Raw genomic sequence first — 144,179 nt, 5'->3', positions numbered from 1 at the left:
TGGAGCAGTCAGGACTCCCACACAACATCAGGTGGGAACTGGCAGCCTTGACTACCAACAGCAACAGACGACAACGGCAGACAACACGTTCCAGGCAATGGAACAGAGACGAAAGAGAGGAAAATAACTGCAAAAGTGGAGACTTTGTACTGTATGCGTTCCTCTTTTTATTTTTCCAGTGGTTTATGGGGCAGACAGAGGCATTTTTAATTTACTGCCACTGTGCCTTCTCTCTCTCTCTCTGACACAAACACACACATACGGACACGCACGCACACACACACACACACACACACACACACACACACACACACACACACACACACACACACACACACACACACACACACACACACACACACACACACACACACACACACACACACACACACACACACACACACACACACACACACACACACACACACACACACACACACACACACCTCGGACAGTGGACTGGCCATCTCCTGATTGCCGTTTATTGTGATGTACATTGTGGCTCAGAGGAGGCGAGTCATCTGGAAGAGGTTCTGTGTGCGTCTGTTTAAGAACTTTTCATACTGGAAGACAATTAAGGACAGACTGGGCTGAGACTTTGCCCAAATGTTTTGTTTTTGAGGATTGAACATTTTCACACACAGATATAGGTAGACCAGACCTATTCCATTCCTTGGATCCTACTATAAATTGAGGAAACCTCTGTCAGTCAAATCCTAATTTTTGGGTTGAGCAATTGATCTGAAGTTGCACACGGCCATTTCCCATTACCACATAAAGACAGTGAGGAAGCCCATTTTTCACTTTCCCAAAATGTAAGCTGTTTATTAGCGTTTTGTGTAAACACCGGAGATTCGGTGTTTGAGCTATGGGATCTGTTGTCACGGATACGGTCGGCTCATGGGCACTGTTGTCATGGTTACGGTCTCCGCAGCCTATTGGATCTCTAGCCACTTAGCTTACACACACACACACACACACACACACACACCGACCACACAGAAAGCGGCAGAACAGACCCACGCTATAAACTTAGAAAGGACTTTCATTTAGGGCCTGTGTTTTGCCAATTGCCAAAAAAGGCAATATGACTTCAAATCAATATCACAATTATTTATTTTGCTTCATTACGATTAATGAAATTAATCTTGATTAATTAATCAATTTTTGTACGCCACCTTTTTACAACGAAGTATAATAAGGGGTTAAGTGGTTAATCAGACTAATTCGTTGACATAAAAGAAAAAAATAGATATACCGTATTTTTCAAACTTCTTCTCTATTAATTGATTAACCTACTTGCGCAAGATTACGTTGGTTATAGCTTCTAAATGTTTCCATACATTTTTGGTTAATTGAGCTACCCTAATTTAAGGCGTCTGCCTCTTCAGAGACAGCATAGTGGGCAGAGAGAGGGCATGACATCACACATCATAGAGTAGGTCACATGCCACGCCCGAACCCCCACAGCATCAAGCGCAGATCTGTGCCTGCCTATGTGAATTATATACAACACACACACACACAACCAGCAGTGCACCCATTAGACGGATTCTAAATGACACCTCTCAGCTTGCTGGTGAGAGGATGCAGCATGGGAGCTCATTTTTGCCTGTCACAATATTCCACATTAGGAAGAATTAACGAAAGCAGGAAGCATTACTGTTTTCTTTCAAACACTGACAGACTGTGATGAGGGGCAGATGGTTGCAGAATCACACAGATTTGTGTGTGTGTGTGTGTGTGTGTGTGTGTGTGTGTGTGTGTGTGTGTGTGTGTGTGTGTGTGTGTGTGTGTGTGTGTGTGTGTGTGCAGGTATGTGTACTGTAGGTGTGTGTTTCTATTCAGCTACCTCCACAGCCATACCTCTGTTATAATAATAACAACAGTGTTTACCAGAAGCTTCCACATGAAAGAGAAAAACCGAGAGAAAGAAAGACAGAGATAAAATGAGCAGGGCTGCAAGAAAGCAAAGAGACTGTAAGAGAGACAAAGTAAGACAGAAAGATAATGAGAGGATGAGGGAGAGAGAGAGAGAGAGAGAGAGAGAGAGAGAGAGAGAGAGAGAGAGAGAGAGAGAGAGAGAGAGAGAGAGAGAGAGAGAGAGAGAGAGAGAGAGAGAGAGAGAGAGAGAGAGAGAGAGAGAGAGAGAGAGAGAGAGAGAGAGAGAGAGAGAGAGAGAGAGAGAGAGAGAGAGAGAGAGAGAGAGAGAGAGAGAGAGAGAGAGAGAGAGAGAGAGAGAGAGAGAGAGAGAGAGAGAGTGTGTGTGTGTGTGTGTGTGTGTGTGTGTGTGTGTGTGTGTGTGTGTGTGTGTGTGTGTGTGTGTGTGTGTGTGTGTGTGTGTGTGTGTGTGTGTGTGTGTGTGTGTGTGTGTGTGTGTGTGTGTGTGTGTGTGTGGGTGTGTGGGGGTGTGTGTGTGGTAGGCACTCTGCTTCAGGCGTATGTGTGTGTGTGTGGTAGGCACTCTGCTTCAGGCGTATGTTGCCACAACATACAGAGGGTGTGTGCCTCTGTGTGTGGCGTTTGTGTGTGTGGTTGCCGAGATTTCCTCTAATATGCACTTGACCACAGCACACTGTCAAGGCAGGTGTGCGTGTGCGTGCGTGTGTGCGTGTGTGTGTGTTTACATGTCCAACACATGTGCGTGTGTGTCTGATTAGGGTGTTTGTTTTGTGTGCGTTTGTGTGTGTGTCAAGCATTTTAAAATTCCTTCGAGGCAGTCACAGGAAAAATGCATGGCTTAAGGGATGGGTGGGATCATCTATCTGTCAGTGGGCTGACATCTATCTCGGGGGCACAACTTGTCAATGAAAATCACCAAGTTATAGTGGCCTGGCGGGCGAATGTTTTATGCAAATATTTATGCACATGCCATGATCCTCCCCCATGGTATATCACCGAGATTCACTATGACTTTGGACCAGCGATGGAGAGATAGATGGAGGGGAAGAAGGAGGGCAAAATGTGTGTACAAATGGTGAGATGGGGTAAAGAGAGTGAGAGTGAGATAAACAGAAAGAGAGAGAGAAATAGAGAAAGAGAGCTTTTTTATTTTTTACCATAAACCAATCCTTTGTTTACTATTCATCTATTCATGAAAACACAGAGCACACCAGGGTATTACAAGAAATAAAACTAAAGACAACAGCAAACACATCTAAACCATCAGTTTTGAAAAGGACAAAAACAATAACTCTTGATCAATTCTATATAAAATATCTCCCTGCCCTCAAATATAAGCAAATTAATCTTGATATCAGATAATTCTATAATAAGCAAAGCTCTGTTCTAGCTGAGCTAACAGCACTGTATATGAGTTGAGCTTCAATCAGTTGACCCTGCTCTCTGGATTATGTTCATTGTTGAAGACCACATTCTGTACTCATTTTAATTTAACCTGACAAGAAATTAAGTAGGCTAACACATCTCTATTGTGATGCTTTATACTTTAGGCCATACATGGGCAACTGGCGGCCCGGGGGCCACATGCGGCCCCCACCTGCACTTATATATCGGATATATTCAGCTGTTACAATAGCAAACATGACCCGCTTTAATTACTTCAGTCTATATTAGTAGCTTAATGACTAGAATAAAAATTCTATTGTCTTTTTTATGTCCAACGTATTTGTATTTAAGCTCATAAAGTTAACTTAAGTATAACTAAATGCATTTGAAATTAAATTAAAATGCAACTTTTCAGGATTACAAAATAGCAAAAAAAACAGATCTACAAGCTCGTAGATCGGCTATTTTTGCTACTTTTGTGTGACATAGAATGGCGAAGTACGGCATTCATTTACCAAAAAATACAGAGATAAGAGGTGTCTGCCCAACAGTATATGCAATGTGGCCCTCTGGAGTGAGTGTGGAAATACAGTGGCCCTCTCCGTCATCAAAGTTGCCCACCACTGCTTTAGGCCAATTATTGAAATTGCTTTGTTTAGCAACAGTGCAAACAGATTACAATTGTAAGTCTTGGGCACTTAACCACATATTCTAACATCTGCTATGATGAACTCTAGTGTCACATGTCTGTTCATTGTCATGAACAAAAGAATGAAAGAAAGAAAGAACGAAAGAAAGAACAAGCGAGAAAACAAACGAAAGTACGAACTAAAGAAAGAACAAAGTTTAAGCAGAGGCACGTGTCCTTACCTTCAGTGGGGTTGACAGCTGCAGGCAGGTCATTCCATGCAAGGGTCCAGTCAGGGTTGGGGTGAGGGGAGAACATTGCCTCTATGCCATGATCCTGATGGATGAACACACACAAATACACCTATTAATACCTGCACAAAAGAGCACAGAGATACACAGTGTGCGCCAACACGCACGCGCGCACACACACACACACACATGCATATCCACATACGCATGTAACCCCCACACACACGCACACAGACACATGCAGGTTACCATAGAAACTCCTCCGCGGTGCTCTTAGATGCTGGGGGGACTCCAGAGAGTGCTAATGAAGCGATTTAGAGGAAAAAAACCAATGGGGCCTGTTCTTACTTCACTCCACCATGATCTGAAACTACACCCGAGGACAAACCACTTCTACTGCATTCCTTATTACTCTAACTCTCTAGAGAGCAAATGTTTCCTCTCCATGTCCTGCATCACCGGAGGAGAGGTGAAAATTAAGTAGAGAGAGTAATGCCCGTAATTTCATGCAGGGCTGTGCCAGACGACTGTGGCTAACGTGAGACTGCGGATGTAAATTAGCATCATCGCTAAATCCGGTGTATTTACATTACATTGATATATATTGTTCATTAATATGCAGTGTCCAGTCTAAATAAACAAAATAAATTAAAGTAAAGTGATAATAATTATTGTTGTTGCAATCCAGATTATTAATCACAATATATTATGCCTGATGGTGATATGGGGAACAAAACTTTGCAGTCCAGAAAGTCATCCAAATTAAATACAGTATTTCTATATTGAAGAGTTGTGCAAAGATTGTGCGATATGGCCATCGTCTTTTTCTCATTCTCAGAGGATGATGAAATGGGCTACTGAGCACACCACTGCCCGTGTGAAAGGCTCAAAGTGCAATCATCATTGCGTTATTGATTGATAACATAAATAATGCTACCATGGCATTAACACATCATTTTTGATGTATGGCCTCACAAAATCAACTTGCAGACTGGTTCTATAGTAATTATGAATAAAGAATAGTCACTAATCCCTCTTGCCTGAACTTGTGCTTACAACAGTGTAAGTACTTAAGAGAAAATAAACGCTTGTCTATTTGACTTGGCATAGTGCAAACAGCAATGTATTTTGGGCAGAGTGTTTTACTTTCATGCATCGTTGAGAAAGTAAATGAGTGAGAAAAAGAGAGACAAAGAGAAACAGAGGAAGAAAGACAGAGAAAAACAGACAGAGATGTGTGGTGGATTGGCTCATCGTCATACTGTTACACCAGGACAGACCCAGCAGCAACAACTGTCGGTCAAGCATTTTGACTGGCAGGCTTCAGTGTGTGTGTGTGTGTGTGTGTGTGTGTGTGTGTGTGTGTGTGTGTGTGTGTGTGTGTGTGTGTGTGTGTGTGTGTGTGTGTGTGTGTGTGTGTGTGTGTGTGTGTGTGTGTGTGTGTGTGTGTGTGTGTGTGTGTGTGTGTGTGTGTCATGAAGCAAGGAGGGGAAGGAGAGAGAGAGTGAGAGAGACACAGACAGACAGACTGACAAAAATAAGGGGAAAGTGAGTGAGAAGAATAAAAGCATATTTATACTTTGTTGTACAGTCATATGGTATGACAAAATATAAATTATTAGCGCTTGACGGGGCATCAGAACAGGAGAGCGGGACTGCGAGTGAGAGGTGAGACTGGGACTTCCAGTTAGCACTAGTGAATGATGGCATGTCACTACTGCTGGAGTCCAGCCTTCTGTCTGTCTATTAGTCCTGGCGTTGTCCTCACATACTCAGACAGACACACATGTAGGCCGACAGACTGAGTGGCGCACATGGGACACGCATGTGCATGTGTGGAGAATCCAGAGATATGCGTAAGCTGCACGACATGCATATGTGAAGATGTGCGTGTGCGATTGCACTCGCTCACACACACACACACACACACCCACCCACACACACACACACACACAGACAGACAGACAGGAACATGACATTTGAGAATGCATGACAGACAGGCACACAGAAACATGCTAGTAGAGGGACAGAGATATGCACATTATGCATAAATAAATTCTTGCTTGCACACACACACACAGTCTCACAGATAGGACACAGATACATGCAGAGAAGCAGACAACACTCGTGCACAATTGCACATGTGATGGCACCATTATTCACATGGACACACTTCAAACACAAATACACGGCCGGGAAACCGCACATACGTAGACACACCAATGCGTGTGCAAACGGAAATATGCATGTCCGCACGCACGCACACACGCACGCACGCACAGCAACAGCTGCACTGCAGACATGATGGTGGCGACAAACAGCCAGCCCTATAATCCCTCTGGCTAGTAAGAACGGCAGCCTTTGTGTGTGTGCCTGAGCTACATTTGTATATGGAACACGTATCGATTAGTGTTCATGTCTGAAAGCGCCTGGCACGCAAACTTTCATTTGTGCGTGCCTCTCTGCCCCGACCACATTTCACCCTGTGAACGTGCCACACTTACGATCGCCCTTGTCCTGCTCTAGCCACCCCCCCCCACCCCCCTTTCTTTCCTGACATTAGATATGAGATCAGGATGGACGGCTGGCCAAAAGGAAATCTCACATTTATCTTCGCTGAGCGTTGTTGAGAACTGAGAGCGCCAGCTGACAGGACACTCTGTGAACAGCTGGGCCTGTTTATCGCCTATTGGAGGACCAAGTCCCTAAACAGTTCCAGGGGACAACATTTGGTGTCCAACACTCTCTGTGTTTATGACTGTGTGTGAGTATTATGTGTTGGTGTGTGCCACACTGTGCTCGTGTGTATAGGACTTGCACCGTATACTGTAGGTATAGTACAATTGGCTCAGTAGGTGTTCATATGTTCAGTGAGTCTGTATGTGGCGTGTGTGTGTGTGTGTGTGTGTGTGTGTGTGTGTGTGTGTGTGTGTGTGTGTGTGTGTGTGTGTGTGTGTGTGTGTGTGTGTGTGTGTGTGTGTGTGTGTGTGTGTGTCTGCTTGGCCAGCCAATGCCTCCTACAGGAGCTGTATAGTGTTGCGCATGAGGAGTTATGCTAGCACTGGGCCCTGTCTCCACTCTTCACTAGGGTTTTCAGCAATTACTATGAGCTGCTTAGGCTGACTATAAAATGTTATTATGTTTAGCACTGGGTTACTGCACCTGAGGTGAGCTGAATACTGCACCGTCTGCACTAATGTGTTAAGTGATAATAAGAGAGACTGAATGGATAAAAGAAAAATGGTGCAATTTTGTAATGAACAGGAGGGGGAGTGGAACAGCAATGCATAATAGAGCAGAGGGAAGGGAACAAAGGCACTGTGGTATATCCATCTTCTCTGGGGAAGAACTAGAAGAGCAAAATATAGAGGCTTGGGTGTTCAAAATCTTGTTCAAAGCTGTCCAAATCCTAGCAAAACAAGAAAAAATAACTACTGTATAATGTATGTCATTACACACCCTTATCATGGCATACGCATTTTAAAATATACTGTAGGACAATTTTGCTTCGATAGTACACAGTAGTAAGAGAATGTGAGTGCAAGACATAGAGCCACATCCCTGTTCTTAAACCTTTCTCCCCTGTGCTCCTGATTAGTAATTTCTCACATTAATCTCCTGATTTAAAGCACAACAATGCATGAGCAAACAACCATGCCTGACGTGCGTTGCTAGTCACTGTACTCGCTCAAATTCACTATGTTAACGCATACACACTCCCCCACAATGTAGGCACTTTATATTTTTTGTGATGTAAATTTAGATGTTGACCTATTTTATTGTGATCTATATATTTAAGAGTAAATAAAAGTGATTTTAATTTAACATCCTCCTGTAGTGTAGGGTTAAATGGCAGGTATGGTCACATGTAGGTCTGTGTCTAGCACTACACACTGACTGACTGAGTCACCTTGCTGCAAGCACTAGAAAGACAGAAAGACACCATTCTACAATGTAATGAGTATGTTGGAGGCCGAAACAATAACGTGTGTCAAAGTAAGTAAGTACGTTAAAATAACAAACAGCAGACACTGATGGCTCTAAATTAAAGGAAGCCTAGCCAACAAACAACCATCTGGGAATCCCTTGACTCTCTTTCATTATTGCAAAGGGACATGAGGAGGGAGCTCATAAAATGACAATGTGTGCATGTGTACTGTACTGTATATATTTACTGTGTGTGTGTGTGTGTGTGTGTGTGTGTGTGTGTGTGTCTATATACTGTATATGCAAGAGACTAACTTAAAAAATATAGAATAAAAGAGGGAAACTATTCCCTTACTTTAAGCTTCGTCATGGTGGGCCTGGGGCCTCCGATAAAATGCGCCTGTGGGACTGCAGTGGTGGTGAAACCCCCCTCCATGCCGTCTTGCTCCACCAAATCTGTCAGCATGACCCCTGTCACGGCTTCGGGAGCCGGCGGGCTGGAAGGGCTCGGGGGCCCGGGGGTCTGAGGAGCATGGGGGTCCATGGGCAGAAGCATCCCACAGGCTGCGGCTGCTGTCAGAACCCCAGGGACCTCCTGGACACGGCTGTACCAGCGCAGCAGGAGGGGCAGCCCGGACAGAGTGCCAGGGGAGAGCATCTGAAGGGAGCACTGTGTGGAGGAGAGAGGAGAGGAGTTATGCGTTAAGTGACTCATAAGATGTGTCAGTGTGTTCAGTGAACCAGAATCAACGGGCCATCCAACCTTCATTCTGCCTGGACAAACACACAGGGTGTGTGTGTGTGTGTGTGACTGTGTGTGTGTTGTGTATGCATATGTGGGGGTCTTTGGGTCGTGAAAAGCAAAGGCATAGCTCTGTGTGTGTGTTGCTAATGGGATTCGTGCAAACAGAGACAGGGAAAGAATTAGTCTGTGAGGGATATTTTGTGTGTGTGTGAGATATACACACACACACACACACACACACACACACACACACACACACACACACACACACACACACACACACACACACACACACACAACACACACACACACACACACACACACACACACACACACACGACGAAGCTCGCGGCAAAACGTGTTGGGTTAATAAATCACTTTATGCAGTAGCACGTTGTCCATCTCTAATTGTCCAGAAGGACAATCGTAGTCTAACCATCCACAGCCGCTGACTGAGAGAGTGGGCAGTGGGAAGGCTCTCCTCCGGCTCTTCTCACCATGGACAGTAATGGCCGCTGAGAGGAGACACGCTAGGCTGAGTGTGAAACTGGAAACCACTGGAGCACAGCTGAGCACTAAAAGCCTCATTGTGAAAAATTTACAATTTACTTCATTCCCACAGTCAAGGGAACAGTTTGGCGAGGAGCTGAAATGAGGAGAGGTATGGTTGTCTGCCCCCCTCCCCCCATCACCAATCAATAACGCCATGTGTTGACCCAAACCATGACTAAAACTACAAAATGCCAGAAGCCTAACTGAACATCTGCCCTGTGCACTCATCTCTGCACTCATTACCGTGCGGTAAAAGGTTACCAGTTTTCCCCCGGTTGTGCACTGGCACCTACATTTTATGTTGTCCACAAAGTCAGGAGCCAATAAATTAAGGAAACCCAATGTTGCAATATTAAAGTATTTTGCCCACAACAAACACTCTTAGAACACTTACTTTAGGCTACAACTATTTATAAAAGTAGTGTATGTGGGCTTTTGGAAACCAATATCAACATAATAGTTGAGAGTTTACAGATCTACATGACAGCAGGTCATTGCATGATTAATTGTGCATAAATGTATTTTTTGTCAGATTTTTTGACATTTTTGTCAGATATTTGGCTAGATTGGAAACAATCCAGGAATACTTTTCCAAAGTTGATTCACTGAAATGAAACGATCAATAGCATGGCTCATCAGCAACACAAACATTATATTTACTTTAATTTATCTTGTAAATCAGGAGAGGAGATAGCAACCCAATCTTACTTTTCTCCACAAACCAAGAATTACATCTGTGTGAACTGTGAAGTGGATTGATTTCAACCTCAGTGCAGTTGAACACACCCAGCCCTTCCCTTCTATTTGAAGTGTTATCACCTTATGCCAGGTGACTCCAGACCACCTAGGAAACAGCAGGAGAGTCTGTGCCAAGTCTGAGGTAGTCAGACACTCCTCTCCAACTTTCTGCCTGGCTGGATATGAATGCGTTGGCTCTTCCTTCCTGCTCAACCTGAGCAAAATGTCAATATCATACGTCATGCGTAATTTGACAAGTCATCATAATGCGGACCAGTCTCCATGGGAGACGAGAGTAAATATGGTAAATGACCGTGTCTCTGAGGCATGAGGAAGCTTGCGTCTCTAAATGAGACACAAATGAGACGAGGCAATATTGGGGGTGCAGGCATTATGTGTGCTGCTGTTTACTTTGTGAAACGATGCGTCTAATGGCCATCCCTAATTGCTGACAGTCAGAAAAAGTAATTTCCATAATAAAATTCAAAAGGCTTAGAGAGAGTATGTGTTTATACTTAAGATATTATGCCTATATGCGAATTTAGAACTTTATGTATATAATGTATATTTTGTGTACATTATAAAGTAATGCATAATATATTTGACTTGTGTTTGGTGACTTTAACATGAGACATGCTGCATTGACTCTTCTGACCCAAACTAATTAGGCCAAAAGCCAATGCACATTATTCTCCTTGAGGCAGGGAGTGTTAGTTCCTGGGAGAGGTCCTCAGATTTAGTGTTAACCCATTCAATCCGGGAACACATCTGTCTCATTTTAGATTCTAGCTATAACCATTATTTTATACTTTGGCTATTCAAAAATAGCAGCTATACGCTCATAGTGCTATGAGCTTGCAGATCTGCAAGTTTTTGAAGAAACTTGAAAATGTGGGCAAATCTTTGAGTATATATAATTTTAAAGCGAACATTGGTAACTCAAATCTTTGCTTCTGGGGGTCCCTGGAGTTAAATATTTAGATATGGGGGCCGTGGCCGAATACATATCATTTTGAGGGTCCTTTACATGAAATCGTTTGAGAACCACTGATATTACAGCAACAACTACGGTTTTCAGAAAACTGTTAGGATTTAGAAGACATTTGAGGATGCATTCTCGGATTGAACAGGTTAAACAGAATGTCCCCAGGCACTCACCAGGTACTGATAGATGCAGGGCAGCAGGACCACATCGGTTAGAGTGAAATACAGCCCCTCTGCAAACACATGCTCTAGAGGGGGCAGCTCTGTCGTCCTCACTCTCCTGATCTCTGAGCTCTCCCTGGTGGCCGGAGGGGGAACTGCATCCACAGATAACTTGGCCAGGGCTGTCCTGAGCTCCAGCCCTCCTTCTGAACGCTGTGCCGACTGGGAGTCAGAGTCTGGGTTCTCCTGGGCTTCTGAAGACTGGCTCGCTTTCTTCTTCTGTTGTTGTTGTTTCTGTTGCTGAAGTTTCTGCCTGCGTATTTTGTCATCATTGTGGACCTTAACGGGCTCTCCTAGTCTCTTCTCCAGGTCAAGGATGGAGGAGGGGAGGTGCAGGGATGGATCAGCGGGGTTCTGGAGGTGTTCCTCAACAGCAGAAGGAATCCCCAGCTCACACAGTCTGGTCCAGTGGCTCACCTGAATGTGAATGAATGAAAACATAAAAGTTTTACATTTTAGAAGGCTAGCCTCTAACTCTGAATAAATAACTAATTGAGTGTGTAACGGTGAAAGTTGTTTGAATCGTGCCTAAATCACATTGATTATAAGAAATAGAGTAGGAAACGCATAGATCAGACCTACCCTGGGAGGGTCAAAGAAAGAAGGACAAGTATGTGTCAAATATACTGTAGCGACACTTTTATTGTTTGTCTGTTTAAATTGCTAATGTGGAGACTGAAACCTTGTCAGTAGACACTTTATCAGAGTACCACTCAAACCACTAAGGATTTGACAGTCCATCAACCAGGGAATTAGCCCAAAACAGGAGATAATAGAACATAATCACGAATCAAGGACTGAAACAAATATCAAGAAACACTATTCTACAGAGTAAGCAATTAGTTTACTGACTGGTCAACAGACACTGCACACTAGTTTATGGCAATAATTACAAAGTTGTCATTGATTTTTTTGTTTTACATCTGAGAAACGCTGTTATAGTGGGTGTGTTATCAGATAAATCCTTGACCAGTTGGGTGGGGAAAGTGTACATGACACCAACTGCTATGTAATTGTTTAAACACTGTCCATTTAATTGTCTCAATATGTTGATTTAACATGTCTTACATGTTGTCTGTATATTTAGCATCTTTTACTATGTTTTATGCATTGCTGCAAACTAAATTTAGCATTTGAACTCACCTAACCCCTGCTCATTATGCTAGGGTGGGATGGCTCAGGGTACAGGACAATAACTTGCAATGGGCCTGGTTTTCAAGATACTCAAGGAACCGGTACCCATGTGTACCTGCCAAACTACTTCAAAAGAGTGAGATCAATCAAAACCAAAAAGTATTGAACTTTATATGCATTAAGGTAACTTCACAGCCGTGCACACAGCTAACCTCGGCGCAGGCCTTTAGACAGGTCTTCTTGAACCCCAGCAATGCCAACACATCCTTCCTGCTAGGGTCGATCTCTATGGTCCTGTTGATGATGTGACGCAGCACCACAGCCAGTCCGGCCCTGCAGTACATCCCGGTCTCATCTAAAACAGCAGGGAGATGGCAGCCCCTCACCAACGCTGGTACGTTGCCTGGCTGAATGTCACATATGTCGAGGGACGATGGTATACGTCCTATCAGTGACAGAGAGCTGGCAGCAGGCTTGGCACTGACCAGATGCACTTTGAAACACTTGCATTCACAGTAGGACAGGAGGAAGAGGGAAATGGAAGTGTGCAGCGGAAGTTCTGGATAAGCTGTATCTTCATCTGAGGAATTAACTTCTAGATATAAAGATTGGTGTTGTTGTTGCTCCCTTGTGTTTGTGTGCGCCATTGTATTATGCTGAGAAGAGAAGAGAAGAGAAGAGAACTCGTTATTGAAAACGTCATGTAATTTGATTTGCCTTGGGCTTCACTCAGTGGTGCAAAGTAATTAAGTATATTTACTCAAGTACTGTACCTTACTGTACCAATTTTGAGGTATTTTTACTTTACTGGAGTATTGTATTTCCAATTTTCAGTACTTTTACTTCTACTCCACTCTCAAAGAAAAATATTTTACTTATAATCCACTACAAGCTCCCAACGCGTTGCGTTGGGAGCTTGTAGATCTGCTATTTTCAAACATTTTACAAACATTAACAGTACTTTAAGTATCTTTTGATGCCAATACTTTTGTACTTTTTCTCAAGTAACATTTTGAACACAGGGGTTTTACTAGTTGTAACAGAGTATTTTTATATTGTGGTATTCGGTATTCCTACTTTTACTTAAGTAAATATCTTCTTCTTCCACCACTGGCTTCACTGTGGCAAATAATAAATATACAGATATCTTAACAACACACACAAAACAGCACAACAGTACATTAAACGGAATAAATGTTGACATGACATGTGCCACTAACAAATGACACTGAAAATGTGTAGCTGTAGCATGCAGCATGCAGATACGCCATTTCTTATGAAGCAGGACATACAATGGCATTTAAAGTTACTTACAGCAATTTCAGTCAATGGCTGACACCCACGTTGTTAAGGTAAACACTTCCTCGTTCCATTTCTTCGTTACCATTGGTAAGAATCAAGCCCCCAGAACCGCGGAGAATGAAGCCTCAGAAGCCTGGCGGCTAAATCTAATATTGCAGGACTTCTGCATGTAGGACGCTACTGCGCATGCTTCTATCATCTGAAACGCTAGTGCGCCTGCTCTATTAGCTCCAAAATTGGAGCCAATCCAGTAAGCAGAGGTACTGCTGGGTGCTTCATGCGCTTGTGAGAAACCTTCATTGAAATGAATAGGTGGGGGCGGGGCAGTCCTCCCTCTAGATATATTATACTCTATGGTAAGAATATGATGAGTTCGACAGACAGCGCCGCCTACTGTCAAAATGTCAATTGTGAAACAACAATACATTGCCGTAGAAAAAACATGAACACATTTAGAATTAAAATATATTCATGAATAATGTGCATAATACGTAAAATATGAAGTACGTGCATCTGTTATACATGATGCATTCATAACCGAGAACAATTTCCATCCAGTGCGGGACGTGTTTCGGTTTCCGCGGCAGTGTTGCCATGTCTGCTTATTATAAGCGACTTTGGGCTTGTTTTTCTGTAAAGTTTCTTGTAAATATTGGTAGTTGCAGGTTGCGTTTTTTTGGACTTGTTCCTAATGTGTAGTTGCTTATTTGGGCTTATTCCAAATTGGAACAATTAGGAATTGGAATTTCCAATTCATATTTAAACCAGTGGTTCTCAAATATGTTCATGTCATGATGGACCCCCAAATGTAATATGTATTTGTCCCCTAACCCCCCATCTGAAATGTTTTGTGCCAGATTTGTGTTGTTATTCCACATTTCCAAGATTTTTGAAAATAGCAGATCTACAAGCTCACAACACGTTGCATCGTGACGCGTTGTGAGCTTGTAGATCGGCTATTTTCAAATAGCTGATGTACAGGGCTAAAGTGTTCATGCTTTGGGCTTGTTTTTATAGACCTGGTTGCTTGTTTATCTCACAGAATCTGGCAACACTGTTTCGCGGACGTATTTGATGGTTGCACACAGAGGACATAAGGAGGAGCTGGGCGGTTGAGGGACGAGAGTCGGTTGGTTTGTTTCCGGGGAGGTAGCTGTTGCTGGACGGACAGGAGCCAGATGTGGAGGAAGTGACGTCGGACGCCGGTTTGACAGGACTGTCAGAGAGCGAACGCTAAGTCGGAAACTTTCATGGACTGTGGCTTGGCCGTGTATTGAAAACAGACTATTATATTCTAATTTGGTAGACAGGACTTGTACTATAGAGGAGGAGGGCAGTGTGAAAGCTGTTTATGGCTACGGCCAGGGGGGGATTGGAGGGGGGGGCAAAAGCTGGAAGTAAACGAGCTGCTCCAGAAGAAGGAGAGTTAAGTGGAGGGAAAATGAGGAAAACTGAGAGCGCCGAGTTTAAAGTTATGTACAAACTGAAGGAGCAACAAGGAAAGGGGGGGTTCAGAGCAGTCAATCCGCTAAAAATTGCGGAATCACTAAAAGGAGTTGGTGAAGTGGAGGCAAAAATCCTAGCTAATGGAATGCTTATGGTGATATGTAAGACTGCAGAAACAAAAAAGAAAGCCGATGCGGTTAAAAAGATAGCTGGGCAAAGCGTGGAAGTGTATATCTCAAACAGAGTGGAGGGAGCTAAAGGAGTTATTTATGGTGTTTGTGCTGACATAACTGAGGAAGAAATGAAGGAGCAAATAAGGGGAGGAGAAGTGAAAGAAGTGAAGAGATTCAAAGCACGGAATGGTGGTAATCCAGACGCTCCAGTACTGATAACTTTTGAAGGTGATAGTCTGCCGCCCAGAGTGTTTTTTGGATGCTTGTCATTTCAAGTGAAAAAATATGAGAGGCCACCGCTTAGATGCTTTCAATGTCAAAGATTTGGGCATGTTGCTGCGGCATGCCGCGGCAGTAAAAGATGTACAAAATGTGGGGGGGATCATGATCTGTTGGAATGCGACGTGACTGAGTCAAAGTGTTGCAATTGTGGGGGCTCTCATATGGCATCTTTCCGGGGATGCCGTCACGCTGAAAAGGCAAAGCAGGTCCAGGAGGTTAAAGAGCAGCATAAGATTACGTATGCAGAGGCTCTAAAGAAAATAGACGGAAGAAGAGACAGTGGTTCCGTGTATGTTAGTTCTCACTCTCAGATGGCCGCAGTAGCCCCACGTTCCCCACGCCCTCCTCCTGTGCCAGCTGATTCAATTGTGGTGAAAAAAGAAAGTTTATTGGCATTCATGGTTGATGTGATGTACGTTGCTACTATTAACAGGGATAAGATCCAAATGAAAAACAAGTCTGACATAATGAAGGTGGTGGCTGAGGCAGCAGAAAGGTTCTTGGGAATGGGAGCCTGTGACCCAGTAGAGTTGCATGCGTATATGGCACGCAACAAAGGAAAAAACCCTAAGCAGCAGGAGAAAGGGGTAGAGGAAATTGAGGTTGATCAATCGGAGAACGATGATGATTAAGTTAATTATCATGTTTTGTTTGTTGCAATGGAATGCAAGGAGCTTAATTGCAAATGGACAAGAACTCAAGAAATTTGTTGATATTGGTGAGGACAAGCCTGCCCTGATATGTGTGCAAGAGACATGGTTAAAGCCATGCCTAGACTTTGTAATACCAGAGTATGACTGTATAAGAGAAGATCGTAAAGAAGGGACAGGAGGGGGATGTGCAATATTTGTTCGGGCAGGGGTGCAATACCAACGGGTGGCACTTACAACCACTATGGAGTGTATGGCAGTAAGGGTGTGGGGGGAGCAAGGTAGGATGAATGTTGTTAATTTATATAACCCGTGTGTCCAGCTTAATGTGGATGAGTTGGAAAAAGTTGTAAATGAGGTGGGGACGCCAGTGTTATGGGTGGGGGATTTTAATGCGCATAACCCACTGTGGGGGAGCAAAGACAGAGATAAGAATGGGGAAGTGGTAGAGGAACTAATGGATAGGTGTGGGTTGGTGTGTATGAATGATGGGAGGCCAACTAGGTTTGATATTAGAACAGGGAGGGTATCATGCATTGATTTAACCATAGCATCTCCAGAGTTAGCAGGGAAAGGGGAGTGGGAAACCATTGAAGAGAATACAATAGGGAGTGATCACTTCCCGATAGTGGTGGGATTTGGCCAGGCCTTATTAGTGGAGGAAGACAAGAGGCCAAGGCCACTAAATTATAACAAAGCTAAATGGGAGGAATTTGCTGAGGGGTGTAGAGAGGGACTGGACAGTGTTAAAGGGGAAGGCACAATAGAAGAGTGGAATAATAGTCTGTGTGAGATGATAAGGGATAATGTGAACCAATGCATTCCTAGGAAAAAAGCGGTAAAACGTAAGAGTGTACCATGGTGGAATAAAGGGTGTGATGAGGCAGTGAGGGAAAGAAATAGAGCATTTAAGGTGCTAAGAAAGTATCCAGGGCAGGAAAATGCTATAGAGTACAAGCGGTTGAGAGCAGTGGCCAGGAGAGTCATAAAAAACTCTAAGAGAGAGTGTTGGAGGGGATTCTGTGGAAGGCTGGGGGAGGACACATCAGTAGCGGAGGTGTGGGCAGTGATCCGGCGAATGGCGGGGGTGGTTAAGGGAAGAAGCGTCCCTGTGCTAGAAGAAGGAGGAGTGATTGCTACAAGTGATATGCAAAAAGCCAGTATGTGTGTGAAAAAGTTTCAGGAAGTACATAGTGGGGTGAATATTGGGGAGGAGGGTATAAGGATGAGGAACGAGGTAATAAGAGAGCAAATGTACAAACTTGAGGTGAGCCAGGATAACACTGACCCTAGTAATATTTACTTTACATTGGATGAGTTACGCAGAGCAATACAAAGAGGGGGTAAAACAGCCCCAGGGAAAGATGGCCTAGGATATGAGGTGTATAAAAAATTGGATGATGTAGTATTGGAAGAGATACTAGCACTCATAAATTCAGTGTGGGAGGAAGGCGTTATCCCGGTGGCATGGAGACATGCTGTTGTCATCCCCATCCTAAAACCAGGAAAGGAAGCCACAAAGCCAGGGTCATATAGGCCAATAGCACTCACGGTTGTTCTATGTAAAATAATGGAGAGGATGGTGACAGACCGCCTGACATATAAATTAGAGAAGCAGGGTTGGTTCACGCCAATTCAGAGTGGGTTTAGAATAGGGAGGGGTACTATGGATTCTGTGCTGGCACTAGACCTGGACATAAAAAAAGCTAAGGCCAACAAGGAAGGAGTGGTAGCCGTTTTTCTGGACATTGAGAAAGCTTATGACATGCTGTGGAAAGAGGGGTTGGGGGTTAAGCTGTATAATGCTGGAGTGCGAGGGCGGATGCTAAATTGGATCAGGGCGTTCCTGCAAAACAGGACCATACAGGTCAGAGTTGGGGGAGCGTTTTCGGAAATAGTGGGGATAGATAATGGTACCCCGCAGGGGAGTGTTATTAGCCCAGTGCTATTTAACGTAATGATCAATGATATGTTCCAAGAGGTGGGGGCAGGGTTTGGGCTGTCATTATTCGCTGACGATGGGGCAATTTGGAAGAGAGGGGGGAATATTAAGTTTTTAACAGGGAAAATACAAGGGGCACTGGACAAAGTGGTAGGCTGGGCTGAGAAGTGGGGGTTTAAAATATCAGTGGAAAAGTCCAAGTTTGTGATATTCACTAATAAAAGAAAGACAGGAAACCTGGGGCTTTCTATGTATGGCAAGCCACTAGAGAGAGTAAAGGAGTTCAAATTCTTAGGAGTAATTTTTGAAGAGAGAGTAACGTGGAGAAAGCACATAGAGAAAACTGTGAGGAAATGTGAAAAGATTATAAATGTGTTGCGATGCCTTGCTGGGAGAGAGTGGGGAGCAGATAGAGAGACACAGTTAATGATTTACAGAGCCATGATCCGTTCAGCCATAGACTATGGGTGCCTGGCATATGGGGCTGCAGCTAAAACTAACCTGGCGAAACTGGATAGAGTGCAGGCAAAGGCACTGAGAGTGTGCAGCGGGGCTTTTTGCTCAACGCCAATCCCAGCCTTGCTGGTGGAGATGGGAGAGACGCCACTTAGATTAAGAAGAAAGAAGCTAGCCTTGCATTATATAGCCAAACTAAATGGGCATGAAAAAGTCCACCCAGGCAGGCAGTTGCTGAAGGAGTGCTGGGAATGGGGAGGTGGGGAAAGCGGGAGCTTTGTGTACAAAATAAGAGTGGAGGAGGAGGAGCTGGGATTGAGTGGGGTGCGGGGGGGCACGGCGGTGGTGTGGCCTGCAGTTCCTCCATGGCTGCTACCAAATGTGGAGGTGGACTTCATGATATCTGAGAGAATGAAGGAGAAGGGGAGAGGAGAACCAGAGGATTTGGTGCAGGAGAGGATGCGGGAGAAATGGGAAGGCCACGTACAGGTGTACACAGATGGGTCCATGGACCCAATTAGTAAAAAGGTGGGGTTCGCAGTACACATTCCCTCCCTGCGGATCACCCAAAGCAGAAGGCTGTCAAATGGGGGCTCAGTTTTTACAGCGGAAGTAGTGGCCCTAGTATGGGCGGTAAATTGGGTTGAAGAGGTGAGGCCGCAGCAGGTAATTATATGCTCGGACTCGGCGGCGGCGCTGATGGCTCTGCAGGGGGGGAGGTCACGGGTTAGGCCGGATCTTATCTGTGAACTGCTAACTGCACTCTATAGAGCAGAACGGGCTGGAAGCAGAGTGGGGTTCATGTGGGTGCCAGCACATGTGGGGGTGGAGGGAAACGAGGCTGCGGATTTGGCTGCCAAAGAGGCCCTGAGGAGGGAGGAGGTGGATGTGGGCATAGCCTTGGGGATCTCAGAGTACCGCAGTAGGATAAAGGAGGAGATAACCAGGAGGTGGCAGAAGGAATGGGAGGGGGAAGAAAGGGGAAGGTTCTATTATAACATACAAAATAGTGTTAGGGGAGGGAACGGCACTCTGGGGAACAATAGAAGGGAACAGGTCATAATGACAAGGTTGAGGCTTGGACACTGTGGGCTAGCAGGCGGACTGGCTCGAATTGGGAAACATGAAGATGGACTGTGTGAATGTGGAAATGAGGAAACTGTACAGCATGTGCTTATGGAATGTGCCAAATATGAACTGGAGAGGAGTGTGCTGTTCACTGCAGTACTTGATACAGGGATGGCGTGCATATCACTGAGGAATATACTAAAACCAGAGGAAAAACAAAGTGCAGTGGTGAAAGCGGTTATGGAGTTCCTTGTGGACACAGGCATGCACCATAAGGTGTAGGGCCACAGCTTAAAAAATGAGCAGTACCTAACACGAACAGTGTGAGGCAGCAATACGCCGACGGGCGTCTAGACTGCCGGAAACCCAAAAGAAGAAGAAGAAGAAGACATAAGGAGGAAAAGCGTCCCTTCATAACCGGGGAGGATGACAGTCCTTTCTTTTGTAAATACTTACTAGTTTAGCGTTCAATATCTGTTTGTCACAACAGCCATATCACTGTAAGGAACACACCGCTGCAGGTGTTATAGTACCAGGTGAGATAATGGAAAAGCTAAAGAGATGTACAGCTAATAAGCTAGGCAGCAAGCGACGTTTTTAGTAGCCATGTTCCACCTCTATTAGTCACAGTGCACTGTGTACAGTCTGGATGGATGCTGACCATCTAAATGCTATGCAGTGGTAGAAAGTCATTATTAAAGTACATTTACTCAAGTACTGTACTTAAGTACAATTTTGAGGTATTTTTTACTTGAGTATTTCCAAATTTCTGTACTTTTATTTCTACTCCACTCCACTACAATTATTTGAAAACATAAATGACTAGTTACTTGTAGATTTTGATTATTATTATAAAACATAACCATTTTAGCCCTATATGCATTTCGGCCATTTGAAAATAGCAGATCTACAAGCTCACAATGCATCGCGAGCTTGTATCTTCAAAAGATTTTATACTTGGAAATGGGACATTCTGCAAAATAAGTACTATGTACTTTTACTCAAGTACATTTTGAATCCCAAACCTTTACTTGTAACTGAGTATTTCCTACATTGCAGTATTGATACTTGAGTACTTCTTCCATCACTGCATATCAATGCTATGTATGTGGCTCTGGACAGCGCTGTATGACACAATATACCTTTAAATTGAAGCCTTCTTAAATTAACTAATGTTCATTACTTACCCTTATAGTTTCAACCATGGCTGCGAGCGTGAGTCTTGACTTAGATCCCATCTTCCTGAAGGGACTCAGTTATCTGCACTCAAAGAGCAAAGACTCTGCTGAGAAACTCAAAGCGCTGCTGGATGATTCCATGGCCAGAGGCAGCGATTCATCTTATCGCTCCTCACTGAAGGTAAGGCGTTCATCTAACAAAAAGGTCAGATAGAGATTAGACTCCATATACCAACCATACCATCAACTCTGTGATGATATGCTTCGCTCAAGTGTCATTGGGCAATGTCTGGAAAAGAGGGATGCAAGTGGGCACCTCAGTGTTAAATTGGCTATTTTTCCCCCAAAAAATTAAGAATAAATGTATGCTTTGGAAAATGGTCAGAAATATTGTAAAGTATACATGATGAACATGCATGGTACTGTACAGTGGTATGTCATTATCAGACGTAAATTTACCCTTCAAATTGTTTATGTCCAAAATGACTGGCTATTCACAGGTATCGTAGTAATTGTAGAAATATTAGGCCTTAAATATCATTACAAAAATGTGTATTTGGCCCCCCATTTAGAAAAAAAGGAAATAAATGTAAATATAAAAAATAAAAGGTGCCCAGAGTTCTCAATCTCAGGTGCCCACTCCTCTCCTTACCAAAAAGTCAGTCTAAAATGTAAACAGAGTCTCCAGATTGTTGTAACTCATATGTGTGTCTTTAGGATATCGAAGTGTCCAAGAGTTCTGTGTCAAAGCTCAGCCTAAGTAAACAGGACTCCAAGTCTTCGTCCAGCTCCTCCTCTTCCTCTGGCAGCAGCAGTAGCAGCAAGTCCAGCAACTCAGAGAAAGTAAAGAAGGAGGCAGAGAAAAGACCTGCTGAAAAGGTACCAGGTGTATGTTATCCTCACACTCTCTGATAGTAATTATTGTGTTTTCAGGTCTGGATACACATTTTATCCAATCAGGTGAGAGAACTGACACAGGTTCAAGGTTCAAGGCTGTAACTTGTTACATCTTGTTGTGTACATTAAGAGTAAAAGAGTAACATTTTTGTTCGGCTTCATTCAGACAATGCAGCAGCATAGGTAATGATAATAATAACAACAGTAAAGTAAGATTTTAAAACAAAGAATAAAGAGAGAGAGTGAAAAACAAAATCAAAAGAATTTAGGGGAAAAAAGGATAGTGAAATTGGAAGTGATGACACAGAGAAATGAGCTGCCAAAGTGGCGTTGGAATGCCTTAAAATTGAAGCTGATACTCTCTCCTGATTGGATGAAGTTGGCGACACACCTGAAAATGTATTTGCTGTTTATTAAAGAGCTGGAGAGACACAAACACATCAGAATATAGAGCTTCAACTTTTTCACTCACACAAAAACACACACCAAAAAAAATCACTTTCATTGAGTTTAACTACTGTTGTAAATAAATTGTATTAATGCTCCCCATGTGCCAATATTGTTTGATCAGTAATTTTAGGGAATACATTCATGATGTTATTAAACATGATTAATGAAATAAGCCTAATGTATGTCTTGCACAGCGGTGTGCACACCAAAATTAACTGATTCAATTGAAAACTGTGACACAAATGTAATTTATTTTCTTCAAAGGTCAGGGTAGATCTGGCCGAGGTCGACCCTCCAAAGAAGCCTCGTCTGGAGAAACAGGAGAGCCGCTCTTCACCGATCACCGTTCAAACAAGCAAAGACCTCATCCTGCCAAACATACACGATTATGATGAGACCAATGCTGATGACTTTGCCATGGAAATGGGCCTAGCTTGTGTGGTTTGCAGGTAAGTGTCAATAATTGAATTAATGTAGCTAAAGATGCACTTTATAAGGTACTTGTAAGACATTAAATTTGTATTAGTTGAAAAACTGTGTGTAATATTGGCTTTGCTCTGTGAACTTGCACAATCTAGTAGTGTCATTCCACAGTAGAATACAAAAGGATAGGTATTGATCATTCATACTTTTCCATTCACATGCAACATAAAAACTCATATTTAACCTGTCACTGTAGTTGTTGTTTTTGTTTTGTAGTTCCATAGAAAAACTAGCTAGGATCATAGGAATATTGTCTGTGCACTAATGTTCTTACCGTGACTTACTAATAGTGTCTTGTGTGTGTAGTGGTGGTGTCTTAAGAAAATAAGTTTATTTTACATACTTGTTTTTAATTCAGACAGATGACAGTATCTATGGGGAACCAGCTTGTTGAATGCCAGGAGTGCCATAACTTGTACCATCAGGAATGTCACAAACCTCCAGTGTCGGACAAAGATGTCAACGACCCACGGCTGGTTTGGTACTGTGCCCGCTGCACGAGGCAAATGAAACGCATGGTAAGGAAAGGATTATTCCCTTCCTCCCATAAGCCAAATAACTATACTCAAATTTCTGCCTCCTCTGTCCTTGAGCATTGCGGTGTTACAGTGAAATTGATGACCTGCTGAAATATATGACCATCTTGTGGACTCAATGTCCGAAAGTAAATCACTGCTGTGATTTACAGCAGTGACAGTATACTAGGTTATACTCTGTTAATAAACAAACGGCAGTCATTTACTAAGGACATTGATGGTATGTGAAGTCCACAAGAATCACAAGTTGGTCACATATTTTGGCAGGTCATCAATTTCTCAATAACACCGCCATGCTGGAGGAGGTGAGGAGACAGAAAGTATTGGAATTTGGCTATAAGTATTGTACTCATTCATACATGCATTTGCTGTTCTTTATGTCATTGGAGACATTGTTTACTTATGTACGTATCTGGTATTGTTAACTCTCTCAGTGCCAGGCCCCGAGTTATCCCGAGTTTTAGGGTTATACCCTCAGTGCCAGAACGAGAAATCCCGAGTTTAAAAAAACCTTTCTTTTTTTTTTTTTTTGAAAAAAATATTCAGAACCCAAGATATCATTATCTGAAGATTTGCAGCTCCATCCACTCTTTGTTTAACCTATAACTGAAAAAGGCTGTATCTCGCTTCCTAAGCACTTTTTTTTTTCTTTGAAAAAAAGAAAGAAAAAAGTTGGCAAAGTTCGCAATATTTTTTTTATTTCATTGGCACTGAAAGAGTTAATAGCTTATTTTACTTTCTTATTTTCTTATACTTTACTCGATAGTGTTACTATGCTCCACCGGTTAAAATTCAATTGATACTGTATCTTGATTCTGTATCTTGATTTTGACTTGTGCACCAGGCACAGAAGGCCCAGAAACCTCCTCAGAAGCCAGCCCCAGCAGCTGTATCGGTGGCCCCTGTTGTTAAAGACACACTGGTGAAGAAACCAGAGCTGAAACTCAAGCCAGACACAACCAGTACCTTCCAGGCTTTCAAAAGAACTGAGGTGAAGGTATGTAGAACAATGAGACAATTCTTGGAATTATATTTCTTCCTTTACATTATAGCAGCCTTTGGTATCCGTTTGTGTCTTTCATTTTGCCTTGTTTAAACATTAAATTATTAAATGATGATGATGATGCCAACTGACAGTGGCCAAATTTATTTACACCTCCCATTAAAAGTAGAATGGGATTTTTGCATCTTGACAACTTGTTTCTCATGTCTTAAAACGTCTACATTGGGGTTGTGTGCACATTAACTGTTCTACTCTGTCCAGGCATCCACCACAACATCAGCCAGTGCCATCAGCAGCAGTAGTTCCACCTCCTCTGGCAGTGGTCTCACTGGCTGGGCCGCCTTTGGAGCCAAGACCAACCCCTCCGTCTCCTCCAGCTCCAAACTGGGCTCCTCAGGTGCTGGCAGTGGCCAGAAACCTGTAGGACTGTCTGGGCTAGCGGGCACCAAGTCAGGTCTAGGATCAAACCAGGTGCCACTGAAGCCCCCTCCGCCATTGACACTGGGTAAGCAAGCTCTAAACCGCTCATCCAGTGGGGACGGCCCGGGGAAGTCGTCTGCCACGGGATCATCTGGGGCTGGATCCCCCAGCAGCAGCAGCATGGGAGGGAATGGGGGATCCGGTGGGGGGAGCAACAACGGGGGAGGAAATGGGAACAATGGAAATGGGTCAAAGGGCGTCACAGGTGACAAGGCTCCCACGTCCCAGGAGTCACAGCTCAACGCCATGAAGCGGCTGCAGATGGTGAAGAAGAAAGCAGCGCAGAAAAAACTGAAGAAATGAGAACAGAAACTGATTTAATGAGAGGGGGATGAAGATGGGGAGAGTAGACATAAGTCAGTGGACAGAAAGAATGGGCCAAGTTGTTGGAAGAAATGTGAGGGAACGGAAAATGAATATGCATATAGGCAGTGAATGGATGTTAATGTCAGAGCATTGTGTTTTATATTAAGAGATCATTGTCATGTGGAGCAACACCATCCTAACAGCTCATTTATGCTTCAGTGAAAAAATGCCGCTTGGCAAAAAAATCTGATTCTGATAGAATGTGCTTCAAGTAGGGCACGGTCATTTTTCAGTTTGACATATTATGGAAGTACAGATTATAATATTTCCAATTATGTGGCATATATTGAAATCTGGAAATATTTGAAGAAAATGTATTTATTTGTATGTTGTTAATCCTCGAATCAAGAAACTAAGTCAAAGCCTGACAAAATGTGATGTTATCTCATATCTCTCATAGCAGTAACTAACCTTTCTGATCCTAAAACTGCTGCTTTGATCATATTTGCCTACATGTGGAACATTCTATCAGACCCTGTCTCATATAGAAGAAATTGTCATAATTTCAATTTAAAATGTAATTTGTCACACATCGCCTTTTTACCAAAGCATAATTTAGGCTTAATTAAATACTTGAACATTGCTATGTTTAATAATGCTGCTGAAGTCTGTGTGCCTCGTTCTGTCCCAAGCAAATCTAATGTGTAATCCTGACTGTAATACTTTTTATTGACCAACTCCATAAAAATATTTTGTTCTTATAAAGTAGTGATGATAACTGACTGCTTGGAACGGCATCTTGTTTAATTTTTTTTAAAGATAGTTTGTTGGCATTGTCTGCTTTATTCAGATAGGAGAGTGTAGAGAGACAGGAAACAAAATATTTTGATATGGGGGCCGACAGCCAAATACATATACATTTTGGGGATCCTTGACATGAAAAGGTTTGAGAACCACTGATATAGCAACAGCCTAACAGTTTTTCAGAAAACTGTTAGGATTTAGGAGACATTTCTCGGCCTCAAGACCTCTACGCACTGTACGATATTTGACCCGATTTGGCTCTCGGGATATTTTTGGGTGATCGCCGAGAAAACCACCGATCTCAGTCCAGATCGGGCGTTCCTCGGCGAGGTGTTGATCGCGCAGTGTGTAAGGTACTCCGAGAAGAAACACCCCGATAAATTGCGGTCGGCGAGCGGTTCCCGATTTTTACTTTTCTAGCATGTTGGATATTTGGGTTTGTCGAATCCGATGAGAGCCGTGCTACAGCCAATGAGAGCACATTACAGCCATTCACCGGTCCGTGGCTAGTCCTCCCGCATAGAACCGCAATATTACCGTACAGACAGTCCAGTCCTGTATTTGATAAACAGATTGATAGAGTGAGCAAGCCTGCTCGACAATGGGGCTGTTTATTATTAGAGAGGAATAGGGCTTGCAGACAGAGAGAGCTGTGTGTGTGTGTGTGTGTGTGTGTGTGTGTGTGTGTGTGTGTGTGTGTGTGTGTGTGTGTGTGTGTGTGTGTGTGTGTGTGTGTGTGTGTGTGTGTGTGTGTGTGTGTGTGTGTGTGTGTGTGTGTGTGTGTGTGTGTGTGTGTGTGTGTGTGTGTGTGTGTGTGTGTGTGTGTGTGTGTGTGACACGCAGGTATGTGTCTCTGAACAGTATTGCCAGGTTTTGCGTGAGAAATAAGCAACCAGGTCTATGAAAACAAGCCCAACAAAAGCGACTATAGGCTGCATGAGCACTTTAAACCTATATACAAATAAAATAGCCGATCTACAAGCTCACAACGCGTCGCAGCTATTTTCAAAGAAAAAAAGCAACATTAAGAAATAAAGCCAAATAAGCAACTACACTTTGGAAATAAGCTAAAAAGAAACGCAACCAACAATATTTTTTACAAGCAACTCGCTTATAATAAGCGGACACGGCAACACTGGTTGACTTTTGAAACGTTTGTTTCAGAGAGGGAGAGAGAGAGAAATACAGAGAAATTGAGAATTATTTAATGTCAATCATTAGCGTCTTGTCTCGGTCTCGCGCATATATCACGGGAGCCTTTCACGTTTTCGTGAGACGTTTGGAATAAAAACAAATGTATGTATTGGGTCGGGATCACATCGTGGTGAAATATCTTGTAATCAGTGAATCCCTGTCGCCGAGCAATCAATCGTGCGAGAATCGCACAAATTTAGCCCGATTTCAAGAGAAACTCGTGCAATGTGAAATGCTTAATGATCTGTTCACTCGCCGACCATTTCAAATATCGTACAGTGTGTAGAGGTCTTCAGGTCTTAATGAGTTAACTGGTTGAGCTACCAGGCTCCACAGCAGTGCATCTTTAGGGGTGATCCATCCAGTGAATGTCAATCAGTATTAGAGCAGCTCATTTAATGATTAACTACAGTTGCCAAATAGCAAGACGCTTTCTAAAGATATACTGTAGTCAGTACAAGGGACAGATTATGTAGAAACAAATGCTTCTGTGTGTTGCAGTTCATATTGCTCAAAAAAGAATGCAGCTGTATTCCGTATAAAGAACAAAGTTGATGAGAGGTGGGACCTGGTCATAATTTAATAGAGTACGTGTTTATTCATCACATATAATGGACAAAACAATCTTACACACATATACTGTACATTCTATATATATATATATTTCTTTCATAATTTTAAACATAAAACATTTATCTGTGAATAAATCATTTGAGAAGGATAACACCCTGCTAACAATTTAAACTCAGCAACACTGTTGGTGACAATACAATAAAGTGCTCAGCACCATTGACCGTAGTCTACATTATTAGGATAATGATCATGTAAGTCAAAGCAGACACAATATTAGTCGTCCTACACTTTGTTTTGGTTATTTAGCTGATGCGATATCCAGGGCAGATTACATTCTGTAGAATAAGCAATAATTGCATTGCATATAAGCAATCAATAATATAAGCATAAGCATAGAGGCAACCCATAGTAAAGTGAAACCTTTTAATTCTTAATGATTGGGCGTATTGAGTCTCTTAACTGATCATATGAAAGAAGTGCCAGGAGTCGGAACAGAATGTTGATTATAGAAATAAATAGAATAAAGATAAAGGCATATTGTAGAAAATAGCTGATCAATATTTGGGGAGGATTTCAAGTGGGGAGGGTGATGTAATTTCCTGAGATGATTTAGCAGCATGCAGGGAACTATTTGAATGCCCCATAGCCTAAAGGTCACAGGTTTGATCTCTATAACCAGTGCTTTCCATAAACAGCCATATGTTCTGTCAAACAACTTACCTGCTCAGTCTTTGACTAAATGCTCAGAATGTCAAAGACATAAAAAGGTAAATAATTACTAGTGCAAGATTAACTTCAATGCAGGATGTGCAACCAGTGTGAAATGTTTCAACCTTCTTACAGTCGTGATCCTGTTTCCAACAATATATTAATTAATTAATGACTGATAATGACACTTCAAGTAATTTGGTGTTTTTCCTTGAAAAAGGCTGACAGTTGCTTTTACAATCATCTTATTCCATTGGAGAAGTGTTGTAATTACAAATAATGTAAGGAAATACATGAAGAAATACTTTCATAATTCATTCATAATGCACTTAGAGTGAATGTAACAGCACACTACAGAAAAGGGCAATTCAGTTGTCAACACAGTACTTTTACATTAAGGACTGATGTACAGGTTGGTATAGCTGCAATAAGGGCATTATAAAGTGTTCCACAGTGAACACGCAACTTCATCAAGTAATCAGGTACATTCCAGTCTCCTCTAGAAATGACAAAGGGAAATCTTCAAAATGTGCTTGAACAAGGGATCTTAACCCCCATCAACTGCAACAATCAAGCTGCACAGTGGCCAACAGTGTTCAGTCAACATTGTCTGGATATGGTTTTGGGCACAGTTATTCCACTCGCTCTTCATGCGTAGGACATCTTGCCAAGGTAGTTGGCAGGGACGTAGCCTTTCTGTCCATTAGCCTCAGCTAGCCACCACTCTTTGTTTCCTCCCAGGTCATTGAACTGCAGGATACGGACATGTTGGCACTCCTGTAGTGTCAACTCCTGCTCACAGCGGGCTTGAAAGGCATACACGGCATAAAACTAAAAAGGAAGAAATGGAGACAAAATACACATTGATTAGGCGTTCCTTTTTAAAGCAAAAACATATATATTTTAGTGTGTCAAAATCTGAATCTGTGTATTGGTCAAGTATGTTCACTGACATGCTAACCACCAACTCAATGGCCTTGTGGTTAGAGTGCTCTTCCTAAGGCTGGGAGGTTGGGGTTCAATTCCTGGTCGAGTCCTACCAAATACTATAAAGATGGTACCCAATGCCTCCCTGCTTGGCGCTCAGCATCAAGGGTTAGATTGGGGGTAAGTCCCTGTCCAGGAGGACCGGAGGTGTATTTCAATCAAGCCACCTCACACTACAGAAACAGGAGATAGGTTCCTAACCTATGGGCCACATGGAAGCTACTTACCTTACTTATGTTCATATACAAGGAATTTTACTTAGTGTATTGCTCTCGGACAAAGTAAAACAAGTGTGTAGAATATAGTGTATAGTAGGTTTAGGGTAGATGTAACAAGAGGACATGCAAGGTTATAAAAACGAATAGTGTAAAACTATAAAGAGATTTGAACCAAATCGTTAAAACAACAAAAGGGTTATAAACCCATCTCTATCCAAATAAAATAAAATACACAAGAGGAATGAGAGAATATGCTTTGAATTGGTTTATATATTCTAAATGGCATCAGAACATACCACGGTGGAAAACGTTCATGAAAACCTAAATTTGAACATAAAATGTTCACATTAAAACATTCCATTCCCCTTATGCAGGGGTGTAGTGGAGGGGGGCGTGGGGGAGCGGCGCTCCCTCACTTCTCTAACTGCTGAAAGATATATTTTTACATTTTTATGAATTTAATAAAATTCATAAAAAGGTGCGCTCTCCCTGCACTTCCAAAATTAGCTTCCCTTATGCACACTGGAGGATCTACTCATCCACACTATCTATTATTTGAACAAGTAGTGCGATATGATAGTAATGCGTTCTCAATTTTATCCACAAGATGACACTGTTTATCAGTTTTCCACTGGGAGCTCAACAGCCAGGACCCTATCAATTCCCCGCTTCATAGTGCAACAAGTTACTGAACCTCATCGACATGACACAAATAACAACGTGACATTATAGCAAACGCGCCCCCCTCCCCCCCCCCCCCCTGCCCATACAGCCAACCGACACAAACACATAGTCCACCCTCGGTGCTGAGGAGTCCAGCCTGAGTGACAGTCCTGCCATCGTATAAATGTTATTCACTCCATATAATCTCTATGCAAGGTGGGGGGAGATACTATAAACCTATCAGCGGTGCCACCCCAGCATTCCGATGCGAGCTAACGGAGCTTCTAATCATCCGCTCCATAAAACAGCACACTTCAGTTTTTATGGCTCCTGTGCAATAACAGTCCTCATACTTTATAGCTAGACACCCCCAACCCAGCTCTGCCCTTCAATGAGGAGGCATTTATTGGCATCTGAAAAGCCTGTGAAAAGTTACATTGCTTAGTCGACGCTTTATTGTGATTACTGGATTTGTGCATGCGTGTCTGTGTGTGTGTGTGTGTGTGTGTGTGTGTGTGTGTGTGGGTGTGGTTGTGGGTGTGGGTGTGGGTGGGGTGGGGGTGGGGGGTTTGTGGTCACTGTAATTGAAATCCGCACTGTCTCTACAGTATATTTCTCAGTCTTGACCATGCATGGTCTTGACCTAGCTTGAGTTTAAAAGTTTACTTTATTGTGATTACACTCATGCATGCGTGCGTGCGTGCGTGCGTGCGTGCGTGCGTGCGTGCGAGTGAGTGAACTGATGTGCAGCCTTTCTGCACCTGCATATTTTGCTGATATTGGAGAGGTTGCTGAGTGACAAAATGTGTCTTCTATTTGACCTAGACTCTTCTCAAGCTGTACACCAAACAGATGGACAGCATTTTGTTTGACCCATCTCAACCCCTCCACAGTCATTTCAATCACACACAGACAGACAGACAGACAGACAGACAGACAGACAGACAGACAGACAGACAGACAGACAGACAGACAGACAGACAGACAGACAGACAGACAGACAGACAGACAGACAGACAGACAGACAGACAGACAGACAGACAGACAGACAGACAGACAGACAGACAGACAGACAGACAGACAGACAGACAGACAGACAGACAGACACACACACACACACACACACACACACACACACACACACACACACACACACACACACACACACACACAATTATCAACATACACACCTGCTGATCATCTGAGTCCAGAATGTCCTCCAGTGTGTCTGGTGGGCTCTCCAGTTCCCCTTGTAGTCCATAAAGGGTTGAGCAGCTGTCAGTGGTGTGAAGATTGAAACTACGCAAGCTGCTGCTGCCACTGCCCGACACGAACAGGCTGAGGTTGTCAAAGTCCTCGTCCAACATGGCAGTCTGCTGCTGCTGCTGCTCCTGCTGTTGTAGCTCAGAGGCTGCCTGCCCGACCCGACTCAAGTCCCTCAGCGGGTTGTACTGCTTCAGGAACGTGGAGTAAACATAGCCCTGTTCACCTACAAAAACCATGAGGTTAGAGAAGGGTTTTTCTGAAGGTCTGAAGATTCTAGTCTGGATTTTCAGGGCATGGCTGGTTAAATCTGCCAGGTAAACTGAGTGAGAAATGCTATGTTTTTGCATTTCGAACTTGGACCTTAAGGCCAGACCGCACCAATGCAACTCCTTGTAACTGCCATTGGGGATAATGGTTGCAAGTAGTTGCATGTTGCAAGGAGTTGCAAGGAGTTGCATTGGTGTGGACTGGCCTTTAGATTGAAGAGGGCTTTCAACAAAACTTTTTACTGTTTTAGCTAATAATAAAAAATCAGGTATATTCTATAACATTTATTGAATATGGTTAAAACTAAAACAAACATGTCTAAAAAATAAAACAATTTTAGGAAAAATTGTTGAGGTTTTTATGTACAGTGGCTGAGGTTGTCAATGGAAAGTGATATGTAGTGACAGTGACACTGGTATGGTTCTTTAAACATTGTGTCAGATCTGGCTTGGAAGAATGAATGGCCATTGTCTGCTAATGATAAACGTGGATTCTATCAGCAGCAATCATATTGAAAGTTCAAAGACACGAGCATTTGATTCACGGAGTGACAACCTCATTAATAATGTTGATACTGGCTGAACGATAAACAACTTCTTCTCAGGAATGCTTGTAATCCCAGTATATGAAACAAGTGAGACCGCACTTCATATATACACACACACACGCACACGCGCACACACGCACACACGCACGCACACACGTACACACGTACACACGTACACACGTACACACGCACACACGCACACACACACACGCACACGCGCACACACGCACGCACGCACGCACACACGTACACACGTACACACGCACACACAAACACACACACACACACACACACACACACACACTTGTGCGAAAACAGAAAGTTGTTATTGCTGCATCTCTCCCGTCCTTATTTCTGACTGCCCCAGGGGAGATACTTTGTACTCTAAGTAATATTGCGTGCAGAGGTTTGTTCCAAATAAGGCATCACGATCTCCAGCGCTGCTGCGAGACACACAGGGACCTAGAGAGCAACATGGAAACTAGCAATGGAGTCAGTGCCTGTTGTGAAGCCGTCTCCAGGGACACAAGACAGAAAGGCACAGCGGGGAGAACGACCGTGACACTGCAAGAGCCTCTGGGGATTTCTCTCTCCCTCTCTCTCCCTCTCTCCCTTTCTTTCTCTCTCTCTCTCTCTCTCGTTGGTTGACATGTCATGAAGCAAAGTTTGTGTGTCTACACACAGCCTCAGTCAGCGTCTTTGCAGGTCTATTTCACGTTGTAGAATTTTCTAAAGGTGACCTCTGCCTTGCCTTACCCGCTGATGATGTACAAGTGTGATAGTTTCTTCAATCTGTATATCACACACACACACACACACACACACACACACACATACACACACACACACACACACACACACACACACACACACACGCACGCACACACACACACACACACACACTGACCTCCAGTGTGGACCAGCCAACGACTGCTGCTTCCCAAGGGGTCTGTGTCTTCCAGCAGGGCCACGAGTTCTCCCTCCAGCACACTGAGGTCTTGCTCCTGGCAACCATTACACTTTCTCTTCAGCAGGTAGAGGCGACTGGGAGGATACTCTGCCAGCAGCCAGGCTCTCTGCTCCTCCGTCTGGTGCTGTACCTCTGGTAACTGGGGGGGTTGGCGATAAGGGGGATGAGGTTAGTACAGCATGGAGTGAATATGGTTGTAGTGGAGCATGCTGTGAGATGTCTGTAGGCTTTTAGTTACCAGCACAGAGAGGGCAAAAGGTATAATGTGAGGGATGACAAGATGTCCATAAAAGAGGAAGAGGTGGTAATAGGGCAGTAATAGCTTTTCATTCCGAAACTACAGTATACGCAAGGTAGATATCCATTTAGGGAAATCCCTTGCAAAAAGAATGCTGGTAAATAATTCCATAACACAGATTAATCAAGTGTAGAGAATATAGAGCAATTGTTTTGTTTTGCTTAGTTCAAATGCTGGATATTTGGATATTTCATAAAGAGAGAAGAAGAATTATGACCAAAAAGATGTCATAACATATCCAGGTCCAGGCATTCAAGGTATGTTTGAAAAATATGAAAGGCCTTTAATTCAACGGGCTGAAGACATGGAAAAATACAAAATATGTTGGCTTGCGCTTACTTCAGAGTGTGCTAGATATTTCATGTCAGAACTCTTGGAAGTATTCAAAATAAGATGGTGTTGGTTGGTGTGTGGGGGCTTGTGAATATATATGCATATGCTTGGTTATCATATCGACATGAGAGATCATTCAAAGATAGGGAGACGAGAAGGAGAAGCGGAGGTGAAAGGTAACAAAGCCCCTTGGGGTTTGAAGGGGTGGGGGGTGGCAGAAAGTCAGATCTGTTCACGTGTGTGTACTCAATCAAACACAAATGTGTAAACACACACGCATGCAGATATCAGCCTCAGGGGAGCTGATACCTGGTGCGGCCTACTTAATCACGACCCAGAGCTCTTCACAGTGATTGCGGCATGCCTGCGATAAGATCCCCAACATTGTGCTATAACTGAGTTAAAATTGGTTTGATTAAATATGAGAAGAGCCAAAGGCCTTGGACAGACCGTGGGGGTTATGTTCTCACCTGTCGGCCTATAGATTTCCACTGATTAAAGCTACAATCCAGGAGAGTATGTTAATACAGTTAGAAGGGATAGTTCCGGTCCTTTGCTCACTATCGATTCAATTCACATGGACAACATCTAGTTTTCAATTATATGAAGTTTGTTTACAGTATTTGGGACTTTCAATGCTGTTATACAGTAGGAGACAGAAATTGCCTTGTTAGCGCAGGCAGTAGGGGACTACTTTCGTGCAGAAAAGATTCTCGCTTTAATTTAAATATCTATTATGTGTTTTTGTAAAATAAATAAGCCATGCGTGGTTTACAGTGATTTTAGAACGCTTAAGGGGGTTTTGCTGTCTAAAATCTCTGTAAACTACAGCCTCTGGGGCTTACTGCTTTATTAACTAGCACAGTTGCAGTGGTTGGAGGTGGTCTCCTTACACTTCCATTGAGAAATGTCAACCTTGTTGTCCGGTAGGACACCGACTGGTTGATAATGTGAATAACTATTTATTATATTATATAGCAGCACATTGGATTGGACACTGGATGTGGGAATATGGTCAATAGAGACGCTATTTGGTATTCGAGTCTTGTATTTTAATTTATCTATTGTGGTTTGTGGAACATTCACTCTGAGCATCAACCAAGCGTACCGTTAATTTCTTGTCTCGTTGTCTCTCGAAGCTAACTTTGCGTTCCATGAGTTGTTTCTGTGCGTTTTCCTTGACAAAAGCCAGGTTGTTCAGCTCCTCCATGATGCTGCTCTGGACCTCACTAATGTTTGACAATGGAGCCTAGGCAAGCAAAGATCAAACAAAATATTTCAGTCAAAAATAGCAAATGACAGAGTGAATGTCATTCAAGTTCAAGAAAGGAAACTTTATTGTCATTCAAACTATACACAAGACTTAACACAGCGAAATTATGTTATGTTACAGTACAGTACATTAATTGTACTAGACCGGCGCCCCTTGGTCACCGAATATATATATATATATATATATATATATATATATATATATATATATATATATATATATATATATATATATATATATATATATATATATATATAAAAAATCACACCCTGTGTGAAGTGGGCGGTGTCTTGCTAGCTAATCACAATACTGAATGGAGTCAACCAATCATGTACAAAAAATAAATACATTTATTGAAACACTCTTTATGATGGAAGAAACCATAACTTTAAAAAAACAAATTTATGTTTTTTTTAAAGTTATGGTTTCTTATATAGGGCTATGCACATGTGTCATGTGACACTGGCCAATCACAGTCCTGAATAGACTGTGATTGGCCAATCACGGTGCAGGGTTAGGCGGGGTACATTTTTGGCCAATCACAGCGCAGGATTTGTTGTACAAATATCCAAACCTCACTTATAGGGGCGGTTTCACCGCCCAAAAATCACACCCTGTGTGAAGTGGGCGGTGTCACTGTCTTGCTAGCTAATCACAATACTGAATGGAGTCAACCAATCATGTACAAAAAATAAATACATTTATTGAAACACTCTTTATGATGGAAGAAACCATAACTTAAAAAAAACAAATGTATGGTTTTTTTAAAGTTATGGTTTCTTATATAGGGCTATGCACATGTGTCATGTGACACTGGCCAATCACAGTCCTGAATAGACTGTGATTGGCCAATCACGGTGCAGGGTTAGGCAGGGTACATTTTTGGCCAATCACAGCGCAGGATTTGTTGTACAAATATCCAAACCTCACTTATAGGGGCGGTTTCACCGCCCAAAAATCACACCCAGTGTGAAGTGGGCGGTGTGGTCATCACAGTGGTCATCATAGTGATGGAAGCTCACTTCCCAAAAAAAAATTATTTTTGGAAGTGCATAATCCTATTTATAGGTTATTAATGTCATCATGTGTCTCGCTAGCCAATCACAGTGCTGAATAGAGTCAGCCAATAGAGTCAGCCAATCACAGTACAGGAAAGTGGGCCAAGTGGGCCAATCACAGTGCAGGAAACTAATACTAATGAGGTGTCCCAACCCCACTTATAGGGGCGGTTACACCGCCCAAAAAATCACACCAGTGTGAAGTGGGCGGTGTGGTCATCACAGTGATGGAAGCTCACTTTTTAAAAAAATGATTTTTTTGAAGTGCATAGCCCTATTTATAGGTTATTAATGTCATCATGTGTCTCGCTAGCCAATCACAGTGCTGAATAGAGTCAGCCAATAGAGTCAGCCAATCACAGTACAGCTAGGGGTGTACTAATGAGCCAATCACAGTACAGAGAATGAGGTGTCCCAACCCCACTTATAGGGGCGGCTACACCGCCCAAAAATATTCAACCAAATAATGAAAAGTATTAAAAAGCACTTCTGACAAAACCAGCTAACTCCATTGGATCCTCAAACTTTCTGCTAAACCAGCTAAGTCCACCAAAGGGGGGTGGAGTTAGCTGGTTTTGCTGACTCCAGGCTCCACCCCCTTTTGACCTCCAACCTCATTGTGAGCTTGGAGGTCCATTTAGCTGTTCTTATTAATTATGAACAAAACCTCCTAACTCCACTTTTTGTTTAGTTTTTGTCATTTCCTGAAAAATTTACATTTTGGAGTTAGCTGGTTTCTGCCGGACAGCAGAGATATATATATTGAATGTGTAGGCCTTGTGTCACTGTCCAGCGACTATCCTTTTTTTAAATGATTTATTCTAACATAATGAGTCCTTACCGGTAGCTGCTGTATGGAAGGAGCGCGCTGCAACATAGATTCCGTCAGGCCTCTGAGGAGACCCACCAAAAATATCACACAGTTGGTCAGGATGGTGTAAGCAGCCATGTTGAACCTCTGCAACTCCTCCACCAGCTGGGCATTAAGAGCCTCATAGTCCCTCCTGGCTAGACCGGGAGGGACTTCTGACACCGGCGAGGGAGACGAGGACCGAGAGGAAGTGCCGGTAGAGGAAGCAGGGGATGAGGAGACAGAGGAGGAAGAGGAGGAGTTGAAGGAGGACGATCGCGCCAGGCGGCTGCAGTGGTCCAGCAGCTTGTCGTAGCGTTTCTGGATGAGCTTCTGTGGGGCGCTGAACATGCCATGTAGGGAGGTGAGCGGGGCGAGCACCAAGCGCTCCATCCTCTCTTTCTGTGGAGGCCAAGCCGCCGAGGTGTCATGGAGAGTAGAATAAATGTATATGTCACAAGCAGTGGTGGAAAAAGTACTAAAATGTTTTACTTAAGTAAAAGTATCAATACTGCAGTGTAGAAATACTCTGCTACAAGTAAAAGTCTGGTAATCAAAATTTACTTGAGTAAAAGTACAAAAGTATTGGCATGAAATTATACTTAAAATACTAAAAGTAAAAGGACTCATCATGCAGAATGTCCCATTTCACATGTATAAAAATCTTTTGAAAATAGCAGATCTACAAGCTCACGGAGCTTGTAGGTCGGCTATTTTCAAATAGCTGAAATGTATATAGGGCTGAAGTGGGTAATGTGTGTTTTGTAATAATAATCTAAATCTGCAAAGTAACTAGTAAAGCTATCAAATAATTGTAGTGGAGTAAAAGTACAATATTTGCCTCTGAGATGTAATGGAGTAGAAGTAAAAGTATTGAAAATAGAAAATACTCCAATAAAGTAAAAAAATCCTCAGTAATTGAGTCAATGTACTTAGTTACTTTACACCACTGGTCACAAGCACTGATAATAGATAAGATTGATCAACATTGATATCGTTTAATTAAGTTCATGAACCTAATTACAGGACAAGTCTCATTCTGAGTGAGGTAGAAGAATTGATCTCTGTAACAGCGATGTAGACAGTAAAATACAAAAACTAATGCATGGAACACCTTGCCCAATGTCACCTGTCTGATTAGGTTATTGCACAATTTGCACTATGTCCAACTTCCTTAGTTAGTACTGTAGTAGATAGACAATATCATGATACATAAAACAGCCTGCAGTAAATCTAAATGGTATCAGGAAATTAAGAAAATAGGGCTTCAATTAATGTTTTTCACACCACCAGTCCTGTCGTTCTCCTACAGAGAACTTACAAATTATGCTAATGACAATTTGAACAGTGTCAAAGGCCCCATAATGAACTCTGTTTGATACTACAGGGCTCTATGTCTTTCTTTCTTGTTCCCCTGAGTACAGGTGAAATTGTTTCTGAGGATGGCCCATTTGATTTCATTCTAAGAGCTATTAAAGATCATTAAAGAGTGCACCAGGCTTTGCAGCTCTTCTGAACCTCAGAAAAGAGGAGCCAGGCAGAATCCTTATTCTGCCTAGTTATCTACTGTAAGTATTAGAAACAGAGCCATCTACCCTGTAAAGGAGGGCAGGAAGAGTGGGATGAAGAAGGAAGGATTATGTACTAAGGGGATTACTAGGATAGGGCTGCATGATTATGGCAAAAACTGTAATGCCAATCATTTTACTGGATCCTACGATCAAAGATTATTTGTCATGGTTATTAGTCTAAATGATTTTGGTCCTAATTATTTTATTACACTTTATGCATCCTATATCAAAGTCTTGACAGTGGGTGCTGTAGATAAAATCAAACCAGCCATGGCCATGGGTACTTACAAAGTGCTGATATGGATCATTGCTGTGCAATAAGCCATTGGTGTAAATTTTTTGGGGATCCTTAATGATGTTCTCCAGGTCTTGATTATCTTGGATGGCTACAGACACCATCTCCTGCACAAAGGATGAGACAAGAACCAAAGAGCAACATTCATGAAAACAGTGGAACTTGTAAGTTTGATCTCATGTGTTGAGTTTGTGGTTAGAAGTGGAGGGATGGTTGGTTTTCCAGGAGAGGAGACATGGCCAGGGCCTTTTACACTCTTTCTGGGAAAAGAAGACCACGTGATACATTTATCCCATGTATGTTCCACAGTGACTGACCTGGGTGTGTTGTAGGTAACAGTTGATGTTCTTGAACAGCAGTCTCACAGCTTTCTCCAGACTCCGGAAGAATTTCTCCTCCTTATCAAACGCTTCGTCCCTCACCTAACAGAAACAAGGGTCAACGTTTAACTTATTGCTCCATTCACTCCACTGTGCTAAGAAATACAGACCTTTCCAGCAGCACTTGAAAGTGATTTGATCCCAAATCCTGGGCCTTTTTATAAATACTAGTTGCCTTCAAATCCAGCCCTATATTGCGCTCATCAGAGAAATGGTCACAGTATGGCAATTTGAAGTGTTAAACACTGCTGTAGTGCCCCATATGTGTGCAATTTATTTTGCCAATTAAGGATAGGCTCAATGTAGCCTGACAGCACGTTGTGGGTTTGCGTCCCGATCCCGACAGCCTTTGCTGCGTGTCACTCCCCATCTCTCTCTCTCCCCATTTCCTGTCAGCCTACTGTGCTATCAATAAAGGCATAGAAGCCCCAAAAAAAGTCTTTAAAAAAAAAAAAAAAGTTTGGTGAGGATTGGAGCAACAATGTGCCTGTGGCCGCCGGGGGCTCCTGGTGTGACTATTCTCATGTTCGACCCCTAAACAGCGTTTGTGCCTAGTTTGGTGTGAATTGGAGCTACGGTGGGCCCTGACGTGGCCCCTGGGGGCAGACCGTAGCCCCTGGTGGGACTATTGTCATGGCAGGCCTCTGAACAGTGTTTGTTCCTATTTTGGTGCTAATTGGAGCTACGGTGTGCCTGTGGCTCCTGGAGGCCCCTGACGTGGCCCCTGGTGGGACTATTGTCATGGCAAGCCCCTGAACAGTGTTTGTGCCAAATTTGGTGCGGATTGGATCAACGGTGGGCCTGTGGCCCCCAGGGGCCCCTAACGTGTTCCCTGGGGCCTAAAATTTGGCCCATTGGAATGAGTATTGTGATGGCAGACCCCTTAACAGTGTGCCTAGTTTGGTGCAGATCGGAGCAACGGTGTGCCTTGCAGGTCTGGATGTTAATTATACGTTTCTGACCGCAGTCCACGGTCCACCCACCCTCTAGGCAATTTTAATATAGGATTACATTTACATTTGAGATATTTGCTGAACTGCCGCCCCAACTATCCAATAGGGGCGGCTTGTGGTTCAGGAGGTAGAGTGGCCATCTGTTCCCTCTCTTTGTAGCAGGACACTGAACGCCTAACTGCTCCCATAGAGCAGGTTGATGACTTGCATGGTTTGTGAATGGGTGAATGTAACAGGCTTTGGATAAAGACCATTTACCAAATTATAGGTATTTAGACAAAGCCAATATCTTACAAATAGCAAAAAGTTCAAGGGATGTTGTAGCCCTAGTCCAAGTTATTTCCAACATATCTCTCTAACTACAGTAAATGAGGGTTGTACTGGAACCAGTGTATTTTACCTGTTCAACACCAGTGAGCATCTTGAGGAATCCTGTAAACCTGTCACCCTTCTTTCGGATGGAGTGGATGTTGAACTTGTTCAGTTTGCCCCTTAATGTGCCCTCGTCATCTGACCTCTTGTACTTCATGACTGGGAAATGGAACCAAGATTGAAAAAATAAAACATTTGGTGTGAAATGAATAGGATAAGACTAGACCGGTGCGGCCTGCTCGGCAACGATGCAAGTTAGGAATGCATGTCACACCCAGTTATGCGATCCCATTGTCAGAGTACCCATTGTACGCCTGCCTTGTTGTTAATAACGACAGTGAAATATGTATCACATAATAGCTAACACGAATAGCTATTCATTAGGCTAGATAATGTTTGCAAGCTAGTTAGTTACATAATGTAAACAGACAGGCTGCCCAGCCATGATGATAAGTGTGTATGAGGGGAGAGCTGTCAAGCATAGTGATGGGAGCGTGGTTTGCATACGGGTAAGCCTATATTTTCCTTCTGAATAACATAGGCTACATGCTGCAGTTCCAGCCTAAAGATCTGTTTAAGTACTGTCGTGGAATTCTGGATCAATCAGTGACTTGATGAGGCAATAGGAGTCGAGACAATATTCTAGGTGGTGATGGTTATGCTTTAATGTACATGACATCATGGGCAGAACTACAGTACCCACCAATCTGCTATCAACCTGTGTGTTTGATGTAGTTCTCACCTAAGTCTTTCCGTCTTTTGAGCTCATTAATGTTGACATTGATGATCTTGGCAGCAGTGAAGGCCTCCTGTAGAGGCCGGTTGTCAGGGTGGTCATCAGGTGTGGCCTGCCACAGTTCCCCTAACAGCAGCGGGTACTTCATGACCCTCTGGACTGGCTTGATGATAAGAGACCCCATGTCCAGCAGGTTGGACTTCCCTCTGGACAGTAAGTACGGTTACAAAATGACCATACAACTTCATACAGGGAACAGAAGTTAACATGAATTGTTATAAATAAACAATTAACTTAAATTGTTATATTTTATGGAACATAAATTATACAAAACAGATAAGCCAAAACAAAGGCATAAGCTGAACAAAACAATAAAAAAGTCAACGGTATATGCATGTGATCTTAGAGAGTTAGAAAAGAGAAAATGCAATACACCTCAAAAGCACAAAACTCAAAGGTATTAGTAGTATGTGACATGATATCATATACTTACTCTTGGTCATATATTTTCCTGCAAGACAACACAAAAGACATACAATAAAGGGTTAAAGGGACACTAGATACAGTACACTGGCATCTTTAAGCAGAGGATAAATTACGAGTTTGGTATAATATGAAAAAGTATGAAAGAGATAACTGCACTTACTTAAGTGCTAAAACACACGTGATGAACTGTTCTTTTATCTCGTCCTCTTTCTGATAGGATTTGAGTGACTGGTTGGCGTCATCATGATGGTAGCAATAAATCTTATACACATCCTCCAGAGCAGCCTTAAACTGAATGAAAATGTCTCCTTGAAACAAAAAGTTAAACTTTATGTTACTTTACTGATACAACTATTGTTTCGCCACTTGATATAGTGAATGAATGGGAGTCGTAATATTTGTGGCTACCTATGAGTACTGCTTCTGGGTCAGGTTCTGCAGTGGCCTGCTGCAGCCTGTGGAGCAGAGCTGCAGAGACCTCACACACTGTCTCTATGTTGGTGAAGAGACGGTCAACATCCACCACCTTACAGGAGGAAATACTATTGTAAAATACATGCAACTTAAATGCTCAAAAACTTTCAACCTTTTTAAATTACTGCTTTTCTTGTACTGTTTTTTTCCCCATGTTTTATGGTCAAAGGATGTGACTACTAGGATTTATAAATCCTGACTAATAATAAACCGCCAATGCTACTAAACACTGAAAATGATATCCAACTTTGAATAAAACTTAGATAGCAGGAGATTTTTCAGACTCACTGTTTCGCTCTCAATTTCATTCATGCAAGACCAATTGTACCTGTATTTCTCTGAGGGGTTTGACCACCTCTCTGATGCACAGCTCCATGTCTGTGAGGAAATCCCTCTCTGTTTGCACCAGCTCCTCGATGACCTTTGACCTACGGGTCATCTTCCTCCGCCGAATTTCGACGGGCTCCAGAGCCGGTGAAGAGGGGGAAGACAAATCGTGGGGTGCCATTTTCTCTGGGGGGGGGGGGGGGGAGAGATGAAATGTAAGGATTTTTTGCTCATTTGTTTTATGGCAACCTACCCCAGTAGATAAGGTTCTCTACTCTATAAGGAGTAAGACTGAGGGACTGTGCACACCAAGAACGATAATCATAACTGTAAATATGTCATTTTAATGTCAATGAAAGGGGGGAACAATATTGTTGGGATCACTTTCAGAGCAGTTTGATGATTAAATGTAACGATTTGAGACAACATGATATGTCAAAACAATCGATTGAATTTACAAGCCGTCATATCCATTACACATCTTGTTCAACACATCACATCAACAACGTGTTGTTTACATAACATTATTGTTCATCAGTGTGGATTCTCTATAGATCAAAATCAAATTCTTGGTGTGGACAGCCCTCTACGACTAACCAAGAAATCTACGAGTGAGGTTATCGCCGTTCATTGACAATCCATAAATTGTAGAACATGAGGCTTTTCTGCAACGCTGATGTGCAATCTTCCATTTAACTTGCAGATTTCATAATGGGCTTTGGCATGAGGTTAGTACCCATAGAGAGATTGGCAGGCATCATGGCCTGAGGCACCCCTCTCAGAAGCAATGATTATTATTATTATTCATTTTTTTACATTTATTTCACATGTTATGCTTTATTTTCAGAAATGTCAGTGTAGACTAGAGAGACAGTAACCAAGGAAAGAGAGAGGAGGAGGAGAAGAGAAAAGACGGGGGTTGAAATTGAACCAGTGTGCTCGTACTGATGGAGCATATGGTCTGTGCACTGACTGGCTGAGACACCAAGCACCCTGGATCAATGATTATTGATTTATTTATTTTAATAACTTGGTCCTAATTAGAAAATGTTTTGTTTTGGCATCTCAAGTGTCCACACAGAGTGCACAGACGCTGCTTTAATATACTGCTTTGTTGAATAGTGGTTTATTGGAAAAGAAAACATTTAGTAAATGTGGATTAAGCTAACTTTCTCCCAGTAGCACAAATGCTGTTTACCACTAGTATTAAAGGGCAAAGACAGTTAACCTATTTTCATTCCAAAATGTTACCATACATTCACATATTAAAACCAAACCGCACACATTTCGCAGCATTTCGTCAATTTAACACATATGCATAACAGTTAGTTAGAACACACACTGGCCCCGTGGCTGCCCATGTTCAAGAAAACATATTACATTTTCTGCCAGATAGGCCGCCTGAACACTTCCAAGCAGCCGCATTGGTATTTCACAGTTATCTAATTGTTTTTGACTCAGCGCCAGCAGGCCTCACTTAATATGCTAGTCAGGTTCTCTCCTCCGTTTTTATTATTTATATTATTTTTTTATCGCCCCACAGCCTAATCAGTCTCACCGGCTGCTCTGCACTTTGCATGGCAGGTGAGACGAGACGAGGCGAGGCAGCAGCACGACCACAGTGTGTCGAGGAGAAGGACTGGGGGTGCTTCCTAATCTTCTTCAACACATCACTACTTCCTCTCGGGGGAGAAGGGGGGGAGAGAGAGGAGAGGTTGGAGAGAGAGAGAGAGAGAGAGTGTGTGTGTGTGTGTGTGTGTGTGTGTGTGTGTGTGTGTGTGTGTGTGTGTGTGTGTGTGTGTGTGTGTGTGTGTGTGTGTGTGTGTGTGTGTGTGTGTGTGTGTGTGTGTGTGTGTGTGTGTGTGTGTGTGTGTGTGTGTGTGTGTGTGTGTGTGTGTGCGTGTGTGTGTGTGTGTGTGTGTGTGTGTGTGTGTGTGTGTGTGTGTGTGTGTGCGTGCGTGCCCTTGTGTGCGTGCCCTTGCGTGCCTGTATACACACAGGTATCTTTACTTGAGCATGCAACAGTGTCTGCTTGTGTGTCCTTGCATAGTAAGTGCATAGTTATTGTGTGTCAGGTCACACCCCAAACCAATCCACCACAACCACACAAATGCACGCACGCACGCACCCATGCACACACACACCACCAGTCATCTCCCAGCTGTAGCAGATGGAATGGCCATGCACACTGTAGCATTACATCACCTCAACGATTAGTTCCGTAACCTGACACTGGCTTCGTGGCATTCTCTCTTCCTCTCCGTCCATTCTCTCTCTCTCTCTCTCTCTCTCTCTCTCTCTCTCTCTCTCTGTCTCTCTCTCACACACACACACACACACACACACACACACACACACACACACACACACACACACACACACACACACACACACACACACACACACACACACACACACACACACACACACACACACACACACACACACACACACACACACACACACACACACACGACTCAATCAAATACACTAGTATCCACTAGCCCGGACTCTATCAATCTCAACTCGCCTGTTTTTGCATAGATGTATACACTTTCTAAATTCAGTGCAGGCAATAGCCCTATTTACAACCTCTTTAAAGACACATTTGTGATAAGAGGGTTTTTCTGCTCCATCACATATATCATATCATATATTTTTTATTTACAATATTTAGATAAGAGAGTGTAGAGAGACCGGAAACTGAGGGCAGAGAGACACAAGACAAGACACAAGTCTAATTCGAACCTGGGTCCTCGGAACACACAAGGAGCATGTCAGTCAGTGCACTATAACTGATTGAGCTGAAGGCACCCCAACCACATAGAATCAAAACATTTTGCCGGTATATACTGGCACTGTAGTGAAAACATGGTAATAATCATTCTCACCTTTGCCTTCATATCACCTCCTTGACTGAAATTATTAACCAAATATGGCATAAAAATGCATCTTATTGTTCAATATTGTGTCAGGAAGTATCATATAAATACATGTCTTTTCATTGGTAAAGAAACCCTTGAGCTGAAGTGAAAACCTCCACCCGTGAGAAGAGTCTTAACCTGTTAACAATCCTGTATAATTTGCAAAAAAAAAGCAGAGCTATTCACAGAATATCACACTTGTGATATTTTTAACAGGAATATTTTCTGGGCACTAACCCTCATACTAACCCATTGTGTTCACTAGTACTACTGTATGTTGTTGATCTAGGAAATTAAGCATATTTTATAGAGTTCCACTTGTCAAATCTGGTTCTATAAGACCATCAGCTGAAGGTCTAAAAGGTTGGAAATTAATGAAGTAGGATCACCATTTTAGTGCAGTGCTATCACAATATGATAACTGATCACATCTCAGTGACGGACAGAACCACTCTGTGGGTGTCTAAGCTCTCCTGTTTGCTGTCATTATGTGTGGTGTTGTGTGGTGTGGTTGTCAGTGCAGGAGTTCCCATGAAAGTGGATACAGGCCCTTTCACTGTTCAGACCATTGAAAGGGATCTAACGGAAGGACCCAGAAATACAAGGCCTGACATATCATGTATCCACACCAGGACAAATGACACGCCAAACCATGCATGCCCTCTCCGCTAAGAGCACGATAGGATTTTATCATTGAGAATATTCCTAATGTAAAGTATGCTATCGTTCATTATGAATATTCTACAATGATTTTAATCAGGTAATAGACACACGTGACGTGTACATGTATTGTTTTGAGTTTGAGTTGTCCTATTCAATTTGCCATATTTATAGCCTTCACCTATAACTGATAAAACAATAACTGAACTTAATAAACAAGAACATAATGCATATATGGGTGGGAGCTTGCACGCACGCACGCACTCACACACACACACACACACACACACACACACACACACACACACACACACACACACACACACACACACACACACACACACACACACACACACACACACACACACACACACACACACACACACACCATAAGTAAGCCTCGGCTTCAGCCTACACCTTTTCGGTACCCGAATTTTGTTTTACTACTACGTACTACCATCCAATTATGAAGAGTAAATCCATAAGTCATCCATAAGGCTAAACCCATACCCAATTAATACTTTGGTCAATGTACTGTAGCATCACATTATTTATATATAATGTTGGGATACAGTGAGGAGCAGAAATGACATCAGCATCAGACGTTGCTGTCCGGTAAGTGGACATAACGTCTGGTTGCCATGACGTCTCTCCGGTCAACCAACCTGTTTGACAGACAGATGAGAACTCTGTGTTCAGCAGCAACTCATGTTTCCTCTTTCAGTGAAGTCATCAGTATGTCAATATTTGCCATTGTAATACACCAGTAAATATGTAATGCTGCATGGGGAGTGAGGGTAAAGTCCTTCAAAGCCGGGCGGTGGTAGAGGGGTGGTGGGCGGGGGAGGTAATGGTTTACTGAAAACAACCCTGTGTGTTTAGTCAAGCCATAATGCAGGTTGCTGGCTGACTTGAGTTAAGAGAGAGATTTTTTTGTTAAAAGGTTAAAGCCCCTATATTCTGATAGTATTCATTGCTACAGAGTGTATGTTCAGTAACAGAGGCCTCCCTGTCTCTCCAGCTCTTTAATTAACCCATTAAGACCTGGAACTGTGTCATTTTTAGATTTGAGCTAAAAAGCATTATTTTACACTTTTGGCTATTCAAAAATAGCAGATCTACAAGCTCATAGCGCGGCACCGAGTGCCGCGCTACGAGCTTGTAGATCTGCTATTTTTGAAAAATCGTGAAAATGTGTGCAAATCTTTGAATATATATATTTTTAAAGCGAAAATTTTTTACTCAAATCGTTGCTTCTGGGGGGTCCCTGGAACAAGATATTTTGACTGGGGTCTGCGGCCAAATACATATCATTTTGGGGGTCCTTGACATGAAAAAGATTGAGCACCACTGATATAGAAACATAAGTTTTTCAGAAAACTGTTGGGATTTAGGAGACATGTAGAATCGGCTTCAGGTCTCAATGGGTTAACAGACAGTACATTTTCACTTGGGTTGAACATTTTCAGCCAATCAGGGAAGAGTACCCATTCAATTTCATATTGTTCCAGTTACAATTGTCTGCTCATTTCTTAGTGCCATGCACTTTCACCAATTTTCACTTGTTTAATCTGTATTCTGTGCAAGTTCTCTCTCCTGATTGGATAGAATAGGTATCCCGACCTGAAAATGCATTTTCTGTTTACTAAAGATATGGAGAGACTCCAGTTACTGAACAAACACTCTATAGACTATAGCAATGAGTAATGTCAGAATATTCAACACTTATTTTAACAAAAGAATATCCCTTACTCTACCTTAATTACCACTAATGAAGCATTCTAAAATATGTGGCCGTATTGTTCATAGAAGAAAAGGGCAGGGAGGTGACAAGGATGTCTACATACTGCAGTTAATCTGCTGTAGGGTTACTTCCTTTCCGACAGTGATGTGAGCTGGTTTCCCTGAAGCACAGCATTCCTAGTTACTGACAGTGCAAAACTAAATGTGACAGGTATGTCCAGTTTTTCAGAAATATTGGCCTCTGTCACTCACACGTTGTCAGCAAATGTGATGGAAGAATGAACCGTGTGGGATAATGAAGCGCGTTAGAAAGGGAAGTGGTTCCCCTTTTACGACATAACCCATTCTAAAATGTTGACTTAATATTCATTCAGTTTTCTTTTTCAAATCAGGCAACAATTTTCCATTTTGGTATGCGAACAACCAAACCCCCTTGAAACTAGTTGACGAATTCAGAGGGTTGGTAATTAAAGACCATTTACGTAATCCCTCACGGTATATTACTCGCTGTAGGGCTTGTTTACTAGCTGGGCTGGAGCTCAGGTCTACACGGTTTGCATATGTGACCTCATCCCTGTGGGAATATCTGCTGTTCAACACATAGCAACACAACAGGTGCCCAGCATCCAGCAACAGTAGAAGTAGTGTGTGCGTGCGTGCGTGCGTGCGTGCGTGCGTGCGTGCGTGCGTGCGTGCGTGCGTGCGTGTGTGTGTATGTATATTACTATACAGTACAGTATGTATGAAATAGCTCTCTGAATGTTTTGCCCTCGAGAGTCGCATTCTGATTTGGAATCTATGTTTTTTTTTAAATACTTCATATTCATTGCGGAACATAAAAAAGACACACTGATGCACATGCTGACCCGGGCCTCTAAAATGATGTTAGCCAGCGAATTGTTGAGGACAGCAAGTATACATTAACATTCAATAGTAAGTTCTATTCTATCATTTGCCTAGTTTGAGTTTTTTGTTTATGAAACCCCTTATATTTCTAACCATTGAATGTTACTGGCAATCCTCAGCCATTCACCTGTTAAATAAGTAACATTATTATAGCGGTTGCAAAGAGCTGACTTATTAAAGTGAGAACTGAGTGAGTCCTCAGGGATGCAATGGGCCGATTTGACTCAGATGTACAGTATGTATAGATATACAGTAGTTACCATAGCTGTAACTCCACAGGGAAGTTATTAACAGGAGGGTTGTACCTTTAAGTTTAGCGCTGTACTCAGTCTTGTCCGACTGACTCCTCCTCACCAGTGTCCCCAGGTTGAAGTCACCCTTGTCCTCATCCACGATGGTGTCCGTCTTCCTCCTCTCCAGGTAGCGCAGAAACACTGGCCTGTGCCTCCTCTTTATCACTTTATCCTTCTCTTTCTCATTTCCTCCGGCCACCTCCTTGGAATCCATGGTGAGGGTTGCTCTCTGACTGTCCCTTGTTCCGTCGGACAGACAAGGCAATGAGGAAAAAAGAGGGAAAGAAGAGAGAGAGAGAGAGAGAGAGAGAGAGAGAGAGACAGGGAGGAGAGGGAAAGAGAGAGAGAATGGCTGGGAAGTTCAACAGGTGCACTGTTCGCAGTAGAAAGTGACTGTGCTAGTTCTGCACAGGTACGCTAGCTCCTCCCTTTACCTGAATCCACCTGTCACAGGAGAGCTGTGAGACCACTCCCCCCTCTCCAGTATAACGATACAGTATGCCTTATCTCTATTAACACTGTTGCAGCGACAGACAGAGAGGGACAGGGAGAGAAAAAAGAGAAAGGCAGAGACAAACACAGACAGAGAGAGACAGGGAGAGAAAAAGAGACAGACTATCATCTCACTAATGTTCTCAAGAGGCATCATACAAAAATAAGGTGAAGTGTGTGAGGCCTACAGTATGAATTCATTTGTAGTGTGCCGAAAGGTTAACAAGGAAAAACATTTACATATTTGGTTTGTGTGGAGTGTGGATGCCACCTGGTAATAACAACGTTTTAATATTTACTGAATGATGAATGAGTTCAGAATTTCATAAAATCGTAATAATACAGCACTATAAATAATCAGTGGGATCAAAAACTGAAACCCTCATCAAATGACATGTGTATGTTTTTATCTACAAAGCCCTGCTTAATAAGTTACCATTTTATTTATCTTCCCTGTTGGACTGGACATTGGCCTGCATTGCACATGCTCACAGGGCTAGCTTGTACTCTATTTTCCTAAAAATTAACTCTGAACTCTATAGGAAGGACAGTTGTTTTGCTTCACACAACTGCGATGAATTGCAAAATACTGAATACTGAGACAATTTCAGCGCTTGGTTATTATTTGTATTTTTTTTACCCCTGGTGATTTTAGGGCAACTGTAGGATATTCCTCTGTCAGCAATATATTACAAGCAACCAACAGAGGTCAGATCTGGTAAAACAGGTAGTTTCATCAACACCAAGGTGAGACAATGACTTCTGGTCAGGGCAACAAGATACTTGCATTCTTCCCCAGGAACAATGAATGGATGCATTTTCCTCCCTGCTGTAGCACAGCTCATAAGGACTCATATTGAGTTTCCAGATCACTTATGTGGAATGTGTTCATAGAGCACCTGTTCTGTTCGGCTGCCATTCTGCCCAATTCATACAAAACAGCAATGGATGGACCACCACCAGGTTTTCACACTTGAACTCCAAACTCTCCAAATGTGTTAACAATCATCAACAGGATACAGTATATTTGGTAAATTAAACACAAACGTACTTGATTAATAAATAATGGCTTATTACCTTTAAGTACGAATGCTACCTTTTAAGGACTGCACAACCATACATTTTCAAAATAATAAAATAAGTAAATTGTTTTTCTCCCTCATGTGCTTACAGCTGGGGTCCGCTCATAATTCCGACATCCCATTATTCAGACCATAAGTTAGTGTGAGGTTAGGGTTAGGGATAGGGTTAGTTATAATGGGGCCAGTGTGGTGAAGTGAATTGTTATGCCTCAGGTGAGCTTGTGTCACAGATAACTGCACGTGTGGAAGTTCCGGCTTTGCAGCTCAAAGAGAGAAGTGTGCTCTGTCTACAATGAGTTTACACCAATGACAATGGTGTCATACAAATGAGAAACAAAGTAATGATTCAAATGATTAAAGATTGTTTCCTGTATAAGTGTAAGGGCTAAAGTGAGATCAGGATGTTTTCAAATGGTGTGAGTGAATTCACTGACTGTGAAATACTGTAGAACAACATAGACATAAGATATGTGAATATTTACTGTTTTAAAATACCTATGACCTAATCATTGCATGATGTCACATATACAAACATAGTTTTTTTAAAGGGACAGAAAAGTGTCAATAGACACAATTACGTAATGTGACACACCTCAGCAGTGTCAACAGCTGAGGGCCATATAGAGAGTTACTGTACGTATATAAACACAGAGTTATCTCTGGAACATGCCCTGTGGTACCTCATTCTTTGGCTGTGGGCCAGAGAACAATTCAACTAAAACAGTTAAGGACACAACTGTTTTGTTTGGAAAGATAACATTACTGACATTTAACTGTTTGTTTACATGTTAGGGGTCCACTGTGCTAAAACATCACTGTTCTTTATTTCACATTATTTATCATCGGGTCGTACCCAAGCAACACACCGGGATCTTGCAAGCAAAAGCAAGACACATAGGACAGTCTACTCTCCCCCTTCACCCGTAGTAGGGGAGGGAGTTGCAATAGCCAAGCCTGGAGATAACTGAAGCCCGGAAAAGGAGCTGGACAGACTCCTTGGTGAGGAAGGGTCTGATCGTTCAGATGTTATAAAGTTGAAACCTACAAGATGGAGTGATTGCTGCAATGTGGGCCTTGAAGGACAGCTGACAATCCAGGACAATACACAGGCTCTTGGCAGTTGAAAGAATAATAATAATAGCTCAAATTTATATAGCGCTTTTCTAAGTACCCAAAGTCGCTTTACATAAGGAAAGGAAGGAACCAACTTTGATAAGATTTTTTTTTTAACAATAAAGACATAAGTGCTAGATTAAAAACAATACAAAGTTAAGCATGGTTTGGGGAGACATCCTAACTAGACATCAACTGGGAACGGCTATCCTGAAGAGATGTGTTTTGAGTGTGGTTTTGAAGGAAGTGAGGGAGGGGGCGTCTTTAATGTGGTTGGGGAGTGCGTTCCGGAGGGAGGGTGCAACAGCAGAAAAAGCCCTGTCCCCCCAGGTGCGGTACTTGGCCTTGCGGACCTCCAGGAGGTTGGCTTCACTAAAGAAAGAATTAAGCCACCAGGGAGTTACTGTATGGATGGAAATGGAAAGATCCTGCAAAGGACAGGAATTACCTGGGAAGAAGAGAAGCTCAGTCTTGTCTGCATTGAGCTTCAGCTGCTGGGTTAGACATCCACCGTGAGACGTCAGCCAGGGATGTAGAGATGAACTCTTCAACCTGTGTGGCAGAGGGAGGGAAGGAGAGAAGCAGTTGAGGTACATAACATCAGCACAGTGATAGGAGAACTTGGGTGCAGAGATGACAGAGCCAAGAGATTTTCTATAGGGGGGGAAAAGGATGGGGCCAAGTACAGACCCTGGCGGACCCCAGTCAAGAGGGTATGGGGGGATGAAAGCAAACCATTCCAAGACACTTGGTCGGTCCGACCAGTCAGGTGGACCGTGGGAGGAGAACTACTTGAGTGCCGTGATGTTAAGGTCAGAATGGGTGTCCAGGAGAAGCTGATGGTTCACTCAAATGCTAAAAATAGGACTAGAACAGGGGTTTTCAAGTTACTAACTCAATGTGAACCAGGGACCACCACCCTGATTAAGAATCAACTAGGGGACCACTGTTGTGTTGGGGGGTGATATGGGATAAGATTAGTGTTTTTGGTAACACTTGCTATGCATGCCATGTCTATAATGCATTATTATCCGCTTATAGCACTGTATGATTATAGCTATACGAACTAAAATACGCATGAGCCTTTATAAGACTGTTTCTCAAGTTTTTTATTGTATATTATTGTTTATCTTTAAATGTCTTGATGAATTGAATTCACAGTACCTTAATGGAAACAAGCCCTGGTGGCTTATCTGGGTTATCCTTTTAGCATTCTTTTGTATAAATCTGTGCCACCGTGCCTTTTTATTTTGCAAACTGTTAAAAAAGTATTCAATCAAAAAATCAAAACAGAGCGTTTTTGAGTGATTGAGTGTTTATGAGAATGTCTGTTACTTTGTCCAGCCTTCTATACTAAACTCCTATTAACTGATATACTGATTGAACTTATGTATGAGTGAGCAGACACACCCTATTACATGGGCACTTTTCCTAATAATGATAACTAAGGCAATCCGGTACACTTCCCCTTCTCCTCCCTTTTCTGTGGAAGTTCTTGACTTCCCAGTAACTGCTGTCAACTACATCGACGCGTCATCTTAGGTCACCAGGTCATTGAGTGAACTGTTTCTCATGACATGATTACGGGTGGTCCATGTCTGTCTCTTCTTGGCTATTATAGTGGAGTCTCGTGTCTCATGACATTTTCTGGCTCGAACCTTGCCCTGTATATATTCTTCAGGTATGCCAGCATGAAAATACTACTGTCACAGAGATACGTAGTTATAAAAGGTAAAATACATTTTGCTTTTACTGTCAGCTCTGGGAACTCTGCCTGACAACTCATCCAGAAGGGACTGTGAAGTTCTTCACTTTCCTACATTACTGAAAGCATGATCAGGGACCACATGCAATACCGCCACGGACCACCAGTGGTCCACGGACCACCAGTGGTCCACGGACTACCAGTTGAAAACCCCTGCAGAGTGGGAGGCAGCCTGTGCAGTGCTGAGTGCTACTGTAATTTTCTGAAAAATAACTAATTTTCCTGTTAACATCATGCATCGCATTGCATCATGCAACAAAATATAAATTAAACTTTAATATCAGATATAGCACAAGACCAAATTCAATGGACAAAGCAGATAGCAGACAGTCTTATCTATAGAATTTCACACAAACACAAGAACACAATTCAGAGTCCAATATGGCATGGACATTTCTCTGCCTCTTCTATTAAGGGGGGATTGGGATGAAACCAGCACATTCAGATGGAACATACAAACACAAACATGCACGCATGCATACATTCTAATCTACAGTCTTTTCCTAATACACAGAAACGTAGACATACATTGAGCATATTAACAGTAATTACATGATTATCATAGCATAATATGCAAAGGGCAGGTCCAAGGTCCTATACCCGTTCTCGAGTTTTACCTGTAGGATTTCCATCTGGAGTCTCATCTCCAGGACACCATTGGGATCCCTCTGGACATCCCTCACCTACAGTATTCAGTAGGACTGCTCCTCCTTGTGGTCCCATTTCCGTTACTCGTCTGGCTATCTCATAGTTGCCTGTCATCATCCCTCTTGGCAGTGGCGGGAGGGGTAGAAGGTCGGGTACTGTTGGTTGTGGATGTGATGGGGATTTGACACGTGGAGAAACCTTTGCTAAACACTGGAGGGTAGCATGCAGTGGCAATTTATTTGGCGATAGGGTGTCAAATATACGCTCAGATTGTGGAAACCTTCTCTTAGTCTAGTCTAGTCTAGTCAGTGTCTAGTCAGCGGCTTTCCACTGCAGTGCTGGGACCCCCTGTACCTGGTTTTATTCTAGCCCTCAAATCAGGGACTGATATAGACCTGAGACAACAGATGAATCCAATCTGCTGTCTGATAGAATAGAAAGGTACAAATTGTCTGGGTCTCCATGACTGTGACCGTTATGTAAATCATGTCCCGTCATTGAGCAAGACACTGAACATTCAAACTTTTTCTGAAAGCAGAAAGCATAAAACATAAGCATGAGAGACATAAAATACATGGTCATACAGAGGTCATCTGCATCAGTGTTTCCTAAACAATGGGTCGGGAAACATGCATTTTGGGGTCGCTGCCCTATTTTTATGGGTCGCAAGTATAGATTTTTTATTTTGTTAATTATTTCAAAAGGTTACAAAAAATGTCTAACATAGTTTTGTATATTTGGGTCTCGAGTAAAAAAAGTTTGGCGTCCTCTGGTCTGCAGTAACAGTGAACGCTCATGTGATTTCAGTCAGCCTGGATTTTTATGACTGCTGTGATATGTGTACCTTTTGTTTGAGCAAACAGGCAAGGCATAGGACCATAAAGAGATGGGCTCAGCCCATTGGGCTGAGATGCAGCTGGTGTGGCTGATTGTTTGCTCAATGTCCATTTCACACAATGGACACAGGACTTTGATCTCTGGATATTGTAACAGTTACAGTACTACTGACTCTCAATTCAAGGGAGCTTTACTCTGTTCGAATCACACATGTAAAAATGCAGGGAATCCCTCAAAGCAGCTGCTATGGTGACAATTTAGAAAGACTACGCCTTATAGCATTTTCCTCCGTCGTTTTACATTCAGATTTGAGGTATTTAGAATGATGCTCTTACATGCCAGAATCTTAAATTCCAAGATTACACACGTTATTGTACAAACAACCAGTAGTGAGATACAATGGCCATTGTCACTGTCTTCAAAAATGAGTATTGATCACAGACATTACCAATCAATTTGATCTCAGAGTAGAAGAAATCAAAGGAAGAAGTCAAAGCAATGGTATATCACTTATGAAGAGAGGTGGAAGCTACAACAGGTAGCCTCGGAAACCCATGCCTTTTTATTACAGCAGGGGTGACCGTGAACTACAAAAGCTGAGCTTGAACCATTACAAGAGATTATTTGCTCATCATTAGCATTCAAAAGCAAATTCTCCATCATGTCACATGATTCATGTGACAATTATTAGTTGTCAGAATATTCTACTTATCCTTCATCATCACAATCATCAGCATAATTTTCTTCTTTAATGTTTATTAATATTTTAAACAAATAATAATAATAATATTGTATTATTTTTTCAAAGTATTTCAAAGGAAGTCAAGAAGTGTACAGATTAACAGCTGCCTGGAAGAAGACGTTTAGGTCTTCAAGAGGACCTTTTTCAGCCATTTTCTTTGGCAGAGGGCTTTCACTTCGACAAAGATGATAAAGCTTCACAAAGACGCTACCACACTAAACGTGTCGTTCAAGCGGACCAATGGGAGACAAGTGTGCTGAGTTTCGGGCCAATGGACTGCGGGTATTTTCCCTGTGATTTCCTGTTTGGTGCTCTGCCTTTTCAGGTTACAGGAAGTGGGTTGGAGTTGACGATCTGGCTCTTGTAAAGATAATTTTCAGTACCTCGATCGAGTGTTGCCATGTCCGGTTATTATAAGCGATTTGGGCTTGTTTTTCCAAAAAATTGATTATTTTGAAAAGCTCACAACGAAATAGCAAGCTCACAATGTTGACATTGTATATCGGCTATTTTCAAATATCCGATGCATATAGGTTTAAAAGTGCGTTTTTTCTGGCTTGTTTTCATAGACCAGGTTGCTTATTTCTCTCGCAAATTCTGGCAACACGTACCTCGATCTCGCTACAGATAGGTGGCAGTCAAAGACAACGAAGGACGTAACGTACCCATACTTGCCTGGTGGTGCACGCAGACAGACGGGAAGCAGGAACTGTGTGTGAATAGAGGGGGTTTACTTTACAATGAGACCGCTGTTGAGATCTTCGCTGGGCGTGCTGCCGTTTCTTGGTTCACATTCTGCAGAGAGCAAAGTGGTCACACAAGCAGCAGCAGCTCTGCCCACATATCTGAGAAAAATGATGCATTATCAAACGGAAGAGAGAGGACGGCCGAACTCTCCAAACTACAGGATGTATTTTAGTAAGTTATACCACCGCTGTCTGTCCTAGAAGAAACGCGTTCATTCAGTAGGTTGTACTTGTTATTACACGTTTGCGTGCCGTTCTTCCATCTCTTTCTACGTCGAGAACAAAAACATGTATTGTAAGTACATACATGTAGTACATGTATGAATGTACTGGGTTAAAACGTTGTAAATTATTCAACGGATATTTGTTTACGCAGGTCTATGAGTTCCATGTAACGTGTTAGATGTGTTGGTGATACTGAACACCACCTTGTCCCTCCATTGATTCGACTCTAAACATACACAAACAAACGGGTCCTTTCTTTCACGTGTTTATCTTGTTGTCACTTCCTGTTGAGCTGCTGTCACGTGCGCAGTCAGGTGTGTTGACAACCAGCTGGAACTAAAACACAAACTGGTCCAATTTGGTTTCTATTCGAATCTATCTTTATGACCTCCTTGCATAACGTCTGAACACTTTAGAGTACTGTAGTTGGAATAGATATGGGTTCAAATCTGTCTTTGGATGATGATAAATGCATGAGACAATATGTGTCTCATGCATTTATCATCCAAAGGCAGATTTGAAACTATCTTGTAGGAATTATTTAAAGAAAGGGGAGTTCAAGCCTAGATTACTGCCCTTTCATTATGAACTTGAGTGTAATATTTATTTAATGGCCTAGTGGACTAATCTAGGTTTTAATTCTACTTAAGTATTTGCAGGATTAGTTATCACTGCTGATTACCTTTGTGCCTTTAAAACATCTGGAAGAGATTGCTTAATGGTGCGAAAACACAATAGCAAAAAGTACAAGATTAAAACAGACCCAGGCCAGGGTTGTATATACAAAGAAAATCTGCACGAACATTGCCCTGAATCAAGCAAAGTTCATTGCAGACTTTCTTCTCTATGTTGTAATTTCTTCTCTATGTTGTAATTGTATAGCCTGGTTCCAGACGAATCTGCCATTGCAAAATTGCATTGCACGCAGTGTGTCGTGTGATATTGTCTGGCCACACGAGGCTAGTAATTGTACGTTTTTTCTTTTCCTAGAAAACTCTGAAGGGAAATACATTTCACCATTCCATGACATTCCACTTTTTACCGAGGTGCACCAGGTAACCTTTGTTTTTACACTTGTAGTGTACTGCTGGTCTTAGTGTACTGCTGGTCTTTCTGTAATGTGTAATGTTGTTTAGTGTGTTTTTATGTTTGTTTTTAATGTACCCCTGAGTCTACACAAATAAAGTTGATTGATTGATTAGAGTTCTCATATGGATGGGTAAATCCGTACTTCCGTATAATTGGGTAATGTACAGTAATACATTAAATGCATTATAAGCCCACTGCCTGTCTTACTGTAATGTATCTCTGGTCATTCAGTGATTTGATTGATTTGTCTTGCAATAGGACAGTGATGTGCCACCAAAAAAACTTAAGAAGATTGAGAATGAGGTATTGTCAAATTCTGTCTTCTATGTTGTTCGTATACAGAACAAATATACAGTATATATATATATATACACACACACACACACACACACACACACACACACACACACACACACACACACACACACACACACACACACTCTCTCTCTCTCACTGGCCACTTTATTAGATACACCTGTCTAATTGCACATTAGCGCAAATTTCTAATCAGACAATCACATGGCATAGGCAGCAGTTCAATGCATTTAGGCATATACACATGGTCAAGACGATCTGCTGCAGTTCAAACCGAATATACATATATTTACATACATACTTACTGTGGGGAGTTGGCTGAAAACACAGCATGTGCTGCCATTCTTTGAAATGTAGAATCTCGCTGCTTCCTGTCCTCTCAGTCCTCATATCACCCCATTACCCAGGGCATAGAGTAATGCTGGGTAATATGTGATAAATATATGTAAATGAAGCAGGTATCTCAAATCACACAATCTGGTGTCCATCTAATGTCTTTGTAGAGTTCTATATTACTCTGTGGCTACAAACTAATTAAATAACTTGAGAGTAATTGTTTAAATATATGTTCTTGTGATTTCTTTTTTTTTAGCAGCGGTATAACATGGTTGTGGAGGTTCCTCGATGGTCAAACGCTAAAATGGAGGCAAGTGCTCAATGTTTAAACTGTTAATGAATGGGAATGGGATCACATTCAATACTATAAGGATATTTTAACAGTTTCTTTTGCGGGGCGGGGAGAGTCTGGAAGTTAAATGCATAAAAGGTCCAGGAATTGAAGAGCGTATATGGTAGATGCCTTAACCACTCAGCTTCGGCTATCGGCACCCTAAGGATAGTTTAATTGTGGGTGTTTTTTTTTTATTCAGCTTCATAATTGATTAAATGGTTTTGGCCATCCAGCCTTTGCAGGTGTCATCAGTTTCTAATCCCACTCATTTGAATACATTCTGTACAGAGATAACACACTGTGCCCGCCAAGCACTTTGTCCCATGTTTTACACACTATTCAAGATACCTCTTGTATTTCTAATAGAGTAATTTTCAGTGCCAAATCACAGTTCTGATATCTCTGTTTAATAACTGTTGTAACTATAGTTATACAGTGTTATAAGTAGATTATAATGCATTATAACCACGCTTATAATGTATTATAGTCATGGATGGGATGCATAAGTGTTACCCAAATGTTCTTTTTGTTTACATATTTTATACATGATCTAATTAAAAATGTCCCATCATTGTTTAAATCCTTAGATTGCAACAAAGGAACCACTGAATCCAATCAAACAAGATGTAAAGAAAGGCAAGCTCCGATATGTGGCCAATGTATTCCCTCACAAAGGCTACATCTGGAACTATGGGGCACTCCCACAGGTGAGGAAAAGTGGGATAATGTTGACATAGTTACAATCTGAAGATAACACAATTCTTCTTGCCTTAGTTGAGATTATTTTTTTTTTTCCAAGGTTTTGTAAGGAAACACTGAAGTATTATCTGTTAATATAAATGTAATACATTGGGCAGTAGGTGGCTTGATGGATGGCTGGCAATTACTTGGTCTGCAGTTTTCCTCATTGCCAGGCAATTAAATTGTTTATTTTTTATTGCTCAATTTCTTTCTGTGAAAAGACATGGGAGGACCCAAACCACACAGACAAAGACACAAAGTGCTGCGGAGACAACGACCCCATTGATGTGTGTGAAATTGGCTCCATGGTAAGACTTCTGCTGTAATGCTATCACTGTTACGTTAATGTACACAGTTTTCTAGGCATATAATTATACTTGACTATTAAACGGACATTCAAGTAAGTATAATAGATCTGTATATTTTGTCAGTGAGGCTGTGATGCATGCTGTGTTTTTTAGTCATGCATGCTGTCATTTTTAGAATTTCACAGAGCTATATTTAACTACTACACTGAATAAGTTCCCACATGATGACAAAGAGGTATACAAAGGACCATGATCTATACAATTAAACTTGCAGAGAGACTGTGCACACCTGTATGGAAACTGTGACGCATGTGTACGAGCATTTGGGAGACAGTGGGAATTAGCCACACTGACAGCAATGTAGTGAAATAAAGCCAAATGTTGTAATGACCCTTCTCATACAATAATATCTCACTCCATATCAAATTACACAGCCTTCTAATAACTTGCCATGAGGAACTATCAGGGCAGAACTGTATGTTTTTTGCTTGGGATGCAAGGCTGGTGCACACAATTAAAACACAACACTGCTAGTGGTAAATTAAATGAAGGTTGACTTTTCAGGACAATATCCACAAATGCACTTGCAAGTGAGATTTCCCTTTATAGGTCAGCTAACCTAACTGGGCCTTTTTTTCCAGGTTCTGCAGTGTAAATTATATCTTATTATCGATTAATTCATATAGAGACATTGGGTTTCATTTTTAAGTTGATTCTGATTCTGAATTGTGTGCAGGTGTTTTTAGAAGGAATATTTGAACGTCATTTTTGGCCATTTTTAAACAAGCCTAATGTGTTGTGCCATTTGCCTACAATGCATTATCCCATAACACATTTGACGGTTTTGTTATATTGTCATGTGGGATGGGTTGCTTTGGTGACATGACCAGAAAATATGCAATTTTTTTTTTTAATTCATTCATATTTTTTATTTTATTTTATTTTTTTAATTAATTCAGTTTAGGTTTCACAGACAGGTGCATAATATATATGTACAGTTATATTTATATCCCATTTTTTTCCTCGCATTTTTACCCGGCATCGTCTCTGTATATAAAACAAACAACAACCAAAAAAAAGAAAAGAATATATATGTATAATCATACAGGTACTCACAGACTTGAAATGTAATAGAAAAAATAGAAATACAAATTACTGGGGAGTGTGTACACTGTTGATAGAAATAAGTACACAACAGTGTTTTAACCTAACTTGGGTTTTGTACATAGGCTCCTAAGCTTGCTTCTCATTCTGTTGCACAGGTGTGCTCGCCAGGTCAGGTGATCCAGGTGAAAGTTCTGGGGATACTGGCCATGATTGACGAGGGAGAGACGGACTGGAAGGTCATTGCCATCAACACAGAAGACCCAGATGCTGAAAACTTTAACAGTGAGTTTGACCTAGTTTGGTTTTCTTTGATTTAGCTTAGCTGCACTGCTTACTGTCTGAAGCCCTTCCAAATGATCCAGAACGCTGCAGCACACCCGGTCGCCAACCTCCCAAAATGTTCACCTACATCGTAGGTCCTACAAGATCCTAAGGGCATTGTACCCCTGTAGGCCATTTCCAGTACCAAACTGGCGATGGCCTAACCTCGCGTCACCAGCCTTTCCACCGCGGAGGAAAGCCTGGTATTAGTTCGTATCCGTGTGATTCGGTTTAGAAAAAAGAAAAAAAAAGAATTGTGTTGCGGTGGTGGGTTCCGATTGGCGTCTCATCGTTTTTGTTCCCCACATAATGCGAATCAATTAGTTTAGTCTCGGTAGTCGTGCTACGAGTTAGAATAAAAGATGGACATACCAAACGATTATTATACCAAAAGAAACAAAACGATTATACCAAACTAAACACATTAGGGGAGTCACTTTAGAGGTGCACGGCCGAAGGTTCCGGTCGTTGGTTCCCGGCTGCCTGATGACGTAAAGTTATTTCCGCTCCGACCGGATCAGAAACGCAATAATGGTATTGATCCTGTATTGAGATACTGAATACCGTGGTATTTTGGTGGATACCATACTGTGAAATTTCCTTCAATTGGATCCCTACATCCAGTGCAAGGTGGAAAAAATATTTTTGTTGTGCCGTTTCCCTCAGGCATAGATGATGTACGCAAAAGCAGGCCTGGTCACTTGGAAGCCACCGTTGACTGGTTTAAGAAATACAAGATACCAGACGGCAAGCCTGAGAACCAGTTTGCGTTCAACGGACAGTTCAAAGACAAGGTACATAGACTTGTATATTACAGCTATTTCATATCCAGCTATTCTCATGTTTGGGTTAATTTGTGTGAGATTTTGCAGGATCTACTGTAAGTTCCTCCAATGTCCCCTAGTGATACATGAATGAGCTGACCCCACTTCCCTGTTCCTCCATACTTCTTTCACCTTCAGGACTTTGCCATCAAGACCATTAAGTCCACTCATGAGCACTGGAGGGCACTAGTGCAGAAGCAAACCAATGGTGGAGAAATTGAATGGTGAGTGGAATGCAGGGTTTGTGCATGTAATATGTGTATTTATTTACGTGTGCACACTGCATATGCAGGCATGTGTGTGTACTAACCGTGATGTGTGGATGTGTGCACCTGGTTCCTCATGTGTGTGGAGCTGGTATTGTGCATTTAATTGTGATGTAACTTTTTAATGTGTTCTTTTTGTCTAATCACAGTAAAAATATTTCCGTGTGTGAGAGCCCTTTTAAATGCAGTGTGGATGAGGCCAGAGATGTGGTCCAGTCGGTGAGTATTCATGTTCAACTGCTACTAGTTTGGGTTTGAAAGACCCAATTGTGATAAATAAAAATCATGAGAGCTCTTAGTGTTAAAGACACCCTTTATACTTTACTTTGTTGATTGGGGTCCCCCAGGGGCCAGTCGGCCCCCTATTTATTTTCCTCTACATTGAACAACTTGGCCGAAAACAGACGACGAAAAGTGACTCCCCTTATAGATCTGCTATTTTTGCTGAAAGTTCGCATAATATGCCTTTTTTTCACATAATGTTCACCTATTATGACATGCCCAGAATAGGGTCGCTAGAGATAAAGTGGTTAAACATCTCTCTGTGAGGTTAGGTAGTTAAAAAAGGTTAACACTTGATTCCATATAACTATATTATTTGTCGTATCCAAAGGCCCCTGCTTCTGGAGTTGCCCTTCCAGTATCTCCAGAGGGTGAGTTTAAAATATCTTTCATTTGATAATTGCATTATTAAGCTTTTGAACAGATACATATTTACACTATATCACTACCCTTTAAAATAAATCTTGACATGTTGCTACAAATCTGTTTCCCTGTGCAGTGGACAAGTGGTATTTTCTGTAATGATGCTGAAGCCCTCAAGATGGTGTATAAAGACGGCAAAACCTCTGGCCCTGTTGTCAAAAGAAGCACTACCAGCATTGTGTCCTCCTAAGATTGATTTTGTATGCAGTTAAATGTATTTTGTTATGGAAAGGAGACATTCAGAAACTATAGCCACCAAGAATGGTGGGATTCTCTGTTTTGTTGGCATTGTGAATAATAATTCAATTCAAATTAGAAGACTCATTTGAAATTGTACATTAGATTGTTTTAGTTTGATATGTTTGTACTGGTTACAAATACCCAAGGGACAAATGTGGCTTACATAATGTGCCATGATGCCTTTTGCAACGTGTGTGTATGCATTTGCCAAATATATGAAATAATGCACAATTTTATGTGTAACCAGTGATAAAATGTGGATAAAATAAAAACTTAAGCTGTTAAAAATACTAATTAATTGTTGTAACCACATATTAGATGGGGCATAATCATTTAGCTTAATTTGATTCCCCTTTTCTCTCTCATTAAGTTGATTATTTAAAGACCAAAAACTGCTGTTTTTAACGTTGAGTGGATTTGTCACACCAGTTTCTAGTTCTGTGGATTTGTGATGGCTAAGTACAGACAATACTTCCAGCACATATTAACTTGGAGGAACAAATCAAAGTGCTTTAAATAAATATAAATTTTATTAAAAACACCCACATCTCAGCAATATCAGGAATGATATAATAAACAGCTTTCAAATAAACTGCATTCAATACATTACAATACTTACAGTATTTATATGCATCCTTTATTCCATTTCTTTAGCATACCAAACTTCAGGAGAACTAGGGAAGCGTAAAAAAAAAGAGGGGGGGACAGGCAAAAAGTTGCACATTATTTATACCTTTTTTAGTGTCTAACTGCAAAATACCAAGTGTACATCAACTGCTAGCTTAACATAAGAGCTGAGCACCTTTTTTGTGCATTAGTTAAGCTCAGGTAAAGTCATTCAAGTACTGTTGACTCGATCAGAAACACTCTGAAGCATCTTCAAGTATGGCTATGCTTGTCACCCGCTATATCTTTAGACACCTCTGGTTTCTCAACCACAATCTGCTACTGTAGCTGGGTCCTGTACACAAATTCAACATTTCATTTTTCAGATGTATCTTTACAAAAAAACTGAATAGTTTACAAAAACTATAACTTCTAATGGTTTTTAGCTAACAGGATGCCTTATAACTGTAAACATTGTTGTTTGACAGTGAATGTGGTATTTACAAAAAATAAAAAATCCTGGGTTATCTAACTTTGAGCTAAATGTGAACCTGCAGAGAAGTAAAAGCATTTTAAGGATATGAATGGTTGCTGTTTGATGGGCTGTGGGTATTGGTCAAAAACTACAAGAACCTACAATAAGAAAGAAATGAGTTGTATTCCTGCAATACAAATGCATGGTATATACAATGTGGCATAATTTACTTTATTTTCTTTTAACACATTTACAACCTAGTTTAATTTTAAATAAAATGTTTCGTAATTCTTTATTACATTTTTTTTTTCCTGAAAAAGAAATTAAGTGCTTTCAGAAAACAATAGAATTTACGTTAAAGAGTGGGGGAGAGTTGTCACTCAAACCATCATAACCATTCCATTATATATCACATTAATTAAATCAAATAGACAGGGGAGACTGATCATTATACAATTGCTTAGTGGTTATAAATAAATTTAACTTTTTCACTATACACAAGCACAAAGATGTGCAACTAACCATAATAACTGCCCTGTTCTTGCCTCTTAGCAAAAGTAAACACATTGCACCTTATTAAGGCAATGTCATACTTTCCCTTTAGTCAATCAGTGCATATTACATGTTCAAATTACTTTTTAAAGGTTACCACCAAACTACAACCTAAAACATACGTACAAAAATTGCGGGTGATTTTCACTCTTTTTCCTTACAAAGTTATTTTTTGTGTGTTTTTTTTTTTAAAGATATAGTACACAAGAATTCCATTGGGATTCAGGCGGCTGTGAAGGCAAGTCCCTGAATGAGAAAACATTTCAGAATGAATACAGATGATGGTGTACACAAACAAATAATTGGAAAATGTCCCTGATTTTGAAGTAACATCAAAGCCTCAAGTTCAAGTAATACTTTCTAGCTGAGTAATAAGGAAGAAAGTAGGCGATGAACTCTTTTGCCTTTTGGTGGCTTGAGGGTCTATTGTTAAGTTTGAAACGTGATGTATAAAACTAAAGGATAAAATGACAAGAATAGCCTTTTGCGTTATAATCCTATTGCCAAACTAGTTCTGAGGTATATGACAAGTAGGTACTGTACATCTTTCATTAGCCTTCTCATCGCCTCAAAAGTCTCACATTATGTCTCTAGCAAGTTGAATAGCACCATATGAAACAAAATCAGTTTAAAACCAAAATAAAATAGGCCGTTAACTATTCTTTACAACACTAAAATCTAAAGCGTAAATTCCAAACAAGGAGAATTAATTTACTGTACAAATCTCACCTATCTTATATCTTACATTTAGATTACAATTAAGCCTAATTTATGCTCCGTCGCACGACACCGGAAACGCCTAAGAATAGCAGACCTATAAGCTCACAAAGCGTTGTATCTGCAACGTGCTTGTAGGTCGGCTATTCTCTGCGTGAGACACCGTCGCGTGATGAAGTATGAATCAGGCTTACTAAGGAAAGGACCCTCCCCAACAGCAAGCCAGCTGCCTTCGGACACCAGGATAGTGATGCTGAGTTAACCCTGTACCATGTTCCTCAAGCGTATGAGAAACGTGTTACTAAAACACCACAGTCACAAGACTACACGTAAAAATTCACAATCCAGGTTTGTTCAGTGAACCTGCCGTCAGGAACTTTTTGAAACAGTCATGATGACAACAAAATGACCCTTTAAAAAAAACTGAAAAGGAAAAGAAAGGTGTATAACAAGACAAAACATGCTGCATGTTGATTTTGTTTAAAATATAAAAAATACACCATTAGAATGGCTCAATGTTACAGTATAAAGGACATAGGTAAGTGAAAGAAGCACCAATAAAATGCTGTGTAAAAAAAACTATTTGCATGGTATCCCAACAGTTTTTGCAGATAACTGTAATCTTTGCTTTTTTATATACTGATTTCATGTTAAGGGTGTTTGAGATAGTAGAGATTACTGTACTCTTGTTGTAGCAATATAATTTAAACAAATGTTTGATTTTAAAGTTTTACCAAAACATTAACTCTACTTATCAAAAGTGCTTTAAAAACACTGATTTGTTTAAAACCATTATGCTGATGATTTGACAATTAAACAGTATTTTCAGTGTCATCCAGTTCACATGATTCACCAAGTTTTTCATGTCACGTATACAAAGCGGCGTGGTTATAGTGTGAAGGCATTTCAACAGAAGAAGCACACACCTTTAGCACCGTGAATGGAGTCATTCACAAAGTCAGTGTTTCTATGCCAACCTATTTCCAAGTGAAGATTTTCATATGAAAAATAAAGCCCCCCCCCCAAAAAAAAAGAAACTTTGTTTCCAGTAAAAATAAGTCCCATTGTATTAGACACAAAGCACCAGAGGTTTTAACAGTGTGAAATCTTGCAAAAAAGTAACCCATCAATAAATAAATATGTCCTTAGCAGGATCAACCAACCAGTAAAGCTCGATTGTTGCAGGAGGTGAAAGACCTGATGTGGAAGGGTGTTTTTCATCATAATTTATGTCAAGTTTGTTTTCCCAGCTTAGTTGTTTCTGCTGACACTGTCTCACACTTTTGCGAGACAGGGGAGAAGTGTTCCAATTCAGACCATCAGTGCCTGAGATCTTAGTAAATATTCAGCACCGTAAATAGAGCACCTTCAGTTTTCTCAGCGTTTTTCCTTGTTCTTCTACACAAATCGACTGTAAGGCCCTGTGACCTTGGTGAAGGCGTAGGGGGTTGTAGTGACATAGGTGTTGGTTGTGCTGGACTGAGAGCTCTGCATGAGATTCTGGATGAAGCGCTTGTAAGGAGGCTCCCCAGTTGGTTCTGATGACTCATGATGCTCACGCTTCGCCCCCTTCTTGCCGCTGCTCTTAGTGGGTGTCACTACTTCACCGCCATTCCTCTCCGCCTCTTCCTCCTTCTCTCTGGCCTTCTCCGCCATTTTGGCTTCCCACATCGCCAGCCCATGCTTGGCCTCATTCATGTTCTTGTGCTGGTAGAATACTAGGGAGATGCGTGTTGGGTGGTTGCGGTCAGGGTTCTTAACGGGTGTTGTGGCATGGAGCTCCCGCTTTGCGCACTCGATCAGGATAGAGCCATGGCTGGGTGCCACTGCCACCCCACCAATCTCTGGATCCAAAAAGTTGTGCTCGTTGTCCGACCACGTCTCAGGCTTCTGGGGCGTTGTGGGTGGCTGTGGGGTCACAGGCTCCTGCTTGATACTGGGGCCCAGGAGACCCCCATTGGGCAGGCTGAAGCCTGACGGCATTCCCGGGTTCAGGCATTCGCCACTCAGCGGAGGAGGACGAAGTGCCTGTGGGCCGGCCAGGCCCGGCTCTGTCTTGATTTGTATACGGAACGGGTCTTGGCCTGGTGGGAACATCTGAGGGCTCTGAGAGAGGTATGGATTAGGATAACTGCCAAAATGATTGCCTTTGCTCATAGCAGATGCATAGTCCAGATTAGGGTGGGCTGAGGGGGGTCTTGAGCGGGGATCCATAAACTGGGGGTCTGACGTGACATTAGGGCCATAAGGATTATGAGAGTAGGGTCCCATGGGGTGAACACCAGGCCTCATGCTGCAGTTACCGTAACCATTGACCTGTAACCCTGCCTCACCATACCTTGGTGGATAGTTGACGTCGTAGCGTTGATGCATACCATACTGCTGCTCAGGGTACAGTCCTGGCCTCTGCTGTCGATACATGTCTAGGTGCTTTGGGTTCGAAGCATAGTATGGGTGGTAATTATCCAAGGGCATACCTCCATTACACTGATACCCTGGATACGGACGATTTGACCCATTCATGTAAGAGTTTGATAGATGGATCGCGGAGGGGTAAGGACTGGTTGGTGTTGCCGGGTGAGGGGGATACATGCCACCTGGCGTAGAAGTGCTTGGATAAGGCCTGGGATGGTTGGGGAACCTGGGGTAGCTGGCTGGATGCGGGGAGCCAGGGTATGAGGGAAGCATGTTCTGGTGGTGCTGCTGTTGCTGCAGCTGTTGCTGCAGCTGTTGTTGCTGCAGCTGTTGTTGCTGCAGCTGTAACTGCTGAGCGTGGGCCCCAAGAGGGTGTGGCAGGTGACCTAGTTGTGGGGTTGCAGCCATGGCACCAAGTATATGTCCTGAAAGAAACCAGAGAACAACAGAGTGATGTCTTTGAATGAAAATGGAAATAAAACAAGCTGTCATACAACAAACACAATATACGTATCACACCTAGACCTCCAATCCTGCAAATACCATCAGCAGCTGAGACTCTGAGATCTTTACCAAGCCAAGAGCCAGACCACCAGAATTTCTCTACAGTTTCCACCCGGCTACCATCAGACTACTGAACAAGGCCTTAAGACAACCTGTTGCCAGGCTGGCCTGCCTATGTGAATTTACCGATGCATTTATTTCTTTATTCATTTTTTCATGTGGACTATATCATTAGCAGCACATAAGACTATATACGTCTATTACCGTTCTAGTACCTCATGTACTGCACCTGCTATCTTTTTTGACATGCATCTTATGTCTGATCTCATGTACATAGAGTACCTGCTACTTTTTGCACCTTATGGACAGTATAACCTCATGTCACTTATTTATGCTATATGTATGTCTTTGGACCTGTTTCTTTCCTATATTTCCTCTTTGCTCTCCCTCTCTGTGCACCCCCCCCCCTTTCCTGAAAACAAAGCTTACACAAAAAAATGATTTCTACCACTTTACACCTGTAAACCTGTGATGTGACAATAAAGTTGATTCTGATTCTGAAACTTATAGTTGATAACTGCACAGACAGAAGTAGTACTGTATGTGGCTATATGTCTTTTGAATTGTGGACTTCACCAAAAAGCACAGATGATTCATTCGTCAATCAGTTTGAAGTTTACATCTCAGTGACATGCTAAATACATGTAACCTATGTAATGTCACATATCACAAATTTAAATTATGACATCAACCCACCTGGGCCTGGAGTAGTGCTCTCATAAGTGCTTGATTTTGACTTGGCCTGAAGGGCTTTTTCTGCCTTGGCGTTTAACGTGTCCAGCATTGAATTCTTGTTGGCGGCTGCCTTCTTGGCGTCCAGTTTTTTCTGTCGACATGACTTGGCTGGCTCCGCAAGCATGCGCACCTGCCGGCGGAAATTACTGAGGACCTGAATGGCACCAGATTTGATTTTCTCCTGTTGGCCCTCCTCGCTGCCAAACTCGTCTGTTGTGGAGGCCTTGTACAGGGGCAACACATGGAGCTGCTCGTCCTCTGGGATCTTGCCAATGTCCCGGTTATCCTCCCTTGTTAATGTGCAAACCTGGAGGAGGAGAGGACGTTGGTACAGTAAGTAGGATATCACTTCTTAGTTTATTCATTTATTTCTGGTTCATTTTACGAGAGTCTCACCAACATGTGCTCATACACGCATGACTTGTGTGACAAATTAAGTCTTTGAATCAGAATCTTGTCTCCTCCCACACCAAAACACATGCATGTTAGGGAGGAGGTAGGGAGGAGGCTACTGATGCTGCAGTGTCCTGAGCTGGACCCTACTTGATTGTGCTCAGTGGCTGCCAGCTGCTCTTATGTTTGATTGACTGATGTCTTTACTCTTTATTGACAAAAATGTGAACATATTGTACAAGGAAAAAGGGATGAAACAAAGAGCTTCTTTCCTTTTCTTTGGGACTTGGGAGGGACAGACAGAGACATAGAGAAATGCATAATAATAGTATAATAGGATTGCTCAAATGCAGATTACAAACATTCCCATGGGATTTAATTCAAATACCTAATTTAAAGGCCACTGGCCTAATAGGCTACTTAATTTTTGTCTTGTCTTATTTGGCAGTTTGCACTGTCCCATATGGCAACACATGTGCATAAAAAAAACGGCCAAAATTAAGTGCCTGGCCAGGCCGGCCGTTTAAAAAAAAATCCGGTGCCGTAATTCGCTGGAGTAACGTCAGTAAAACGCTCTATCACTCTATGAGTAAAAGACGCTGGAGTAAACCGTTAGAAGCTTGTTACTGCCTGTCAAGTGTCAAGCATGTCATGTATTGGTTAGTCAGTCAGGTCACATAACCAGGAATAAGTGTACAAGCAGTGTTGCCATGTCCGCTTATTATAAGCGACGTTGGGCTTATTTTTCTGTAAAGTTGCTTGTAAATATTGTTTGCGTTTCTTTCGGCTTTCTCAAATATGTACATGTCATGGACCCCAAAGTATTTGTCCCCTAACTCCCATCTGAAAATGTTTTGTGCTAGTTTTGAGTTGTTAGAATGTTTAAAAAATCTTCCAAATCTTCTATATTTTATTTAATTTTTTTATTTAAATAGCAGATCTGCAAGCTCACAACCCATCGTGACGCGTTGTGAGCTTGTAGATCGACCATCGACGTGCACGTGCTCATGTGGCCCAGTCGCATCTTTTGGGCTTGTTTTCATAGAACTGGTTGCTTATTACTCTCACAAATCCCTCAAATCTGGCAACACTAGGTACAAGGGTAACCGAAATGTAAAAGGACACACTTGGTGATGTAACGTGATGTTATAGTTAAGACCGGTACAGTTCGTGGGCGCGGTCGAGTAATAAAGCAACTAAAAGACAATAAACTTTATGTCTGATTTAATAACTAATTCAGTAATAATAATAAGTAACAATTACGACGACAACAACACCAACTGAAACAAACAAGCCATGCTCCTTTCATCAGCTCCCCTCTACTTCTGCAATGACGCTGTTTGGCATGGAGGGGTCGCGGTTAGTCAATTGCATGCAGTGTATGCCATACACATTTATTTTTAAACTCGGGTGACAGTGTTGTCCATTGTTTGGTCCATTGAAATTCATAAAAGCAATTAAACATTACATAAATACATTTTGCGTCAATCTTTCAGTCAAGGCGGCTGACAGTTTCTACTATGAGTTATGTGACCCTGCAGGAAACCCTGGACGTTATGTAAGTTGTATCACAAATAGCAATTTCTTAATTCTTTCACCAGATTTGTCTGGTTATTTGCCTCTAGTCTACTTGGGACTTTTTCAGTGGTGGACAAAGTAGTCTAAGCCTACTCATACTCAACCCCAGACCAGACAGTACTTGATGTCAAACAGTCAAATTATTGATACTCTTGGTCAAATATTACTCAACTACAAGTGAAAGTTGCTTTGCCAAATTTCAGCTTGAGTGAAAGTACTGGAGTAGGCCTACTTGCTTTTAAAAATACTTATAGTGTTCAAAGGTACATAATGTAAAAGTAGCCTACATTTTCTTTTTATATACTTTTTATATACTTTTAAACAAATATATATAATAATATTGCATTGTTATGCGTTGTGAGCTTGTATTTTCATTATATTTGAAATGGGGCTTAAGTGGTTCATTCATAATGTAGCCTACTTTTACCCTTCCTGGAAATACAGTGGAGTCAAAAGTACATTATTTGTCTTTGAAATGTAGTGGAGTGAAAGTCCTAGCTAAAATTTACTTCATTATATTTCTGTCTGCCACTGGTTATTTTTTGTGTGATATATGTATTGTATTTGATATTATGTTGAATACATTGTAATCATAAACATATCTCAATAAATAGGCTAGCCTTTTGCGCAAGTTTCAGGTGTCTGGCTCCTTACCAGAGGCTCATTTCAGCTAAAAGAAACTAGGGGGTTTAAATAACCACTTAAACCCTATTTGAAAGATTTAAAAAAATAATGGATCTACATGCTCACAACGCATCGCAATGCGACACGCGAGCTTGTAGATCCATAATTTTTTTTATTTTGGGAGTAAAGAAAATGTTTGTTCGTCTATAATGACATGCCCAAAATAGGGACGCTGCAGACAAGAAAACACGTCTCTATAACTTGTGTGTCACATGTACGTAGATGGATTGAGATGCACTCAGAGCTGATCTAAAGTCTGATTTACCTGCAAAAAAAAAGAGGTAGAGAAAATACCCAGAAAAGAATGAATTTGTTAATGCTAGGGGGTGGCAATTGCCATCCCCTGGGACCCCAAATGACGCCCCTGCTCCTTACCACAGTGCTGCCGCCCTGCATGTTGTGGAGGTCTCTGTGAGCGTGGGCACAGAAATCAAGGCAAGCCGTGACCCCGGAGAAGGGACGACCATCTTTTACCCCAAGACGACAGTCTGGTGCCCGGTGTTCATGCTCCACCTACAGAAAAACAACGGCATCAGGTAAACAACGTTAATAATCTTTTATGGATCACACGACACTCACGACCCTCCATTATTAATGAATATGAGAGTTAATGAATAACTATTCTTTATAAACTTATACTACAGTATGTTTTTTAACTACTTTAATACCGTATATGGCCCCTGTTCCATGTCTCCCTATCCTAACTATCCTTTGCTGCACTGTCTGATAAAAGATAAAACACCCATAATAATACAAAAGTGCACACAACACATGATAGTGTGCCAAAACATGTTACAGATATGTTATTATAGATATGATGAATATATCATGTCATACACAGGTCCTTTAGACTAGAGAGGATAATCGGATCACAACATATTGTGTATAATTTAAAATAATGTTCACTATACTTACGACTTGGTAATTGGTAATGTTAACTGAAGGAACCAGTAGTATGTTCTCAAATCAGAATACCCAGGTATCCTTACCTGATTTTGATAAGCTTCAGGTGCCAGGTTTTTATACATTGGACCCATTATGGTAGCTAGGTTGTGAAGGTTCTGCTCCAGTCTCTCCTCCTGTAAAATAAGTGACAGGTATGTGCATACGTTATGGCATTTTTTTCAGGCTGCTGTATGCTCTATATGCTTTATTGGACAAAGATCAGGTATGCATATGAAAGCCCTATAGCATGTTACTACACCACCAGTGCAACATGTATACCTCTTTAGGATCATCCCCAAGTAGCTTGAATCTTCTTGGGATTTTACTCCTGGCAAACTTGCAACCATTGTAGTACATACTCCAGGAGCAGCCGAAGGAGAAAGACGCTCCGCAAGCATCAGGATCCAACCCTTGGCATGCACATGTCCTCCTGAATGACATTGACAAGCAGGCATTAGGCAGTGCATTTATCTTTGTAGATTGTGGACTGACAGTTTGCTATGGGGAGGCACAGGAGGAAGCAACTGGTGGCATTTTAGTCCAGGCTGGATTTGTGTTCATGTCAACCCCCAGGCACACTGCCCTATTGTTCTAGATTACACAATTTACTCTTCTATGACTTGTGTTCAATGGCATTAAGATATAGCTGACCGTTGAGTTTCAAGCAATGGCTTTTGATTTGATTCGAAGAAACGGATGACTCCCTCCCTTGGGGGAAGTTGGGATGGGTGCCAATAGAATTCAGATCAGTTGGTGTAGTCTTTTAAAAATACTTGGGGACATTGAATGCCTTTTCATATAGCTGGATGTATTATTACTGCTTAGTTGGTACAACAGAATATTGGTGTTTAGTTATGACCTCTTATGATTAGCAAGCTACTGCTCTGTGACTTCAGTATACTCATCCAGTCATGAACACTTTACAGTGGCCTTATTTTGCTTTATTCGTCTATATTAAACCAAGAAAACAATATTGTAAATATTTCGATGGCTTATAATATTATGGAATATTTAAATGCTTTAAACATACTCTTCGTTGAGGGCACAGCGTCTCTGGGTGCAGGCGCCATTTTTGTTTAGTGAATTGCTCAGTTCAGCGTAGAGGCGGTCTGCCAGGCTGCGGTTGATGCCCTCCCAGATCAGGAGGACCACTACAATACTGGCTGTCTCACAGGTGTGCCCCGCTCGCTCCCTAACTAGCACCAGCAACTTCTCCTCCTCACTGGCACGGCGGATTACCTGCAAGATACACACAGTATTCACAAACAAGGTTAATTTAGTACAGTACGGTAGCTGTGCAGGACTTCAGCATATCGACACCGATGTAGTGACATAAGCACACAATGACACTCATGGCATTGGGGGTGGGACCATTCAGTGCAATGCGACAGTATAGATTAGCTATTATATATAATATGCCCCAAGGCGCCATGGTTTACAGTGATTTTAGAACAGCTAAGGGGCATTGTAAACAAAAATCTAAATGGCTAATGCTACACTCGCATACCTGGCAAGGCATATAAAAAATGCAACAATTTATTGATGACAATATAATCATTCTGCGCAATGCAATACTCTACAGTGACATCTAGTAGAATTTGTTTGGCACAGGTGTGTGCTTTTAGAACAGTGGTTTGACAACGCTGAGGAAGACCTGTTGGGTTGAAACGTGTCCGTTGTTTCTGTCTGTGAGAGGTAAATAAAACTGTGAAAAGGACATGCATTGTGTGCTGGGCTGCTGGCTATTTCCACACTTATAGAACAGTGGTTCCCAAGCCTTTCTGTGTTTGAGTAGTATCCTATTTATCAGTATCATAGTGAAAGCACATTTGTCAAGGTTGTAAGAAATGTCTACATGTCTGTCTGTAGCATTCGAAGATTGTGAAAGCAACAGTCTGGCTGGCTTGGAGCCTATTGACCAACAGGCCATGATATTGTTGTACTAGATTTTGCATAAAATAAATGAACACTGTGCAAGGTTAAAGTGACATAATGCACAAAGACACAAGCAGAGATGAGTAAAACACACACTATACACATAATATACAAATACAACACAGGTCAAGATAAATGGTATATAAGGAATACATTTCTTTGACCATTCTTCCTCAAGCCTAAAATACAAAAACATGACCTTACCCATTTGGCTATTGGGCAGCCCTGTGTACTTTTTCCTTCCTTCCCAGTATAGACGATTTTCTCAATCCTGATGGCACCGCCAGTTAGTCCAGACCTTTAAATGCAGAATAACAGAAAGAATGAAGTCAGCAAATGACATACGTACATTAGTAAAGTAAAACCAATATACCACTGTAACTGTAAAAGTTTTATTTTGAAAAATGCCCCACATTTGGCTTACCTTTTTTCCATTTTTTCACGTATACTAGCAACATTGGGTGCTGCTCCCAGGTGGGTGTAATATGGGCCCTCATCCTTCTCGCTGATTGATTCTGAATACCACAAGGGAACAACAGAAGAACAGGTCAGTGCCATTCTGTAGTCATCTGTACAATATGAAAATGTACCTTGTGTAATTGAAACTGATCTGCATGTTTCTGCTGTTTTGTTTTAATCTTTTCAGGGTTTTCTTTGTATTTTTTTGTTCATTTATTGCATTTTATCTACCTTAGTCTATTTGTTATACTGTAGATGCTATAATGACCCAATTTAGCCTCAGAGATGAACAAAATCAAAATCCATGTTCGTCATCTTATAACTGACATCAAATACTCCCAGGGGAGAGCAGGATGGGGCCCTGTCCATCTCAATGATTTCACTTAAATCTTTTTCTGAATATTATATATACATAAACATTCAGACTGGGACATGAACTCTCACATTGTTAAATCAGACTCACCAACACAGTGGCAGGATGCAATGTCGTACTGCGTTTTTATAGGAGTGTCCAGCAAGTTCCTGATGGGGGTGTCCAAGAGTTTCATAGGAGATTCCATGAAGCACTGGAGCAGGGGCTCCTTCTTTGGAGTGAAGTCAGGTGGTCTTTTCAGTGGTACAGAGGTTGCAGCCCCAAATGAATCCCCTCCACTCAGGTCAGCGTTGGTCGAGAGTATCGTGACAGCCCCAGACGACTCCACCTTGACCTTATTATTTAATGAATTGATGACAAGGGACTTATTTTCGAACACAGGCGAAAGATGATACTGTGTCAGGCTTTGTTCCAAACTGGCCAGGATGCTCCTTTGCCTGTTGCTTTGCTCGCACATTGATTGCTGATGCTCTTGCTTGATGTGCATGCCACCCATGGCCATCTCTCGCAGTAACTGCTGCTCCCGTTGCTCTTGTTGCTGCAACCCTGATGCTTCAAACTGGGCCCCGTTTTCAATTTTCACAGCCCTCAGCCCATGTTGGAATTCACCTGGGCTCTGGGGTGGATGAGGAGGGCCCTGGCGCTCCTGGCGCTGCAGCAGGTGCATCCGTAGTGCCGCATGCTTCTGAAAGTCTGTTTGGGGACCCCCTGAGGGTCCTAGAGGTAGCGGGGGTCCCCTCTGGAAATGCTGAGCACACGCCTCCTGATGCTGCTGTGGTTCAGCTTTAGGATACATCTGCGCTGGCACCTGCTGGCTGAAAGCACCCTGTGGTAAATGAGGTTGCGCTTGTTTGGGGGTCTGGGGGAAATCCATGTGGTTGGGCTGGTGGCTGGGAGTTGTAGGCTGCTGTGGTGGGTATTGCTTGAGGTTACTGCTGCCTGAGTTGGGAGCATACTGCCTCTGCTGCTGCTGATGTTGGTGTTGCATCTCCATTGTCTTGCCGTAGCTGAATGTTGGGTGGTCACCCGGCTGGGGCTGCTGGATGTTGTTGGACTGGGTGGGATTATTCCTCAAAGGTTGGCTGCCTGGCTGAAGCTGCTGATGCTGACCTGGTGGAGGTTGACTGTGAGGTCTGTAAGTGGGAGATGAAAGCTGCTGACCTTCAAACTGAGGTGGGTGGGAAAGTGGGCGTTGCTGCTGTTGAGTATGGTGTTGTTGCTGTTGACAGTGCTGTTGTTGCTGCTGAGGTAAAAATCCAGGGGAAAGAATTTCCTCCAGGTCAGGATCACTATCACATAAGTGCTCTGGCTGCATGTGGCTGCGGTAGCGGCTGTCCACCGGTTGCTGCTGCTGTTGGGATAGGCTACATTGCTGGGGTAGGTCTTGAGGCTGTTGTATCGGAGTGGCTTTAGAGTTTGACTGCTGCCACTCAGGGGCAGTGTTGTGCTGGACTGCAGCAGAAGGCGGTTGGCCTGGCAGGCAGTCTTGCTGTTGGTGTTGTTGCTGCTGGAAGCTGTTAGACCCTGGGATGTTGTCTGTGAATCCTCCCTGTGCCTGGAATCTCTGCACTGGCCCCGGCTCCCGCAGCTGGCCGTGAGCCTGGGTGTTCGTTGTCTGTTGCTGCTCCGTCTGCGACCTGGGAGGTAAACTCCTCCAAACGTCCTGCTGTTGTGTCTGGGGTAGCGTGGCACCGCCAGAACAGTGCTGCTGGGGCAGGGAGGTGTTCAAGTCGATCCAGGCCCTCTGTCGTGCAGGAGCCAGGCCAGATAAATTAGATTGTTGCGGAGTCAGGCTGTCCATCCCATTCTCTTGGCCAGCATGGTGCAGTGGCTGTTGAGGGCCGGCTGTATCAGGTTGGTTAAGAGAGTTTGGGGCCATGGGGGCTGTCATACCATCAGCATGTTGCTGTGGTTGGGGCGGTTGGATCCTATACTGGAGACTCCTGTTGGAGCCTTGGAGCTGATGTTGAGACTCAGACGCACACTCCTTGTTTTGACCCATCCTCTGTAACCCAGCATTGGGAAAGGGTCCAAACCCATCTTCATCCCCTGTCTGGAGATGAGTAGTGTTAGGTTCAAGGAAGGGGCTCTGACTATACTCTTGGCTCGGCTTCCTATACACGCCTTGAGAGTGTGGGTCCTCTGGATAACACTCAGAGCCATTGTGATGTTGCTGCTGCGAGCTGTTGACAGTAGGTGGAGCTATGCCGGTTGTGTGACCCACCTGATTCAAGGATTGTTTGCACTCACCGGAGTAATGTTGCTGCTGTTGATTTTGACGGTGGTCTGCTCTGTAATTATTAGAGTATCCATTCACCGTGTAGGGGTTAGAGTTGTAACCATTTCTGCCATGATCATTTTGTGCCGCCCCAGGCTGCTGTTGCTTTGAGGCAGGCACCGAAGCAGAAGGGGAAAAACCTGAGGTGAGTGGGTCAGGTTGAGCACCTTGACCTGGAAGCTCACTGGCCAGTGAATTGTTGATAGTATCCTCCTGCGACCCAGACATTTGCGGTGCAATGGAAACATGCTCAGGGTAATACTGAGACAGAGTTTTCTCCAGAAGATCACCTGGAGAGTCCTCCATTGAAGTGGGCGATGCCACAGCACCATTGGGAATTGAACCTTGCTTATTCCTAGAAAGAGAGAAGATATCCCCGTTTGGGAAATTACAATTCCTCTTATCGAGTTTGGTGTCCTTCGACAGGGTGTTGCAGTCAAAATCCGTCGGCTTTGTCAGCTCGGGGAAATCGTCCATCAGACTGGAGCTCATTTCCTCGTCTCCTTCTTTAATTTCAGAATCCACTCTGAGTTTCTTGGACTGGTGCACTAGTAGGGACTGGTGGTTGCCAAGTGTGTGCTTCAACTCCCCATTCATCACAAAGGGCCCTTGATCAAACAGCCCTTCTGCCGGGGCAGGGCTGCTGCTGCAATTCTCCCTCAGCCTCTTCATGGGGTTGATCCCCATGCCTGGCTTAATGTAATGGTTCCAGTTTGCATCCCCATTGATCTGCAAGGGAGACTGACTTCCATTATGAAGTTTGGTTGCAGTAGTGGCGGTGATCAGGTTGTTTGTCGGGGTGTGAGCTGTGCTGAATTGTGCTAATATCAGACTTTCTTCTGTCTCATGGCTGGCCTTTTCTGTTTCCATCTGGCCTGTTCTGAGTCCATCCACAGGGCTGCCCTCTGTGCGTCCTGCAGATACACAAAGAAAGAGGAAGAGAGATGCTTGGTTACTATCTAGACCTATAATGAATTATATAACATGTAATGATTGTGATATAAATGTTGTTTATGCCTGTGGATTAAAAGTAGAAGATAAAAAAAAGTAAACCTTGCTCACAAAGTGGAATACTCCACATACACTAGCCGTCTCTAAACATAATATTTACAAACGGCGTAGTAACTCTCTACATTACACAAAATTCCCACCGGTAGGAAGTACTAACTCGGCCAAGTGGTGCACTCATCGCTACGGGCATAGCAGGGAATAAGGGAAGGGTCAGTAGAGCAAACGTGTTTACACTTGACCCCATGTGAATATCAGATGGCAACATGGACCTGTCACAGAATTAGATTCACCTCAACCTTAACCCTGCACACTCTCAGCGTGGGTGGCCATCAGAGCAAGAGAGGAGATAAGAGCAGAGATGAGAGGTTAACCCAGGACAGCATGGATTTACAATGGAGATACATGCATATCCCCCTTTGTACAACATGATGTGTTTTACGATGTTAAACTTGTAATTTAATGTCTGCCGCACTTCATTGGGTAAAGAGAACAAAATAACTCCAAGCATATCATATTTTGAACACCTTTCTCTAAAGCACATATATTTTTTGTATGTATGGCCCCTGTGGGAAAGCTAAGCCTGGGAGTGTGTGTGTTGTTTTGAAATTAATCATCTACTCTTCTCAGCCAGACCTAGAAAGCTATATAGGCTGTCCACCATTCCCAAAACACATTCCTTTTGCATCTCTTGTGCTCTGATCTGGTCTTTTTGAAATGCAAACTCCTGTGGCTGTCAAACTCTTATTACCCAGACCAGTTTGGTGCTGAATTTAGCATTATTATTGACTCGTCAGACAAAATGTCTTGGTGCAGACAAAACATGACCAAGTTACTGTATGCACATCATGCATATCCACCATCCTTTTCTCCCCTAGTATACTATCAGTAAGTAATTAGAACCAGCCTCTAAATTGAAGACTAGAATAATAGACCTAGAATCATGGTGTGAATGGAGATTGGGGGGGGGGGGGGATTTGGGGTTAGAGGCAGCATTCTCTGCATGCTCAGCATATCCAAAACATACATAGTGCACCCAAGGCAGCTGTATTTGGGACTGTACTTTGTCCACAAGCAGGGGGAAACTTTGCAGAGGGTTTTCCTCTGCAAAGGAAAAGGGCATCTTTGCTTTTGTCCTCACGCATACCGAAGTCTCCTTTATTCTTTTCAGCCATGTGCATCACACAATGGCCTCTCTCTAGGTCTGTTGGCTGGACACTGACCTCATTCCATTTCACCAGCACACACCTCAGCATGAGGAGGAACTTGCAACAATGTTGATGTTGCTTTTGAAGTTTGGGTATGGTTTTCTATTCTTTAAAAATAAGATGGATTTTATCCAAACAACCCATACAGTATCTCCCATAATAACCAACATTAGTCTGGTTTAGAGGGCACAGTTAACATCCCAGATGGTAGATGGGAGAAGTTGCTGCCTATCAGCTGTTTAGCAGTTGTCTTAATCAACCGTGTACACCAGTGTGATGTCACTCTGAAACATAATCCAAGAGTGATACACTTGATACCACAGGCAGACTGTAGCATCGTAATGGTAATGTTCATCAGATGGTTATATATATTTATGTAAAACATAACTGAAATAACTCCAAATATATGTTTAGTTTATTGGCACACTACCCAAGGTTGTAAGCAAGGGGAGGGAATCTGCTAGTGCTTTAGACTTTTCATCATTTTATGCTACTCACAATAACCTCTAAAATAGAGCACACTGTGCAAGCTCTCACTACACCATTTTCTCTTTCTTTCTTTCTTTCTTTCTTTCTTCGTCCCCCCTCCTGCCTGTAGCAAATATAGATTCCAGTGATGGCATTGATTTCTGGCTGCCACCCTCAATTATTAATGCATGTCACATCCGCAGCATCTGCAAAACAATTACAGTGCATGGAGCCCCGAGTAGAGCCGCAATCTAATCCATCATAGTTATGAGCAGCTCCTCTGCAGATACTCAAGGAGTAGGAAAGCCCTTGGAACATTCTGGATTCTTTTTACAAATTATTTTAGGGCAGCTACATTTTGTCGCTGTCGGGTCAAAACCTTGTTTGTCTAAAACTGTTACTTTGCAGGAAATGGGGGGAAAAAATAACCTGTGTTCCAATGGATGCAACTAGGGCATAGTCCAGACTATGTACAGTATTAGGAAAAAATGATCTTTTGACATGTTGATCTGCTAAAACAGTAGGAAACGCTAAGAAGGAAGCGGAGAGAGTAAATGTAGATTCATGGATGTGAGGAGATGTAGGGGAGGTCAAGTGTACTAAAATAAAATAAAAAACTAGAAGGATAGGATTCAGGTTAGCAATTGGCTCAATTGCCCTGTAAATGCTTTATTCACGTGGTGCCCTGCTCACAAGTTGTTAAAGGACCATACAGTGGTCTAGCATGTTTAGCCTATTGTCTATGACTCATGGTATACAGTACTTAACATAACTGCTTTATTAATGATAATGTTATAAAGCATAAATTACGATAACATTTTCGAGGAAGTCACTGGATCGCTTTCATTTCAATATGTATGAAAATCGACTTACAGTGTTTTTAAACTTGCTAAACAAACGAAATATCAATGCATGGTTATTTTTCGACAAAGTTATGTTCTTGATTTTTAATGCAGTGAAAAGTCTAGCAGAAAATGGTCACTCAACTAGTTTCCCTTTATGTGTGTTATTTACTGTAATTTTTTTTGTGATGGGGTTGGTTTGACTGATAATGTAACCTTGTGTCACCAGGCTTTCCACAGTACAGTTTCTGTTTACTGTTCAGTGTTCAAATCTGGTCTAGAGCCCGCTACTGTATCCACTGCTATCCAGTAATTTCCACACACAGATACATGCATGCACACGGACCGTTTCCGTATCCTCTCTTGACTGGATAGCAAAATGCAAAGCAAAATTACCCCAGTCTACTGGTAATGTTACCTATATGGAATGCAGTGTTGTGTTCTAGTTTTTTTATGAAGGTATACTATGTTTATTCCCTGCCTCCCACACGCACGGCATGCGCGCGTCTATAATGAATTAAATGTAAAAAACGCTGTTTTGAACAGTTTTTGAAGGTGTACGGTGGCGACGAAAAAAAATCTCAAGGTATACAGCGTACACAGCATCTGACGGTAGAACCCACCACTGATGGAATGTACATAAATGCAATGTTTTTTAAACTGAAGTTGTATCTGTTCCCCTAACTAATAGACGGCTAACCAGATAGTTATTGTTACCTTGATTAATCGAGGTTCTTTTTCAGAATCTGAATCACTTCATCCTATGAGGCCACTTTGGTGAAACAGCCAAATACACTGCACTGCTTCAAATGTATGCCATAGTGTGGTTGTGTGTATTTCATTACGTTGCTACTATTGTCCCCCTTAGCCCAAACTTTCGAGCGCTTCGACCTGTCTGCCATACTTGCATGGAATGTAAACAGGAAACAGGAAGGTTGTGTGCTGTAATATAGGGGCCGGGTAGGAATATGTCTGTTACGATAGTGCCTAAAGGCAAAATACAGATAGCAGCCCCCTTTGTCAAGAAGCTTATTGTTATTTTAGTTCTGACCAATCAGGTACTGGTACCAAAAGTGCACTGATTCTTAGTATCCTTCCTACCCTAACCACAACCGGTTGCCAGTCTTGCACATGCTAGCTCTACAATGAGTACAAAAGAGTTGGAAAGAAGGCCTACTCTTTTTAGTTTAGTTACAGGGTAAGAGGAAGCACCTGGCTGAGGTTATAGCAGACGTCTGAGGTGACATGATGTCATGAGTCAAATTCTTTTCCAGTGATGATTCATGTGCACATTTCAACTCTTCATATAAAGGAATGGCCATTGGGTGTGCTTTTGGAAAATGCCCCACCACAGTATTTTTGGCAATGAAAGGAGCCTTTTCATTAAAGTTGGTCTAAGCTCTGCTCAGTCCAATAAATATCCACCTTATTTTATGCATCTCTCAGAAATGCTAATGGTGGAGTATCTTCATCTGAATGTAAATGAAAATGAATGCACTAACCACTTAAACCCTATGCTTAGTTGACCGTATTCCCATGGGCTACACTAAATGTCCTCGCCGAAAATAATTCCCCCAGAATAGGGATGCTAGAGTTCAAGTTTTCCAAATTTTAAGTCTCCAAAAACCTTTCCCTGTGCATACTTGAAACAATGAATTCATGTCCTTTTTATACACAGAGCTCTGGTCTCCCAGCTATAGGACACAGACGCCAAGCCACTATGGCCAGATAAGAAAAACATGGCACCGAACCTTTGAAAACATAATTGGATCCAGCTTTAAAATCCCACGAAAGCTTTCTCCTGTTAGTGTGAACACACTATAGGATCACTATAGAGGGGGGAGGGGGCGGGTGAATAAATAACAGGCCACATGGTATGTTTCATTTGGCACAATAATGCTCCGTCATTGAGCCTGCTTATCACATCTGGAAGCCATTACAGCTTGGTTGTGATCAGGCGTTGTCATACAGTACGTACTGCATCTATACAAACTGAAACGTCTGGAAACAAAGTGGAAGGGAATCTGCATTTGTATGTAGTCTGCCTGTTAGTTATCAACAATCTATGATCACAAACCTTCCACCCACCAGCACTATACAACCATGAACATTGAATATACATGTTTATCCACTCTGCCACCTGAAAAGTATCATATTCAAGCAGTAAAGAGGGGGAATTTCACCTAAGGCATTAGTTGACATCATTGGCTATACCACAAGATGGAGACCATGCTACATGTACAGTTAGGCATTTTTCAAACACAATAAATGTACTATACTGAAGACAAAGCAGCTATTGATTACAATTAGAAGCTTGGAGCAGTGAGCACATCAATGTAACATTCCATAGTGCTAAAGTTAATTGATTCAAATAGGTGGGATTAGTTGGAAGTATAAGGACACCTAATATGTAACAGAACCCTGCACATATGAGAATGTATTCCATCTGTCAGGATACTGTAGGCAGGAGACTGGGGCTGGTTTGCTGGGGGAATTTAAATGGGACACCTGCTGTGCCTGACCGACAGGAATACTGGATGAAAACTTCATTCATCTTTGAGATTTAAAGTTGGTTCAGCTTCTTTTTTTTTACTAGGTCACTCAGTTTGTGATGTACCTACAGACCTCAACCCTATGCTCACTCATGAGGAAAAAGATGGTTTCTGTTAAACTCAGCAAACTCTGAGATTTCCTATAAACATTTCCCCATTTCCTCAACGTTTTCCTACACTTCCCATTTAGGACAGGAATAAAAGCAATATGAGTTTTAAAAAAAAGAAAAAAGTTGACACCCTTTTGCAGCACAAGTCAACAGCGCTCACCAGGACAATAAACACGGGATCATTTTGGACAAAGCGGACCTAGACTCGGGTCTGGCAGCAGTGGCATCATGTCCAGTCAAACTAAGGCGGCTCATGCTACCTCTGATATTTGACATTTATTGCCGCCTCAAGCATTTGGGTGCGCTATGCTTCTGAGGCAGGCTAGCTAGCTAGCTAGCTATAGCTAACTAACTCACATTATGTGGCTGGCTGGATGATGTACTTGGCTGGATGACTGGCTAGCTGGCATAACAATTGTCCCTCCTGTATCAGTCACCCCTCCAAGACCCACAGCAGCCCTCCACAACCCTGGGGTTTGAGTGCTAACAAGCCAGGCTGCTACGAGGCTGCCTGAGAGAGCTGCTCTCATTGTCAACAGATCCAGCACAGCCTGTGGCAGCCAGCTGGCTGATGGCAGGTGGGAGAAGTAAAGTAGAAACACAGAAAACAATGGGCGGGTCTTCCTTGGTTAGCTGCTTGTGGAGAGGGATTTGAAAGTTGTCGCATGCACGTGTGAAATTGCCAGAAGCAAGCTTTATGATGATTTTGAAAGTATTTTTTTATGGCAAGCTGCTGTACATGCATAAGTGGCTATACCTACATTTGGGCAACGCTTAATGCTGCGTTCACACTGGCAGCTACAAAGATACAGTCTACCATTCATTTTCAATGAAAGCCAGCGACATGGAGATACAAAGATGCATCCAACTTTTGTAGCTGCTAACAGCTACAAAGCTACAAAAAAGTTGAGCTGATTTCAACTTCAGCTACAAAGATACAAAGCTACAAATATGCTGTTTAGCTTTAGCCATTGAATGGTGGACTGTTGATTGTTCAAATTACTCATACATTTTACATTAAGTCTTTTTTTCTAGGTTGACCTAGAATTATGACTAGGCTTTCTTTTCAATGTTGTGCAGAAAGACAGCATAGGTCTCAAATAGTCTGCATTTCTATAGCATTATATACGGTATGGCAGGTCTCATGGAGCTTCCTGGTCAAATGCCTTTTGCTGATGGCAGGTGCATGCAGCAATGCAGTATGTACTGCAAAATTGAACAGTGTTCATTTAACTCTGAATAAGTAGAGAATGCATGCCCCACCCGATTATGCGATACCCATTGTTAGGGTACACTACCTGTCTGTGCGTGTTGGTCTCTTTGATGCCCATATATGGAGGTGTGTGTGTGTGTGTGTGTGTGTGTGTGTGTGTGTGTGTGTGTGTGTGTGTGTGTGTGTGTGTGTGTGTGTGTGTGTGTGTGTGTGTGTGTGTGTGTGTGTGTGTGTGTGTGTGTGTGTGTGTGTGTGTGTGTGTGTATTATAATGCATTTAGCTGCCACTGGATCCATTATCCATTCCAAACTTCTGGTCTACTTGGCCTTTTTTACTATGTATTTTTCAATGTTATTATGTTATTTTCAAAAGGCAGACAAATATCATTTGTGAAACCACACAGTGCAACCCTCAGTGATTAGCACACATCAGGGGATCGATTATACTGGAGATAAATATTCTGTGACTACTTGAAAAAGGTATAAGAAAATTAAAAAATTGCTGGCACAGTTCGCAATTATTTTTTTATTTCATTGGCACTGAATGAAAGTTGCTCGATTTAATATTAATTTGATTAGACACGGCCCATTCTATATAAGCCCATTCAACTTCAAACTAGTGTGTGTGTGTGTGTGTGTGTGTGTGTGTGTGTGTGTGTGTGTGTGTGTGTGTGTGTGTGTGTGTGTGTGTGTGTGTGTGTGTGTGTGTGTGTGTGTGTGTGTGTGTGTGTGTGTGTGTGTGTGTGTGTGTGTGTGTGTGTGTGTGTGTGTGTGTGCGCGCGCTAGGAGGGGGGGGGGTGTATAATCGTTGACGTCGGGTGGAAACCATGTCCCAAACTGTTACTTTTCAAGATTCAATTAAATAAGAATTACCACCCACTATGCATCCTATGTGTATAACGCATCATGAACATACTTATAAGGCATTATAATCTGTTCATAACCTGTATAATCAGATTTATAAGCGCTCATAAATACTCATAATGCTTTATAATCATAACCATAACACATTATAAGGCCTTTTATAATGACTTATAAGTATCAAGTGTTATAATACTTCATAATTGCTGCCAAATTGGTAACAGTTGCTATGCATCCCAAATTAATTCTCATAGTTATAATCCATTATAATCAATTGATAATGCTTTATTATCACTGTTATAATGTGTCATAACCATTATAATGCATTATTATAATGCATTATACTACGATTATAAGTTATTATAAGTTGTCATTTGTTACTTTATGATCATTTTATAAGGCTTTTTTATCACGTTTATAATGCCTTATTATCACTTATATTGCGTTATACTGTGATTTTAAGTTATTATAAAGTGAACATTTGTGACATTATGATCATTTTATAAGGTGTTATTATTACATTTTTATCGCCTTTAAATCACTGTAATAATGCATTATAATTACTGTTATAATGCATTACACTATGATCATAAGTTATTATAAGTGGCCATTTGTTACTTTATGATCATTTAATAATGCTTTATTATAACGTATAAAATGCCTTATACTCACTGTCATAACGCATTTTAATCACTGTTATAATGCCTTATTATCACTTATAATGCATTATAACTGTGATCATAATGCATTATAGCAGTGATAATAATAAATTGATTATAATGGATTATAATTATGAGAATACATTTTGGGTTGCATAGCAAGTAGGTAGCAATTATGAAGTATTATAATACTTGATATTATAAGTCATTATAACATGCTGTATAATGTGTTATGATTGCATTATACGTTATGAAAACTGAATTCATCATGTGTTATAAGCATAATACAATGCATTTATACTTGAACTTATAAGTCATTATAACAAGCTTTATAATGTGTTATGGTTATGGTTATAAAGCATTATGATTATTTATAAGTTGATGATTTTATGATGTCTTTCAATTGTATATATACTTGCCTCACAAATAACAAAACAAATTACGGTTGTCTGAACATTTATGAGTCATGTAGTGCTGTAGTATTCATAATAGTAAACTGACTGTTTTCTTTCTGCAACAAGATGGAGTCATCATATTGATGATGCCCATATTTGGGCAATTCACAAAATATGAAAAAACAAACAAATCAACATATTTGGGGATTTACTTCCTTGGCCTACTGGCAGTATGCACAAAATATTTGGTGAAAGACTGGCTGGTGCTCAAATTTAAACCATACATGGCTTTCTCTACCCCACCGTGTGACCAATTATTGTTTTGTCTGCCCCCCTCAGTGGAGGCTGTTAATCTGTAACCAAGTAGTGCTATTTGCAGCCAGTCAGAGTGGCTCCAGTTCCACTGGGACACTCCAGAGTTTAACAAAGATCCACCAGGGCCAAGCAGCTTGTCACAGAGAGATACACCCACTGACCAGGAAAAAAAAATCTTTGCTAACCTAGAACAAAGCCAGAGATCCCAGCTGAGTGCACGCATACATACACAGTCCCCCACCCACACAACACACAACACACAACACACAACACACACAACACACAACACACAACACAATAATTACACAATCTTGTAAGCAGAACTAAGCTTCCTCTACAACAATTGAGGTACTGGCAGCAGTCTGTTGATTTTTTTGATTAAAAGTGTGTTCCACATCTAGGTCTATTTTTGTTCTGGAAATAGAGCACTAAACTAAACCAGAAACATGGAATTTCAGCGGTTTCAGTGTACAGTAACTGCCTGCTGGAAATTCTATTACTTATGGTCTTTGATCTAATTTTAGCTTTCTTTCCCTGTGGCCAATTTCCATCGGGGAATAACAGTGTTCTGTTTATTTCAGTTGATGAAATTTGCTTCTTTGCTTGAACTGAATCCCCAGAAAATGACATGTCATCTTTCCCTCCAATAGTTGAGAGCCTTTTGTCTCTGGGTGCCGGTCGTCGCTGCTCCTTCTGCATTGTGTGTGTTTGTGCGCGCACGCGTGTGCATGTGTGTGTTTGTGTTTTTCTTCCGGGTCCCTCCCTCTCTCAGAGCCTCTCGTGCAGACTTCTGCCCTGTAATTACTCTTCAGGTTGCTCTCTACTTCTGCCTGCTATTCATCCACTTCCTCTTTCGTTTGGTCTTGCTGCTGGCATGTGATTGGCTGGCCCTGAGCAGTTATGAACCTGGCTGTTAAAGTTCCTGTTGTAGAGAACTAGACAGATGCACAGACACGGCCCATAGCTACATAGGGTCCTCTATTTGCCGACCTTTACAACTCGGTCAGTCGGTTTAGTGCTGTGTGGAGCCTGGGGGTCAGGGTGGACTCCCGGCTCCCCTGTCAATTCTTACACTGTCATTCTCGCTGTCCATTGCTTTACAACACTGATCCCATTTGAGGGGCATTAGTTAAATACATAAATTATACAGCCACAATCACAAAATTAACAGTATGATTTCAATGTTTTCTCTTCTACACAGATTTTTTTATGTGTTTATATACCGTATATCAACTCCGCTGGCATTGGTATGTAAATGTACTTCCAAGACTTTTGGTACTTTGGTAGAAGAGCATATGTGGACAATGAAGTTGATTATATTCTGTTCATGTTTGTATTTTATCCATCCTATAGAAATTATCCTTTTTTATTTTCCACATGCAAAGTCCAATGTGCAGAACTCACACTGTGTTTTTGTTATCCCCAAAGAGAGCGAGTGAAATAGGAGAGCCGCTTTGGTGGACAGGGTCTATTTGGCGTGACTTGGCAGCCGTACGTGACATTTACTGATAACGACAGCTGCTGAGAGAGAGAGAGAAGGAGAAAGAGATCTCAGGTTCAGACCTGGGATGTATGGGTATGGACTGGAGCTTTGCTGTTGCAGAGAGCGAGAATGCGAGAGGGGGGGGGGGGAAGATATGGAACAGGCTTGTAAATCAAAACGAGCACTCGCTGGGCCACGTTTCTACTCTTCGAAACAGACCGAGAAATACGCCACTATCTCAAGTGTGCGTTTCCCCCCATACCACTTGGCTCAGTAAGCCCTGTTTAGTATTTTCCTGTGATGATAAGAACAAGGAGCCCACATACTAGAGGTTGTAAATCCTGAATGGGGAATAGGAGTCGGCAGGGTGGCCCTGTAGCCGTGTTAATTTCGTCGACCAAAACAATGACGAAAACTGAATAAAAACTAAACTATGATTACTAAAACTAAGACTAAATATATTGACAATTTCATCAACAAATAAATGTTAGGGAGGAACTAGTGGAGAAGAGATCGAGGTGTTGCGCTCTGAAAATATCAGATCTACAAGCTCAGATCGGCTATTTTCAGCATACTGTACAACCAAGTGTAAAATCTGCCATTACGACGCCATCAAGGCCTGCTAAAATACATTTTTGTTGAAAAAATCAACTGTAGATTTAGTCTAAAATCTTACTACACTAAAACTAAAACTTTTCAGATGACTAAAATATGACTAAAACTAAATGGCAGACTATATAAACTAAATCAAAATTTGCTGTCAAAATTAACACTGCCCTGAGTGACCATACCATAATTAATGGTACTGGTTGCAGGTTCAATTCCCTTCCATTACAGCCATTTGTCATGTCAGTAGTGTCCAGTGAATTCCCTCCTCCCTCCATACTCATAATAAGATGCTCTGGATAAGTGGATAGTTTCAACTAAATGGCAAAAACATGTTAGCAGTTGTAACACTCCATTTCTAGACAAATTGTTTTATTATTTGCCATTTGATTCACTCATCCACAGTTGTTCCTGACTTAAACTTGATGGAATGGGCCTAACCTGAGTAAAGTCATGTTAACTATAACGTTACGGTCTACACAGACATTTGTGCTCCATTACGGAAGAGAGACTGGTTTAGATGCTTATGTTTTGATGTTGTGGGCCAGAAATATGAGCAGAGCTGATAACACCAAAGTGATTGTGTGTGCACTGCCGCCAATGGGCTAGCATTGGGACATTTGTCAGATTGCACACAGCAGAGTAGCAGCTCTCAAATGAAACCTCATCCTTAGCTCCGGCACGCTGGTGTAATTGGGTCAGATGACTAGCATACTACAGGGTTTTAAATCCCTCTCGTAAATATAGAGCAGCACTTGCTGCTTCTGCAATCGTATACAGTAGCTGTCTGACAGCATTTTCACAACATGTAAACAACCTAGTTCACCAGGTTCAGTCTTGCCATACGATACCAAATACTGAAGTTGCAATTTGTATTAAGACTTCATTGACGCTATCTTCAACCTATTATAAACAATATTATACATAATATTCTTTGAGATTAGTCATGCTCACATGAACATTTAAAAATGAATCAACGTGTTTGTCAGAACTTTAAACCTGCAAATGAGTTTCAGACTACTACAGTATTTTTCTTTAAGACAATGATCCACAGCCCCTTTAAAATGTAGACACTTGCTATGTATTCGTCAGAATGGAGCTTCCGTTCAGGGGGCCTTTTGAACACATTTCAATGGGTAAACTTTGGCAAAACAATTCAGCCTGAAATTAACACTGGCGAAGTGCCAAATGCGGGAAGGTTTTTCATTTGGCGTGTACGTTTCAGAAGCCACCCAGTACTTTGGCGTGTGACTTTCTTTGCAACAAAATATCAGCCTTGGTGGATGATAGCATGGGCAACTTTTTTGCAATAAAATTGGCGCCAATTGTAACAAAATAGCCTTGGTGACTCATGCTCTTCCATAATCCGTCACTTCTTTAACCATGCTGGCATGTGCCATACATTATCTCCTATGTGCAAATAAACCTTTAGATGTAGTTAATAACATATAAGAAAATCTCCATTTTCACGTCTTGGACGTCTGTCACACACTGTTTTAAAACTAGGATCATTTTAACTTTCTTCAGTGATTAATTTATTTTAATTTGGACACTCCCTTTCTCTCCCTAATCTTCTCTGCCCACTGTTTTTATTCACTGTCATAATGTGTTATTATGCAGATTGTATTGTGATGCAACTCAAAAAGGCTGTATATACAGTATGCATTTAATTATTTGGCTGGTAAAAACAAAAGATTGCTTGTCTGGTAGATGACTGGTGAGCTTAAAGTTGGACTGAGAGCAAGGCTAGTTCTAACTCACCCTGTGAATGAACTTGCAGTAGTAGCATGTTGGTCAAATGCTAGGCGGACATCACCAGGTGTTCATTCATTCATGCACCGTGCCTCGCCAAGTCTCCCAACAAACCACCTCACACTTGTGATTCGGTCACATGTGCACACACACAAGCGTGGTACCTACGTATAATGCACCTCAGATAGCCGCTTATGCCTTCCTCTCTCCCTGAACATGTGACATTCTCCACATTACCCTGCCTCAGCAACAAAAGGCCCCTGTGTCTGCAGTTGGCTCTATACCTCCCCCTTCCAATTTTGTATGCTGTAATATTGTAACCCCCCACCACTATGACCTCCACCAAAGGCTGCAACTCATTGCAGTGTTGTAATATGAAAAGTTCAGGCAGTGTGGGGAAGCTCTGTGCTCTGCTCTGTATGAATGAAACAATAGGCGGATGTTACACAGTACACAATAATAATATCCCAGTGTTCATCTACAGTGTTTCTGAGAGGGTACAAGTGTAAAGTGTGCATTTGGTTACATTTGTAGACTCTCTGAGAGTTGACGGTAATCCAACTCTCAGTATAAAATGTGTATTTCGCTGAGATCCTTAAAATGGACAGAATTTAACAGAGGATGAATAAAGCTCGGTTCACACTACAGGAGTTTTAAAATTGTGAGTGATTTTGAAATATGGTTACATCACGCACATAAGGAGATTCTTAAGGAGGATCTTAACAGATTGTCTTCTCTAATCTTAAACATGGTACACACCCACAATATTTTAAAACATGGCATATCACACACTACAGGAAAGTGTGTTGATATGCTTCGGCTGAGCAACGGGCACCTCAGGTGATCTCATCTCACATGATCACATGCAGAAGCAGCTGTGAACAATATTAAGTAAGTAGCCTTGGAAACGGCGTATCTCCTGTTTCCATAGCGTCAGGCAGCTTGATGTATACAAGTACACCCCCTGGACCTGACGCTAGTATGTCGCAGGGACTTACCCCTCAATCAAACCCTTGATGCTGAGTGGCAAGCGTTGGGTACCATTTTCATAGTCGTCAGTATGACTCGGCAAGGGTTGAACCCCTGACCTCCCAATGTCAAGGTGGATGCTCTAAACACAAGGCCATTGGCGTCGGGACTGAGATGTAAACAATGGAGCTGGTTAAACTTGCTGTGGTAACGGACGGACGGTTGTGATATATCTGGCAAGACACGCTATATACGGTACATAGTCATGTTCTTGCCACATATGGATAAGCCTCATCTGTCCAATGCACCCATAACAGGCTGTTTAGATCACTCGCCATGTCAACAGTCCTCATATTCACTTCACGTCTGTCTCCTTGAAGACTCTCTCTCTTTCATGTGCAACTCGCGCCATCCCACGCGGATCTACTCAACCGGCTAAATATCAACAACGTTTCATTATTATCGGTGTGGCACTGACGTGTCTGTGAACCCCTCACACTATAGGATCATCTGGGAAAATATTCGGTTACAACCAGCCTCAAAGTGGGAATGCCCCCACGATTGACCCTAATTAACCCAATTATCAGGGCTCCAGTCCAGACTCACTTTTTAGTTGGTTGCACTGGTGTGCCTAAGTTTTTCATAGAGTTGCACTAGCATATAATTTAGGTGCACCCACACATTCACACACACACATAGGCACACCTGCTAATTGTGAGGTGCACCGGTGCGACTATGAAGATTTTTAGTTGCACTGGACAGATGTTTGGGTGCTTGTGCACCCAAAACGGGTGCACTCTGGAGCCCTGCGTAGTGGGAGCTCAGCTTCCACATTAAATCAGAGATGTCAAATGCATGTATCACAGCACAAAATTCAGATGGGGGCGGCCTCATTTCTACCATGAAGGTTTATAAACCCTCTCTAAAGCTTTCAACTCCCAAACGTAAGACCAGTTTTAACTTCCTTTACATTCATTATGATTCACTCACATTACTGTTCTTTCCACGGTAGTTCATTGTGTGTTTGTTCTACATTGTCCACATGCAAATTCATAACTGATGTAATACTGTCTAAACCGTGTGCCCTCTTACTCAGCAATGACTCAGCAACACAAGGAATTTTTCACAAACGTGCAATGTGCTGAGCAGCTACAGTACATAAATCCTGACTGCCCATCACAATTCTTGTTCCATTTTGCATTCCTTAAAGTGGTACATATTTATGTAGGCCCCAGTCCCAAACAAAAGGCCAGAGGGACCCCCGGCACCCCCCCTACCCCCATCATCAAATGAGGTGTGCCTCTGATTCTTATCGTAGTCGTTTCACCTTTCTTGATGTATCACAGCAGCATACAGTATGTATAGGGAAGAAAGTTAGGAAATGCAGAACTAATTGTCATTTATGCCAACTGATTGCTACTCGGGGGGGTTGGGGGTGTTGGGGGGGCTTTTTCCTTAAGGCTAAAAGTTAAATAATATGGAGGATGCATTGGCCATATCAAAGAGCGTATCTAGTTTAAAGGTCTGTTGATATGAAGCATGTGTTGTTTCAGATTAATGGCCAATGGACTGCAGCTAAAACACAGCAGAGTGAGATCTGCTTTCCATTACTATATGGATATCACTTACATGGTCATGGAAACAAGGAATACATTACAACCAACCTGAGAGATAGTTAACAGCAAGTGTTGGAAGTTTCACTGAAGGAGTTGATGTTAGTGAGCTAACTTTGGATTTGTTGCATACTATAACAAGTTCAGAGATCAGTTGATACCTGTGAGTGAAATAAAAAAGAAACGTTTTAGTTCAAAGGAAAATAAGTTAGTGATTTGGCTTTGGGTCATGTAAAGGGTTTTTGGTGAAGTAAACATGATACCAAGAGCTTCTACAACACCAGATCTCTCTCTGGGTGTCAGGTGAACTACTGCAGCTTCCTGTTGATGCCGGCAGTGGGGCCTAATGACTAGATTGTGACATACAGTAATAATGGCTGCATCACGTGACCACCCCAGTGAGCAACTGTTGAGTCATTTCCCTCTCTCTGTTACACCAAAGAAGTGAGCAACACAGCACAAATGCAACTTAGCTGCAGAGTCTGTTCTTAATGTTTAGAATAATATAGTATAGATTAGAAAATGTACAAGTATTCTCCATAATGTGTCTTTTCACTGTGGCAGACACAGGACCCAAAAAAGGGTTTTGTTGTCCCTCTGTCTCTCTCTCTCTCTCTCTCTCTCTCTCTCTCTCTCTCTCTCTCTCTCTCTCTCTCTCTCTCTCTCTCTCTCTCTGAAATGCTTAGCAAATCACTTTTCACATGTTAAACTGACATTGTATTATTCACATAGTATTTCAGTATATGCAATTTTATTGCAATCTTTGCAGTCTTCACACATTCAATCTATCCTTCCTTTCTTAGCTCAATGTGGCTTTAAATCATTTAAAGCACAGAATGCATGAGAGTGGTACTTCCATAGCCTTATTCCCTTTTTCTTCTTTTGGATCCAAAACTAGATTAATAGATTACGTCAAACCACAGAGGATATACACACACTTCTGTTTGTAATTTCATCCCGAGTGAACCTCCCCTCCCCCAATCCTTCCCCTCAAGAAGAAGGGATCTGGATCTGTACAATCCACATTGTTCCTTATGTCTAATGCAGGACAGATGTGGCCATGAGAGTGTGGTTGGTGGAGATCCCCATTGAAGTCCTGTGTTTCCCTACATCAGTTTCTCTCATTACCTCCCATTATTGTACTTTGTCAGCACAATTTAATCAACTTAATTTGTTTGCATTTTCACACAGAGAGTGGCCTCAAAAGCTTCACATGTTTACAAAAGTGGTACAATAGCACTGTAATGAGCTGTGCTTTCAGGTTTCAATCATATTTACTTTCTGAAGAGCAACAGTCCTTATGGATGCTCTAAACGCTTTAAAATGCCCATTCTTAGTCACATGAATCTTAGCGCCATGTCATATTAAGCCAACATAGGCGAACATTGTGAGAAAAATAGCAAATCTACAAGCTCTCAACACAAGCTTGTAGATCGGCTATTTTCGGCAAAGAGATTTGGTGTAGAGGGAAAAGACGTGGGGACCAAGTATACATCCCTGGGGGATCCCGGTCGACGAAGTATATAGGGTTTAAGTGGTTAAACAGTGATCCATTTACAGAGTGACTATGTGGCAAGCTGAAAGACAACCTAGCATGGTCCAGTTTTTGAAAACAACTGAGGCGATGCAACTCTGTTATTCAGTTGAGTTATCTATGGAAACAGACAACAAAACGGACCCTTCAAGAGGCAGTCCAGAAAACACCATCATCACTAATATTTAACATATTGTAGAGCAAATACAACAAGCTCATTATGGCCTTGATCAAGATACAAGAACAACCTGTATGAAAGAAAACAACACCCGAGATAGGGTTAGGTTAGGGAATGTTGAGCCGGTTTTCTGTCAGATGGAATTGGCAGCATGTAATCTTAAGTAATTCCCATACTCAACCAGGACAGAAGAGTAACTGTAACGGACAGTAACGGATAACGATTAACTGGGGTTGGTACTGCTGATGCTGATGACTTCAAAACTTTATATTGCCCCAATGGGAAATTTAGTTGTGAAATCATGTTTAGATCTGACAGCCTACCTTTGTGGAAGCTGGAATCATGGAAGATGCTGTGTTAGCACTTTTTAGCATACTCCGATCCGACTGATATGCCCATAAATAGAGATACTTGGTCAGTAAGTGGTCAGTCCTTGGCCTTTAAGTTTAAAACGTAGAGGAGCACAGCAGCAAGTGGCTCTGGCTGAAGGATTTTTTTTTACATGACTAGCCCTTGTTTGTTTGTTCATTTTATTCACCCTGGTTTACATGAGCTGGGTTGAAATGCCATATCCCTGACTTACATCCCAAGTCAGAGAATTGTGCATTTTAAAGTTAATATTGTGGTGGTTTCGGTATCATGTTGTGAAGTGGATGCTAATTTCAAAGTTATTCTTGTTGATGCTTGTGTTTGCTGCTATGCCCAGAGAGAATACGTTGGTATGATCCTGTCTCTTGGTAGTCTGGAAATGCCAGGCTAGTCTCTTGGAGTCACAAGTTCCCATTTCCTTTCAGTGCATTCCCTCCTGTGATGTTGTCTCTATGATCTAACTACTTGTCTCAGCTCAGAAAAATAAATAAATACTAGGTGGTAATAGTAAATATAAGAGCTTATCTTAGATGATCTTTTATGTCAGTTTGTTTGTCACGTAGACACAGACTTGAGCAATAACCTGTCTAACCTCTTATCTGAGGTACACTCACACAACTTGTTCAGCAGGGTCAGCTTCAAACAACACATCTAAGACACACACACACACACACACACACACACACACACACACACACACACACACACACGCCCTGTCGCACATATCCCTGGAGCCGTCCTGTATGTCATACTGTGACTGCTAAACATAGTCTTGTCTATTTAGCAGTTTAGCCAACATTTGGAAGCATCAGAAGGAAACTGCTCAATAGAGCACAATGTCCTCATTCAATATGTTTGATTGGGTCAAAGAATGAGCTTAATGCTCTGATTAGTCTCTTACTGAAACCAACCAAAAGAACTCCTGACCGCAGCCCCTAAGACAAAGTTCATTCCACCACACTGCATTCACTGTTAATACACAAAACCATGAGGAGCACTACTGTACAGTATGTCTCGGAGTTACTTCCACCCATGTTAATGTGTGCTGATTGATTTCCTAAAAGAGGTCAATCCTGAGAGTAGGAAACTGTTGATCATTGCCCCAAGATCAGACCCATAAACATGTAAAACCTTGGATTTTCCTCCAAGACCATGGAAGCAGATCGACCACTTGTGCCATGAGTGAGTGAGTGGCCCCAGCCAAACTCACATAGAATGGCCAAATCCTATCTCCGTACGTTCAGGCTGAATCACACCCAGATTCTAATTAAGAAGCTCTCTCTTGAGCCCTCAAAACACGCACAGAAAAGCTATTTACCTGCCTGCCACCCCCTCATGGTTGTGTACTTTTGCTTACCTTCCCAAAGCTGCCTGATCCTTTTCCCCTACCCACCCGTTTGTCAATTCACCGGTCAATGTATCTGACTAAGTTGATGAACTGTACACAGTGTAAAGTTAATTTCTTTCATAATGTGTGGTAGCTATGGTAACCATCTTATTAGCGCCAAAGCTCCATCTGCTCTATACATTAGCCCGGTGCGGCAGTCTGAAGAGAATGGAGCCTGCTCAGTCTGTGGTGCGCACATGTGCCTCGCAAATTGATCCCAGCCCGGAGAATCAATAGTCACATACTCCAAAAAACCTTGGCGTTTTTGTGCTTGTTGGGGGAAACTAGTCTGAGACTCGTTGTGTTCAAGGGTTTGACTGCCATGCTGCCAAACCTGAAATGGTGCCTTTTCAAAAGCCTGCTGTTGTTTCTTAAGTCAGATTCCACTGTTAGCATGGGAAATGATATGGGCTTTGTACTATGGAAGTTAAAATGTGCCTCTTGGGGACATCTTTGACAGGAAAGACAATTATTTCACTTGGAATGGTGATGGATGGAGTTGAGTTGAGTTGAGAAATGGACAGTCAGCTGATGATAACTCAAGTCCCAGATTCATTCAGTTTCTTATTGGCCCCACAGCTTTTGGCTACAAGCACATTTGATTTAACCAACGTGCCCTTTCTGTTGCCATGATCCACATTCCAACCAGCATCCGATAAAACAGGAAGAGAGGAGGTCAACACATAAACAGAGCCAATGGAAACATTATTATTAAGCAGGAAGTCCAAATAACATGGCGGGCAACAAACACACACTCCCACACACACACGCACGCACGCACACACACACACACACACACACACACGCGCGCAACAGGAATGACTGGAAACCAAGCACAGATCTTATTGGCATGAAAGCCTACGTTAACTAAGGGAGCCCTGTATGGATCTTTTAGATTTTTTTTGTTTTCATTTAGGGATTCTGCTTCCCCCTAACCTTATATCCTGTGCATGTCAAAGCAGACAGATACCTCAGTGCCATGTGAGCAGTGAATCAAATATGCGCAATGTGCTCTTTTGTCTGATCTCATCATGGCAGAGAATGCACCGATATTCTTTCTCTCATTGGTTTCCAAGCAGCCTGACCTAAGCCACTGTTGCTATGCTCCGCAGTTTCCCTCCACTGAGAGAGAGAGGGGGCACGTGACTCTCATTGAATAGAAGGAATCACAAATCCTCTCCTGGTGAGGGATGTTCTCTGTCGTGAATCAAGGCTCCCACCGAAGGACGTCTTGAAACACACACACACACACACACACACACACACACACACACACACACACACACACACACACACACACACACACACACACACACACACACACACACACACACACACACACACACACACACACACACACACACACACACAGGCTGGCAGAGGCAACCATTTTTCTATAGAATAACGATCTCTGTGAATCAAGGCTCCCATGAAAGGACACCTAGAATCACACATGTGTACACACACACACACACACACAGGAATACGACGATTCATCCATTTTTCTACTGTATAATGGTGACCATTTTTCAGGCCCAGTCTGTATATTGTTTTAGCGTTCCCATAGATGAATGAGCTTATTCAAATAGGGCAGGGTTGTGTGACTCATCAATCATGCTTCCACCGTCGGCACAAGTACTGGTATTTTCGTCCCTCCTTAAAATAAACGGCTGTCATATTGGTTAGATAAAGTTTGTTTTCAGGTATTAAGAGAACAAACAACAAACCTGGATTAGAACGCTAGTAGTTGTAGTTGTACTAGAAGTAGTTGAGATAGCCTAGTTGAGATATCTAGTGTTTGTAGGAAAACCTACTTAACCTACAGTCACACCTACTTAAACAAAATGATAACAAAAAGTTGACACATTTCCCACCCTCCCCCAAAATGATTATGTAGGTTCATGTAATAGTATTCTTTGTATCATTTTACTCACGGATCTCTTGCCAGCGAGAGCAGTGCTAAAATTGAGCTTTGAAGAATGTCCAAGTGTCAACAACACTACAGTAGCACATTGTCCAATAAAAACATGTTGGTCCCGAGATATTTGATATCTGCCACCCACCATATGTAAAACACAGGATTTAGCTTTCCACTTATATATTATTTATGTCATGATGAGGATAAAAGAAAGAATTAGACTAGTAACTATAACATACTGTAGGTTGGCACATTTCTGTTCTGTCCACAAATAATTCAGTTTCATTACACAGTAAAATCCTCAGTGTTTATTGAAGTCTGACAATGTGAAAATTCAGCCAATTGGACCTGGGTCCATTTTTACACACTGAGGATTTTACTGTGTATCTCAGCTAGTCTGGTCCTTTTTTTTGCATTGTGGACATGTTTATGTGAACTAGTGACCCCTGAAAAATGTTAGTGTGTGCTCCGTCCCTGAATGTAAATATGTTTTACCAGTACCAAACAAACAGGCTTGTCATTAAGGAGTCTTGGGTAAAGACACCAGCTGCTGCACTGGCACATTCCACAGTGGAAACCTAATATTGAACTCGAAGCCCTCTGAAGTAGTTAGTGATGTCATTCAAAAGCCTTTGGTAAGGGTTACGCTTCTAAATGACATTTGGGGCCAGCTGTCTTGCTTTGTGCTCCTTGTGTGGACAACAGGAGACCATAGGGTCCAACCTTTGTTAATGACAGCTCCTAGGAGCCGGCCCGTGCCTGACAGCCATTTTGAGAGGTGGCCAGGCAGCCTTCTCAGAGGCAGGTTTTTAGAAGACAGAGGTGGCCTTCTCTGTTTGGAATTCCACGATCATGAAAGAGGTTGGCAGATGTTATGAGTGATAAGGCATCTGTCTGAACTCTTGTGACCTCAAATTGTGACCTTACTTGTTATCATCTTGTTGTCATTACACTGCAAGAACCTTCGCAAGAAGGGTTTTCCATCTTCCTCATTTAGACCTCATGGTTGTTTGTGGTTCATTTGACTTTATTGATTTGCAAGCTTGCGTTGAGGGCTTGGGCTTGTGTGTTTATTCTTGTAATTATACTCCCTTTCTACACATTGTCACACCTTAATGCTACCCACCCCTCCTCTTGGCAGTGGCGTGTCCAGACTTTTTTTGACTGGGGTGGCCCAAATTGTGCTCATGCAGGGGTGGAATGAAGTATGAGCGCATTCACACACATACGCACGTGTGTGCAATGTGCGTGCATGCGCACACGTGTCGGAATAACATTCATTACCATTTTTGGATTCTCTACCGTACCCATGTCTACTTTCATTATTACCACTACAGTGTCCTACATTCCCGTGCGTTAACGTTTAATTTAAAAGACGAATAAACCTACCAATGGCAACACAACAGAGTGGCAGTGTGGCACCATGACTAGACACACCGACGAAGGCTGGACAGCTGAAACGTTTGTCCTTTCTTGTAAAGACAGGGACAAATAAATTAAACTAACTCACTCTTGTCACTCTGAGTCCGACTCGTCACTTGTCAGTGTGGCACCATGCAAATAATATGTGGGTGCATTCTTAAATATGCTGTGAGAATCTGCTTCCCATTTCAGAGCGCTCTGCTGTTGCCGGCATAGAGCTCTCTGAGTTCTATTCTATCAGTAAATTTTTTCAAAAGGCCATTTTTTGCCTTTTGAAATGCATTCAAATGAACGTTAATTCATCCTGACCTGTGTGTAAATATTATTATAACCTTGTTTTGTTACATGTAGATGTGTGTTGAATACTCTTACTCTAGTCCTCAGACTATACCAAAGAAGCCACAACCATCATATTTTGCAGTGATTTCATCCAACCGTCATTGTTGTCCCAAATGTTCAGATGCTCAAAAAAATCTGTCTTTTAAGTTTTCACTCGGTAGTAGTCTGTGTGCGCTCTCAGAGTGTATTTCCAAATCCAGAAATAGGGTGGCACCTCGCGGCACAGGCCACCCCCTGGACCCGCCACTGCCCCTTGGCTTGCATGGTCAGAAAAACCAGGCATCTACCACCCACTTCAGCTTTTGCTTAACAAAGCAATATTAATTGCATTGGTGCAGCCGATAACAGACAGAATATTAACATGATTTTGTAAACCACATTCAACATTGAATTAGTAATTCTCATCCAAAAAAAATATCCAGTGGGGAAAATGTTTGTCATTTGTACCAAAATAGGCCTTCAGAAATGTTTTTGCCGATTGTGATTTTGGGTGTACATGATGTAGTATGTATGTGTGTGCACTTTTGAATTTGCCTGCATATGCATAAATACGTTTTTTTATTTCCTAATTTAATTCCCTAATTCAAGCCACACACACAGGAATAAAAAAATAGTACGATAAATTGACTTGTGAACGTACAGGCATGGACTTATGAAGAATTGCCTGATCTTTGAAGTCAATGTAATATGAAAACGGTGAGCTACTGATAAGGCCGGCACCATTGTAGCCTTATTTAGGCCTCCGCAACTGTCATGACAACCTGGGGAAGCCGCTTGCCTCAGCGGTGCCTCGCTCTGCGGTCACAGACACTGTCTCTCGGCCAGCTTGGCTTCACCCCTCCGTCTCTTTCTCGCTCTCGACACTTCCTGGTGGTAAAGCCCAGGTGACAATGTACAAATAGATTCGCCCCAGTGAAGAGGGAGCGATCGGTCCCGGCGCGAAAGGCGGGAAGTAGAGAGGCGGCTGGGTTCTTTGGGGTGGGGGGGGGGGGGGGGGGTGGGTGCATTACGTAACATCTCGCTTGCTGTCTCACGGAGGAATGCTGGGATAGTGTTTGTAAACAGAGCGGCCATGTGCCTGCGCTCACGTGGAGGAAGCTCTTTTGAGTCCCTGCCTCGGCCGCCTCACCCCTGAGGTAAGCCCTGACATCGATACACGATTCCACATCCAGAAACGCACTCCCTCCCTTCGGCCACGTGTGCCACTCAAACACAACATTATCATTCCCAAGCCATAATTACTACTAGTACTACTACAGAGTGTCTTTGACACGATGCAATGAGACGGAACGGAGACTGTCGTGCTTATTACATTTGCACTTCAAACCTTTTGCACTTCAAACCTTGAACGGTGTCCATAACATGGTAATTATGGATAATAGTTACTGAATAGCAGTATTATACAATTCTCTTGTTCAGTTTTATAATAACATGTAATAGCGACATGTTATGAACGTTCTCTACATACAGGCATTGGATGACATTTTTGAAACTTCAACGTTTCTAAATTTTTCTGGACCATATACTGTATAGAGATATATACAAGAATAGAAGAAGAATATATTGATTAGAATAAAACTGTGTAAAGAAAGGTTGACCATTATGCAGATATTGTCAATGATTTATTGACATGCCATAGATAATATATCCGTAAATGGAAAAATCTATATAAAGATCTTTCTTAACAGACCTATATAGATTATTTGTAAAGCTGTTTAATGAAAAACCTCAACAAAGAATGCTATTCATGTTGATGAAACGTAGATACGATCTAGTTCAGGCCAAAGCTTATTTAAAATTCAAAACACACATAGGCATGTTTGGCAAAAGCTTTGTTTTACATCATTTGTTGTCATGCTGTTAACTGATTGTGCCAATAAGGAAATGTATCACCCATCATTGGGCACTCTTCATTGCCACCACAACATTTTTATTTTTAATTATTTAGCAATTCAGTTCAAATATCTGGGGCAAAGCAGATTTTCTGTACTACGGTTCCATTGCAGTAGTAACATGTGATTGCTGTGGAAAAATAACCCCCTCTCCCATAGCAGACAAGAGAGAAATCGATAGCCGCAGAGATCAATACAACACTCAGCAGCTCGCCATTTTGTCTCAGGAAAATAATAGTCAAGGCAGCATAGCAAAGGCAGTGCAATCTAAAATGTTGTACCCTACCTGCTACTGGACCTGTTCCACCATGTTGTCATTTCTGTAACCAAGCAGCCCCCAGGCTTGAAATATGATATGTGGGCTCACTGCTAGGGAGTGGTCAGAAGTTTGGGTTTGGGCTATTGTTTATGGACAGCATTGTTGGTGGACTGCTATGGCAACTGGACATTCTTCTCTGAGGTGATATTGTCTTTTACCCTGGGAAAGTGACATAAAGGGGACTTAGTGCCCATGGCAGAGAAGCAGTCCAACTGACTGCACATTATCAGTGAGGGCAGCCCCAGTATCCCTGTGATTGATCTATCTATCCCCCCAACCTTCAGCCCCCTGCAACCCCTGCTGTAGATCTGCTGTCCTTTTTTTAAACTGCTGATGTAAGAGCAGCCACATCATGTGCAATGAGGAAAGCTAATGCAAACACGTCCAGAAGCAATCTGTTACAAAACATGATCTTATGATATGAATATTTAAATGTGCTTTTCCACAATTTGAAACCTGTGCACATTGCAACTGGATATATAAAAAAGCTGTTATATATACAGCTATATATCTGAACCATTATCAACACACGTTAATTAGCAAGCAATAAATAGTTCTACGTATGATCCTTGCTTTATGGACAGATCTAAAAGAAATTGTAAGAATGTGTTGTGCAGAGTGATGTACAATGAGCATCTGCAGTGGTGATTGTAAAAAATAAAATCAATAATGCATCAAATCCAGACCACACTATACTGCCACAGAGGCACACCACCCTTCTTTAATTTGTGGTTCAATCTATCTGTTTTTACTTTACTCACCAGCTAAGCCACAATCGTGGAGTCAAACTGGTATTTCATGTTACCACCCTATGTAGGTATCTACATAGACTTATCATTGTGCAAAGCCATCAGAATGGAGCAACCAATTCACCTAAAAGAGAATATAGAGGAAACCAATGCCATCTCATCCAGTCAAAACATTACTTTATAAGGGCTATGGAACACACCCCCGCTTACGTGGTTGTGTTGACAGTAGACAGTCAATGACCACGCTTGCCGTATCAAAACACAGCCATGCCTTCGCCCAAGTGGAACACACTGCCATTGTTGTGCCCAAAGCTCTTGACAGCTAGCTAACTGTCAAGATTGTAGCGTAGAGGCTACATGCAAATGCTAATTTAACCAACAAAAATGCATTATGAAAACAGTTTTTTAAATATTTGATTAAATAGGAAACTGAAAGCTTGTTATGACTGAACAGTGTTACCCTCTTGTCTTTATCAGTTAAACACAAGATTAAGCTAGCTTGTCCACCAAGTCAATTGACAAGCAACTGACTGTTATTTCGCCACACTGCCCATGAAATCGCAATACCGACACTGGCTTATAGCTTTAAATTCTGGTTTTAGTACAGTCCGTTAGCCAACTTCCTGTGTTTTGTTAATAATTGTATTAGATGTACAATGTTTTATAATTTTATGTATTATGTATTTATGTGGAGCTAAACTAAACTAAACTAGTCAAACTTTACCACAGAGGTTGAGTTAGCTTGAATTCCTTCATTGTTGCCACATTAACATTTTATAACCTCCTCTCTCTAGACTACACTGCTTATTTACAACAGCCTATTAAAGGTCACTTGTTGTGCTCTCCCTTCCAGGCATGCCTTATTTTGCATTTTACCATAGGCTTAATTGTGGCTATTGAGGGGGTGACATTACAACCACATTTTGTGGAATACACAAATCAAATACCCAAACTTTGCAGGTAGATCTGTCAGGCTCCTAATGGGTGACCATTGTGTTAATCTTAGTGTAGCTGTTTGTGGATTCTGTTTGAATAAGGCACCACTAACAAGGCCTCATTAGCTATTCATGAGGTCAGGTGATGCACAAGGCCTTGTTGGGAATATTAGATACACAAAAAAAATCCACATTATGTGTTTCTTCCCTCATTCATATCGTCTTAGATGCCACAGTGTTTTAACATCCCAGTAATGCTGAATATTCACCCTTTTGTACACTGGGAGAAACAAAAACCTTAATCCATCCTTTCACTTCCTAAATTTATTCCAATTCAAATAATGTGACTTCTCATATAGGGTCACCACGCTGTCACAAGACTTCAGTTCCAATCATTCAAATAGAACAAGAAAGGGTCACATATGCAGAGGCAAGGAAATAGAAATGTGTCCATTTTGCAGACCCAAGAGGCATTTTTAGACAGGTATGTGCATGCACATACACAGACAGATACACATCAACAGACAAACGCACACCTTCTTACTTGACAATTATCTCTCCCTTGAAAGGTTCTATTAAAAATGAATTAATTTGGCATAGTGGAAGAAATGCAATCTAAGTACTGATGTGGTTGGCTTTATTATCTGGTTATAAACAATATACAACCATGTCATGTTACTCATTATTTCATAGGGCATATTAACTTGTATATAAAATGTGTGAGTTGGCTGCTGTCTGGTAGTGATATCAATCCTCTTAAGCCTTTACAATATAAGAAACCAGCTCCAGAATTGCCATTCTTGTTTCCCCAGCTAATGGTGCGGTAGGATTGAGTTTCATTTCCTTTGGAGCTTTCTGACCTTGTCTGCCTTGACTACTCTCTACTGCTGCAATTCTCCTCTCTGTTCCCCTCTCCTTGGGACTATGCTTGCCTTTGTGTCTGCTTGTCATTCACCAGTGAATGCAATGAAAGCTGATTCACACTGAGATACACAAAGCCAGAAGCTCTCCCCTTGCTCCACGGATGTCCATGCACTCCATGCACTTAGTGCTGGACAGGTCGAGGAAGACTTTTACTATTCTACTCAACATCTCCCTGTTGAGCAGCACAAAACAGACAGGCAGCTGCAGAAGTGAAAATAAATAGATAGAGATTGGCTTGCTGAACATATTTCTCAAAAGAAACTCATGTCCCCATTGATATACAAAATATTTAAAGGCACAACTTTTCCCTCTCAAAACAAAAGCAGTGTATATAAAACACCCACATTCATATCGCATATTGATCAGAAAGATCCAGAAATAGACTATGAAAAATAAAGGAGGGGGAAAATATATTGAGGAGGGGGGAGAATGAATGCATTACCTTTACAGGCATTCGTAATAATGCTTCAAGGGAGAAAAAAGTCCTGTACAAGCACTCTAAGGTTATAATTTCTATACTAAACGGGAATTCCAGAGGCAAGAATGAGTATTCATTGAATGTAGGGCAGATAGAAAACACAGAAATATCCCCATTCTTTCAACTGGCAGCAAGAAAGAAAGAAATCGTCAGCCATGTTGGAGAAGCTTTATCTAATATCCCCTCCTTATTATGTTGGCTCTTGCTTTTTACCGAGGGGGGACATTTGCAATGCCTCGCCTGATACACAAGAACCACCAAACAGACAGCCGGGGTTAAAGGGGAAAAGGGTCGGGGAGAGAGGCAAAAACGGTCCTGGGAGATTCTCACCTGTTTTCACGTCCCTCCACTTTGTAGAAATTCCAACAAACCGTCCGGATCTTCTCTTTAACAAATCCTAAAGGGCAGCCATCTTGCCTCCTTCTGTTCTTCTATGAAACAGACTATCCTCCACATCAATATTCATGGAGACCAGTGTGACGTCGGCTCTCATCATCAGGAGAAGCCGGGGTGTCGCTGTTTGGCCACCCTGTGCTCTGCATACACATATGTGGCTCCAGTTGGAAGGCAGGGTGGACCGAACAAGACCTACGTGTGTGTGTGTAGTTGTAGTATGTAGTGTGTGTGTTTGCGTGTGTGTTTGTGTGTGTGCGTGTGTGTGTGTGTGTGCGTGTAGTATGTGTGTGAATGTATGTGAGGGTATGTGTGTGTATGTGTATGTGTGTGTCTGTGTGTGTGGTGTGTCCAGGAGGAGAAGAGCCTTGCTTTGCTGGCCAAACTCAAATAATCGCAAAATCACTTTCCTGCTGAGTCCTTCCTACACAAAGGGGCCGGGGTTTCTCTTCTCTTCCCCCTCGCCTGCTCCCTCCCTTCTTTTTTCCTCTTCTCCTACCCTCAGCCGCACACAATAGTGCACACTATTATGGCTGCCCCGAAGCACCGGACTGGATCCAGTCAAATGGACAGGACTCCACCCATCCCCCGTTGTAGACTCCAAAACTGAAATATTGCACTGAGCTGAAGAGAAGACAGCCTCTCCTCTGCCCTTTCTGTCATTCGGTCTATTCTCAGACAGGAAGGCAAGTGACTAAAAGGGTTTTCCCCTCCCCAAGCTCATTCTCCACTTCCTTGTTTCAATTTTTGTTTATTTTTTTCAGAAGCTGTCACAGGTTTGCAGTAGCTCCTCCTTGCCAGCATTAACAAGCAGTGTGCTCCTCAATCATTACCACAATGACTAAGATGGAGACAGCTTGGGGTCCCCACTGATTCAGCCTGGCACACATTTCCTTTCAGTGGCTTGGTCTTATTTTGGCACGCCTTATGCCGGCAAGCTCATTTTTTGTGCGGTGCCTTTGAAAAGCCTCAGTATACACGGCGGCGTTCTTCACTTCATGTGTATGCCAAGACCCTCCTCCTGTTGACACTGGCCACGTGGGTTGGCAAGACTAGAGAGAAGAGTGTGAGAGAGACAGAAGACATAGTGAAACGTTCAGGATGAATGGGACATTAAAGAACACTGGTAAACGGTAGTTTGATATTTGCAGCAAGCATCAGCATTTTGTTATGAGTTTCCTTTGCCTAGAAGCCCATACTGTAGGTGAATGGCTTTGTATTAAAAATGAGTTGCATCCATCTTTGGGAATATTTGGAATATACATGTACATAACTTACCACAAAGGATTGATTAAAAAAACAGAGAATGAATAACATTTGGGGGAAATAAGCACAGCTTTACACTAGATGATATTTCTGTGTTGGATTGACTTCTGATATAGACCTTGAAAAAGAACAAACCTGGGGGCCCCTCTATTTTAACTGCCACATTCAAGAGCCCATGCTACATCTGTTGAGATAATTTGTTCAGTGTCCCCCTTTACTCTCCGGTACAGATTTGAAATGGTGCTGCATACAAGATTCAAGAGTTGGTATTTCTATATCAGCTTGACCTCTATTCAAACTATTCGAAACTAAGTCTAACCTTTTACACTCCAGTCATTTGGTTAGAAATATTGTCCTCTCTATACTTACTTGGTTTAAATTCTCCAGTGCAGATTTTAACAGGTGGTTCTTGTCTGAAAATAATCTCTAGACTTTGGCTGCTGTCCAGGTTTAAAGGGAGAGCCCCACCTCTTTCCCCTTGGCCCCTGCCCTAGCAAGCTAGCTGGTTGCACTGACATTTGTTGACTCAATAGTTTCAGGCTCAGAGGCAGAAAGGAGACTTGTTTTACACAGACTGGGGGAGGGGTAGAGAGAGAGGCAGAGAGCTAGGGGAGGGAGCTTATAGTTGCCCTAGTAGTTACACACATATGCCTAAAGACAGAATATAGCTTTATTTTACCCTTTCTGACTTCTGCTTTCACATAATACTTTGCTATACCTGCGTATGGGTGTAACAAGTAAACAGTTAATGAGTTCAATAAGTCTAACTTGTCATTTAAAATCTAATACAACATGTAAATAAATGATGCAACAAATTAATTACATTACAAGTAACATTATAATCCGAATGTTCTCAGCTCTTTACCTATGAAATACTATTTGAAAGAATAGAATTAATGTAGCTTTCAATTACATCAAGTATCTTATATAAGACACAATAAATAAATAAAAACGCAACAAGAGAAACAAACATCACACCAGTTTGGAAATAAACTGTTAGATTTGACAAAATAACTCTGAAAATCATTTCTTTATTGCTGCTTTTGGAAATGACAACTCTCCCACTAGTATCAGGGGGTTGCAGAGCAGACTGGGTAGAGAAAATGTAAACTGCATTTAATTCAGAAACAAGACAGGTTTGATCTTGTCATATGATGAACGCACCTCAATCTTCTGGTTAAGGGGGCAGGGACTATCTGTGACCATCTTGTCTGCTATTTTTATCAGTCTAGTCAAGTAAAGATGAGTGAGATATTGGAGAAAATGTCAGCACTCATCATGGCTGGACAACATGGTACAGAGTCAACCGGGCTTTACCTTTAATATACTGGGACAGTGCAGGAGGAATTCCAATGAGAGTAGAACTTATTTTAGTGAACATCACAATAGGTCCTTCAGAATCATGTGAATAGTTTGTCTCTTCTACACATACGTATGTGCTATTTTGGAGAGGCAATTGCTTTAACTATCAATGTCACTTGTGACTACTAGTAGTTTCTGTTTTATTAACTGCCAGTTCGGAACTGGGAAAGACTGCTTTCAGCATTGGTGCACCTGATTCTTGGAACATCTTGCAACAAGATCTTAAACTGAATACCCTAGCATCTATTGGCAATTTTAGGAATTTATATAATAACCGTGCATTACCTGTATGCAACTGTTTTAACTGATTGCTGTCAACATGCAACTGTTTTAACTGTTTGTTGTCAACATTATCGTTTTCCTTTGTTCTTATGTTATTTATATGTGTGTAATCTCGGCATCCTTGTAAATGAGTGTCTCCCTCATTGATCTCTCCGAGAATCTTAAATAAAGGTGTCCCTTAACAGAAAGGAATGTTTCCTGTATTGTCCTCACGCATCACACTGAAACCCTGTGGCTAAATGCCACCTAAAAGCATAACATCTGAAGAGAGATTAAAGACAAGTGAAATGCATGTAATTATTTTATTTAATACAGACATATTTATGTATTTTGTTCATTACACCCTCTGCCATAAATGGGCTCAGTGGTGATTGCAAAGGGACAGAGGCCTCCAGAGTCTGGTGTCTAGAAGTCCATTCCTGTGTGATAAGATGTTAGCTGGTTCCTGTTGGACCCTCCTTGAGAGGCCCCTAAGAGGAACATGTTTGTGCCTGTTTCTGTTTTTTCCTCTGACGACACCAAGGTAATGTTAACTGTAACACAACAGTTTCATTATCTGTTGTTTGGAGACAGCCTGTGACCGCGACGTTCCCAATCCGGATACCACAACCGGCTGTGAGGTTTACTGGCATGGTGTGTGTGCGTGCCTGAGAGAAAGAAAGCGAAATAGAAGAACTCCCTATGCCCTCCAATCCATCAATAACTGTTTTAAGTTCCCTTGAGCAAGGCACTAACCTTAGTAACAGTATGATGTTGTTTGAGGTTGTTTGCACTGACTTGAGGTGCCTGGGAGTAAGTGTATGGCTGCATCCAATTTGCTTTTCATCCTTACCCATAGCTCTTGGATCCAATGAACACTCTGTGACGTTTTACCCTTCAATGGGGGTCACTTTGTGTGAGGAAGTAGGGGTGCAACAAACTGAATTGAGACAGCCTCAAGATTCAGGAGGGTTTTATTTGACACTCACTCATACAGCTGCCAAATGTTGGTGTGGCATGTTCCCCAAGACAGTCCTAATAACAACAATACAATATACATAACAACAAGATTATAATAATGATAATACTGGATTTATAAAACGAGAAGAATAAATTACAAAATATAAAGTTGGAAATAGCCCAGATAAAAGGTATAAACACTTTTACCATGGGGTAAATGTGCAGAATATGGGGGGTTTATTTGTTTATAGAATATGCAGACACACATACAGTATATGCCTAGATCCGTGCAAGTAACAGTGTAAGCAAATACTACACAGGGTATTTACAGATTGAATTCAGTTTATATTTATTATTTATTTATTGTCCTTGTTCAGAGCTCTGACAGTATGTTCCCTTAACACCCTACGTTTGTTACAAGCAACTTCCTGCCAGTGAAGACATCTCTAGATTAAGCAAAATGGAGCTAGAAGATAACAGATAAAAGCAAAAGGTTAGCTAGCTAAAACGTACTTAACTGTGTGTGTGGGGGTGTGTGTGTGTGCGCGCTGCTAGAAGATAACGGCTCAAAAAGTTAGCTAGCTAAAACGTACTTAACTTTATTGGACAATTTCACCATCGCGCCACTCTGCACATTTGCGAATATGACATGACAAGACAGCAGGCATTTATGTTATGCATTGGACCATCCTTCCCCCTGCAATTTGTCCCACATGTCTCAGACAACTTGCAAAAAGATACAATGGCACTTTGGGAAGTATTATAATCAGGTATCTCCATATTCGTTAACCTGCAAGTAAAGAGAACTGTGTGTGAAGGTTTACCACGCTGTATGTTATCAAACCAGACACTTATCAGTGGCAGTGCTTGACTCACAGGTTACTTGAAATAGTTGAACTGTCAATTCTGCCAAACCAGCATTTTGCAACAGTGTGTTGCAAAGGTCACAGGTCACGATTAAACTTTTTTTTTCCAACAATGGCGAGACAGTAGACAAACTTTATATCCATTTTCTTTTCAAACGTATTCATGCAACCATCATCACTGAGGGTATTATGGTCTTGTTTGTTGTGACTGTTGAGTCAGCTCCTAACAGTGTGCTCACTCAGTTGGTGGCTACTGTTTGTCGTAAATTACAGATTAGCTCTTTGTCAGACCCTGTTTCTTCCATGTACTTTTAAGGAGGAGGAGGTGTGAGAGTGTGTGTGTGTGTGTGTGTGTGTGTGTGTGTGTATCCGGTGGGGTGGAGGGTGCTCTCTCACCTCATTCGTAAAGTGAGAAGTGTGCCACCCCCACCCCCCACCACACCCCCTAGCTGCCACACCAATCCGGGGCAATCAAGAAATTGGCACACTTGTAACTTGGCTGGTTTCACACCTAAACTTGGCTGTGTGAGCTTTAGTAAAGGGATTTAAATTAATGTTGTTTTTCTGTGGTGATTTGGGGGGTGGGGGGGGGTTGGTTGGCTGTTGACAGTTCAGAAACCTGCCTACCAGTGACATCATCGCTAGGCATGTTTGGTAAGTTCAATCAATCAATTTAAAACTTTTTATTTATTTATTTTTATTACGAAATTACAACTGGCTTCTCTTTCAGCATGATAACTTCTCAGGAAGAGAAAGGCTGTATTTTCTATTAGCTTATAATTCTCATCGATGATGTTGTTGCTAGGTAGGTTTTTAAACTGTCCATAGCCCACCAATGAGGCATAGAAGGAGTAGGCGGAAATTATGCCATTTTATAAGGAGCATGAGTGCGGACCAATTATATGAAGATGAGGTTGAAAATGGGTAATGGCCAGAAGAGTGGGGGCTAACAACGCCACATCCAATGCATGGTTGCGAGACCTAAAAGACCCCTTTGAGGGCCACCCATATTGGATCAAAAAGAGTCTTGTCCTCCAGTCAAATCTCAAAAGTTCAATCAAAAATTCATTATCACAATACAATAATTCCACTCACTCACTCCTTCCTTCCACCACAGGGTTAGGGCCTGTATCTGGGGCAACAGCAATGCAGGTAGATTGCCTTATAGAATAATAATACATCAGACTTATATAGCGCTTTTCTTAGTACCCAAAGTCGCTTTACAAAACAAATAAAAATAAACGACTATTAGGAGCGAAAAAGTTATATATGGAACTCTTCTGTTAGGATATCAGGTGAGAGTCACCTCTGGTGTGGGCTGCCTGGCTCTGATTGATGTTGGGTTCCTCAATAAAGAGACCACCCTTCACTACTCATCCCAACAATCTCTGAGATCTGCCTCCATGCATTTTATTATTAACATCCCTGTAAATGGACAGGGATGCATCGCACAGTCCAGGAATGCCATAATCAGCTGCAATCAGTGTATTGGGAACTAAAATGCTAATATAAGAACTAAAGTTTAAGAAAATGTTTGTTTGTTGTTACAGTAAAGTAATTCGAGATGCACATCTACCCTCTGTTTGGTCGGCGATCATTTGCATAAAGTAGAACTTTGCTCAACTTTGTGTTTGTCGCCATGTCGCTCAGTGTAGCCCAGTGGCCACTGAAAATAAATGCCCTCCGCCCGCTCTGTTGCTTATTGTTGCTTATCACACACATTGGTGTGTGATAAAAGCAATGATTTACTGTTGACATGGTTTTTATTTCAGTCCACAAGGTAGGAGAGAACAGAATCCCACCTTGAGGTACTACAGAGCAACTAGGCCTTGGCTTCAAATGTGACAAAGATGACACTTCTGGCAGACATTTCCGATCATACTGGTGGGGCATCATACTCATACACACACACACGCACACGCACACGCACACGCACACGCGCACACACAGGCACAGGCACAGGCGTGTGTGCGCCATAAGAATGTCACTGCGTGCCATGTTGCTACCCACTGTATTCTTACATGCATGTAAAAAAGAAGAAGCCTGAGCCTTTATATGAGGTAATAACTACGTACATCTCCTAAGCCTATACACAGCAGACAGACTGACCAGAATGGCACTAGCCCCAACCCCCGAGCCCCCTAACAAGATGTCACCTACACAGATGCCCCCCTTCCTCCAGTTATCTTAAAAAACAAGGGAAAGTCGTTAGTGTTCCTCCAAGACTACCCTAATTGTTTAGGCCACAGCAGGGGACCCAGGGGGGAGGTGTGTGTGTGTGTGTGTGTGTGAGTGTGTGACAGAGAGAGAAAGGGAGTGTATTCTCAAGTGTTATGATTTTATGTTGAGCTCTGAAAGCTAATGAATCAGAATCTATTTACGTATGTGCATTTCATGCACTCTTATTTATTTATTCTATTTATTGTTATCACTGATATTTAGTGTGCTGTCCTCTCAATTCTTGGCTTTTGTCCTTTATTTACAACGTGTGTGTGTGTGTGTGTGTGTGTGTGTGTGTGTGTGTGTGTGTGTGTGTGTGTGTGTGTGTGTGTGTGTGTGTGTGTGTGTGTGTGTGTGTGTGTGTGTGTGTGTGTGTGTGTGTGTGTGTGTGTGTGTGTGTGTGTGTGTGTGTGTGGGCGTGTGTGTGTGGGCGCGTGGGGGTGCGTGCGTGCGTGCGTGCGTGCCACTAATAATTGACAGAGTAAGTCCCCTGGGTGCAGCGGGGTCATCCAGGGCCAGTCAGGGCCATCCACTGTTCCTGTGCAGCCTGCTGCTTCTGCAGGGGCTTGGAGATGGTTCCCACATTCAGACTGCAGGTGCTTTTCTCCTCCAATCACACTGTGTATATCAACCCCCGCCGCCCCACCCCCGCTGCCTCACTTCCACCCCCATACTGCCCCCAGCGGCGACCTCCACAGGCTGGGGGGTGAGTCTCTACTGAGCCTTGGGAAGAGTTCTCGCTGGTTGTGTGTAGTGGTTTCCCTCCCTATACTACAACACTTATTAGATCCCTTGGATCTTAATCATCGTCATCTTCCTTTATTTAACCAGGTAAAATTCTCATTGAGTTTGGCCAAGATAGCATCATGAACACTGTTACCATAATAAACCTAAAACAAAACAGACACGCTATCACACACTATAACCGAGTGAACACAAACAACATCATCCAGCTAAAATGCAAAACAGGTTTAACCCATTAAAATCAGGAAAGTTTAGATTTTAGTGTTGCTATTTTTTTTTACATTTTTTAAGAAGTGTGAGAACTACTAAATAGCCTACTGTAAGTGTTAAATTACTGAGAAGAGAGAACTCACACAGGATACAGATAAAACATTGGAAGTTGGAAGTGTTGATGACACAAAGAAATTACCAGACAAAATTGGAACTGGACCACTATAAAATGTAAGCTGTAATTTCAGGTCCTTAATTACAGGATGAAGGGGCAGCATATTTAAAAGCATTTTTTCCTTTGTTTCTTTCTCCTTTTTTTTTTACTCTTGGGATCAATATCTGTAATGTATTGTGAGAACGTAGGCCATACTGGGTTTGGTTTCTAGTATATATGCACGTAAATAAGGAGGAGCCAGGAGTGATTTATATATAAAAGTCAAACAATGTTTTAAAAGTTGTTTTTTTGTTGAATATCAGTTATTGTCATTGAGCCACACAGTCTTGCAATCAAGTATGGTAGCACTTTAAACGAACATCCTATTACGAATTAGCCCTTAGCTTGGTCCTCAGGCTCATTTGGATTTCTGCCTGACAGCCAGTTCATGATTTCACTAAAGTCATACGAATCTACCCATGAAGAGATTCACATATTTAATGAACAAAGGTGAGTTCGGTTCAAACTGGTCTCTTAAATAGCATTACAGCAGACAGAGGGGTGCTTATACAAATTACAGCTATGATCCACACCTCATTTTAATGAAGAAAACATAATTTTAACCAATCTGTAGACTATGTTAATTAGGGGTGGGACGATATGGGTATCTCACGATACGATATCTATTGCGATATTAGGCCCTCGATAACGATAATATCACGATATTCGATATATTGCGATTTATTGCGATATCACGATATATTGCATGAAATTTCACCTACGATATATCACAATAGTCCTTGTATTCAATTCATAAACACTTAAAATAGCACCAAACAGTTCAAAATCATCATTACACAAATACAGAGTCGGAAAAACAACGTATCACAAACAAAAAATTATCGTTTTTTTCCGGCAGTATATCGATTATTTATTGCGGGAGAAAGTATCGCGATATATCGCGATATCGATATATCGTCCCACCCCTAATGTTAATACAATTACAACTAGCAAGTCTGCAGTTGTTGGAGATTGTCTCCCTTCTATTCCTTTGAGAAATGTCAACCCTGGTGTCTGGTAGGACACTATTTGTACCAATTGACTCTCATTTGCATAAGCATATACAATCGATATATGTCATGCCATGGTCACTGCTTTATCAGGACAATTAGGTCAATACCAGGCCTTTTTTACTGTCGTTTTTTCTCTTCTGTTTGTACCCTTTCAGTAATGTTTATATGTGCTCTTTTTTGTAATGTTGCGTGTCTTCTGTATGGGGACTATGGATGGAAATGATCATTCTGGCTAAATCCGGTGTATTTACACAGCATTGTATGTGTGGTGTTCATTAATATGCACTGTCCCTTCCAAACAAACAAATAAATAAATAAATAGGACAGTTGTATGCCGAATTACACTACATACAACTGTTGCTCTTGTGCAACTCATCAACATTGAAAACATTGCGTTTTATTGTGCACTTTATATCATTCTCTATTTACCTTCTGTTCCTTACTATATCATTTACGACTCACATCCCCTGGTCACGTAATGTGACCAGTACTATATAATCTCTGTGTTTAAGAAACTTCAGAACTTGTCATGTGATACTGCCTGGTGTCATCTTGTTCTGGCGCTCGCCACACAAATGAATCTTCACTCACCACCCTTAGGGCAAAACCATTAGGACCACATTGAGGGTCGGCTAAATTCACAAGTTATTTGAAGAACACCTGATTGGACACTAGATGCACCATTATCTTTAATGTTGTTGCAATTACCCCTCTCTTTCGGGAGAGTGAGACATGAAACTTACAGTAATGTATTGTTACATTAATGTTAATGTTAATTCATGTTATTAATTCATAACAATGTTTTAATTATATTCCCTCTTTTTGCCCTATTTTCTTCCCTTTTTTTTAATCCATGATCTGAACAAGGTAGAGGCATATTTTTTTCAAGGGGGAGTCCTGGTCATAAGAAGGTGCAAATATTATTCCATAATAAGTTTTCAAATGGGTAAAAGTGCTTCACCAATAGCAGAGCAAAGGAGACAGTAGGTAAGCCAAGAGTTCAACTCAAATGACACAAAACACTACCATTTACTTTCATATAGCCTAAATTACAACAATTCAGGCTTCTCTGAATTTGTTATGAATATTTTATTCAAGGATGTTCAACACACTTTGCTCTTGAGATTAGTTTAGAGTGGTCACATAATCTAATAATAATTAAATAATTAAATACTAATTAACTATATTAGATAAATATCCAATTTTGAAATGACACACAGACATACATTTAATTAAACTAATCTTAGCTTTTCATGAGTGGTATCCAATTTTGCCTTTGTCCAAAATGTTCCCAGCTGCTAAATAAAGTATGACATGGTGTACAGGATGACCCCTGCTGGTGGGCCAAGGTGGGCTCCAATGACTCTCACAGGGGTTGTTTATTTCAAAGGAATATTTCTCCTAAAATGCATTTGAACTGTATTATGTCTCAGTATCAACTGTAACTGCTTTACAGTACAGTACAGTACAGTACAGTCACTGTGTGGTTAATGAGATATTTAGTTGCAATGTCCTTCCTTCATTTGACTCCCAAGTGAACGCTTTTCGTTGTATTAAATACGAACAAAGATTTGCCTCAAACATGAAAGCTTGCTCACTGTACATAGACATTAACAACTGTTATTAAAAACATGTGTTTAACCAGGAAAAGACTTAGTGAGATTATAAATGTCTTTTGCAAGACTGACCTGATGGGCAAGATATACACAAACAGTGCAAATCAATTAATCATATTGTCTGTCTGACAGACAAACAAATATTTATAAAGCATCAAAATCAAAATCTTACATACTCAACTTGAAAGCTATAATAACTATTTATTTATTTGTATAAATGGTTATTTATTATTTATTATTATTTATTAGTTATCATTTATTGTGAAATGCCCCATTCAGAATTGGAAATTGTACAAATCGTACAAAACCTTTGCATTATATCACCTGTATATTGTATCCAAAACATGTCCCTGTGTTACCTAATATCTCCTCCTGTGTTTATTCTGAGCACACTGAGACAAATTCCTAACAACCTTGGTTGATATGACAACAAACTGTTGAATCTTGAATGCTTAGTAAAACAAGTAATCCAAAACCTCTAGAATGTTGGGTGAAAAACAGTCCCTAGTTTTCAGAGGGCACCTCGTCATTGGCTTCCTGTATTAATTTATAGAAGTCTTTTGACATGTGTCAGTGGTGTCTAGTGGTTAGGAGGACATTCCATTGATGGATTCTTGGAGTCCAGCCAGGGTTTAAAACTTTAAGAAGCCTTTTTACGGTACATTTACCCACAACAAACCACATATTTGCTTTTAATAGAGACATTACGTCTTCATGTATCTAATTATCTGAGAGCTGTGTTTGTACAGGTGCTTGTATGTTTCTCTAATGTTGCATCACATTTACAGATATACAATAGTACAATTATTGGGTTTCGGCTCCGCCTCCTTAGGCATTAGAGCAACTAGACAAAATAGGTAGAGAAACTGCAATAAACTGTGTGTGTGTGTGTGTGCGTGCGTGCGTATGTGCTTGCGTGCGTGTGTGTGTGTGTGTGTGTGTGTGCGCGCTTTCACAGCATGACCGGTGTGCTCATCCTAGGTGAGGTGAAGCTGCTGACTATTTCCACAGCAGAACCGATTGGGTCCAGCCTCCCTCATCTCTTCCTGTAGTCCACAATCAGCTCCTTTGTATTGTCAACGTTGAGACAGAGGTTGTTCTCCTGTCACCATTGTGACAAGTTATTGACCTTTCTAATGGAGGCCAGCTTGTCGTGACTCGGCACTATCTTGTTTGTGTTCACTGTCTGCAAACTTAATCACCAAGTTGGAACTGTGCATGGCCATGCTGTCGTGGGTGTACAGAGAGAGTAGAGAAGGGGGCTCAGGACACAGCCCTGGGGGCTCCTGTTTTGAGGGGCAGAGGTGTGGGAGCCTATCCTTACCGCCTGCTGTTGACCGGACAAGAAATCTAGGATCCAGCTGCACAGGTTACATCAGTGTGTACCGTGTTACGCTATATACGTAGTATGTGTACGTGCAGCATTTTTTGGGGGAAAAGCGTAGCCCTTTACTAACCATCAGTGGTGTAAAGTAACTGATTACATTTACTCAAGTACTGTACTTATAAGTACAATTTTGAGGTATTTTTTACTTTAATGGAGTATTTCCAATTTGCAGTACTTTTACTTCTATTCCACTACATCTCAAAGACAAATATTGTACTTTTACTCCACTACAATTATTTGAAAACTTAAGTTACTTGTTACTTTGTAGATTGTGATTATTATTACAAAACATACATTAACCACTTCAGCCCAATATATATTTCAGCCATTTGAAAATGGCAGATCTACAAACTCACAATGCGTCGCGATGCATTGTGCAATGCATTGGACTTTTACTTGTAACAGAGTATTTCTACATTGCAGTATATTGATCCATTGACCACGCGCATGTCGTGCAGGGAATGATTATCGTATGCCCTCCAAAAAAAAACTAGAACACACCACTGGGCTACATGTATACATCTGTGAGTGTACAGTAACAAAAGTAACATTCACTCAGTCCCACTGTGCAGACAGCTACTTATGTGACATCTGTGACTGTAGTCTGGTAATAAGTGATGTTGTCTTAAGCAACCTCACATGGTCCCTGGTTGAACACAACAGTCTGATTCATCAGCTTCTACAGGTGGGCGTCTAGTTTGCCTGCTGCCAACAAACAGCCTGCCCGCTATCTGTTTTACACCAACTGTCCTACCAACAGTCTACACACAACACACACTACTGATGCATGGCCAGAACAGAATACCCATAGGCCATTTAAGCCATAACCAGATCCCTAGTGGTTTTGTTTGCCAAAAAGTAGTGAGATATATTTTATTGTTGTCAGAGACGTGGCGAGTTGCTGAATAAGGGTGAAATGTTACAATGATGCCAAGGTATCATGGGCCTTGGTATCATGATGTAGTTAATTGTTTTCCTTGTTTAATAAATATTTAGGGGCCCAGAGTGATATTCTAGGAAGTCAAAGTGGCTTCCCTGCAAATGGAATGTATACATTTACTTAATGTTATCTTTATTTTCACATGACGAAGAGCACAGGCTCGAAATGTTGTTTAATAAATTATATTGGAGCATATGAGTGTGCGGGTCATATATTGTTATATATAATATTGAACCTTGGTGGTCAGGAAAAGCTACCGTGGCCATGAGCAAAAGAAGAACATAGTTCATGCATTGTTGCTTGGCAAAACTCTTCTTGTTTGCCAAGCTGGAATGCTGCAACAGTGCCACAGCCAGTTGAATGGCTGCATACAGTGCAGACGCCAAGCAGCCGCAGCAGCTGTTTCGTCCAGCTAAACTTGTGTCATTCAGTGGCAGCTGAGGCCCTTTACAGATGCCACCAACATGAAATCATCCTTCCAGCGTGGCGAGCAAAACGCAGCAGCCGTCAAACCACTCATGGCCATGTCGTCTGTCGCTAGGCGAACCTGCTTTGTCGCTATTGACTGCAGATGCTTGAGCACAGCAGTTGAATCCTGCCAGGAGAAAAAAAAGGGAGCAAAGGGATGACTTAGGGTTTAACAGGAGAACATTATGTGGTAATCTTGGGGAGATTAGAACATCCAGGGCGCAATTTATCCCCATGAACGAGAGAGGGAGTGAAGAAGGGAGAGCGCGAAGTGTGTGTGTGTGTGTGTGTGTGTGTGTGTGCGCCGTTAAAATAATTAGGGTGATGTTTCATGGTGACAAAGATGTGCCAATGACTCTGTTGTGTTGTCATGTGTAGTACAACAGCTGTGCCGTGACATGTACACATACCCCCTCCACAAGCCGTCACTGATTGTGGCAAGTCCTTGGCTATGACCTTGCTCTCTCTCGCTCGCTCTTTCTTTCTCTCTCTCAGCCCACGCTGTTTGTGTGCACGAGTAGGGGGAGAGGAGATAGTTGACGATCAATTTCAGATGCGTACGTGTGCCGCCGAGGAGAACAGCATATGGTTAGACATGATTTACGCACAAACACGTACGCTCACAGCCACGACCCCCTCCCACCTCCCTTCCACCCACTCACAAACACACAAACAATCATTTACATAAATTATCATGTTCTCCTGCGCTGCAGCCGATATTCCTGTGGAATTGGGAAATGTTTGATTCCAGAGCCATGGTTTGTCGCAAAGAAAAACTGACTAGAGCATTGCATTACATTGTAAAGCCACTAGGCTGAAAATATAGTGTAGATTGTAGAAAAATATATAGTCAACATTTTCTTTATTAATCAAAACAGTGCTCTTAGTATATAATATGGCACACATTTGTGTATAAACAGTATAATAAAACCAAACCGTAGCTCTAATAGCTCTATGATTACACTATAAGTGATTAGGTCATTTCACGAAGTTGCTGTACACATTTAATGTTTCCTCCAAGATTTTTAGGAAATGGTCATGTAGATTTTTCACATCCTGGTGTTATTGGCACATGCAAGCTCCATTTATATGGGTCTAATTAAGTTAGTCAAGTATGCCAGGAGAAGGTACAGTATCTGATACGTTCTGTAGCTAACAGAATGACTGTTAAATGACCCCAATACTTTATAGCACACTAGCAGTGAGTTTAGACCGTGGTTGGAATGTCTAATAATGGATGTATGGAGGGTTTAATTTAAAAACGTGTGTCCAATATGGCTCTAGGTCATTTTGTAACACCATTTGTCAGGTTTTTCAAACGGCACATTTATTTAGCATTTTGCAGTCTTCATTCAGCAATGCATAGTCTTCTACTGCCCTGTCCCCTTACAAGGAATGTGGCTTTGATGGCCGAATACATTGTGTTTCTCACGAGAGTTAGAAATTGTGTAGGTTTGTGATATATTCTGGTCCTTTATTACATACTATGTAGCTTCAGTGAGGATTGTACATCAGCTGAGCTGAATATGACTACAATACATTTTCACACCTGTTGTTGCACACTATTGTTTGTGGCTTGTCATGTTCATATAAATGGGGGAATGTTATAGCTTGGCAAACCAGATGGAATGGGAAGTGAAATTTCACTTATTTGTTACAGGTCTTTACAAATACATAGGAATCTTGGTCCCGTATTTAGGTCTGCACTAAGTGTCTGTCCATCTGGTTACAAGTGGTTATTGTAGCAAGACCCGAGCTATTGTATTCTACCCAAAGGCTGTTCTTTATGATATGCTGGGAGGAATGCACTGCACTGCTGTCCTCTGGACGACCCATATTCCACCGCAGTACAGGATCAATAAAGGTATCTATCTGTCTGTCTGTCTTTTTTGTATTATTTTGTTCAGATATTTTTGGGTCTTTTTCTGCCTTTATTGATAGATACAGTAGACTGACAGAAAATGGGGAGAGAGAGATCGGGAGTGACACGCAGCATTGGCCGCCGGGATCGCGAGTTGAGCCCGCGACACACTGTTGTTGCCCATTCCCTAGCCCCTGTAATCATTGTTGCCATATCGCTTATTATAAGCGACTTTGGGCTTCTTTTTCTGTAAAGTTGCTTGTAAAAAAATCGGTAGTTGCGGGTTGCGTTTCTTTGGGCTTGTTCCTAAAGTGTAGTTGCTTATTTAGTCTAATTTCTTTAATTATTAATTTAAACCAGTGGTTCTCAAATATTTTCATGAAAATGTTTTGTGCATTTGTGTTGTTAGAATTTTTCAAAAGTATTCCAAATATTCCACATTTTATTGCAAGAGTTTTTGAAAATAGCCGAGCTTGTAGATCTGTTATTTTCCAATAGCCGATGCATATACAGTAGGTTTTAAGTGCTCATGTGGCCTAAGTTGCTTCTTTAGGGCTTGTTTTCCTAGACCTGGTTGCTTATTTCTCTCACAAAATATGGCAACACAGCCGACAGTTTGTGCTGAACTATGCCAACTTTTGCCAACAGACTGCCAGTCTGCTGTAGTCTGAAGTAGTCTATTTGGTGGACCTTTAGAGCTGCAGTATATGCCTGTTATAAACTAGAATAGAATATCCACATATTTGCCTTTGGCTTTGCTGTAACAGAGCTTCCACTACATGTACCAGGAAAAACCTTTACCCCAAAAAGTGCAACTCCTCATGGTGGATGAGTCGGGTTTAGGAATCCACTTAGACCAAAAGACTTATTACGCATTATAGTACCAAACAGTGTGACGATGGGGGGCTTTATAGAGAGCTTTGACATGATATCTTTGTCAGGGAGACAGCCTAAGTGATTCTGTGTGTAATGCAATGGCCTCGTCTCTCCCCAAGGAAACAGCTCCTGTCTCATTAGGGCCTCTAGTTGGCAAAGTCAAGAAAAAAAGGATAGAACATCTGAATGAGGGTATTAGTGCCATGATCACAGACTTGAGTCCTTTTTCTCTCTGCTTTTTTTTTCTTTTCTACCTGACCTAATGCTACTAAAAGCACCATGGGTTAGAGAGGGGGATACAGAATATGAAAACAGAACAAGTGGTCTTATAGATTCATCCACGAAAGATTACATTCATGGCTACCAGTAAATGGTCATCATATTTTTGTCTTCTCTTCAGTCTCTGAGTCATAATGAATTTGATATAGCTAAGGGCTAATTCAACTTCATGACTGAATGCAGGTATAATGTCCTCTGTTAGTTTTGGCATTGGCTAGCAAATAAAAGGTGAACGCCGTAGTGTGCTTTATTCACACAGCGACACCCACTGTCGCCCATGTGGAGGACATGACTATATAGCATGCTCACGTTACCCCGGCAGATCCATCTGTACAGTGGTGTTCTGGCTAATCTATACTGCGTCGTACAACTGTGTTGTATAAATTAGTCGTACAACTGTGCCATATAAGTTCATATAAAGTAGTCTTCAATACTTTCTAACACAACTACTTAAGTTTCAACTTTCATCCAAAGCTCACACAAGAAACAAAGCAAGCACAAGAATGTTGTCTTGTGAGTTTCTTCTCTGGATCAGTTATTTCTGGAACTTAGCCTGGTGGCTCAGCAAGTCTAGCATCCAACTTCATTGTCATGACATGGGCTTACATAATTATAGTGTCTTGTGTTTTCATGTGGCTTGTGTCCTGTGTTACATTACATATTACATGTCATGTGTGTTACATATCATGTGTGTTACATTACATACATACGACAGATATTATCCACAGTAATACTATCTTAACCGCTTAAACCCCAGCATCTGAACAAGCTCACAATGTGTCGCGCTGCGACACATAAGTGAGCTTGTAGATCGGCTATTTCCGGCGAATGTAATGTAGAGCGAAAACAGAAAAGAAACTAGTATAGAGCCCTGAGGGACTCCGGTCAAACCACTTTGTGGTTAAATGGTGATGGAACCCTGCAATTTAGTTTCCTCTCTGCCCATCCCACTAGTTTAAAAAATGCAATGAAATGAGCTTTGAGCATCAGTAGAGAGGGAGGGGGAGGGGGCAGAGGGACTATCATCCCCTGCATAGCGGCGTACTAAAATAAGGTGCTATAGTATGAAACATTTAATGATGTTACTCTACTTAAAGGGATATTTCACTTTCAAAAAAACTTTTGGTCATTTTATCATCTACTCAGGCCTTTGTGAGCCCCCAGACAGTTTTTAAGTTGCTCGATTCAGTATTTATATATTTGATATTCATTTTATCAGACACGCCCCCATCCTATACAAACTCATTGTAACTTCAAACCATGTTAGATTTGTCGAAAACACCCGTCCTTGGTTCTAGTGACTCACCCTGCCCTCCTAATGCATGAGGGGGCCGTGTTTTTACGATTGTTTTTTTCATTTATTTTATTTTATTTTTTTATTGTATTTTATTTTTTTAATTTTCCAAAAAAAATATTTAAAATAAATGAAAAAAGTAATTGAAAAAACACGGCCCCTCGCGTATTAGGAGGGCAGGGTGAGTCACCAGAACCAAGGACGGGTGTTTTTGATGAATCTAACATGTTTAAAATGGAGTTTGAAGTTACAATGGGTTTGTATAGGAAGGGGGCGTGTCTGATAAAATGAATATCAAATATCTAAATACTGAATCGAGCAACTTAAAAACTGTCTGGGGGTCTCACAAAGGCCTGAGTAGACGATAAAATGACCCAAAGTTTTTTTGAAAGTGAAATATCCCTTTAAGTGATGATAAGTGATTATTAAGTGGGGTTATTTTTGTAAGAGTCTATACATTTTCTTATTATCTGACATGTTATCCCTTTAAATAAGTAAAGTTTTTCTTGGTTCCCAATGAGAAACCCTGCTCCTGTGTAGTTGCAGCGAAATGCAGTGGCCACTAGAGGGCAATGTGTCCAACACATTCAGTCTGATGTCATGAGGTTTCACCAGGGCTGCACACGACGACTCACCACCACACAAAGAGATGTGACAAAGAGTAGATTTCTGCTGTGAGTGAATGGATTGCAAAAATGGCACTTACATATGAGATAAAAAAAACGTTTTCCTAAACATTTCAACAGAATTATTGTCCACAAAATGTGACTTTTGGGCAATTGTTGTTGTCCTTTGTCTCTCCACCTGGGATTGATTGATTGATTGAATACTTTATTAACAGTTTGCAAATAGTACAGTGGCACGATCATACAATGGTGCTAAAAGGATAACACAAAAAGCCCTAAGGGCTTGTTTCCATTGTGGTCCTGTGTATTCAATTTATCAAGATGATGAGTGCTGGCCGGGAACATGAAACGTGATTGATGATCATGTTATACAGTACTGTTATGACAGCATATGCCTATGGACATCTGAAGTGCGTAATGAGTCATCTGAATTCAAAATCACAACATTTAAAGAAGACACACAAGTCAATTTGATCAAGTCAGTACCCGTTTGTGTAATTCTAGGACATGACATTACTGTTGGTACTGCCAGGGTTAGGGCTTTGATTTCTACTGAGGCCAGACATAATGAAAATGTATATTCATTGGGTCCATTGAATAAAAACATCCACCAAATGGCATTCTATCTTAAAAGCATAGCTTTTCCTCCTATAACCTATTCCCTTCCCACATTATTACCAATCACAATTAGGGCAAAGTGGAACATCTAAGTATTATTGTCTAGAGATGTTGAAAAAAGTGCACCTTGCAATAGTAGGCCAATAATAATACATTTAACGATGTAGTAAAAATGTAGTAAAGGCAATGTGAACTACTGTGTATAATGGCAATGTATTTATCCAGGAAAAGAACGGCAATAAATACAACCATTCCTTTTTTCTTACCCAACAAAGAGAAAGCAGCTTGGCTTATCCTGCTTCAATATCATTGCCTGCTCTCTCTCTCTCTCTCGCTCTCTCTCTCTACCACCCCCCCCCCCCCCTCCCAACCCCCCCCCCCCCCCCCTCCCACCCGGTTTCTCCTCCCTCCCTGCTATCTATTCCCCCTTGTGGGATCATGGGAATTGTGCAAGTAGCGTGGCGTTCCGCGCTCCGCCTGCAGCGTTCTCCGTGAGGAGGAGGCGTGCCATAATGACCCGCTCCTCCTGAGCTCACGCTCACTCACCGCCGTCGTCGCCCTGGCAATTAATTCCGCACCTCGCGCGCCTCTATCACTCTGTGAAAATGGGGAGGGGGGGATGGGGTGGAGGTGGGAGAGCAAGGGTGGGAGGGGATGAGAGCGAGCTCTCCCTCATTAGAACGCCTTGTAATGTGTCTGGCAGCAGAGCAGCTCTTGTCCTGCTTGCCACTTTTTCTGCTGTCCTCCCTCCTCCCTCCTGCCTTTGCTCGCGCTGCCTGTGACTGAGCCTTTGGGTAGCGCTGTGTTTGTTTTATAGGCAAGATAACATCCCTCTGTAGCCGTTAAAAAATACTACTCCCCTCCTTGGACCTTTCTCTGTCTCTCTCTCTCTCTCTCTTGTCTGTCTGTATTTATCTATTATCTACACTGTATAATCCTGAGTGTTCTTTTGGTCAAAATGTATGTGTAAGGTAAAAAAAAATCACTCTCAAATTGCACTCATGGTTTTCTGTCTGTCTCACACACTCACTCATTCACTCACTCACTCACTCACTCACTCTCTCACTCTATGTAGTGGCTGACACCTAAGTGCTGTAGATGCCGTTTCTAGCTAACAGGGTTGGTTAAGACACACTGAACTACCATGTTTTTTGTGTAGTGACGCATATAGAGCACAACGTATTTGCTGCTAACAGCTTTCCATTAGACATTGTTCTTAAGTGATTGCCCGAGGCAACAATAACCCTTCTGTAACATTGGGTGTAATGTGTAACTCCACCACTAGCATCTTCAAGCCATTGAAACGCATGATAAAAATCAAGCCATCATCGCTTGTATCTAATGCCAAATAATTGAGGAATGATTGTTAGAATTAATTCATTAGTTTTTCAAGATGATCTTTTAAGATAGTGCTTTATTGGACGCAGGTCCTATAAGATGGTATTGAATTACGGACATTGCATTAATGTGTTCAGTGCACTAACTGGTTGATCGACTGGAATACCCTCATATTCATTAATTGCCAGACCCTGGAGGGGTGGCCTGGCTAGAAGAGTGAATCTCCATTGAAAATAATTACTGGTTACTACAACTGCACACACATATCAGTAAATCATACAATATGGCCATGCATAGCCAGGCAATTTAGCAATTTAACTGTTATGATCAAAGATTGAAAGTTTTGAGCAGAGGTTTTTGTTGCGACTCTGAACTCGCATAGGGTTAGAATTAGGCTCAAGACTAGCAATCGGTACTCTTTTCCTATTTGTATTAAAATATAGATTTTGCCAATTGTCAGTGTATTTCAATTGTCTTAATCTGAATAATCCTAACACTAACCCTGGGACCCTAAGTACTTAATCCTAACCCTTTCAATCTACAGTATAACCATAACCCTATAATCAGGGGCGGCCATAGCTGAGTGGTTAGTGAGCCCACCTAGGGAGCCAGAGGCCCTGGTTGCCCCAGGTACGATTCCAGGCCACGCCAGCATATGTGTTGATGAAATGAAATTTGTCCCTGAGCAAGACTCTTAACCCCTAATTGCTCACAGGCCCTCATTGGAAACAAGCCTGCAAGGACTTTCATGAACGTCCTGTTAAAAGGAATTATCCTTATCATAACCCTGATCCTATACACTAATTCTAATCCCGGCCCCATACAATACCTACTGTATACATGCTTCCCATGACTCCTTACCAGTAGATTCAGTGTCTTGAGAGATTTTGGCCATCATAAATACAAAAACAACAAAAATGCTAACCTAACTAAATAATTCTAATCCTAAAGTGTGCCCCTGGCTAACCTAGGATATGATTATATGATGACATGAAATGGCCTTGAATGATGGAAACACAGAAATTGGTTGGAATTTGACTCCTGCAAAGTCTTAAAATTGAATGTACAAAAGAATCTATATATGACTTGGGCAGATCATGTTCATGTCACCTTTGTGTGTTGAATTGAATGTCTAAATGTCAAGCAATCATATCCCAGATGTCAAGCAGTTATTCTGAATTCCAGTTAACTATGAGCTGGATCAAGTTTGGGTCAATTAAATAGCAAGATTATATCGACGTGGGAAGTGTGGAGGTCTTCGGTTGGGTTGAGTCTTGTGTAACTTACAGGAGACAGTACAATTATTTATTAAAATCTGACACTGACAAAATATACTGACTGACTCCAGATATATGACTGAATATGCATACATTCAGTCTACAGCTTTAGTTAGAAGTTAAGATTTTTCGATCCACCCAGGATCTTCCTTGAGGAAAGCGACCTGAGGAAGATCCTGTGTGTATCAAAATGTCTTAAGTGAATGAAACATTCTAGTTAGAAGCTCAAAACTGTGTTTGGGATGTGCTTCTTTGTTCCTGTATGGTTTCTTACTGATACACCTGTTCAAAAAAGCCTTGTCTTACAAGTGTGCAGAAATATTCTTATAGAAGATATAATATAAAGTCATGAACTGACAGATGGGCTTAAACAAAACATGGGAGTCAAGTCACACAGCTGCACACTCTTCTGTACAGGTCTGCAGATCTGAGTCTTGCAGTCAGTGTCTGCCATACAGGCAACAAGCAGGATCTCAGAAAACAAGCATTGCGGTCGTATCTTTTTATTATGATTTTTTCCCCCCAGCATTCTATTTAGAAGTAACTATTCGTCAATCAATAGCTCCTACCAGGCTTTTGGAGAACTTACACTACAGTATATTGTATCTGTGTCCTGGAGTGCAGTGCATTTACAGTTCTTAAAAGTATATAGAGAGAGACTTGAGCAATAGTTTAGAGTTTGGCTCAAGACCCCTTATATGCATTATTATCATTTGTTTGTAATGCTACTGACCTTGGAAGTATGGTGCTATGGATAAGAGCGACCTAAAGCTGTAAAATGTTAAAATGAAATGGTCCAGAACTCCAGATTAGGCTGTTCACATCAGTTAATCAATTAACGCCCTTGCTAGTAAAGATCATTTACACATAAACCCTCCTTCAGTTCTACATTCAGACAGCCGCAAGCCAAATCAAACTAAACTAGAAAAAGTGCTCCTCGGAGCACAGGTCTCCGCCAGGTCAGGTAGGTTATTGTGGGGCAGCAATGTTCGGAATTAGCCAATCAGGATGGAATATGAAAAATTGGACGGAACCATCTTGATCACTTGACTATATGTGTACCGATGTTTGAATTTGTAGGAGTAATATAAAAAAGAAAAGTGTTGCAAAATTGGCCTCCTGGTGGCGCTATAATAGGGCAATGTTAAAAGGGTGGCATTTGTTCTTCAATGTAGTGCGAATGTGCGTGCAAAGTGTCACCACAATCGGACGCTGCATTCATGATTTGTGGCATTTTGTTCAAAACGGGCCACTCCTGCAAACTTTAGATGTCAATGTTAGCCAATCAGGATGGAATATGAAAATTTTAAAAGATCCATCGTGATCACATGACTATAGAGATCAAGTGTACCGATGTGCGTGAAATTTGGATAAATTCTGAAGGCTTAATATCAAACAATGTGTTTTACATAAGTCGGCCTCCTGGTGGCGCTATGAAAGGCAAATGTGAAAAATGCAGGTCAGTTGTTTTTCCTTGGCCTCTAGGGAGTGTGCGTGCAAAGTTTCATGCAGATCGGTGCAGTTATAGTTAAAGACACAAATCGTCCATTTATAGCGCCACCATGAGGCTGATTTGAACATTTTCAAGTGGCATTTCTTCCTCGGCCTAGTGGGAATCTGCGTGTGAAATCTCACGGAAATCGCAAGCTGCGTTCATGATTTGAGGCATTTTGTTGAAAACGGAGCAATCCTGCAAACTTTGGAAGCCAAAATTAGCCAATCAGGATGAAATATGGAAAATTGGACAGATCCGTGTTGATCACATGACTATAGAGATACTGTGTACTGATTTGCGTGATGTTTGGATAAAATCTGTAGGAGTACTGTCAAGAAATGTGTTCTGCAAAAAGCGGCCTCCTGGTGGCGCTATAAAAGGCTAATTTGAAAAATTTGGGGCAGAGGTTCTGCTCTGGCATCCAGGGAGTGTGTGTGCACAGTTTCGCTGCGATCAAGCCAACGGTGCCGGAGATTAGCTGTACACAAAATGACAGAATGACGGACGGACGGACACACACACACACACACACGGACGGACGGACAGGGGGCAAAACATACTCTCTCGCCATGCCTTTCGGCCTGGCGGAGACAATTAAAGTCATAAACCTGCACGACTGTAGACTCCACAGGAACTACTGTTAACTTCATTTAACCTTGTTGATGTGCTGTATCTCAAAGGACCATATCGGCATCATTACCTCTGTTCACAGCTTTGGCCTTACGTATATGAAGAGGCCATTTTCCTGATAATATCTTTTCTCCAAAGTAATTAAAATGTTACCGAACTTACCTGAAATTGAGGTTGTTTGCTAAATTATTTATGGATGTTTAAATCAATCTTCTCCAAAGACTATGCATTAGAATGCAATGATAACATAACGTATTTAAAAAAAGATGTAATAACCACACAATGATATTTAATGTATTAGAGCGCTTTCACACTATGGTCCCGGGTGCGCACTCCAGACCGCTTGGCAGGTGTCGCGCTAGTGTGAATGTTGCGTATCGTCCCCCGAAACGGATAACCGTATCGTACCCGAAACCACCTCGGGAGGCAGTCTCGGATCCGGATCATGCGTATTTGGGTACGGTACGCTGCAATGTGAAAGCAAGCGTACCGTTAGACGGAAGTGGCCCGCTATTTGTAATAGGTGACGGTGTATAAACTCGACAAAAACAGTCAACAAAAACACGTCGCAGATCAATCCACAGGGGTTCAACCATGGCCGGATCCCACAGTTATTACTGACCGCCGCTCCCTCCCGCAAGAAAAGAAAAAAATCCCATTCTCTCCCGCGTCATCCCACGGGTTCATTTAACATTTACTCCCGCCGCATCCCGCGGGTTAATTTCATCATTAAATGACCAAATGAACCCGCGGGATGATGAAAGATTTAGTACCGCATCATCCCGTGGGTTAATTTTATCATTAAATGCCCAAATGAACCCGCTGGATGATGCGCTAAAACCCGCAATATTTATATATAAAACTTTTCTTTTTATTATATAAAACATTACATACAGAAAAAGAATGAGAGCGCGAGAGATAGAAAGAGAGGCCGTGTCACGGCCATATAAGGACAGCAACAATATATATATATATATATATATATTATATATATATATATGGTATATACTATATATATATATATATATATATATATATATATATATATATATATATATATATATATATATATATATATATATATATATATATATATATATATATATATATATATATATAAGGATATCTTGTGGAGTTTCAGCTACTATGCATCCCAGAAATATATATAGCTTATAAGGCTTTGTAATTTGAAATTTGTAAGTAAATATGGTAACTCATTTAGATGTAGGCCTACGTAGGTTTATGGTTTCCCAAGGACTATAGCCGTTTCACTCATGATGCAATTTCTCTTTCATAACAGATACATACATGTGCCAGATAATCCCCACACCAAGAGAGTCAAAAAAGAAAAGACGTTGGATTGATGTACTTTATTTAGACATGAGACATGAGAAACAGTACATGGAAGTACAATTCACAATACAAGGTTTAAGTCATTCAGTCCGACTTCACTGTATAGGCTACTATAGTTGCCTTTTCATAAATGATATATTTTTGTACTTAAGCTGTCGTGAAAGTTTATAATATTTAGAGAAATTTAACATTTCAAATACAAAAGTATTAGTAGTTGTGAAGGTTAGCAAACTGGACATTTAGACTGAATGTTTCCTGTATCCTCATCTTGCGCTAATGCACACAAGTGTTTCACCAGGTTTTATTTGTGTTGTTTCTCACAAGCGTACATCCGTTGTCCGTCAACAGCACAGCAGTCTGTGCATTGACGCGCTGAGCGCTCAGTGCGTTGACTCACCCCCCAGCCGCAACCCTATATTTATGCGCGACCAGCACAAACATTGTCGCATAGTTGATGACGTCTGTGTCTACAGGTTAACCACTATGTGCATGCCGCCACCTATAGGATCGGGGGTATATATGCAAGTGTTCTCTGGTGCGCTATGATCTTGGCCAATGTGAATGCAGGCCAGCATTCGTTCTGGAAACGATTCGAATGCAAACGGATCCAGTGTGAAGCCGCCCTTAGTCACACCACCCATGGGACCAAGGTAATATACCTTTTTCCCATTTTAAACAAACGCTTGAAAGGCTTGAACTTGAACTGCTGCAAACATTTGTACGTATGTATACCAAGAGGAAATGTATGCTAATTGTGTCACTATTTTCCCCCAAGAGTATAACTGACTATTTAACTTAACAGCTCTAGTTTTACGGTAGGTCTGGGTTACTTGTATGGGTGCCATAGGTGACCCAGTATTTTGTTTGGCTCTGCCATGTATAAAGAGTTTACACTTTATTATTACACACAAATTAGCTGTCCATGTCCCTGTTCTACACTATCGAGTTGGAATATTTGTATTAGTCACAATTCCAGAAATGTCGTAATTTCTGGATGTTTATTCTTTTCTCTATATGACGTGTAAAGGAAGTACTCGCACATCCACTTCATTTGGATGCAGGTGCGTTGGACATTGAAAAACTGAAGCAAACGTGAAACATGACGTCATCTTTGAGATTGGGTGGTTGGAAAACTGAACACGAAACAAGTCTGTGGTCAGTGTGTGTTTGACTTTATCGAAACATTGACAAGGCAACACGTGTTCCCATTTATGGGTGCTTTTGCACCAACGTGTGCAAACACAGTCGCTGTGCTCATCTGTCAGAGCAGGTGGGCAAGCAGCTTTGGCAAACACAAACACACTAAGTCCACGAGTCACATTCAGAATGGGGCTCAGTTTTAAAGCGTTTCTCAACACTGATATTTTTGAGCTGAGGGTCATACCGTTACATTGCCACTAAAATTTGATTTCACAAAATCCTCTGATAACAGCATCCGTACTGTTGAGAAGGCTTTCACAACCACAGTCAGATTGTGAAGTTGATTTTTTTTTTTCAATTGCACTTTCTATTGTGTAAGAAGTACCAAAATCTGCATACAAAAATGTCTTTCAAGTGTTTGTTTCAAATGGGAAAAATGTTTACTCATATTACCTTGGTCACACCGGTGGTATGACATAAAGACATAATCTTTGCATTCTCTAATGAATTGTCCTTGGAGAAAAGATTGATTTACAAATTAACTTAAAACATCCATAAATGATTTAGCAAACAACCTGTAAGTTCGGTAACATTTTAATTACTTTGGAGAAAAGATATTATCAGGAAGATTGCCTCTTCATACTGTATATGTAAGGCCAAAGCTGTGAACAGAGGTATTGATGCCGATATGGTCCTTCACGACACATCAACAAGGTTAAATGAAGCACACAGCAGCTTGGCATGGAGTCTACAGTCGTGCAGGTTTATGACTTTAATTTGGTTTGATTTGGCTTGTTTAATCCAGTAGCTCCAGCCTAATCTGGAGTTCTGGACCATTTAACTTTTAACATTTTATAGCTTTAGATCACTCTTATCCATAGCACCATACTTCCAAGATCAGTAGCATTACAAACCATTGATAGTAATGCGTACAAGGGGCCTTGAGCCAAACTCTAAACTATCGCTCAAGTCTCTCTATACTTTTAAGAACTGTAAATGCACTGCACTCCAGGATACAGATAAAATATAAGTTCTCCAAAAGCCTGGTAGAAGCTATTGATTGACTAATGGTTACTGCTGAAAAAATACATAAACAAACAAATAAATAAATACAGCAATCGCTGTTAGCACACAGTATTGAAAGTATATCTGAGCAATCATCTCATCAATATTAGATGAAATCCAAAGAAAAATCATACTTAATTTCACGTCAAACCTGACCTACTACTATGTGTCTGGGTTCTGCATCAACCTTTAAAATGCTGGCTGGGCTGACTGAAAGACTCAGCAGCTCCCATGTTTTGATCAACATTTCTGGAATTGTGACTAATACAAATATTCCAGCTCGATAGTGTAGAACAGGAAGGACATGGACAGTTCATTTTTGTCCAAGTGCAAATTATTTATACATTGCAGAACCAAACATACTGGGTCACCTATGGCTCCCATACAAGTAACCCAGACCTACTGTAAAACTAGAGCTGTTAAAGGAATAGTTCACCCAAAGAAATTACTTATTTTCTATCAATTACACACCCCATGAAGCCTTGAATTCATGGCTACTCTCCGGTAGGAGACCCAATGGAGACTCTTTGAGTCTCCTACTGGAGACTCCACCGGTCATCAAATTATTGGCTTAGGACTGCGACAAAAACTAAAAGATCTGTGTGTAATTGATAGAAAATAAGTATTTTTTTGGGTGAACTATTCCTTTTTAAGTTAATTAATAGTCAGTTATACTCTTGGGGAAAATAGTGACAGTTTCCTCAGCTTATAGACCAGCGGTTCTCTTCTCCTGTCCTTGGGACCCAGGATACTACTTGTTTTCTTTTCACCAGAAAACAAGGTGTCCCAAGTGTCAAATAGATAATGCAACTAGAATGAAAAACCCTCTGCCCAAAGGACTAGAGTTAAGAATCTGGGTATGGGCCCCTTGATGTTGTGAGCTCACATTTGGACTGAGTGTACTGGTTCAACACATGTTCTTATCTCCAGTACCCACAGAGACGAGTATATTTGACCTTCTCTACTGATATTGCTCACGGTTCAAGATGTTTATTGTCAAATACACACACAATAGAGCTGGTAGTAATATTGCAGGAAGTGGATTTTTTTTACTTCTTCAACAGTGTGGGGTGGAAAATAAATAAAGAACACAACATATATAAATAAATAAAGAATGCAGTCAAAAAGGCAAAAAAAAGTAAATATAGCAAAACAACTAGAGCCTTGCGGTCATGTATGGAGCATCTTCTGTACCAGGCAGTGATGCAGCCAGCCAGTCAGGATACTCCTGATGGTGCAACTGTAGAAGTGGCAGTGTCCTGGAGTCCATGCTGAAAGAAGAGGTTCAGCATGTGGAGGAAGAAGAGCCATTGTGAGCTGGTAGATCAGAACAAGGTTAAAAGAAAAAAAAACAGCTCCTCGGAGCACAGGTCTCCGCCAGGTCAGGTAGGTTATTGTGGCCTCCTGATGGCGCTATAATAGGCCAATGCCAAAATGTCACTGAAATTGCATGCTGCGTTTATGATTTGAGGCATTTTGTTCAAAACAAACCAATCTTACAAACTTTGGAAGCCAATCTTAGGCAATCAGGATGGAATATGGGAAATCGGACAGATCCGTGTTGATCACATGACTATAGAGATACTGTGTACCGATTTGTGTGATGTTCGGACAAAATCTGTAGGAGTAGTATCAAAAAAATAGTTTAGCACAAATCGGCCTCCTGGTGACGCTATAACAGGCCAATCTGAAAAAATTGGGCCAGAGGTTCTGAATTGGCATCCAGGGAGTGTGTGTGCACAGTTTCGCAGTGACCAGCCAACGGTGCTGGAGATCAGCTGGTCACAGACAGAAGGACGAACACACGGACGGACAGGGTGCAAAACATACTCTCTCGCCATGCCTTTCGGCCTGGCGGAGACAAGATCACCATGAAGAGATAAAACAACAAAGCAAAATCTTAACATAAACTAACATTAATTAAAACAAAAACAGAGAGAACTAGAAAAAGTGCTCCTCGGAGCACAGGTCTCCGCCAGGTCAGTGTGGTCCAGCAATGTTCGGAATTCGCCAATCAGGCTGGAATGTGAAAAATCAGGCGGATAGGACGGATCCGTCTTGATCACTTGACTAAAGAGATCATTTGTACTGGTTTGCATGATGTTTGGACAACATTTGAGTAATATAAAAAATAATTTAAAAATCGGCCTCTGGCGCTATAATAGGGCAATGTTGAAAGGGTGGCATTTGTTCCTCAACGTAGTGCGAAGCGAATGTGCGTTCAAAGTTTCACCACAATCGGACGCTGCGTTCATGATTTTGTACTTCCATGTACTGTTATGTACTGTCATGTACTATTCTCATGTCTCACTAAATAAACTACATCAATCAATCAATTTGCAACATTTTGTTCAAAACGGGCCACTCCTGCAAACTTTAGATGTCAATCTTAGCCAATGAGGATGGAATATGAAATATCTAACAGACGTCTTGATCACATGACTATAGAGATCATGTGTACCGATTTGCGGTAAAATCCGATAAAATCTGAAGGAGTAATATCCAAAAATGTGTTTTGTATAAGTCGGCCTCCTGGTGGCACTATAAAAGGCAGATATGAAAAATGCAGGGCAAAGGTTTTTCCTTGGCCTCTAGGGAGTGCGCATTAGTGATGTGCGGGTCGGGTTTTTTCATGACCCGCAACGCCCCCCCCCCGCCGCGGAACCCAACCCGCCTCAACCCGCCCCGCGAACCCATATATAAATCTATGGCTCAACCCGCCAGCGACCCGCGGTGGGAATTATATAGCGCTCTTTTAAGTACCCAAAGTCGCTTTAAATGTCTACAGTAGCACAACATTGTCATGGGCTAAATAAACAAGCATGTTGTATAAATAGGTTTTTTTTTCTTTTTTTTTCGTGTGAGAGCGGCTGAACCACTCACCCGCAGCCCGCATAATTGTTTGGAATGTGAGTTGACCCGCGAGTTGACCCACGGGTTACGAGTCGGCCCGCTCATCACTAGTGCGCATACAAAGTTGTGCACAGATCGGTGCAGTTATAGGTAAAAACACGAAGCGGCCTGTTATAGCGCCACCATGAGGCTGATTTGGAAATTTGCAAGTGGCATTTCTTCCTCTGCCTAGTGAGAATGTGCGTGCAAAATGTCACGGAAATTGCAAGCTGTGTTCATAATTTGAGGCATTTTGTTCAAAACGGAGCACTCCTGCAAACTTTGGAAGCCATTTTTAGCCAATCAGGATGGAATATGAAAAATCTGAAAAACCCTTTTCGTTTAATGACTTTAGAGATACTGTGTACCGATTCGCGTGACGTTTGGACAAAATCTATAGGAGTACTGTCAAAAATTTTTTTGCCTCCTGGTGGCGCTATAACAGGCCCGTTTTAGGAACAACCAAGAGGATCTGAAGATCTAAGGCTGCGTGCGCACTGGCTCTTAGAAGACCAGCATATCTAAAATGTAACTGGGAACCTGTACTTGCAGGGCTTTAAATACAATATACTGTATATTTGTTACAGTAAGACTGTGAAATCAGCTGGAGGGTCAGTAAAAAAAACAACAGCTAAGCAGGTTGAGGAGGAGTACTACTGTGTCTTCTGGAGGTGCTTCTGTTGAACAGAATTCCTCTGAGAGAGGGAGAGAGAGAGAGAGAGAGAGAGAGAGAGAGAGAGAGAGAGAGAGAGAGAGCGAGAGAGAGAGCTTCCGTGGAAAATGAATGTTATGAGATGATCTTGAGGCTGCGGCAGTGCTACGCTTCGACTTTGCATTGTGGCCTTGACAGTGTTGATTTAGAAACCTGCCTCATTTCCTTATTTTTGGAGTTTGTAGACCTAATAGATCTAATTCAGTTAGTTTGCAAACTGACATGCCAGTCAGTTTCTGAAATATACAGATAAGAAGTTCTAGATGTGTACAAACTTCAAACATCCAACAGATTTTTGTTGAACAGGTTACAAGAAGGGCAACCTAGGGGTGTCAACTTGAGTGTCCTTGACCTTTGACCACCAAATTGTACCATGTCAGATAATGAGTTACAGATCTAATATACTGTATAACGTTTCAGGTCAGGCAGGCAGGTCAGTCTTGATGGCATGACTATATAGATAATGTGTACCGATTTACGTGATGTTTGGACAAAATCTGTAGGAGTAATAATAATAAAACATTGTTTAGCAAAAATCGGCCTCCTGGTGGCGTTATAAAAGGCTGATGTGAAAAATGTCAGGGCAGAGGTTTTCCCTTGGCCTCTAGGGAGTGTGCGTGCAAAGTTTCATTCCGATTGGTCCAGCTATATGTAAAAACGTGCCACCATGAGGCCGATTTGAAAAATGTAGGTTGGCATTTCATCCTTGGCCTAGTCGGCCTAATGTGCGTGCAAAGTTTTGCTCTCTCGTTGTTCACATATGGGAAACAGCGCCCTCTGGCGATGATATAGAAGCTTCACATTCACTCCCTCAGGGCCAAACCCTTTTTGGCCCGATGGGTCTTCCGTCGCTTTCCGGTAATCCCCTCCCGAAGGTATTATAGGAGACCGGAATGCGGAAGTCATTCTCTTGGCTTCCTTCTGCATACGGTGAAGGAGCTTCACGACAAATCTACAATAGAACGAGATCTGCGGGTCATCAAAACTCTAGAGCGACTGGTCGGATTCTCGGTCCACAGAGTTCCCCAGACCTCCTTCTCTCCCTCCTATCCCCGCTGTGCTTTTCCGGATGAGGAAAACACAGCATTCTACGGACGTTAAACTAACCAGATTAGTTACCTTGGCTAGCTAGCCTTTAGCTTAGCCTGGCCTCTAGCTTGCTCAGTGGCTTTGGCCTAGTCTAGCCTAGCCTAGCCTAGCCACCTACGTCCTTTACGATGGCTCGACGAGAGCCCAACACTACCGCCGATCGCCACGACCGGGTAGCCAGCGTGGATCTCTCCTCCCCCCCCGGCGACGACGCGACTCCCGTTCCTGCTCCCAGCCCCTGGATGAGTGGGACACTCAGTCTACCATGACGCACGCGCCATCGTGGACCACCAGGCTCAGTTCTCGCCACCTTCCCTTAGGCTCCCCAGCCCTGGAAGAAGCCGCGACACACACTTCAGCGTACAGATCTGGCTGAATGTGCATGCCTATGTGTTTCCTTTTGTTTGTGTGGCTCGAAATGTTTTTCCATGACAAAGTAAGTGTCTGTGTAATTTAAAAAGCAACTCGAGACCGGAGACGCCGCTATACCAGCGCTAGCTGAGATGCGACGCCTCACACAGGAGATCTTTCTCAACTAATACTCCACAGGATGGGCTGGTAGAGTACTCGTTTTTTTGTGCGTCACCCACGGAAGGGTACGGTGGTTCACCACAGATCCGGCAGGTAGGTCCAGTTGCTTTTCCCAGTCTTCCTCCGCCCCACCCGCTGCCAACCAGAGGCGAGCAGCGCGACCGGAGGGACAGCGACCGCCTCCCCGCCTTCCAAATCCCACCAAAGAGAGGCCCCCTCCTCCCAGACGGGGGCTCTGCACCTGGATAAAGTGGCCGGATAAAGAAGAGATGATCTTCACCAGAGCTGGCAGACGCGACGGAGGATCGCTCGCCAAGCACCGAAAGAAAGATTGAAAAACACACACACACACACACACACGTGCCAGAGCGGATTGTCTGACTGTGCATGCCTTGAAAGAAAAATGTTTTGCAAGATACACACACACACACATGCCAGAGCAGATCGTCTGACTGTGTATGCTATAAAGAAGATTTTGCAAAACACACACACACACACACACAGGCCAGAGCAGATTTCCTGAGTGTGCATGCTATTGTGTCTCCTGCTGTTATTGTTGTCAATGTGTGAAGAGGAGGAGATCCTCACCGGAGCTAACGGCGACAGAAAGTTGCGCCCCGAGCCCCGAGTTACTAAACAACGTGAATGTGCATGCACTTGTGCGACACGCACACACATATCAGGGTACAAGTTTACATGACCGTGCATGCCTCTGTGCCCCCCTGCTGTTGTTTGCTCGATTGTTTGTCATGACCAAGGTTTGTGTATTAAAAACATGGAATCGCAACGAAATACAGCAAAGTCTTCACTGGAGCCAGCGGAAACGGCGAAGGATCGTTCCTCTAGCCCCTGGAAGAAGTCCCGACACACACACACACACTCCAGAAGTACAAGTTACTTGAACGTGCATGTATCTGTGTCCGATGTTATTGTTGCTCAGAATGTTTTTTTCTATGACAAGTGTTTGTGTATTAAGAAACAAATTGCAACAAGTAAGTTTTACATCTGAAATGAAAATGAGCCAACGATCATCATCCAACGGTTGGTGGTCGTTGGACGGAACGTAGGCATAGTGACGGGCCTAAACCGTCACATGCTACACGGGTCACGTCAAAATTTTCCTTGGTCCACCAAAACAGAGCCGTAAGGTAAGACTTAGGCCCAAACGTTGTTGTATTGTCGGCGGAGGTGGCCAAAATGGCTGCCTCCATTGGAAAACACGTGCCAAAACAAAAATTGGCCGTGGGCAAACAAGTGGCACCTTCGAAAATGGCGACGCACCCGAGCCCACATGTTACAACAAGAACGGTTGCCGGGCCAACGAGTACAGCCAAGATGGCGGCTCTCAAAATGGCCGCGCACACACACAGATGTAACAACAAACATGGTTGCCGGGCCAACGAGTACAGCCAAGATGGCGGCTCGCGTACGCCCGACATTAATAACAACCCCTCCAAATCCTTTGTCACTCCGCATCGAGCGATGCAAAGAATGCAACGCCGACCCGTGGGTGCTTCATATGAGAGCACGGGGGTACAGGCTGCAGTTTCCACAAAACCACCCATGTCCAACAGAGCTTTGTCACACACGAGTGGACAGTATAGTGATGTGTCGGTTATGATCGATTCTTTCACAAGAACTAGTGCCTGACGTGAACGAACGGACACTCTTCACTCTTTGGAACCGTTACGTTCACGATTTCGTTCATGCCCCCCCCAGCACACCGCACACATGACAGGCGGATTGGTTAACTCCTCCTGCGACTGTGCATTGTGCAGTCATGTTAGTGGGATCAGATGCACATGGTTGCATGCACATAGTAGCCCCTTACGCCCCACTGGGACCGGAAGCGCTACCGAACTTGAACGAATCATTGAACGAATCTTTGAACGAATCTTTGGTCATTGCCGTGAACGTGAATTAAATCGTTCGTTCACTGAAATGAACTGTTGGCGGTTTGAACGATTCTTTTAACAAATCTTTTGAACAAATCATTGCCGTGAACGTGAATTAATCGTTCGTTCACCGAAATGAACTGTTTGGCGGTACATACTGTTTTTTCAACCAGACCACCCATGTCCAACAGAGCACTGTTGTTACACGCTAGTGGTCAAGCGGCGGTGACGTTGCGAGAGGAGACTGCCTCCCTTTTACGCAAGAACGCCGTAAGGACAGTGTCACCAGGAGAAAGCCGGCTCGTTTTCTACTCGAGATACTTCCTGGTCAAGAAGAAAGGGGGGGGGGCTACGTCCTATCTTGAATCTAAGAGCTCACTAGATCTCAAGGACGCCCTTCTCCACATCCCTATCTACCCTCCACACAGGAAAATCCTGCACTTCGAGTTCGAGGGTCGTGTGTACAGGTACCTGGTCCTCGCGTTTGAAATTTGAAAAAAAGTCCCAGGATGTTCATGAAATGCACTCAAGCGATAGCTCCTCTGAGACAGAGGGGAGTCCGCATCGCAACCTACATAGAACAATTGGCTGCTGAGTACGGACTCGCGTTCAGGATGCATGTCATCACCATAGACGGGTGGTGTTCGCACCTGACCTCCCGGGGATTCACACTGAACTGCGAGATGTGCACGAAGTGTGTGCTCACCCAGTCCCATCACGCTACCTTATAGGTATCGCACTGGATGCGGACTCTCTGGTTGGGCTCCCTCAGGTTTTTTGCCGTGTGACAGTGTCCGCGGCATGCATGCAGTCCCTCCAACAAGGGAAAGTAGTTTTTTCCCGTCGGAGGGCGTCCCTGTAGGGAGGATCATCTCAAGAATGACGATCGCCACCGATGACAGCCTCACAGGGTGGGTCACCACCTTCGGGGGCCGGACGGCCAGGGGTCTGTGGAACCGCAGCATGAGGACAGCATACATTAACTGCTTGGAGTTGATGGCAGTCCTTTTTGGCGGTAAAACACTTTGAGCCCCACATCAGTGGACGTCACGTTCAGGTCAGGACGGACAATGCCACGACCATGGCCTGTACCAACAAACAAGGAGGTCCGAGATCTCCTGCTTTGAATAGTCTGGCACGGAGGTTTGATTTTGTGGTGCTACGCACACTTGGAATCAATCAGCGCCTCTCATGTACTTGGCCTTCTGAACAGGGGTACCGATCCTCTGTCCAGAGGCGAGACTCTTATTCAGATTGGTTTCCGCACCGGGGTCGCGGACCAGATCTGGACCTAGTTGCCACGGAGGAGAACGCAGATTGCTCGCTGTTCCTCTCAATGAGAGAGCAGGTTCCGCTGGACCTGGATGCCCCGGCGCACGAATGGCCGGGGGGGCTGCCTTATGCGTGCCCTCCGCGGGAACTGATCCACCCCACTCCGGAACGGATCAGACTCCAAGGCTTGGTGGCGTTGCTGGTGGCTCCGGTATGGGGCTCCTGGAGATCGGGGAGATCTCCCCTCCTCTACGAGCAACCTTGGCCCCTCCCGCTACGCAGGGATCCGCGACAGCAGGCGAGGGGCGAAACCTTTCATCCCAGACCCGCAGAAATAGAATTGTGGGTCTGGCCCGTGGAGGGAAAACTTGACTGCGACTGGTTTTCCACCTAGAATGGTGGCTACCAGTGGGGTATCGTTCAGGTTCGACTCGCTCAAAATAACTAGTTCCTTGCCGTGAATGTGAACGAGTTCGTTCTTTTTCTGGGACAGTTACGTTCACACTATAGTGCATGCCCCCATCCCCTTCCCCCGCTATAGGATGGGAGGTTGGGCTGTACGTGCGTCGTGCGACGTAGAAAACAAAAACGCTCCCACGAGGGCGTTTTTACACTAGACGTGAACGAGTCAATTGAACTATTCATTGCCGTGAACGTGGACAAAGTCGTTCGTTCGCTGAAATGACTGTTTTTCCACCACTAGCGGATACTATTCAGGCCGCTAGGGCACACTCCACTAGGTCTCTCTACGGGACAAAGTAGGGCGTGTGCGAGGAATGGTATCTGGGACGGTCCCCGGCTGTGCGTGGTTCCGCTCCAGGTTTCGGTCGCAGACGTCCTGATCTTCCTACAGGATAGGTATGATCTGGGAAACGTTTTCTCCACGATCGAAGGGTACCTGGCGGCTATCTCAGTGAGCCACGGTTGGCTTCGAGGGGAAAACCGCGTAAAACAGCCCCTTGTGGGCCAGTTCATTAAGTGCGCTGCGTGCACATCCTGTCTCAAGGTCCCTGTTCGCCGCGTTGGGACTTGGTCCTGGTGCTCGACTCACTATCTCGTCCTCCTTTTGAGCCGTTGAAGACGGAGGAACCAAAGTTCCTCACGTTCAAAACGGTACTCCTGGTTGCGCTGTTGACAGCGGAACGGGTGAGCGATATTCGTGCCCTCTCGGTGACTCCAGAGTGCATGAGGTTCGCTGGGGGTGACGGTAGGGTTGTCTTCAAACCCAACCCGGCGTTTGTCCCCAAGACTACCTAGCAGTGGTTAAAGCCTACTGAGGTGGTGGCTTTTCACCTGCCTCCGGTTGCCCGGAGGAGGATAGGAG

The 144,179-nt window shown here is 42.1% G+C and overlaps 5 protein-coding genes across 6 annotated transcripts in view; 2 read left to right on the top strand and 3 right to left on the bottom strand.

Moving 5' to 3' along the window:
• Nucleotides 1-13,843, bottom strand: part of gstcd (glutathione S-transferase, C-terminal domain containing) — a 99,704-nt gene extending 85,861 nt beyond the window's left edge. The window contains exons 1-5 of the mRNA XM_080414454.1: nt 13,784-13,843; nt 12,682-13,125; nt 11,288-11,752; nt 8,450-8,764; nt 4,159-4,252 (exon numbers count right to left, since the gene is read on the bottom strand). Of these exons, the coding sequence (XP_080270580.1) occupies nt 4,159-4,252; nt 8,450-8,764; nt 11,288-11,752; nt 12,682-13,116 (1,309 nt within the window). The 5' untranslated portion in view covers nt 13,117-13,125; nt 13,784-13,843. The remainder of the gene's footprint in view (nt 1-4,158; nt 4,253-8,449; nt 8,765-11,287; nt 11,753-12,681; nt 13,126-13,783) is intronic.
• A 6,345-nt stretch (nt 13,844-20,188) lies between these two features.
• On the top strand, nt 20,189-25,903 carry ints12 (integrator complex subunit 12). The gene is made up of 7 exons (XM_080449015.1): nt 20,189-20,324; nt 20,984-21,147; nt 21,684-21,845; nt 22,578-22,762; nt 23,155-23,314; nt 24,177-24,329; nt 24,597-25,903. The coding sequence occupies exons 2-7, from the start codon at nt 20,992-20,994 to the stop codon at nt 25,116-25,118; spliced, it is 1,338 nt and encodes a 445-aa protein (XP_080305141.1). The 5' UTR covers nt 20,189-20,324; nt 20,984-20,991; the 3' UTR covers nt 25,119-25,903.
• A 1,800-nt stretch (nt 25,904-27,703) lies between these two features.
• On the bottom strand, nt 27,704-54,434 carry arhgef38 (Rho guanine nucleotide exchange factor (GEF) 38). Of its 2 annotated transcripts, XM_080455780.1 has the most exons (16): nt 54,320-54,434; nt 52,386-52,489; nt 49,263-49,489; nt 42,726-42,910; nt 42,332-42,449; nt 42,084-42,231; nt 41,931-41,948; nt 41,444-41,643; nt 40,730-40,860; nt 39,314-39,418; nt 38,990-39,103; nt 37,122-37,532; nt 35,058-35,198; nt 33,256-33,457; nt 31,459-31,757; nt 27,704-29,231 (listed from the first exon to the last, which is right to left on the bottom strand). In XM_080455780.1, the coding sequence occupies exons 3-16, from the start codon at nt 49,462-49,464 to the stop codon at nt 29,049-29,051; spliced, it is 2,457 nt and encodes an 818-aa protein (XP_080311906.1). In that variant the 5' UTR covers nt 49,465-49,489; nt 52,386-52,489; nt 54,320-54,434; the 3' UTR covers nt 27,704-29,048. The 2 variants fall into 2 exon arrangements, with proteins under 2 accessions (XP_080311906.1, XP_080311905.1); XM_080455779.1 differs by lacking the exons at nt 52,386-52,489; nt 54,320-54,434 and having other exon boundaries at nt 49,263-49,697.
• A 2,113-nt stretch (nt 54,435-56,547) lies between these two features.
• On the top strand, nt 56,548-63,774 carry ppa2 (inorganic pyrophosphatase 2). Its single transcript, XM_080447959.1, has 12 exons — nt 56,548-56,847; nt 57,891-57,955; nt 58,248-58,292; nt 58,897-58,950; nt 59,562-59,681; nt 59,937-60,023; nt 61,286-61,412; nt 62,118-62,245; nt 62,414-62,499; nt 62,691-62,760; nt 63,155-63,194; nt 63,323-63,774. Exons 1-12 carry the CDS (start codon nt 56,670-56,672, stop codon nt 63,343-63,345), a joined length of 1,023 nt encoding a protein of 340 aa, XP_080304085.1. The 5' UTR covers nt 56,548-56,669; the 3' UTR covers nt 63,346-63,774.
• A 1,008-nt stretch (nt 63,775-64,782) lies between these two features.
• tet2 (tet methylcytosine dioxygenase 2) lies at nt 64,783-107,716 on the bottom strand. The gene is made up of 10 exons (XM_080447946.1): nt 107,023-107,716; nt 76,008-79,109; nt 75,510-75,600; nt 75,290-75,383; nt 74,181-74,389; nt 73,430-73,580; nt 73,195-73,284; nt 72,581-72,718; nt 69,512-69,857; nt 64,783-68,676 (listed from the first exon to the last, which is right to left on the bottom strand). The coding sequence occupies exons 2-10, from the start codon at nt 79,063-79,065 to the stop codon at nt 67,235-67,237; spliced, it is 5,619 nt and encodes a 1,872-aa protein (XP_080304072.1). The 5' UTR covers nt 79,066-79,109; nt 107,023-107,716; the 3' UTR covers nt 64,783-67,234.
• Nucleotides 107,717-144,179: the final 36,463 nt, after the last annotated feature.

Source organism: Gymnoscopelus braueri, assembly GCF_963280865.1.
Source record: "Gymnoscopelus braueri genome assembly, chromosome: 2".
Taxonomy (NCBI): domain Eukaryota; kingdom Metazoa; phylum Chordata; class Actinopteri; order Myctophiformes; family Myctophidae; genus Gymnoscopelus; species Gymnoscopelus braueri.
The sequence above is the reverse complement of the archived record's forward strand: the minus strand, read 5'-3'. Positions and strand labels throughout refer to the sequence as shown.

What these genes read in the sequence shown, in the direction of transcription:
- ints12 (XM_080449015.1), top strand. Translation starts at nt 20,992, where the DNA reads ATGGCTGCGAGCGTGAGTCTTGACTTAGATCCCATCTTCCTGAAGGGA. An exon ending in CTTATCGCTCCTCACTGAAG is followed by an intron (nt 21,148 to 21,683) that starts GTAAGGCGTTCA and finishes GTGTGTCTTTAG; the next exon opens with GATATCGAAGTGTCCAAGAG. An exon ending in TCAAAAGAACTGAGGTGAAG is followed by an intron (nt 24,330 to 24,596) that starts GTATGTAGAACA and finishes TACTCTGTCCAG; the next exon opens with GCATCCACCACAACATCAGC.
- arhgef38 (XM_080455780.1), bottom strand. Translation starts at nt 49,464, where the DNA reads ATGGATTCCAAGGAGGTGGCCGGAGGAAATGAGAAAGAGAAGGATAAA. An exon ending in GTACAGCGCTAAACTTAAAG is followed by an intron (nt 42,911 to 49,262) that starts GTACAACCCTCC and finishes CCCCCCCCCCAG; the next exon opens with AGAAAATGGCACCCCACGAT. An exon ending in AACGAGACAAGAAATTAACG is followed by an intron (nt 33,458 to 35,057) that starts GTACGCTTGGTT and finishes CAACCCCCCCAG; the next exon opens with TTACCAGAGGTACAGCACCA.
- tet2 (XM_080447946.1), bottom strand. Translation starts at nt 79,065, where the DNA reads ATGGAAACAGAAAAGGCCAGCCATGAGACAGAAGAAAGTCTGATATTA. An exon ending in CGCTGTGCCCTCAACGAAGA is followed by an intron (nt 73,581 to 74,180) that starts GTATGTTTAAAG and finishes AATGTCATTCAG; the next exon opens with GAGGACATGTGCATGCCAAG. An exon ending in TGCAGGGCGGCAGCACTGTG is followed by an intron (nt 69,858 to 72,580) that starts GTAAGGAGCAGG and finishes CTCCTCCTCCAG; the next exon opens with GTTTGCACATTAACAAGGGA.
- ppa2 (XM_080447959.1), top strand. Translation starts at nt 56,670, where the DNA reads ATGAGACCGCTGTTGAGATCTTCGCTGGGCGTGCTGCCGTTTCTTGGT. An exon ending in GGTCAAACGCTAAAATGGAG is followed by an intron (nt 58,951 to 59,561) that starts GCAAGTGCTCAA and finishes TTAAATCCTTAG; the next exon opens with ATTGCAACAAAGGAACCACT. An exon ending in ACTATGGGGCACTCCCACAG is followed by an intron (nt 59,682 to 59,936) that starts GTGAGGAAAAGT and finishes TTCTGTGAAAAG; the next exon opens with ACATGGGAGGACCCAAACCA.